This window comes from Trachinotus anak, unplaced genomic scaffold (assembly GCF_046630095.1).
Source record: "Trachinotus anak isolate AG129_WGS33_773 ecotype Australia unplaced genomic scaffold, CSIRO_AGI_Tana_v1 ptg000011l, whole genome shotgun sequence".
Taxonomy (NCBI): domain Eukaryota; kingdom Metazoa; phylum Chordata; class Actinopteri; order Carangiformes; family Carangidae; genus Trachinotus; species Trachinotus anak.
In genome coordinates, this window is record NW_027273862.1 from 5,012,111 (window position 1) to 5,135,065 (window position 122,955).

Here is a 122,955-nt window from a genome sequence, read left to right on the forward strand (position 1 = left end):
ATAAAATGAATGCAAACGCTTCAATCTTGCACTAATTCATAACTTTGTGCAGCTTATGATGTTCAGTGCAATATTATTCCACATTATAGTAATTTGATGGTACAGTGTGTGTATAGAGGTATAAACTATTTTAATCCACTACCACATTAACATTGTAAGACTTAATTCTATATCTCTTCTGTTTCACGGTCTTCTATATACAACACAAGTAATCAATGACCAACACTGCAGTGCAGGTATTCCCTTGTTTACAGGCAGTTTTCCCGTCTTATTGCCTAAAGGACCAACAACATGCACAGGACAGTTTGCCACAGAAATATTTTTATTATGATAGACAACTTGTAGAGTTCTTTCAGAGAGATGTGACAGAAGGCTACATTACTGGCTATTAACCACATACATAGTTAATCACAGCTGTACATCACTTGGCTTTGATGAATCTGAAGGATTTGCATTAAGCTGTGAACCATGAGCCACATACTGTAATCAGTCCCACAAACAGATGAGGGCTGAAAAAACTGTGAGAATAACACTCCAACTACAAGCCTGAGTACCTGTACAGTTCCTGAGACAGTTGGGCTACGAGATGGGACTGTTAGCAGGCAAACAATACTTTCCCTACCCCAGACAAAAGTCGACAATGTTTCTCAGGTAATTTTTTTTTCCAGATACTTGTTCTTTTTTTTTTTTAAAGTTTTGCCATATTTTAAAGGCCCTAAACCCACCCAATTAATTAATACCAACAAAAACATATCAAAAAGAATGCTAAATTAGAAATTTTAAATAGGGAGTTAAAAAAAATATCAATAATAAAGAGGTTTCCAATTCCACCAGCTGCTTTTACTATTTCACTATACAAACTTAGAAGGACCCCAAAAGATGACACATTACATTTGACGAACTTACTTGATAGAAAAGATTTATTATATGTCTTCTCTGCATTGCTGATTTCCATCCTTGTACAAGCCACTTGTGGACGGTGAGTGTTTTTCTGACATTGTCTTTACAGAGTAGGAGATTAAGGGCACTACAGTCATTTTCTCTCATAACGGAGTTCTCTGAGTAAGCATTTTCTTTCACTTCCTCTTCCTTTCAGATGTATTATGACACTCAAATGTAAAAAACAAAACACCAACATTCCCTTTCTAATTCCCTCAGTCCTGTCACCTCCATAACCATATCAACCTAGAGGCCCACATGAGATCAAAAAAAAGAAAGAAAACAAGAGTAGGAAAGCCCTTTTCAGCTACAGTGTTCATCCCCTTTAAAGATCAGAGCTGGTTTTCAGTAGCTGCGTCCAAACAGGGTGTAGTACTTTGCAGGCTCCTTACAGCTGACACACGCCTGACCAGGCTGCAGCGTCTTCAGGGGAGAGAAGGGGATACACAGGCTCTTAGCTCCCATGGATGGAGCTCCAGGCTCCAGGTCCTGGTCCCTGATAAGAAGAAGAGCACAAAAATCTTAAATTGCTGAAATTAATACTCAACAACGACAAAAACATCTTGCAATTCCTCAAAACCTGATGTGAATGGGACAAATTACAATAGCACTTTACCAATAATCCTGACTCAAAATACTGAATTAAACCATTTTAAAGTGCACAGTGTGTTTCTTTCCGCTTCAGCAACTGAATGTGACTCAGTACTTTTTACATACATATATACACTGCATATTTAATAGATACTCTGCATGAAATAGCCTTTTGCTCCCTCAAATTGTAGAGCACAGCACTGGCTCAGACAGTGAGGCGTTAGACGTACTTGGCAGTGGTTTTCTTGATTGAATCCTCGCAATTAATTTCTCCACAGAATGGGATCTGGACGATCTATCAAGCAAGACAAACACGAGTTATTTACTCTGGTGAGGACACACAGTGAAATGTATTGCACACAGTGTGGGTTATGGTTGCTCACCTTGCCCTGGTCCAACTCTTTCTGGAACTGCTCCATTGAGTCTGCAGCCACCATGTGAGTCTTCAGGTCATTGGAAGCCCTGATAAACACACATAAACACACTTACATCAGTCCTCTTGTGTGTTTATGCACACCATCTAAGCATCTATTCATTTTGTCTGTGTTTTCTCATTTGTAGCTAAATCCTTCAGGATGTATACACAATTTTTAACACAATACTCCCCCTAGCTGACCAGCAACAGGATAGTTATTAAAACACAGCTACTCCACCCACAATACTGCAGTAAGTTTAAAACTGCATGTGTCAGGTTTTTTGTGCCTTAATGACAGCTACGCTTCATGTACCAATGATCAGCTGTTCAGCTCTCCTATAATCAATGAAATGGCAGCCAAAGAAGTGCAGGTATTCTATTATATTAAAAACAACTCCAAGTGTGATTTACAGCCGGTGAGATGGGTTACACTACATTTTTCCATACTGAAATCTACATGTAAAATCCTTTCAATAAGTCTTTTCCCAAGAGCAACTCAAGCTTTACTATAGTCATTTGTCCTTGTCTGGGAGATCAATAATCATTTGTAACCAAAGTACTGTGTCAGCCAAAGTATAGATTAAGTCTGACCCTGGTGTGTAGTGCCGGATCTTACTTGTTGAACAGGCTCTTCTGGATGTCCTCCAACATGGCGACCAGCCTCTTCTCTACCTCTGCCTCTGGAATTGTCACCTTTGCGCCCGAGTCTCTCCTCACTGCAACGCACTGACGCTGCTGCATGTCTTTGGGACCTACTTCCAGACGAATAGGAACTCCCTGGATGAGACACGCAGACATACACAACAAGTGAGAGAGAGATTTAATGACAACGCGACTGCCTCAAGTGTTTATTATAAAGCCATTTGTTCCAATGTGATGACTTTTTATCACCTTTTTCATTTACTATTTCTTTTTCTGTAGGTCTTCAGGTCAAACTCTTTGTTTAGATAATATCACACACATCAAGTTAATTATACTACTTTTATTCTCATGTCATTAATGACCTTGAGTTCCCAGTGGTTGAACTTCCATCCTGGGGAGTAGTTATCTCGAAGGTCACTCTTCACCCTGATGCCAGCCTCCTGCAGCCTGCTCAGGTATTTAGAGCACTGGGCCAACAGTGCCTCCTTCTCCTCCTCTGGTAGGGAGGCAGTGATTCCACATGGGATGATGACAATCTGGGAAAGAAAAGACAAGTTTTAACCAGAAAGCATTTGCTATATTTTCTCTTTACGTATTAGTGTTTATTGTTGGTTGGTGGTTTACTTTGGCAGCTGTTGGTTTTTTATCTCTTCTTTTAATCAGTATAAAAATATAATAGGATGAAAAAAACTAAGAAAAAAAAAGTAATCTATCAAACATATTTACTGCATTTCCATGTATGTGTGTGAAAGTGTGTGTTTCTACCTGCAGACAGGCGACCCTGGGTGGCAGTACGAGTCCCATGTTGTCTCCATGGACCATGGTGAGGACACCGATGGTCCTGGTTGTGATTCCCCAGGAGTTCTGGAAAGCCAGCTGCTTCTCGCCCGGCCTCTTTGGGTCCTCAAACACGATCTCAAACATCCTGGAGAAGTTCTGGCCAAGGTGGTGGGATGTAGCGCCCTGAGGAAGTACAAGGACATGTTGAGATTAATTCTGAGTCGCTTTCTGACTGCATGTGAAAAATTGTGATCAAAATTTCATCTAATCCAGTGTTGAGATTTACCAGTTAAACTTCATTGTATTCTTCTGGCCTCAGTGTAACAGGATAAGAGGAATGAGTGAATGAATTCATACACCAGTGTACCTGAATGGCTCGGCCGCTGGCAGAGATGAAAGCCTCCACAGTCGTGGTGTAATCTCCTCCTGCAAACTTCTCCTTCTCCGTTTTCCTCCCCTTCACCACGGGGATCGCCATCAGCTCTTCATACACCTTGGCGTAAAGATCCAGGATCTGAAGCACCTGTACACACACATCAGACAAGCACACAAAGACTTACTGTTTGATCCAGTACATTATAGTTAGCAAACAAAAACACAACTACCTTTACTACTGTAAGAGAACTGCATGTTCTTCACTACAACATTTCTATCATTGCATCTCAGCACTGATTCATCAAGATCAGGGTTCGCAGGTCTGTTACCTCCTCAGCTGCCTCCTCTTTGGTGGCAAATGCTGTATGTCCCTCCTGCCACAGGAACTCTCTTGTCCTCAGGAAGGGCTGGGGGTGTTTGAACTCCCATCTCTAAAGGGAGGAGTGGGGGTGGAAGAGCAGAAAGAAGAGAGGAAAAACTTTAGCGATTGTAAATTGATTATTAAAATACAAAAGATGTATGGATAATGTAAATACAACATGTGAATGTAGATGGTGTAGCTGTGATTATTAAAAGGACACTGACCACAACATTACACCACTGGTTGAGTTTGATTGGCAGGTCTCTGTGGGACTGGACCCATTTAGCGTAGGCCGGGTACATCACTGAGTTAACAAAGACAGACCCAAGGGTTCATACCAAACACGACAGAGCAGCAAACCACACCAGCAGTTTTATTTAATACGACACAAATGTTCAGTTCAATGAGTTCTGTGTGTGCATCAGCAGAGTTAGTGTATATACAGTTTGATCTAAAGGTCAGAGTCACACCTGTCTCACTGGTGGGTCTGACAGCAATGGGCTCTGCCAACTCTGTTTTTCCTGACCGGGTTACCCAGGCAACCTGATAAAGAAGACAACATCACAATTAGTCGATTATTAACGTTGTGCAGTCCTACTTTGTTATTGTGCTGAATTCAATATTTTTTGTTACAGTAAAAAGGTATAATGTTATCATTTTTATTGTTTTTACTTTCCTTAGTGCTGCAATTAATGTTTTCGTGCTTTTTTTTTTTTTTTCCAAAAAGGTCTCGTTTACCTCTGGAGCAAAGTCTTCAATGTGGGACTTTTCCTTCTCGAGGGCGGCCTGAGAGACGAACATGGGGAAGTAGCAGTTCTCCACACCCAGCTTCTTAATTTCCCGGTCAAAGAAGTCTTTAATGGCCTCCCAGATGGAGAAGGCCCAGGGCCGTAGCACATAGCAGCCGCTGACGTCATAATACTCAATCATCTCTGATTTTGTGATGACCTGGAGGAGAAGAGCAATATTACATTATAAGGGTAATTCATATTTATTTGTTTGTTTATGGAAGTTTGAAATGGGACTTGTGTTCATTCAACTCACCTGAGAGTACCAGTCAGCCAGGTTCTCCTCTTTCTTGGCCTCCAAGCCCAACCTGACAGGAGGACAACAAGTATGTTAGTGTAATGCAAACATAAAAGTACAGTCATTTCCAAAACACTATTATACAGTTTACTTCAAGACTAAATGCATGTTAAGTTTCTGGGTATATAATTTTTTAAAAGTCTGTCTGTTTTACAACATCAAAATGTTCTCCGAGGTTGTTTTATCATCTTGTCAATGGAAGACCATCTGAAGTAAGAGCTATTGGTCAAATTAAAAAGGCAGAAGTGATGAAGCACAGATATGATGACAAAGCAACCTGGGAAAGGACAACAGTACAAACACTGATATTTCAAGTCATGATTGGTTAGTTAGTCTACAGGTGTGTGGAGGTGCAGGTTCAATGATCGTTACTCCTGAGTGCATTAAGACAACTGACACACAGCCATTCCCAACCTAAGCAGCCATGCACAGCCAGCAAACCAGTTCTCTGCTACTAACTGACAAAACACTGGGATAGAGCTGAGCTGCATCAGAGCAAAACGATAATCCCAATTATCATCATCGTGAGTTTTGATTTGAGGAACAAAATTTTTGTACTTTTTGCATCTTACATTACAAAAATCTTCACACTGAAAACTCTTTTTCACCTTCAGCAGGTCTTCAAAATAAAAGTTTCAAAGATGCTAAGGTGCCAAACTGCATTTACTAAATGCAGATAAACCGAGAGTGTAGAGCCATGCTAGCGGCTCGGAGAGGAAGTACCTCACACCATGCATTTACAATCTAAGTTTGGCATGTTAGGAGGCTAACATTTGCTAATTAGCGCCTAAACAATGTACAGCTGAGACTGATGAGAATGTCCATGGTCTCCAAAGTTGACCCTCTGGGGGCACTAAAGGAAAAGTCAGCTGATCACCAAAGTCACTGGGATTCATCCTCTGGACACCATGGATTTCATAATAATCTGTCCAATAATAGACAAGACATTTCACTAAAAGACAAAGGGTCAGGGATCACCAATAAGATTCATTCTCTGGGGACCATGGATGTCCGTACAAAATGGCCTCTCAGTTCTTCCAGTAGTTGTTGAGATATTCCAGTGTGGGCCAAAGTGGTGGGCGGACAGAGCAACATCGCCATAGCTAGAGCCTTGCAGCTAGCATGGCTAAAAATCTGAATATACATGATTAGTCATGCAGCACTACCATAAAGCCATTTTATCCTCAAGGCTGACAGAAGACAACAGGCACTGATCAAGCAGAAGAAAAAACCACACCAATCATTTAGACTCACCAAATCTGATTACAAACACGCTCTTCAGTCGTTAAGCTACAGCAGCAGAGAGCTGTGCTAACAGATGATCCATCTTCAATGTCCAAGTAACAGTTTCATCTGTCCCCCACAATGCTCCAGTGGTTATTTAAAGGCTAAAATATTCAACTCACGGCGTCGTAATATTCATTTAAATCTATACATCAACTACCAGCTATTATATGTTAGTGTTTCCCGATAACAATTCAGCACCTATGTCCAAAACAATGCATCTCGCTGAAGAGGCATCATATTCAACTAAATATAACATGCTCATCAGGACAGAAGTCTTACAAGACAGTTCAGTACAAAGACTTTTTATTGGCCCGTCATTCTGACTCAATTTCAGCCAAATAATTTCCTGTAAGATCAGCTGTAACTGTCCGTGCTTTTCATTCAGCCTGCTGGGCCTTGGGACGGGAGAGAAATCTTACCACCAGTCTGCACAGTGTGAACAGGTTTAGAAATCATTATGTGAGAGGTTACATCTGCACTAACAGAGAGACTGAAAATAGAAAAGCTGACTTCAGATGCAAAAAGTGAAATACTTTGTCCTCATTATTTTATTTTATACAGTGATTGTCAAAGCATGTATTGTAATAAGGATTATCATTTCACAGAAAATCTTTAAGTTTGGCACTAAATAAGCCGTCATAATGAAAAAACAGTTAGATGAAAAGCTTATTTAGTTCTACTTCTTCACTTCTTTCCAGACTCTCACCGTGTTTGCTTCTTGGATCCTTGACCCTCTCCTGAGCCTCCTGCTCCTCCTGAGGATTCCTTGCCCTGTCCGGCCTTGTCTCCTTTACCCTTCTTGCCTCCTCCTGCTCCTCCCTGTTTCTCAGACTTGTTCTCCTTCTCCTTGCGGTTTTTGTCCTCTCCCCCAGTACCTCCAGCAGCAGCCACTGGTTTGTAGTCCTGACCAGTAAGCGTCTTGTATTTGTTCTTCAGGTCCAGTAGAGTTTTCACAGCTTGATCTATTTGATCCTGAAATAGAAGCACAGTTTTATATTTTTTTCTCTCCACTACAAACTGTTTTTTATTTCAACCTGTGATTGGTTCCTTACCTTAGGGGCCTTCTCAGACTTTAACTTTCTCACCAGCTCCCCCTGTTGGGCCACCTGTGAGAACAGCTCCTGGCCCTGTGGAGAAGAGCTGGACTGGGTATTTGCAGGGGCAGCAGGGGCAGCAGGGGCAGCTGGAGCAGCTGGGGCTTGCAATCCTGGTTTGTAATCCTGTCCAGTCTTCTGTTTGTACTCTGCCTTCAGAGCCAACAGCTGCTTCACTGCAGCATCAACCTGGTCCTGATGAACAGCCACGAAGGAGACAACTATTCAGTCAAAGCAGCACAAAACAATTGCAGATTTATTCAACACTATCAAAATCTCAAAGTAGGGGAAACACTATATTCCCACCTTGGGGGCTTTTTCAGTTTTCAGTTTCCTGACCACTTCTCCCTGCTCAGCAACCTTCTCATAGAGCCCGGTGGCAGCAGTTGCCGGGCTGGGGCTGCTCTGGACTGGGGCAGGGGCAGGGGTTTTCTGAACTGGGGCAGCTCCAGGCTTGTACTCCTGGCCTGTGACCTGTTTATACTCTGCCTTCAGGGCAAGCAGCTGTTTCACTGCTGCGTCAACCTGGTCCTGGAGAGACAAGAAGGATACTGTCATTCTGTTCGTAGAAGTTTTTAGCTGTATTGGTTAAATACTGCTGTAAAAACACTGGGACTGGGTAGAATCTTCATATTGCGATGAAATGTGATTTTAAAAATCTAGATACTGACAAGAAAACTTGTTAAGCATATAAAGCTTGTACACCTATGTTAATTTTCATCATCATTGGTGTTGAATCTGTCTCTTTTTAAAAGGGGGTTAGACCAATGCCCCACACCAGTTAATGTTTCCAGCCATGAGACTATATGGGGGGCATTTTTTTAATGTTCGTATGTTATGGATGTTAAAGTTTACCTACATCTATTCAAGCATTTCCTGTCATATCGTTAGGATTATGACAAATGAAAAAAATGTGAAAAAAGTGCATCACAGTTTCCCACAGCCCAAGATGATGTCTTCAAAAGTCTTGCTTTATTCGAACAATAGTCCAAAACCGAAAGCTGTTAAATTAACACTCATATTGAAGCAGAGAAAAACAGCAAATCATTCATTCTTCAGAAGCTGGAACAAGATAATATTGTAGTGTAGTGGTCAATCATCAACCTGATCCCTAATGTTATCAGTAGAGTAGTGGACTAATCTGTTATTCAGGTCTCACTCAACCAAGAAAAGTGAAGTCAACTAGTATTTTCTAAATGGTGTTTCTATGGGTAATGAGCTACTAGTCATCAACTGATAGTTATTTTGTGGCATCACATTGATATTCACAAATACACTTTGGGGTTTAATAAGCACTGTTTTCCACTGTCTGCTATGTGGCATATTGATACCTTGGGGGCTTTCTCAGACTTCAGTTTCCTCACGACCTCCCCCTGTTGTGTCACGCGCTCATAAAGACCCGAAGAAGAGGCAGAGTTGGTCACAGGGGACGGAGTAGTGGAGGCGGCAGTGGGCGGCGCCATCCCTGGTTTGTAATCCTGACCAGTCAGCTTTTTAAACTCCGCCTTTAGAGTTAGGAGCTGCTTCACTGCTGCATCAATCTGGTCCTGGTACCATCAACAAACCAGCTTATAGTTGCAGGAAGTTCAGGACAAACTCAACTGACATGCAAATGGCACAGGGACATGAGAATCGACTTGACAAACGCGTGAGGACACAAAGAATGACTCAAATTCACGTACGGACGAATGGGACAGGAGAGATGACTGGACAAATGAACGCAGACACAAACAGTGACTGGACAAATCGTTGTGGACACGAAGATGTGATTGGACAAATGTCCAGGTACCTTAGGTGCCTGCTCTGCCTTCAGTTTCCTGACCAGCTCACCCTGCTGGGCAACGCGGGTGAACGGACAAGAGGTGGGGTCTGCTGAAGATGTGGGTGGGGCTGAAGCAGTGGTGGGAGGGGCCATGCCTGGCTTGTAGTCAATACCTGTCTGTTCCTTAAACTGAGCCTGCAGAGTGAAAGTGAAAGAATGAAATGAATGCAAATGTCTTTACTTACAGTTTAATTTCTTCTAGTTACACCAGAGTAAGATAAAGACAACTTTATTAATCCCTTAAGAAATTCAAAATCGATTAAAAATTGATGCACCTTTAGAGAGAGCAGCTGCTTTACTGCCTTGTCCACTTCATCTTTCGGGGCTTTGGCAGTCTTCAGCTGGCGGACAGCTTCACCCTGAGCTACAATGCTAGAGAACAGGTCACCAGCTGAGGTTGAGGCAGGCGCTGAGGCAGGAGCTGAGGCAGCCTTGGTAGGAGTGGCGGGCTAAGAAAGGAAGAAAAGGCAGGTTTACGCCAGGAGAAGAGGAGCAAGAAATGGACACATACCAGTTCCTTGCAGACATCAGCAAAATAACTGAAGGTTCTTGTTACACTTTTGTTATTGAAGACAGTTTCTACATGAGCTCAAAGTCTAACACTACAGCTTGGATTAGTAATGCCACCCCCATATTAGAGAGTGCTAGGAAACAAAAGATAAGAGTGCACAAGTATCTATATAGTAATTAATAAGGTAATATAAGGTAAAGGTCTTTAATGCTAAGCTGGTAAAAGGTCTGACTTTTAGATAAAATCCAAGAGGCAGACCATTGGTATATAATTTAAAAACATTTTATTTAAAAACACTCACTGTGTTGCTGGTGGTCTGGCTCTTGCTCTTGTCCTTGGATCCTGCAGTCGGCATCTCCTTGGTGTGACCATCAGGAATGTAGAGCAGGACACAGGGGCTCTCCTTACAGCTGTTAGGACTACAGATGTTCACCACAGTTAGACACAATCAAAACAGTTAGACAGAAGAAAACTGTGACTGGACTGAGCAGATTCAGGTGTGTAACTGAGGTCCTTTCCCTCACCTGACTGGTTCATAGGGCTGGTCGCAGATGTAGAAGCCTCGTCTCTGGAGCTGGATGATGTCACCTTTTTTCACATTCTTCAGACACGGGTCTCCAAGCATCTTCTCCTCCAGCTGTAAGAATGAGACAGTCAAAAAATATATAAAAACAAATGTACTGTATGAACAGAGACATGTCAGACAAACACTAAGATAAAGCTGAGAGCAAATATCGCAGAACAGACCTTGCTGTTTTTATTAATGTACTCTTTGAAGTCATCATCTTTGGTGATGACAGCTTTGGAGATCAGAGGCTGGTAGTTGATGCAGACGGTGGGCAGGAGTGGGGCGTTGTTTGTTTCGGCCAGCCATGTGATCTTTGTTGTCTTCTTGTAGTCCTTGTTGTCCAAGTTCAGACGAGCCTCCATGGACACGACCTTACCGTCCGCCCCTCTGAGCGGTGAGAAAGGGTAAAGACACAGACAGGTGGAAAATCATATCATGAACATGACCACATGTGATTGTACTGTCATCTTAGCTGCTGTGCTGAAGTGATTATACGCACTTGTTGATCTTAGTGATGATGAGGTTGCCCCAGTTGATGAAGGTGACCACCTCGCCCTCTGAGAAAGTCTCAGCATCGGCTCCTTCAATCAGAACTCGAGGTCCATACCAAACCTCCTTCATGCCCACCTCTGTGTTCTGGATGGGCACAGAAATTACATCATTATTAGCCTGTGTACAATGAGACAACTGTGGTGCCAGCTGAGTTAGATTATTATAACTTCCAACTACAGCACAGTGTTGTTTGTAACTAAGAGTCAGTGAAATGAATCTCTGTTCAAGTCATGTGCACATACAGTGGGCTCCAAAAGTCGGATGGAAGAGGTCTCAGTCTTTTGGAGTCCACTGTATACGCACAGTATACATGGCTTCTTCCTGGAGGAAAAACTGGGACACACAATATTTCCCTTGTGCCAGGCTCTTAGAAGAGCTTAAAGGACCATAACAGTGGTTTTACAATATTAGCCAAGGTACAAATTAAATTATTGACAACTAAACGTATTTCCCAATTTATAGAAGTGGCTCTCAAATAAATGTTTTTCCTGGGGCTCATTGCTTTAAATTTATTTTAAGAAGCCAAAAGAGACTGAAAAAATGTTCATAGCCCCACTCCCCTGTGTTTTATCAGTCATTAACAATGATGAGAGAAAAAAACGAATAAAAAGGGATTCAAGTTAAATCTTTGTGAAACAAAGATCAGCACAATAGCATCAGCAGACCCTTGTGTGTTTATTTTCACAACATAAATATAATTTATTCATATTAGTTTTTCTCCATATTATACCTCTGATTATCAGTTTTAGTTACATGAAAGCTCCATTCCTGTAGGTCAGATGTGCGCTCTCACTGGATGATCAAGGCTTGTTGGTGAAAAGGTTGGTATCAAAGTTGTGTCTAGTAACTCACAGTAACTCAGGAGGTCTGGAACATCATGAAAGCTCTTGGACTTAAGACTGATTTGAGGTCTGTCCTGTTTCCTCTGGTGGTGAAATGCGCGCATTTGACTTTTCCAAATCCGTATAGGAACAAGTCGTGTAGGCTGTGGCTTTCGCAGAAGGTTTATATTGGGCATGGGGGTAAAAACATAAATCAGTGCCTCTGCACAGAATGAATGTACATCTCTGCCACAGCAATGAGTTTGTTTTGCAAGTGAACATACCATTAGTTATAAAGTTATAAAGCATGTTTCAAGAATTCAGCAAAATATTACAAAAGCTAAACCGTGCTTTGGTAAATGACTGACACTAACACTCAGCACTTAAAAGTAAACAAAAAAAAAAAAAAATCATAAAAAAATTAGATAGAGAAAGAGAGCGATCTCTAACCTTAGGATGTTTGGCCACTTCCTTCATCTCCTCTGCAGCCTCTCGGACAGAAACAGGAACCACATAGGAGGTTGACAGAGCTGTGTATCTGGGAGCGACTGGATCAATAACCTAACACACACAAAGAGACAAAGACATACACACAGACATAGACACAAACAGGTTAGTAAAATAAGACTGGAGCTTTCATGAGACTCTCCACAGACAAAATGCTGAGTAATGAAGGGACAAAGCAGAAAATGATGCAGCTTCAGTCACAACAAAAAAATTACCTGGTGTATTACAAAGGAAGGAAGTCAGACTCACAACAAGAAAAAGACGAGTGGAGAAAGAAAAGCTGATTTCATGAGTGAATCGTGACTGTGTGCAGATCAGGGAAACAAGCTCGTATTCAGCTGCTTATTCAGCCACCAACCCCTTTCACTATTTTACCAGCCAGCTGGAGAGTGTAGGAGCCTGAATTATAACTGAAGGATTTGCAGAACAGACTAAACATCAGATAAACATCATCCCAGCAGGGGCAATGCCGGTTAGATTATACCAGGAGAAAAAGGTCTTATAGCATTAAATTAACAAGAGCCTTTATTAATCATAGTATTGGTCTTCTTGTATGCAAATTTGACCCTGTTCAGACCTGTTATTAACATTTGTCTTCAATGATCCGAGAAACAGTTCACACCTGGCTTTAAAATGCATATCAAATGAGCCCTTGTCATCTGATCTCACCTTCCTGCTCTATATGCAAATAAACAGGTATGTGCTGTTGTTTTTAACCAGTCCGACTATGACAGACAGGTCTGTTGTCAATGTGTGTGTGTGTGTGTGTGTGTGTGTGTGTGTGTGTGTGTGTGCGTGTGCGCACGTGTGCATGTGCGCACGTGTGCATGTGTGTGTTTTACTAACAGAGTGAGGACATTTTGGCTGGTCCTCACTTTTTGAGACACCTTCAAATCACATTTTGAGGGTTAAGAGAGAGAGACAACGGGGTACAGAAGGTTTGAGTCAAAGCGCTGCACACAGCTCTACAGTGAAATAATAGTTTAGCCATTAGAAATAGTAAAATATAGTAAAATATTTTCCGTTCATTGTGAAACTGTGATGGGACTAACTAGACTGTGTCAGAGGACGTCATTAGAGTAGGTGGACCATCAATGTGACCCATGACAAAATTGTGTTCACACTGCTAAAAGAATGTGGTCACATGTGGCTCAGACCACGTCTGAATGTGATCAGATCTGAAATGTGTCCTCAATGCATCTTAGTTGTGTTCACCCCTGAACTCAGAGCTGTTCACTTGTGATTGGATCACCTGAGATGGATGTTAATACCAGATCTGAACAGGGCCTTTATCGCTTGTGATCTTTTTTACATTAGGGTGACAGAAAAAAACATGTTAAAATTGTTAACAATAATCAGGACAATAATCGGGACAGGCTGACAAAATGCTGACTTCTGAGTAAATCTGAGAGCGACTCTTGACCCGCTGATGTTAGTTTAGGAAATAAGCGTGAAGCACAAAGATCTTACATAAATGTTGAACATGTTAAATTAAGTGGATTTAGTCAATAAATGAAGAGGAAACTTCTCAGCTGCTCATTTAAAAAGCTGCAATGGACTCTGCAGATGAAGGGAGGAGATGGAGAGGGAAACATAGAGGGGGTGGATGTTGGACTGGGTATGGACGTCCTGGGACTGTTTGACTACAGCTACATTTTGAAGTTTAGGTAACCAGTTTGTTTAGAGAGTTAAAGCTGCATTCGGAAAACCATCTTAGTCCTTGGTTTTAACTCTGCAGGGCAGAGCATCCTGTCCACTCCACGACAATTCAGTTTCACTATACAACCAAATTATTCTCAAATGTTTTAGTGTTAGGTAGAGGCAAATTACATTTCTTGTATCATCAAGCTACCATAACAACCTGGTGGTAGTTTCCCTTCCTCTACATGCATTAGTCTTGAAGGGTTTCTGCAGCATTAGACATTACTGTCTACGGCAGGCAAGAAAAAAAATGATCAAGACATTTGTATATGAAATGTAAGACTTTTTAACACCTTCTCAGTCCTTTGTGAGTGAACTGAATTTCATACTTTATAAGACTTATGCCTTGTAAGACTTGCAGATACCCTGTTTTGAGGGATTTATCACATTTGTAAACTGAACCCACAAAAAAAAAAAAATGTCTCTTCAAATCTCTACCAGGACCTCTGAAAGTAAATGAGGAGGAAAATACCAAGAAAAAAACCTAGAAATACCGCCTCATGGTTGTAAGTCTCCGCCATCCAGCCGGGAGGTTAGTTACAGAAAATATGGTCACAATCTCCCCTTCCTGAGTTACAGCGTTGAATAACGACCACAGGTGTTTTTGCAGAACATTATGATGTCACAGTGAAGTTGACCTTTGACCATTCGGATATAAAACCTCATAACTTCATTTTATCCTGATAGACATTTCTGTTAAATTATGTCATAATTAGTGTATGAATTTGTGAGTTACAGCCAAAAACCTGTTTTGTTAGGTCACAGTGACCTTTGACGACCAAATTATAACCAGTTAGTGCTTGAATCCAAGTGAATGTTTGTGCCAAATCACGTTCACAAGAAAGGCACTTACATACTTGTACGGACGGATGAATGGGAAGGACAAGCCGAAAAAACAATGCCTTCAGCTCTGGCTGTCGCCGATGCAGAGGCATAAAAACATGGTGTGCAAGAGAGTAATACTGATCCATCATCTTGAGATATTTCCAATTCTAGCACACTGACACCAGGTGATCATTTACACAGGGCCCAATTCAAAGTTGTAGAGAATCTAATCCAAAAATAAATAGTTTACCAAGCAATTTCTGCTGCCTTCAGCGACCTCTTCCTACCTTTGTTCTTTGACAGGTAACTTAACATTATTTTGATAACCTGTACTTTTATATACTCAGTTTGGCTGATAAAATAGTGAAAGCTTTTGAGATAAAACCAGCCAATGAAGAAAGTAGAGAGGGAGTGGGTGAAAATGAGGAAGAAGAGGAGGACGAGGAGGTGGAGGAGTACCTTCAGACAGCTAATTGGCAGCTTGGAAACAGAAGAGTGAGATGCTGTTTAATGTCAGATATAAGGAGGGAGGAAGAGAGAGAGGATAAAAGGTAGAGACACATTTACATAGAATGGACTGTTTACATAGTTTCCCCTCACCGTTACACCTTCCTGTTTTTGTCTCTCATACTCTAACCCTAGTTAAGACACTTTTTCTGCCTTCTACTCTTCTCATTTCAATCTGGGCTGTGAAAATGTACAAGTAAGTGGGTTTAGTAGCATACACACATCTATTTTGTCCAAGTCAATCAATGATTCACAATTAATCTACCCTTATTTAAACAAACTGTTACTTCAGTTTAAATCAGGGGTATTCCAGGCCTGTGTTCATTGAATTCAGAGGTATAGCCTAAATACTAAACCAACCATCCACCATTTTCCCCTTCTACTGCTAAATTAAAACTTTAAAAATACTGTCAAGTTGATGTGAAAGCACTGTGGGGGCATGAAACTGTCTGAAGAGGGCAGTGAGGAACGGGTTAGTTGAACATGCATATGAAGACCTTTGCAAAAACAGAAGCAGCTGTTAGTTCTTAAATCTCAACCTCAAACCAAATGTGATCATTATCATTATTCTGGAGAGTCCTACGGGTCTGTGTTCAGCCCCACCAGTTAAAATTCAAGTACGACTAGTCTGAGATCTGGATCTCACTCATCAACTTCACACCTTCTACCTGACTCAGGGATGAAGCAGCAAGTGCCAGCGAGGAAAAAACACACAGGAAGCGACACAGATGGAGGACAACAAAACATGAATACAAACAACTGTGGCACATGGCATGAAGCAGCTGGTTTGGTTTTTGAGGGTTTCAATGTTACTGGGGATAACATGGAGGGTGACAGTGGGGTAATGAGGATCAGGGAAAGAAAGCAGCAAACGAAAGTGTTAAACAGAATGAGAAGAGCAAAGCAGAAAGAAGCCATGCCAGCAGTGAACCCACGCAATTCTCTGAACCTCTGTCAGTCACAGCCTTTAAGCCTCCAGTATATCCATGCATCATAGTTTATTCTCATCCTTTTAGAGTTTGTGATTTTAACTGACCCAAACAAGTGTGGTGGTAAAAGCAAACCTGATAAATTAGAGGACCTTTACCCATGAACACGCTTCCTCTGACATACAAACTAGGTTTTACCATGAGCTTCTAACCTGCAAAAATAGCTCAGTAGATAAATGCTAACTAACAGTATGGTCTGTTAATCACAAAGGTAGCATTATATTATGTTTTCAATGCAGACAAAGTTCAAAGAGCTTTGCCTACATATCTAACTACACTGTTTGAAGAGTTTAAGCTCCAATACAGGCTGGGTGAAGCCATTCACTGGTTTATGAGTGGGGGGAAAAAGATTTTTTATCATTTCATTCATGTCATTAAGAAATCCGCTGTCACACTCATGTCAAAGAGGTCTACAGTAAGACCAATCTAAATGTTTTTATTTATTTGTTCAGTGGCAGCAGAGCCAAACAGGCTTCAAACTCAAATCCTATGTGAAAATTATTTTTGTAACTGGTTCAGACAATCAGACCAAGGTGCGAGATGACAAAGAGGAAAAATTTACCTTCTTATTGAAGGCCCAGATCTTGTCCCACTCCATGTTCACCACTGACCGTGACCCTCCCTGGGAAGAGGAGAGGGAAAAAAAAGAAAAACATTAAATTTGTTTCCTCTTTGTTTTCCATGTTCAATACATAAAGGATACAACTCTGACTACATTGCAAAGGTGACTTCCTGTCAGCAGCGTCCTGCTGTTTGAAAGATTCTACATCTTAATGTGGTCAGTGCCTCTTAAATAATCCTGTTCATTTTCATTTAGTTTATTTGGTTCTTTGCAGTCTAAGGTCTAATTTGTTAATCCTGGATGAAGTTATCTTGCACTCACACACACAAAACAAGTAGAGAGTTGAAACCATGATCAGAATTTATGACTGACTTAGTGCTGATCACCATTCAAGTCTTTTAGCTCACAGTATCTTTAGGTCTGGATTGGTTCTTCTTCATTGTATGAACCTGCATCTAAAAATCAACAACCTTTCTTTATATTTCTAAAAAAAAACAAAAAAAACAAAACAAAGTGAGCCATTTGTATCTGATAATGACTTAAAATATCTTTGTCATCTTTGCCATAGTCCACCTAAATGTCAATAGGCTGCACTTTCGTAGGTTTGAAGTTTGAATAAAGGGGAGATTTAAGAAGGTTCTCTCTCATATATTATTATCAAGCTGTCAAATTAAGCTCCTTTCTTTGTTTTAAAGAGGTATATCTCCTACCCCTTTCTAACCATGACTGGCTGACATGTGTACCTGGGCAGCTATGAACTGTTTGAGTCCCTCCACAGTCATTCCTCTCCTCAGGACTCCTCTGACGGTGGGGAAGCGAGGGTCATCCCTGGAGGATGAGGAAAGAAAAGGTCAAAAGAGAACATGGGAGTGGAGCAGTAAAAAGTTAAAAGAGGAAGAGAAGGAATACTGGCTGAATTGATCTAAACCTACCATCCATCGACGTATCCCTGGTCGACAAACCAAGTGAGCTTCCTCTTGGACAGCACTGTGTTATTGAGGTTGAGTCGCGCATACTCCCAGATGTAGGGTTTCCTGAGGCGCAGGGCATTGATTACCCAATAGAACTGCTCGTCACGGTCGTGGTACTCGGTGGTCCTAAGAGCATGGGTCACACCCTCCAAGCTGTCAACGATGGGGCAGGCAAAGTCATACGTTGGGTAGACTCTGGAAGAAAAGACGTGGACAGTTTTAACCATTAATATCTGTCGAATATCTGAATATTTCAATAGTGGATACAAATAATCCAGATGTCAAAGCACAAATTGTAGTTTTTAACAAATCATTAAGACTAATAAGTACTTGTAGGTGCCTCCAGTGCGGGGGTGGCTAGCGTTCTTGCAGCGGTATAATGTGGGGTCTCTCATACAGCCATTGTTGGACTTCATGTCAATCTTGGCCCTCATGCAGCAGGTCTGACCGTACTCTGTTCCAGCTTTCATCTCCGACCACATCTTCATGTTCTGCTCCACCGCTGCAGAGAAGACAGAGACGCTGCCCACTATAGCATCAATCAGTTCAGAAATTCATATACTGTACATTTAATATTCACTATTATTGGCAATCATGGCATGTGTCGCTAGGCGTACTGTTATTTCTGCATTTGGACTCAGTGCGCTGGTCCCTCTCCTGCTTCATCTGCTCAGGAGGGGTGTTGTCGATGTAGGCTTTGCCCTCCGTGAGCAGCTGCTCAGCAAATCGCATTATGGTGGGAAAATGGTCGCTGGTGTAGGTGAACTGGTCTGGATGAATCTGGAGCATGGCAACATCCTCCAGGATCACCTGAGGGGAAGCAAAGACGTGTAGAAATGAGAACAAAAACAAATTTTTTACAGGCAGCTGTTTTGGAAATAATACGACTGATTCACAATTCTTGTTTCCCATTTGCTCTAAGACCTTGGATGTCTCACCTTCTCAAAGTCCTCCTTTTCTTTCTCGGGGTTTGTGTCGTCGAAGCGCATGATGAGTTTGCCTTTAAATGTGACCTGGTAGTGCTGGTTGAGCAGAGCAGCCTTGGCATGGCCAATATGCAAGTAACTAGCCACAGAGAGAGAGAAAAATGTCCCTGATAAGGAAAAGACCAAACCTAGGGATTGTTTAACATCTCCAAAAGTTCAGATCGAGCCTTACCCACTGGCCTCAGGAGGGAATCGAACTACCACTTTTCCCATTTCAGCTCCTGGCAGCTCCACAAACTTTCCAACATCCTGCTTCTTCTCATTTGACTGTTGAACAGAGACACAGTCAGTCAGGACTACAGGAAGAGTGCATTTATTTCTTAATCTTATCTTAATTATTTCTATCTTAATCTCAATCTCTTTGGTTTTATCAAGATGTTGATTGTCAGGTTTGTGTAAGTTTTATTAACATAAAACATTGTCACATAAACACTTAGATTTTCTTCTTGTTTATTCAGTATGAAGCTCCAAATCAACCTCAAATGGCTTAACGGTTGATGATCTGCCAGTACTAAACTTTTTCTCCAAATGTTGTAAAAATTATTTTCAAAAAACACTTGGCTGAGATCACACTTACATTGGATTTGTTCATTGGAGCTTTCTTATTGGCATACTTGTTGCCCACCGCAGTGAAGGGAACCTGGGAGCTCAGGAAAGAGAACCAGCGATTGATGTGGGAGAAGGATTTGCCCTGGCTTGGCCACTCCTCATGACCTGCAGAGAAACAATCACAACCTGTAGTCCTGCATTTGACCCATTTAACTGCAGAATTTCTACAGTGACAGGTAAAGATCCAAACTGGTACATCCTGGGTGGTACTGACCTTTGAGGGCGGCCCAGACGGAGAGATCAGCCAGGGTGAGAGCATGTCCAACCAGGAAGGTCCGCAGGGAAAGGGCCAGATCCAGTTCGCCCAGTGCCTCAGTCAAGCCAGGCTGACCACACAGACGCCGAGCACTGAACTCCAACCAGTGGTCGACCTGCAGACATCAGACAGCATCTCAAATGAGAAGTGAGAACCCCAAACAAAATATTTCAAATACACACAAAAATACACACCTCGGTCTGCTCCATCATGTTGGCTCCATAGAGGCCAAGAGCAGGAGCCACTCGAGCTAAGTACCGACAGATAGAGTTGGCATCGTTGAACTGGATTGCACTGAGGAAGGGACCGAGAACACAGGTAAGATACAATGATGAAAAAAACACTTCAAGCGAAAAATTGCACACCATATGCACATTTTCTACGCTACATGTTGGAGACCAGTTAGACAGCTGAAATTTGAAGAAATAATTGTGTCACATACTCTGAGACGTGAAGGCGGGTGTCTTTGCCTTCCTCCACTGATACCTGCACACTCCCCTTCACATGCTCTGCTGCCAGAAGGGCCCCTGCAGGACAGAGGAAGAAATAGTGTTTGTTAGTGTGTGTTGTGATTCTGGGTAAACATGGCTGACTGGTCTAAACCAGCTTCAGTCAACTAAGATCAAAGAATCTAGATATGTTAAGTCAAGGGCAACTGGATGTGCTTAAGATTCCTGAAGATGCTTTGTCTCTTATCCGAGAGGCTTCTTCAGTTCAGAACAACCATAACCTAGATGACTGACAATCTTCACAGACGTTTTGATTTGAGAACCAGTTCAACTGGTCCTGGGATTAAAAAAAAAAAAAAAAAAAAAACATACATACTGCAGTGTGTCTTTTTACTCTGCCCAAACCACAATCTTTGAGCCTGTTTCAACAGCTGTGCACTCAGCAGTTATGTAGTACAGTTTGCCTAATACATGTCAGTACTGAAGTGTTAGGTTGAAAACTCTTGCAGTGAGTTCATATCATTATAGTCAATAGGAATGTGGCTAAACTGTAGCATCAGGGTTCTTTCAGCACAGACACTTCTCTGGGAGTTTAAAATTAAGTTCAGAAAAAGATAAGGAAACTTTAACAATATAGATCTGAAGAGATAACACATAAATTAATGTTGAATACAAATCAGACTCTGACTGACTAATGCTATACTGTAGCTCAGCTTCAATGTCTACGTTTTTAATGCAAAGTAGATCAATGTTTGGCACTTAAGCAAGAGTCCAATTCGTTTAACCACAGAATCATTTTCCTCAGCTTGCAGCATCCCTGCAGTCCCGTTTGTCTCGTACAGTATATGTCTAATGGAGGAGCTGCAGAGATGGTTTCACTTTTGGTGGGTTCTTCTCTGCACAGGAAAACTGGTTTTGTGCCCAACACACCCACTACTGACCAAGCCTAACCACTATTACAAAAAAGAGTGGTGGTGCTGATCAAATACAACAGAAATCAGTGTGCAAAACAAACTGCAGTTCCCATCAAACACGCCACGTTTCAAGACGCTTGCATCAGCCTGCTGAGTTCACTGTAAACGCACAAGGGCGCTGTTCAGTCACCGTCAAAGCTAATCATTGCATCAGTTTATCTTGGTACAAAGCCTTGTCCACACTTTATGGGACACGACACAATGACCTCTCACATATTAAGAAAATATGTCCGGCTATATGTACACTTTAGCAAGACGCAACGCTGTGTATGTCTGAATCTAAACAGAGCGGAGCTAACCAAAGCTAGCTAATGCCAGCGTGTCAATTAGCGTCATGCCCTCTGAAGTCTGTGATTGTCCATCATCATTCCCAAGTTCGTATGGATTTTTTTTTGTTGCATATAATGGCCTGATGCTATATGGTTCTCTGAGGAAAGTTTAAAGTTAACGGGTATTGTCTGAGACAGCTGCTATTATTAAGAGGAGATTTTAGCGAACTGTTCACATGTTTTTATTTTGTAAGTGCCACGACGTCATGCTAGCTAGCGTTAGCATGTTAGCTATCTGCACATTGCTATACACTCTCATGAGCCGCCGGCTAGTAACATTATGTAACCCACCCCTCTGAACTTATATGGACACACCGTCCAACCGGTTTCAATTCATAAATATAGGTCAAGTTATAGGCGTTGCTATTTTGCATAAGAAACAACACAGCTACTTCGGAGTCTCCCACACCCGCTGTTAACTTTCCAGACAACTAAATTATACATGCATATAAACACACATTATACACATCTCAATATAAAATAAAAGTTTTGTTATTCATGACTTCCGTATTAACCAGATGATCCCAATTACTGCTCCTATGTCTTAACTTATTGGGAGACAGTTGTCCAGATTTGAATATACTCAAACAAACATTAAATTGCAATATTTTCCAACGGGGTTCGTCTCATTTGTTAGGGTGACACGTAGCCGCTACTAGCTTAGCTAACTGTCAGTGACTGCTTGCATGCAGTCCACGCCACTCACTGGACAATGTCTTTGGGGGAAGCAGCCTGCGACTCACCTAGTGGCACATTGCTTGTGTTGATGGTGAGATTTAACGCCATGCTGTTCAATCCTTCTTCCACACAGGTGGTGAAGCCTTTTCAGTGTTTACAGACCCGGCTGAAGTCCACAGGCAGGGGAGCCTACTCTCCACACCGGCAGACCGCGGGTCGAAGAGACAGAAAAACGCTTGTTTGGTTTTTATCACAGTTAACCAACAACATGGAGGTGCAATACTGCCACCTATTGTACAGGAGTATTTATGTATTAAAAACAAGGATAGATAGATAGATAGATAGATAGATAGATAGATAGATAGATAGATTTATATTAACAATTGTAGAAAATGTGAAATAGCACATTGCATCAAATTGTAAAACTGAGTAATTTTCTCTCAGAGGAAGAGCCACACAGGTTGGTCAATATTTATGTAAAGGTGCATTGTTCAGACATAACATTTGAGTGTAACAGTATAAAGACTGCACAGGCCTGGACCACAGCGAGGTGCTTCTGTCTTTGTTTGAGTAAGAGCTCTTTCAAGAACTGAAGAAAAGCACCTGCCACAGCGGTTCGGTAAGCTAAGGACAAAAATCTGTTACAGTCAGACAATCACTCTTCATTCAAAATGTTGATCTCAGTCATCTTTCAGCAGTTCACTCTCAGAAGGAGACACAAAACCAGCAGAGCTCTTGGAGTTTGAACAGGACACTGAGCTCCTGGTACCAGAGGTGGTGCACAACTGCAATAGGAAGTAGTGAAAGAGGATTTCCTGTCCTTCTTCGGCTTCATCTGGAAAATTATGGCTTTCTGCTATCATGGTTGTACAGAGTAGTGAATCACAATAAACAACAACCTCTGTATAATAACCAATTAATAGCATGAAATGAAGTAGTAATTTAAAATCTCATTCATTTTATCTGCATTTGTTTACATGTTTTATTACATAGAAGTTGTTTTAAATAGTAGAGATTGAATTGAATTGATTATTCAGCATGTCTTATGAGACCATTTGACACAGTGAGAACAAGTCAAAGGCAGTAAAAATGGACAGCAACAACATTAAAACAGATAATTTACAAGAATAAGAGCAGAAAGGCTCTCCTCCCAAACTGCTCCAGTGGAGTCGGGTTTTACTGGTCACCAGCAGAGAAATGTGGTAAAGCTTCAAATAGTCACAGTTCGTTTTATATTTTTTGTATTAAATGAAATGTGAATAAATGCATGTAAAATCTAAATTTTCATTTTCTTCCTTTTTCTGTTGTAAGCCCTTTTAAACACTAGTTTTCTGAACCTTGTTTGTTGATATGACTGAGTGGACATGCTGCCCAGACTTAATCTCCACACTGTAATGTGCTGTGTGGGGTCCCCCTGACCTCTGACCTCTGACCTGTGTTTCTGTTTCTTCACAACAGTCCTCATCAACATCTCTGGGCCTTTAATTCCCATATTCCTTGTGCTTTACTGTCCCAATCCAGCAATGATTTATGAAATATGATTTCTGGGACAAGATATCAAAATGCGTCACCCAACATACAGTATAAGAAACCTCTATCCCAGTATGTACAAGTTATGTTATGTCACTTTCTTGCTTCACCAAATAAAACAAATAAAATTATTATTATTGTTGTTGTTGTTGTTGTTGTTATTGTTATTATTGTTGTTGTTGTTGTTGTTATTATTATAAGGAGTCCTTGTATCATACACCGTCCGTAGCTTGTGTTTACATTTCGCCGATGTGGCGGAACCTTCGTGCAGTTCCGCCACATCGAGTTTCGACCCGGACACATATTTCTTGTTCCTGCACAGTGTTTGTGCGTGTTTAATGTAGGTGCATTGTATGAAGTTTGCTCAGCGGTGGATTGATAAGAGTCTCTACATTCACAACAGCATTAACCTGCGCTGCGGCTCATTTATCTGACGTGGTAAAGCAAACACACAATCTTATCGTATTTCTGTTTGATAATCAATGCATAACTTGCACGATCTGTGTTTTTCTTGGATTATCTTTAGAGATTTGTTACTCGATATGTTTTAAATGAGCTATCTTGTTTTCACTGCTGTCTGTTTTTGTGTAGCTAATTCATTTTTTTCGTCTTAACATATTTTTCATGTCTATATGCATTTTGTCCACAGTTTATACCACAGTTTGAAAAAGCCTATGCATCTTACTCCCTGGTCAGAGACACCCAAATAAATCATTTCTGCAAAACATACTCTATTATTCAAAATTTAATCTATCTCCATTAGGTTATGAACAGTAATTGTCATAGTCAGGGTACGAAGATAAGGCAAACAGGTGGAGGTGACAATGCAGGTAAAATCAGGGTAAATTTAAGCCATATCAATATGTGATTTGCATTTTGAATGCAGATGTATTCTTTTTGAATTCAGGCCTATTCACTGACTGACCAGTGGTTTGACCATAAGCTCACTCATCCTGAGTGCCTCTGGTCAGGCATGTCTCAGGACAGTCAACACGGGAAGTGGACCATCTCCAGCAGTGATGATGATGATGATGATCTTCCACCCTCCGGGAAAACAACATCTAAGCCCCACCAACCAGCTGTATCTGGTCGCAGCTCATGTCGGTCTGCCTCTCCCCCTGGCCACAAACTGGAACCAGTATCAGCCACTGTGGAGGTGAAAGCTGAACCAACCAAACCTGCTGTGTCCTCACTTGTCATTGGCTCTGAGGCCAGACAGTCAGCTGCAATGAACCAGAAGAATCCGGTAAAGTATGAAACTAGTCCTTCATTGGCTGGAAAGCGGAAGAAAGAGGTGTCAGACGGTTCAGGCTGGGCTCTCTCAGATAGTGATGGAGATGACGGAGATGTGAAAAGTCTCAGTAACTTACCAAAGAAGGAACCTCCAAGCCCCAAAACAAAGAAACCGAAGGTGGTGAATGAGCGTCCTCCCAGTCCCCACGGCCGGTTCTACTACATCGACGAGCCAGAGGACTTCTTTGAGTCCAGTATTCCTTGTCTGAATGACACCTACAGGTTTTACCTCAACAAAGTCACAGGCCTGGACAGGAAATACAACAGTGGAGCACTGCACATTAAAGGTGAGTTTGAGTTTTATTCCTCCCATGATCATGGCACCTGTTTGTGACTGCTGATTTCTGTGGGGATCTTTTGCACATTTGAAACCAGTGGAGCACAGCTACCATCATTTCTCATCATCAGTCTTTTATTAATTAGTCTTATCAAGTAATCTTTACTATTTTCTTTCACCTAGACATTCTCTCCCCGTTATTTGGGACCTTGAAAGAGTCTGTTCAGGTGAGTAACCATGTAACCTGACAAAGCTATTTTATGTCCTCTTTTTTACCCATGATAGCACACGCTACTTTGTTACAGACATTCATAGTCTCCAAAGGATGAAGACTATTGACTTCTCCTCTAGTGCCACCATGAGGTTGACATTTTAGTTTTTTAGTCAAACGTCTCGACAATGACAATTGTATAGTTTTGGTGCCCAGAGGATGAAACCCAGTGACTTTAAGTGACTTATTATCTGGTGCTGTCATGAGGTGAAAATTAAATTAGGTTTAGGTTTTTGGTTTTGCAGTTATTACAAAATATCTACAAAAAACTAATGGCATTCCCATCAACCTCAGAAAGAAAGAAATGAATACGGTAAACATTATAGCTGCTAAACATCAGCATGTTAGCATTGTCATTTTGAGCATGTTAGCATGCAGATATTATTGTTTAGCTCAAGCACCGCCGTGCCTAAGTCCAGCCTCACAGAGCTGCTATCATGGCTGTAGACTCTTTTTTGCCAGGTCTAGAGTGGATTTCAGCCGTTAATATCCTCTTTTTTTCCTAGTTTAACTACTGCTTTGATATTGCCTGGATGGTTAAACAGTACCCATCGGAGTTCAGGTAAGTTCTGCTTCTTTGCTACCATCACATTATCACAAACCTATACTCATTTTTCTTAATCTGTTGTAGACTTTATGATTGCAAATGAAGCTCCCTTATTACAACATACATATTCATTGTGCACTTCTGCTGCTTGCCATGAATGAATTCATACTTTTATTCAACAGTGTCTAAAAAGAAACAGAACAATAAATGTATAAAACTATCTGGGAAGCATTTAGGAGATTGTTTGTTTGGCTTGGTTGAGGGTTTTACAAGCCTCAAATCTGGATGATGAAATTCTTTTATTCTTTTTGTATGCATCAAATCAATAATAATAAATTGTGATTGTGTTTTCAGGGATCGTCCAGTTCTGATTGTCCACGGAGATAAGAGGGAGGCCAAGGCCCGGCTGCTCCAGCAGGCTCAGCCCTTTCCACATATTCGATTCTGCCAGGTATAGTCTTCACCGCCACAGAAAACAGTTAGTGAAGTGCAGTTTTTTTGAAGTACAATTTGGTTGATATTTTATACCCTTTAATCTGCAAAGTGAAACAGTCATAGTGGGATATTCCTGTGAGTGAGACTGTACCTTTTCCCTTTAAATGGGACTAATGCGTGTGCTTTTCTGTGACAGGCCAAGCTGGATATTGCTTTTGGAACTCATCACACGTAAGAATTTCTCTCCTTACCTGGCATTATACCTGCTGATTTTTTGTCGTTGTCAGTTTTGGACATTGCTGTTGGGACGTCTCTAGCTTTCACACTTATAAACGCCCTGTACGCCCACACGTGTTTTCAATTAGGCTGATTCATTAGACCTTCAGTCAGGTGGATGCTTGGAGTGAGGTGATGTCTCCAAACTCTGTGTATTAATATAAATGATAAAGGTGTGAGTGATGCCACCCTGACAGACATCCTGACCCGTTGGAGCAGGACAAGCCCAGGTGTAATCAGTAACATTAATAACAACATTAATTACTTGCACCTGTTAGATACACCTGTGCTTTTTCTGCTATGTCAAGTCAAAATGTCTGCTTTTATTATTATTGCAGTGTTATCATGCTTTATCATCTTTGACTCCCTGTACGCTCTGCATGAAATTATTAACACTGTCTGTGTCGTTGCGCAGCAAGATGATGTTGCTGTGGTATGAGGAAGGCTTCAGAGTCATTATTCTCACCTCCAACCTCATCAGAGCCGACTGGTACCAGAAAACGCAAGGGTGAGTCTGTCTGTTCCAGTAATTATTTCCACCATTATTAAACACATGAAAACGAAAGACAGTCCAACATGCTGCAGGGTGTAAGGTTTGTTTATGGTTCTATTATTTCCAAACCAGGATGTGGATGAGCCCTCTGTTTCCTCGGTTACCTAAGGGCAGCAGTGCGAGTGCAGGTGAGTCACCCACCTTCTTCAAGAGGGACCTGCTGGATTACCTGGCATCGTACCGCGCACCAGAACTCGAGGAGTGGATCCAACGAATCAAAGAGCACGACCTGTCGGAGACCAGGTTAACATGAGGCACCTGCAGATACACATGTGCATACATACAGATGTGATGCAGACTCTATGTTAACATTTCTTTAGATGTAAGGAAATATAACTTTAACTCTCACACCCAATCAGGTAACATTTGTATTAGTGTGTTGCTAAATGTTGATTGTGCAGTTGTGATTTAGTTCAGTGCAGTTGTTTGTGAATGTAACATCTGGATTACGGGCTACACTAATATCGTCCTGTCTTTTCAGGGTGTATTTGGTTGGCTCAACCCCAGGCAGGTATGTTGGCTCAGACATGGAGCGCTGGGGCCACCTGAGGCTGAGGAAGGTAAAAAGAAATTACTTTTTCCTTCTCTAATTCCCTTTCATCCTACCTTTCTCTTGCTAACTTGTCACTAAATTACAGTTGTCCAAGACAAAGAAAAGTCAACAGCTGCCAGGAGTTTAATTATGTTAGGTTTTATATTACTGACAGTCTAATATTTTCACTAAGAGGAGAGATGGGGCTTTTGTGCAGTGTTGTGAGTTTATTTCTTACTTACTGTACTGTGTTACATAAATGACACAGAGAGCAAAAAAAAGTTTAGAGTTAAAAGAGAGTTTTTTCTTGTACTACAAATCATTATTTCTAACCATTTTACAGAAATACTTCATCACACTCTCACATAATTTATTTCAAATTTTTTTGTTTAAGTTGATTGTAGTCCATGCATTGGAAATCAGGTCTTAAAACTCTATTGTGCCGATGTCATTACATTTTTTGTGGAAAGTTTCAACAAGCGAGATGTAACAGTTTGCTACTGAATGGCTTTGCACACACAGATGATTTTGGAAAGTGAAACCTGGCAATCAGTGATGTTTATAAATGAACGAACACGGACAGTGTGGACAGGATGATGCAAATTTATCCATTTCTTGCATTATAAATGTTGCTGTTTAGCAGCTGACTTTTAATTTTAAAATCGCACAAACACAAAACATGTTGCATTACTACCCAATAACAAGACAAGCTTAATACTCACTGTGATGTCTGAGATGAGTTTCAAGCCTCTGTACATTGATTTTCAAATTGTATTGAAATTAATTGAAACTTCTGCTGCCTGGTATTCAGGATATCGATCTAAAAATGTCTGGTGTACCTGAGAAAAGTCCTAATGTTCACATTGGATGCTGACTGGCTTTTAGTCAGAGCTTTAGCAGAACTGTTCATATTGCTTTAAGTCATTTTCCAAAGAAACACCATTAAAATAGTTTAATAATAATATAATAATGTGACTATTTACACGTCTTTCTTCTCTTCTTATTTCTCTAGCTGTTGTATGACCACACAGAACCAATACCCGGCGAGGAACGGTGGCCTTTGATTGGCCAGTTCTCCAGCATCGGCTCCATGGGGCTGGATAAGACCAAATGGTTGGCAGGGGAATTTCTACGCACCTTGACCACACTGGGGAAATCTTCTCTTCGTTCAGACCCCCCCATGCACTTGGTATGTTCCTCCAGCATTAACTTGATGTGGTCTTTTGCTTGAATGTTGCAGCATTCAAATGCTATGAGAGAGAGAGTACAATTTTATTTCTTTGACTGCTTTTGCAATTGCTTTTGGGTACTAGGTTCTTTTAGCATTTGTTGCCACTTGCTCAACAAGCATCACGTGTTTACACTTCCTTACAGTCCCTGCAGGATATTCAATTACCAAAAATCAATTTCAAAAGACTCAATAAAGAGCTGCTTTTCAGTTCTGTGTGATCTCGGACATGCCCTGTCATTTTAGTCACATGCCTGATAGAAATTTCTCTCTCTTAAGTGTCTCGTCAAATGCAGATATTTACAGAAACATAAACCAGTTTCAGAAATTGAGATTAGACTGAATGAGATGCTAATGGGTTGACATTTTGCAGCTGTATCCATCAGTAGAAGATGTGAGGACTAGTTTAGAGGGCTATCCAGGTGAGCACTGTTTTTATATATTCATATATATTAATATGTCTATTGTATATTGGAGAAGAATTTATTAAGTGTGCTTGATTATTCATTTATTTATTTATCTATTATATATTGTACTGTCTTGATTGATCTGTATTATTTGGTGACTGTTTTGTACTTAATTGTGATATACATCTTTTCTATCCTCCAGCGGGAGGCTCTCTCCCCTACAGCATCCAAACAGCTCAGAAACAGCTCTGGCTCCACTCCTACTTTCAGTAAGTTTAATGCTTTGCTACTACTCATCACAATTCAGTCCTACTGTAAGGGTGCACTGGTAGTTACATCATCAGTATTGCAGTCCTTTTTTTCTCATCTTGCCACTCCCAAACTAGCTGTCGCTTTTTTTGTTTATTTTCCACTGCAACGCCAAGGGTCCCGTTGAGACTGTGCTTTCCTAGAGGCTAAATGCATGACAAGTGATTAAGAGATTTAAGAATGATGTCTGAAAATTACTGTAATGTGTGTGTAGGTCCACCAGTAAAGGAACAACCTGGTTCTGAATGCAGATATTTGTATACTTTAGAAGATTTAGATAAATAGATTTTAATGAGCAGTGTGTTTCCCTTGAATAATCAGCTAATTTAGTTGACAAACAAATTTTGTATGGCAGCTAATATTACTGAGATGATGAAGCTGCCATATATGAGAAAGCTGCTCCTAGCCAGTGTCGGACTTCCAACATAATGTAACATCACCTGAAAGTTGTCTGTAGAGCGGGTTAACTAGTCACAACATCTGTGGTTTATTGATAATACACCAAATACTGCACCTGGTTACTGGTTAGTTTATGCAGTTCTGTCCACAAAGCCACATTTTTCAAGTTAATTGAACAGATGAGTGAAATATTGTGTGTGTGTGTGTGTGTGTGTGTGTGTGTGTGTGTGTGTGTGTGTGTGTGTGTGTGTGTGTGTGTGTGTGTGAACATAGCCGCTGGAAGGCAAATACAACAGGAAGAAGTCATGCAATGCCGCACATCAAGACATACATGAGGGCGTCACCAGATTTCACTCAGCTTGCCTGGTTCCTCGTCACAAGGTGAGTGTGAGAGCTTCATTTCATTTGTTCATTTTCATTAAGTGAAGTTATTTATGTTTCTTTATTTGTACATATGAATTGTTTTGTTTTTTATTTTAGAGACAGACAAACCAGCTGCCAAACATTTTGGCAGCATTGTGTTGTAAAAAAAACCCACACTAATGCAGATGATCTAAAATGATCACGTCATGTTATTTATGTGCAGAAATGATCCTTTCCTTATAACACAGATGCACATAAACATAAATTAAACCCTCTTTCTGTGTGTCTTTCAGTGCCAACCTGTCCAAAGCAGCGTGGGGTGCCCTGGAGAAGAACAACAGTCAGGTGATGGTTCGTTCGTACGAGCTGGGAGTCCTCTACGTGCCCTCTGCCTTTGTAAGCGCAGCACACACGAACAAACAGTAGCTCTACACTGATATGTTTCGACTGCTGGAGTGACATGGCTGCAGTGAATGTGACAACATGAATTAATCATGCACACCTCTAAATGTTTTCATCATTAAAACATATGAATGACAGTATTACACATACTGGATGACAAAAGTTGTTCTTCCTGATTTCTGAATTATACAGAAGTGTATTATTATGTTTATTTAGTGTGATGATTGTCTCTTTACAGAACATGAAGACCTTCCCTGTTCACAAAAATCCATTTCCTGTCTCCTCATCCTCCTCTGGTTTCCCTGTGCCCTTTGACCTCCCTCCTACCAGCTACTCTTCTAAAGGTACGGGAATGTGTGTGGTGTTGTGTATGAAATCTACTGTATATATTTATCTACAGGTTAAAATACCACTTGATCTCTTTTTGTACTGATGTGTCTTGGTATGGGTAAAATAGAAATTTCAACTTCAGCGTTGTACTGAACACAATGGTCAGTTAAACCTTTTTTAGTTCAAATTGCAGTCACAATGTCATCTATCATGAAAATCATGGTCGTTTTCTGTCTGCTATGTTCACTGTGAAATGCACTGTGGGTAATATTTGTTTCTGGCTCCAGTATAGAAACAGGGTGGGACTGAGGGTCACTTATTTTAGTAGAATATTAGTAGAATAAAAGTAAAATATTGTTCCTAACTTATGATTAGTTAAATCTAAACCATTTCATATTGTTTAGTTCTGAAGCACAGCCAATGCAATTCAGTTTCATTCAGCAAACCAGCACGTTTGAATGTGCATAATTTAAAATCGATGAACAACGATAATGAATGGGATGTCAGAGGAGCTGCAGAGATATTAATGTTTGTATGAGACTTGCTCTTCCACTTACACAGTGAATGAAAACACTGCACAAATGCAGCCATGTTGTCCAGTGTAATGGCCCTTTAAACATAGTATCCCTCTGATTGTACTGACCTCTTCTCTGCCTGTTTTCAGATCAGCCTTGGATCTGGAACATTCCTTACAACCAGGCTCCCGACACACACGGCAACATCTGGGTTCCCTCCTGAACACGCACGCACATACACACACACATAAACACACACACATAAACACACACACCTCTCTTACTTTGAAACTGCTGTGATTGTAACTGTCCAAATTATGTCTAGATGTTAGTTGTCTTTAACATTTATTTTTATATTTTATACTGTAATGTAGACTCAAATGTTTTGTACCAATGAATAAAATAATGTTTTGCCCACTTATGTTCTGTAAAGTGTGGTCATACGTCTGTTTGTAAATGTTGCAACAAGATTTAAATGTGAAAGGACGGGACCTCATTAGTTTGGGTTATAGATATTATGGATTTAATTATATTATTACTTAATTTAATTATTAGGATCCCACTGAGATTAGTCTTCACTTTTGTCCCATGGGATGTGACCAACACGGCATCACAAAATAACTAAACAACATAGATTATTGAAGGAGAACAAAATGCATCCTGAGGTCAGGTGGGATCATATTGCTGTTTAATGCAGCAGATTCAGCATCTTACTGAGTTTATCTGAGATCCAGCAGCAGTAAACTTAAAGTGACAGCTCAGCATTGACCACCTCTTTCAAATCAAAATTGCCTTACAGAAAGTTATGATGATGACCTCCTGTGCTTATTTGTTGATCTTTGTAGTGGACATACCCGGCCTGGCATCAGTCACAAGCCATTAAAGAAGTTCGTAGTAAGGACATGCAGAGTTATGGGCTGGAATTTGACATTTTCTTACTCTTCCCACCATCAAACTATCAAATTGATAGGGAACAGAGACAAAGGACCAAACAGACCAGCATTTAGCAGGTCACACAGACATATACAACCAGACCACGGGTCAAATGGTCATCTCCAGAGGATTACAAGGCAAAATTGGAGTAAACAACCAAAATCTTCATGTTGGTAACAATAAGACTCTGCTAAGGTGTGAATTCTGAGATCCACAATGTCTATTATTATTATTATTATTATTATTATTCACATTTAATCACAGGCCTGCTGTGCAACACACATTTATTATTAGCCCTAGGAAACATTGATCATGTTGTTTGGTCAGTTAACCACTGATTACTTTAAGGTTTTGAAGGATGTAGGCCTGATATGAACTCCATGTTTATATTGTTCCTTTCTGTGATTATTAGTGCCATTAGGTTTATATGTTGTCTCATTTGATGTTTAATGTTCATAGTGGAAGACGGGTGTGCGAGTTTTTAAACAATTCAAAAGCTCTGTAATTACTCCCTCCTCTAGTTGAAACAAAGGGAGAAGACAGGTAAAGCCCCTAAAGCGTTGCCAGACCCCGGGGGGTGAAACTGTTGTGGTCATGTCACACGCTGCCTTTTTTGCCTATTTTTACGAGCCAAGTCAAAACCGACTGAATTAAGCAGCAGCAGAAGAGCCTCAGACTATTTTTTGTAACTTTTTAATCATCATCAGGATCTCATTTTTTAAAGAGTTTTAAGAGTCACCTGCCCAAAGCCAGTCTCCTCTAAAGTCAGGTCTGTAAAGTTCAGCGCTGTAATTAAAGAGTTATCTCACATCGACCCGCAAGAGACGCCAGCAGACAAACACGATCTGCCCACGACCGCCTGCAGAGAAGCACACCAAGAAGTCACCAGTGCCCCAGGAAGAAAGTCTGCTGGCCGGCTTCCCCTGAAGCTGAAGCCGCGGAGAGACACCCGCAGAGCCGCCAGACCCACCCAGAGTCCGCCGAGCCGCTCACCTGCCTCCAGCCGCAGCGCAGGCTCCTCAGGACTGGGTTGATGTCGAGATGAAGTAATATCCAATCATCAGATTTCGTTCATAGACATAGAAGTGGCTTATTACTGAGTTGACTACACATTCTCTTCCCCCATTGCCCAGTTCACTGCACCGTCCATTGCTTAAACTTGTTCTTCTGCTCCATTGTTCATCCTGCTGATTATGAGACACCGCGTTTACCCTGTACTTAGCAGCATATTTAATACATCTCTTCAACTCAGTCGTTGTCCTGTTGTGTTTATTTGAAGTAGAGACTGGAGATCCATTGAAGCCAGAAGTCACGACTTCTGATGTTAGACTGATTAAGTGGATGTATAGGTTTCTCTCAGCAGTCTGGTGCATGATTTCACATGATTTTAAATAATAATGTTGTGGCCTTGGTATAGGCTACATCATTCTGAAGTTAGTTTTCATCATGAGTAAAAACTTAATAACTGGAGAGCACAGCTTTATGAAAGGTGTACATTAATTGTAAGGAGCAAGTTTTATCATGGACATGTTATATTAATAGTTTTTTAACCACACTTTATCCTGCACACAGCAATGGTTCTCAGAGTAAATCACTGATCAGGCAACAAGAATGCAGACCAGCTGGGCTCTGTGTTATAATAAGAGCACCCATGATCCATAAGGGCCAAATAGTTTTGTTTCTGCTGGTCCTGACACATCAAGTGAAAGATGCTGTCAGCTCCAGAGAGTTACAAGTGGGTTAGCTACCCCTACATTTTTTATTCTGAGTGCTAAAGTCGCTTCTTTGAAACCAGTAGTTTACTGGGATGAAATATGTCTGTGGCTTAATGAGTCATTTTTACCCTCAAATGACCTACTGGTCCGTTCAAATGCTGTGGTTAGCTCAAGCTTAGCTCCAGTTAGCCCCAAGCTGTTGTAATATTAGGTCAGATAGGCCTCTAAACATGACCCCAGCCTGGGTACAGACAGGCTATGCATTAATGATGAGGGTCTAACCTCAGCCCATTAGATTTTGTGCTGATTGTCCTGATGAAATACACTCACACAGGATCATGAGCCTGCATCTCTGTCTGGTCCAGCGTTGACCAGTCTGTGAGGAGAGGACAAGACTCATGGGAGAGATTTTCAGTACAGTTCAGCAGGGTGACCTTTCAATTTTTTTATTTATTTGAATGTTTTTATTAGTGAGGCACTGGGCTATTTTTGAGTGAGAGTCAACTAATTAATTGTGACTAAAATCAAACACATAAAATAAAAAGGGGAATTATTTTTGTGATTATGGAGAAACACAATAGTTTGTTCTGCGGCTGCATATTATAGATATAGACAAACAAAAAAATATAGGGTGAACAAAATATTACTAACAGAGAAGAGTTGAATCAACACGAGTCTGACACCGTCAACAAACGCTGAACACCGTGAACTTTAGGTTCATAGGTCGGTACCCTAATACTGCAGGGATTTTGTATTGAAGTCCCTCGGCCGTTGCCAGATGTTCCAGTAAAGTGGCACCTCTGTCTGCACACTAACTTCTGTAAACTGCGACTCCCGGCGTCCCTTGCGTCATTATGTCAACATGGCGCCTGTCTGCCGGACAAAAGGCGAATCTGTCTGACGGTGGGTTGAAACCCAATTAGAAACAGAGGAGACATTTTGGGAAAACTGTCAGTGTTCGTGTGTCCCAGCGCCCCAAGGCAAAACATATATGGTGGATTAAACGTCTACGGAGGCTCTAGGACTGGAATAATAAGGTAACTGAAGTCCTGCAGCTCCAACTACTGCTGTCTTCCGACGGTTCTGCTAGCCCGACACATTTCCTTTTCTCTGCGCGGTGTGAACTGAAAACTCCTTAAAAATATCGCCAGTGCTGCGGCATTTGACTTGGCGCTTCATGCTCACGCCGCCTGACTGACGTTGACGGGGCTGTCTGGGGAAAAGAAAAGTATGTCTCTAATTCGGCGTGGACATAGTTCACCAGAAATCATTTAATCAAACACAATGTCAACTTTTCCAGTCGGTCCACAATGCACGCTGCCGCGATACAATGTGTATTTCTGTCGTATGTGATAATTACGGTGAATAGACGAACCTGTAATAAAAATTACAATCTTGTTGTGCTTAGAATAGGTTAGTTCATAAGGTATATGCCGGATTAAAGAGTTGTTCTTCACTATCAATAAAACGTTTTAACACACCCTCCATCGGCGAAGCATATTCTCCTGGAAGAATGGCAAAATTAAAATCCATTTTTTCAACGTCATTCGGCTTTAAAGTCGACATTTTCAAGAGGAACATCTGCATCGGGGGCCACCACAGTGTAGTCTCCGGCCACATGAGCCAGATGTTCTGTGCAGTTGATTGTCGGCTCTGGGGCCAGTTAAAAAGTTGCCCACTGTGATTAAATGACTTTTGTCTGTGCTCAGCTGGCACGCCTGCAGCCAGGACACAGTCTATGCCACGTCTGGTTAGGATCTTTGGCAGGTCACTGGGTTCATTAGTAGTAATACTGTTTATCTATGTTACATATTTCTCAAGCTAAACCTTCAAGGGCAGCCAGCGGTGAATTGTTTTGGTCTGCGGAGTAAACTGGCTGGTGTTTCAAAGCCTGTGTGGTTGGAGATTTTCTTGATACATTACAATGTTATCCTCAGGGGGGTTATTTGGGAAGCTCTGTGCTCCACAGGGAGGTCAGAGGTCAAGTTCAGCTTCATAGCAACACAGCTGGGGCTGGTAGGGCTTCAGTGTCTTGCACACAGGCAGTTCAGGATTGTGAGTTGGAAGGGTATGTTACTTTTTGAGTCAAACTGTTGTATGTATTTTCATGTGTGCCCATACTCTCATGCTTTCTCTTTGTGCTGTGGCGGCTTAGGAGAGCTCTCTAAAAAAGTTTGGCAGTGCAAGTCAGCACCTTTTGATTACTACTCCCTCTGTCCGTACTTGCGCACATACTCTGTACCAGCCTCATATAATTACACATACTCCTGGTTTGCTGTCGGTCCACTAAATCCTAAATTCTGACAAAGTGTCCTAAGCTGTCATTTACCAAACCTTTCAAACCTGCTGACATCCATTAAAAATCTAGACTATGTAATATATTTTTAATATAGTTTCAAACCATTTCTGTCAATTTTATTGATGCCAACCCTCCTTTTTATAATGGTAATAACTATAAGAGAAAATTTGGATTACTGTAATAAAGCGTTGAAAGAACCCTGTCCTTGCTGTACCAGTGTTTTTGTGTTACCAAAGTGCAACTGCTAGAAAGTCACTGTTAATGTATTATAGCCACGGTGTGAAACTTAAGTGATCACCCACTTAAGTGGCTGGGTCCTAATTCCATGTAGTTGTGAAAGCTGAGACCGAAACTGATCTGAGCCAGTGAGGAAAACAGAGTATATAAAAGTTGGTTTCCTGCCTTGTTTTGGTGGTTGTTGAGGAGAAATGCGTATTTGATGGGATGCACTCTTGTATACTAGGCTATAATAAATCTCAGGTGTCATTCTGCATCCAAAAGCCACTGTGTCTTCTTACAATCAGTCACACCTTCGAAAGGAAGGTTTGTTTCCTGCCAGTGTGGCTTGTAGAGACTAATCTTTCAGATAAATACATCCAGATATCATCGTTTTTGCCTTGTTGCTGGTTTTACTGAAATTTCCCACCCTGCCCTTGATGCAGTAGGATGTGCTCTGATGCTCCTGCATATGACAGCAAGAAAAAACAGTCAAATCAGTGAGATGTGTTAACCCCACCTGTCTTGTGACTGCGACTAGATTTTTGAAAGTGTCACTCTGAGTCAAACTTTTTTCCTTGCTCAAGTTTTGTCAAGTAGTGTAGGTAGACTGAAGCTTAGGTCAAGATGCTTAAAGATGGATTACAGCTGTTTGTCTCTATCAACAGCAGTCTGCTGTAAAGAGTCAGATTATCTATTGTAATCTTCTATCAACTCTAAAGGCTGAAATTGAAGGTTATTTTTTAAAGTTTTTAAAAAAATTAAAATTAGATAAAATAATATCTCACTTATAAAAGCCTGGGGCCATTAATCATGAGATTCAGAGAAAGTCTAAAGACCTTTGTTAAATCATTTATTAAAAACTAGTTCAAAGGAGATTTTCAGTGATATGTGGATGAGTCACATTTTCTTACTGTTTTGTTAATCATCCACTGCTAGTTTTCATCTTCGTGTAAGCAGGGCAAAAACTAAACTGCACTGAACCTCATCATTACAAAAATGGAAAAGATTTTGAGCTATCGAAACTTTTCTTAAAGCCGTCGTTAGTGCCAAACTCAAACAGGTAATAATGGCCAAGGTACTGTGAGGCAGAGGACGGCAGGCTTAATGAAAAGTTATTTGGTTCATAGATTTATTTGTGGAAAATTGACCCGCACATATTTTCTTTATTTTTATTTATTTATTTTTTTGCTATTTCAAATGGATTCTATCGTGTTTCCTTGTAGAGCTGTGCATGATGACATTTATTTACTCAGCTCCTTCTTGCCCTGCTCTCTCTCTCCTCATCTCTCCCTAAGAGAAAAAAAAGTATTAGGAGAAATCCTGCCGCAAAAAATCCATTACGTTTTTCCCGTCCCTTTCTGTCTCTTTACTGGCCCTCTCTTTCTCAACCCTCGACTATTCGACGCAGTGATGGTTGTTATTTGTTTATTTGACACAACATGAAGCAGTGGAGCTGCATATATATTGTATATTGCATTTGTGCCAAAGTACAGTTAGAATAGTTGCAGTGAAGCACCTTAAATACTATGCTATTATTCAATAATTATATAATTATATGTTTTACTTGTGCCCGTCAGCTACGGCCACAAGTAAAATTTAATTCTGTGGGGAAACACTCTTTTTATACATTTTGTGTTGCAGTTGTGCAGAAAGTAAATCATGTTGTGATAATACTGTAAAGCAGAGGGACTGCAAACAAGACTTCAGACATACCTGGCTAAAACACGTGAAAATGTAATGTATTTAATTGTTAATGTGCAATAAAATAACTAAAGACAAATAATTTTGATTGGGGCCATAATATCATAATTTCGTCGTCCTGTATCGATCCTGTGTATCAGTCTAACCGACCACAGCGTGACTCACCCTCTGCAGCAGTGAGAGAAAGTATGGAGCTTGGCTGCCTGAGATGTAAATTTTTCTTGGCATTTTTCCCAAGGCGCACGCACATATGCACACACACACACGCACACACATACACTGACACACACTCGACCTCACCCTCCCTCTCTCTTCCTCTCTATATAAGTGTTGACATGTCTGCTGACTCTGATTCTCTGCTGAGGCCTGTTTTTCTTCTTGGCGTCAGAGAGAAAAGCATCAAAACAGATGTGCTATCTCATTCGTCTGTTTATCTTCCTCTTTCACTCCCTCCTTTCTGTTCAGTTCGGTTCAATGACCATTAGTATGATGTTTTGTTTTTTTTTTATAAATGACACAAATTATTGCACATTTAAGAATACATGGCAAATCAAAACACAACTATAGATAGGATTTAACACTTAATATAATAAAGCCACATAGAAGTGAGCAGGTATTTGGTCTGAAAACATACAAACAATAAAACAACAAAAACTGGGTTCATAACATTATTTGGGTGACGTGATTGTTGGGGGTTGAAAAATATTCACTGTAATGTATTATAGTAATAAAGTGTGATTTAATCTGGAGGAATGCTCCTCAGATCTGGGCAGCAGCTGCTGAGCTCTAGTGTCTTCTGGTGCCTGTGTGTATTTGTGTTGTAAATCTGCAGGAAGCGAACAGACATGACTGTACTTCTATTTTGCTCCATGACTCTCTCCTTGATGGCAAGGTCACTCATCAAAAATTGCAAATGTAATTAAGTCCTTAAAAGTATAAGCCTTAACATTGTCACGATATAAGACCCCATTTTTGGTACTGTACCTGCGTTTTCTCTGCTATACCCATTCTATGTGTTTGCATTCTTTAATTTCCTCTGCCATGTAATGCAGTTTTCATTGTGGCTGATTCAAATGCGAACACACACACAAGGAATCCACAGAAAACAATGCATGTAGTGGATGTGATGTGGAAGATGAAAGCTGGTGCATTTCTGCATTTCTTACAATGCAGAAGTTGTTTAACTTTTAATCATTAGTTTAATATTACTGTGCTTGACCATCTTCTTTAGTCTCTAATGAAATACACTTGACATTTCCATCATCAACCAAAGGTTTTCTTGTAAAGAAACAAAATAAACACCATATTTATATTCAGTGTTTCTCACCAAAATACATTGTGTGCAACCTTAAGGTCTGAGAAACTGAATACATTTCCCTTTGATTTTAAAAACTGCCAATTTGAAAAACATTTGAAACCGTTTGTTTTCTGTGTAGTGCTCCTTACAGCTGTCAAGGTATCTAAAACATTTCCCTCCAAAATGTGGGGGGTCTAACAGCAAAGTGTTACAAAGTGGGAGTACTTAAGTCCAGTACCACTACTTCAAACCCGAACAATTGTACTAAATTACAGCACTTGTCTAAATTTGTTGAGTCATTTTTGGTAATAGTGTTGTTGTGATGATATCCTCCAGGATGTTCCAGCAGAGTGAGGAGCCTCGTTTCACCATTGAGCAGATTGACCTCCTCCAGAGGCTAAGGAGGACAGGAATCACCCAGGCGGAGGTCCTCCATGCCCTGGACACTCTGGACCACCTGGACCGGCAGCATGGACACAAGTTGGCCCATAAACCTTCCTACATACCTCCCTCATCGTCCTTGTCTTCTTCCAGCACCGTCACCGCCTCTTCCACCATGACTTCCACTGCCACTCAGACAAGTTTCCCGGACAACCAACTCTCACTGTCACCTAATAACAACTTCGACACCACTTCCCTGCCTCTACCGGTTCCAGTCGCCTCACCTGTCGTCATGGCAGCGGTAGCTCAGAATGGTCTAGTTGCTGTCAGCAATGGGAAGCTGTCACCACCCCGCTTTCCTCTTGGCGTTGTTAGCGGCAATGTGACGGCACCAGGCTACGGGTTTGAGGCCAGTGAAGAGGACATAGATGTTGATGAGAAGGTGGAGGACTTAATGAGGTAAGACGAGACCAGACTTGTCTAATCTTAGATGTTGCTAGACTAGGATGGGCTAGATTAGGATGAACCAGGCCATACCAGCTCAGAGCATTTGGGAGTGTGTCATCCACTGCATGAGAGACAGTTTCAGTTTAGGGAAAACCCAACAATCCTGTTTGAAAACACTGGCTGCGATTGAAAAGTCAAAATAATCTCCTTTCCTAACCACTTTTCCTTGACCTTAATGGAAAACACCATGAGGTCAAGGAAAGATTTTTTTTTTAACCAACTTTATTTATAACACATGGATGATAAACACTCCTTTCCTAACCACAAAAACAAAGCAAACAGGATTGAAATGCTCAAATAAGATAACATGGCCTGAATACACAAGTAGAAAAAGTTGAGCCTTTAAAATAATAATTTCATTCAAATAAGGAATAAGAAGGAATAAGAAATCAGAATAAATTCTATTCAGACATCAGTATATAGAGTTTTTTGGCATCGGTGCTTTTTAAATTTTTCTACATTTGTTAAGTAGAGAAAATTGATTTTTATTGCTTTATACAATGGGAGGGGATTTAGGGAAATGACATTTATATATTTAGTATTTTGTTATGATATTAACTAGAAATCTGGACAGATTATTTTGTCATTGGCCACAAGGGTTATCAGTGAGCCCACATCAAATCCAAAGACACTAGGCACCAAAGATGAGATTTATACTTACTGAAAGTTTTTTTTCTTTAGCACAGTGCTTTAGTTTTACAGAAGGGGAGGCTTAACTGTGTGGTTTGTAAAATGTTTGTCTGCTCAACTTTCCCACTTCATATAAAGCAGCCGATATGGCTTCCCTGAGCTTTTTAACCTGGCGTTTTCTCCCACACAGTTGAGCGTCAGCCCTAAATTGGGCTAAACCAAAGACTGACTAGCATTCCTTCAGTCCAATAAAACCAAGAAAAGCTGTGTTTTATGACACAAATCTTTCTTGTCTGCATAACGACGGATATTTACTCTTGTGATTATCATACACAACACGGACACAACAAAACATAAACTTGTTTGCACTGGTTGGCAAACTTGACAACATCCATTTGCAGTGTTTCCTTAGTCTGCCAAGAAACCTTTTTGCTGACAGTAGAAAAGAGACAGACCTCTTGGAACAGGCATTAGTACCCGCCCCAACTGTTTCTGGTTTTCCATAATCATGACAATAATTAGCACTCATAATTATGAATATTCTAATTATGACAAGGATTTGCTGTGAAAATGGTGTCTGTGGTTTGTGAACCCCATGGCAAAATATAGATTTGTACACCAGAGAGCAGGTGTTAATACAAAAGGCCTGATGGTTGACGAGTCTACTTATAGCTCACACTGAAGCTGAATATGATACGAGGATTACTGCCTACACACTCATACGTACTGTACACACACACACACACACACACACACACACACACACACACACACACACACAGACACACACTCTCTCTCTCTCTTTCTCTCTCCAATGCCTCTTATCTGTAGTCTTCAGGCAGGTTGCAGCAATCAGAGGGGTATTGATCTGAGGGTGTGTAAAGATGAAATCAAACCCTAAGAGCAGAGAATATTACAGCAGGATTGAGCCTTTAAGTCTTTCACATATTCAACTGCAACAGCCACTGCCATTCATATAGTGTATATGTGAATTGTGGAGTTGCAGCTGGTTTGAGTAAAGTGACGGTTGTCTTGTGCAGTGCGTGTCAGTAATGTCTGACTGTTAGAGATCTAGACATGTATTATACTTCATGTAAACAGTGTATTCTCTCTTTGTATAGAAGGGACAGTGCTTTGATCAAAGAGGAGATCAAGTCCTTCCTTGCAAACAGGCGGATCTCCCAGGCTGTGGTTGCTCAGGTAACAGGTGAGTATCAGCTTCATCTGTACTTTAACCAGGCTGACTGAGTCAGTACCAGAAATATATGGCATGTCAGCAAGCATCCACCCTACTGAAGAGTCTGCTCTCTCTCCCTTCCTCTCCCTCCCAGGGATCAGTCAGAGTCGGATCTCCCACTGGCTCCTACAACAGGGATCGGACCTCAGCGAGCAGAAGAAACGAGCCTTCTTCCGCTGGTACCAGCTAGAAAAATCCAACCCAGGTAATACCATCGTAGACTATCTCGAACAAAATGGGAAGGGAAAACTATATGAGGAAAAAAAGGTCTTTCAATAACTAGTCTGCTGCTCTGAATATGTGACCGACACTCCTGACTTCAGAAAGACTTCCTTATGCTGACTGAGCAATAATCAGAGCATTTAGACTTCCAGTAAAAGAGGACAATAACATAATGAGACAAAAAGATGTAAAAAGTATGCTTTATAATGGACAATGTATGTCCATCTCATACTTACAGAGTGTCCTGAAGTAGGAAACTGGACACCCTGTTGTGACAGCTCTAATTTATCAGTGCAGAATAGTAATTTTGTACCTCAGCTCATTGATATTCAAAGCTGTGACTGCATTATGAACTGAAAGGAGGTAAGTTTGTATTTTTTAAGTATAATTTAGCAGAAGCGGACACATGTCTGGTCATTGCAGAGTAACAGATGTAACATAAATTGTATTAAAAGTATTTTTAAAGAAAAGAAAGCCGTTTGCATTTTTATGAGCATCTTGAGATGTCTCTCGTTAGAGAATGGCTGTAAACTGTTTCCTGTGATTGAACAATGACTACATTGTGTCAAGCTGAGCCCCACTCAGTGGAACGTACAGTATGAGTAGTCTAGTTCAAGTCACCCTGTGTCTTTGCATGGGAAAGAAAACAAGAGTGGCATGATGCTTTAATAAGAATCCCTTGAATTTAATTTGGCTCAATGGCTTGAAGCTCTAAAATAAAAGGGGACACTCTTATCTTCACTATGTGATGATGAAGTGTACATATATAAAAGATACATGGTAAATGGACGATATACAAGGATTTATTTTCTTTATTATAATTTAGATATATTGTTAGGTGGAGGAACTGATTAGTTAGGTTTATATGAATTAGCTGGGAAACTGTCTATAGCATCATTCTTCACTTAAATGAATATAAACTTTATTATTAATGCAGTGTGGCGTTTGTGACTTCAGGTGCCACTCTTGCCATGCGAGCTGCCCCACTGGCTCTGGAGGACATGATGGACTGGCAGCAAGCCCCGCCCCCCTTTGGTGCCGCCCCTACTGGCTTCCGTCTGCGGCGAGGGAGCAGATTCACCTGGAGGAAGGAGTGTCTGGCTGTTATGGAGAGGTGAGGAAGAGGAGGAGGAATGTGTTCACTGGGGTAGATTCACTGAAATGTAAGAGTATAATGTTTAATTGGCTTTGAAATTATAACCTGGAATATGTGTGTGTCTGTGTTTGTCTGTGGGTGTGCTTTTGTCTGTTTACACAGCTATTTCAGTGATAACCAGTACCCTGATGAAGCAAAGAGAGAGGAGATTGCCACTGCCTGCAATGCTGTCATTCAGAAACCAGGTAGGTTAAAGCCGTGACGGATGTTCACTTCTCAGGACAGAAAATTGTCATCTCCCTGCCCTCAAAACTTCTTTTGATTGACATGTTAACTACTTTTTTTTTTTTTTTTAAACTGTTTTTAAGATGTATTCAATCTTTATTTAACCAGCAAGTCTCTTGCTCTTGGTCAAAATAGAAAAATAAAATAAGATCTCACATCATTCATTTACAACAGTCAGATATAATACAACAACAAAACACCAGAGAGACATAAGAGGGATAAAAGTTGACTATTTAAAACAATTATATTCCTCATAAAGCATATTCTCAATGTGACATTTGAATATTTGATAAGGCGGGAGCGTTTTTATCTTGTAAAATTCAAAAATAACCACAGAGAGAGACTTAAGGAGTAAAAGACATAGAAGCAGCAGCTCTGTAGCTGTGATCTACTGCGGATGTCTGATCTGTGTGTGTGTGTGTGTGTGTGTGTGTGTGTGTGTGTGTGTGTGTGTGTGTGTGTGTGTGTGTGTGTGTGTGTGTTACAGGAAAGAAGCTGTCTGATTTGGAGAGGGTCACATCTCTGAAAGTCTACAACTGGTTTGCCAACCGCCGCAAAGACATCAAGAGGCGCGCCAACATTGGTAATGTCTACCTCTTTCTCTGTGTGTGTGTGTGTGTGTGTGTGTGTGTGTGTGTGTGTGAGACTTAAGAGCTCAACATGAAGCAGATACTAAATATACATTATTCCTTTTGCTGTGCTAGGTTCTCAGTCTCTAAATAAATCAATAAACACACATGAAAGAGCTTTTACTCCTCAGCACATATCCTTGTTGACCAGCTGGGTGTTCCTTTGTTCCTTGCACTCAACACTTAGATGCCATCCTACTCATCACAAACAACACTGTTGAATTTCACACACAGCAGGGCATCAGTCAGGAACACATATTCTCATCCTGACACCCGTAATTTGTTTCTTTTGCAGTTGCATTAGCAGGATGTTGTTCAGCTCTAGAAGAGCAGCAAACAGCAGCTCCCCACTGTTTGCTTGCATCTGAGTGTGAGGTTGATTGAGGTAGATATGCTATGATCAGGTTTGTGTTTTTGAAGAAGCAGCCATCTTGGAGAGTCACGGCATTGAGGTTCAGAGTCCAGGAGGCCAATCCAACAGTGACGAGGTGGACGGCAACGACTTCCCCGACCAGGTAAACTAGATGCACCTTTATCCTCAATGGAGTCAATAAAATAAAAAATTATAACATTTAACCTTTCCACTTTAAAATGTCTTAAAATAACCAGACCTATGTTATATATTTTGTTGAGTTGTGTACTTAAGTTATCACAAATGTTTCCAGCAATTTTCAAACCCAGTGAATCTGTGATGTTTATTGAGGTGCCGTTTGTCAGTGACGTAATTTCCCATTTGTGTATGCGTCAGCATTGTGGTTGTCTGCCAGAAACTCAAAAACTCGTTTTTGACTATATATTCTAACTGGATGAAGGATTTGAGTCATTGGATGTCTGGATCTTAAGTTATCTGAGAAACAGACCAAGCAAATGTTAGCGGCAGCTCAGCTCGCAGCCCCTCTGACACGTCCTATGTCCATCTGATAATTTGTTTTTTTTTTTTTTTGAGAAGAGGAGACCTTTGTGGCTAATTCTGCTCCCCATGAAAACCTCCTCAATGATTGACACTGGAGAAATCCTGGGAGTAGCTGACTGGCTGCAACAACGGCAGTGATAGTGATGATTCCATGATCCCACGCTACTTCACAATGTCACCGAACTCCGTCTTTTGTTATTGTTTTGATTGAGAGACCCCAATAGGGAGAAAATGACATATTGTCTATTTAAATTTGACCCCTGTGTTTAGTCAGACTTTCAGTGTGGTCAACAGTAGAATAAGCATACATTTCCATATCTGTAACATTATAAATAACTGGTTGTAAAGTCAAAGGTCAGATGCCACAGCATTATGATAAAATTCCTCTGCCAGTAGAACAATGTGGTTATTGTATAACCTGCATGCTGCTCTGTTACAGGGTTGTGAGGTGTCTCTATTTGACAAGAGAGCTTCAGCCAGACAGTTTGGTTTCAGTCGAGCTGACCTCTCCTCTCCAACCCAGGTAAAGCCGGACTGCACACACCGCCACACACTGCATTCATCCAGGAGTTTTGGTCTCAGATTAAGAGATGAGGCCAGGTTTACAGGAGGAACCTTGAATTCAAAGAAAGAAAAACCAGAATGAGCCACAAATTTACTAATTTTTCCTCCTTGCTCAGGTCCCCACACTGCTCCCCAGCTGGTTTTCCGCCCTGGGTAGAGGAGGCTTGTCTGGACAGAGGGGCGCCTCTCTGATTGGCCGATCTCTAGCGACAGGGACGGGTCCTCAGGCAGAAGGTTCCAGATTGACAGGTGTGTCCTGGTCTCCGCCCTCCCCTTCCCTCCAGGACGAACCCACCATTCACAGCGTGCTGTCCGAGCCCCAGGACCCAATTGGGTTGGAGAAAGAGGGTGCCAATCACAGCAGCCAAGCCCTAGCCAATCAAGTGGAAGGGGCAGCGTGCGGTATGGGGAATGACATCAAGACGGAAACGCTGGAGGATGACTGAAGAGCGTGGTGGACACCAGAGTTGTCAAGAGTCATGAATAGAACAGGTGTGGTCATATGCAAGCAGATTTTATTGGAATGTAATAAGTGAAAAAGAAAAAAAGACCAAAAGTTGTGTAAATGCCAACCCTGAGATACCTCCCAACCCTACCTCCAACCACCAACCTGCTCTGCTACGCTCTTATAGGCATTACTAGTATATTATAACAATGAAAATAATAATGATACACTTTATTTGTTAAAGTCCTCCCCAGCAGAATGTGGAATTTTTAAAATGCCTAAATAATAACAAACCAAATTAAAAAAGCGAAATAAATTAGGAATTACTCAATTATGACTCAGTAAATCCATACATAAAAGAAAATACATGTAGCAATGTGTATTGTTTTTCACATAATTTCTTTGTTGATTTGTTTTTACGAAGGCATTTTACATCTTCCATAGAGGACTGAGTAATGGGACTTTATGCATTATGCAGATTTCTTTGAAAAACTGCATTTTCACAACAGGACAACACTGCATTTGACACAGGATTCACATAATTTCAGGGTCTTGCACTGTGATCACAACACAACTAGACAGCCTCAAAAACTAAATACATGAATTTGAAAGTTAAGTTAATTTTAACTGATTGTTTTAAATTTATGCAGCGCATTTCATCACAGTAGATTATATTTTAAATGTTTGCTGTTGTATTCTTCCAGTGAGAAGAACAGCAGAATAAGTTCTCTTTAAATAATAAATACATAAAGAAGTCAGGGTCATATCACGTTACTGTGACCCATTCCTCTCTCCCTTTCCCTCATACAATAAGCTCAACATATGGAAGCAAAGTAAGGACATAATAATTTTAATTTTCTGAATACCTAATTGTGAAATTTAAACACCAAAACCTTTCCCAATTTCAAAACATTTTTATTGTTACTTGTTTTTTAAGGGTCACAATTTCAGATACAAAAATGGAGCTTCTCTTAATGGGATCTCGTGACTAACAGAATGTAACTTGATACAACTGAGGTCTGATGGATTACACTAAGGCTTCATTGCTTAGACTTGGAACCCCAAATGTTTGAATTTGAACATAACAATAGCTTGAACATAATGATTTGAACATAACGATAGCTAAGTGGTTAGGCGATACCACATGGGCATTAAATCGCTGCTCATTAAGTCAGACCATATCCTGCATTTCACTCCCCGACTCTCTCTCCCCACATTCCCTGTCTACCTACACTGCCACTGTCAAATAAAGGCATAAAATGCTTCCTACGCCCCCCAAATTAAAAAAAATAAACAGGTGGTTTTCTCTGATGCTAAATTTAAAGTGATATTTAAATTTCAACATTACATATTCAGTAGATATACAATCCCACAGTTAGGTCGTCATTTTCTAATAAGATTAAAATCCTTACGGCCTCTCTTTGCTTCCATATCAATAAGAAGTAATTTTTTAAAAAGTTACTCAACACATAAATGTCGATGGTAGCCAAAATTGTCGACAGATGTGCATAAAACTAGAAATCTGGTTGCCCTGGTAACCGGATGTTCTTGATTCATTTGTGCCCAGAGATCAGTCAGCTGGGAGGGATTCAACAGTGTAATGACACTGTTTAGATACTACAGATTTAAGTGTAAAGTGAATACATACATACATATACTACATGTGTATGTATGCATACATACACACACATACATATATACAGTATATTATATAAACTGTGAGGGTATATGTACATGTACCCTAATCGACTTCTATTTACATTATATAGACATATTAGCTTCAAATGAGAGAAACTATCGTATGAGTCTTTCTTGTTGGTGAAAGGTGAGTGAAACATTAGCCAAAGTATTAAGTTGAAATTTTATGTATTTTTTGAGTGTATGATAGTCATGGATGGAACTATGTATTAGAGATATGCTAATCAAAGACGCATCAGATGTGTCAAATTATTGCAAGCTAAATGCATAATTATCCTTTTTAGGTATATCTGTGTTTATGCTCGATATGCCATGTGTTCTAAACACACACAGTCATGTTTAAATTCAGTTTTCACTTTAAATGACACTTTATTTGATCAATATCATGGTGCTTAGAGCCCCTGCTGTTTTAAACATTTCACTGATCAGTATAAGTGATAAACGACAGAGGAAGTAGGAAAAGAAAAATTTGGGAAACTGATGGTTTCCTCAGAAAGCTAATAGTTAACATTTAATGAGTGGATTCTCTTGAAACAACTACAACAAGAAGTCGTCTTTATCTGAAACACAAATGTTCAAACTAGTCAAATCAAGAAATATTTATCCCAGTACAGCCATTGTAGAAGTCCACCTGTTTTCTGCATTTAGTTAATCTCCACAAGGAATTTTTAACAGTAGGGTTTGCCCCTTTTTAGCCCCTTGGACAGGAGATGTGTTATTGTTATGCCTCCATATATAGTATGCACTGTATTTATCTCTTCCAAAATACTTTTATTTGTGTAAAGTTGCACTTCATATGTACCTTTTTAAAGCAGCATCGTCATTATTATTATTATTTTCTTTTTGACAACTTGGGCGCAGCACAACAAGCTGTAAACACAGCACTGACATGGTGTCACCTTATAAAATTGCGACGTGTTAGCAAACAGTTCCCTAATTATGAATCCAGCAGACACAGATAGAAAATTAGCATTGATTTGGAGTTGTGTCTCTGAAAAGTTGACAACTTTAAGTACAGCACCCACTCTCTTTTTAGCTCTGTTTTTGAGGAAAACATCTGGTTATTCAGCTGCTAAATGTTTCACTCTCCCCTAGCTGTCGCTAACCTTGTCTGCTGTTTGGACAAGTAGCGTACAGTCGGTTTATTGTGGCTTTTTCACTAAGACATCAGCTGGCAACAGCTCAAAGGTTGATGAGAGTGGAGTTTGTGGACCAGAAAACCAAAACTATGAGCTAAATGAGACAAAAAAACTGAGCAAACTTCAGAGTCAGGTGCTTATTCCGTGTGGGTTGGCCACTATGAGTGACCCCTATCACATGATACATACACATTTGTTACTTTTTCAGTATTAAAAAATTGATTAATCCCTGATAAAGTTCTAATTGTGATGCTGAAAATCAGTATTCAAGCCCAGTGGCTGATCCCTGCTAAATTCTATCAGACAATTGAAAGTAATGTCCACCTCTTGTGTTAACATTAGCGTAGTCAGCTGCTTACATTTTTCTGTGTAGTGCAACTTTTTGTGACATTAACAACTGACACTAAAATCCTGTTCACTGGTTTAAAAATAAATCAATTTGGAGTGCAGTATAGAAATTAATAGAAATCCCAAAACCCTATTAACAAAGTAAGTTGAACTCTTTAGCTTTTGTACATGAGCTTTGATCCAACTATACAGAATTATTTCCCTAACATTACATCTTTTGTTCAGCACATGAAATGTACTGTATAATTTTAAGTTGAAGTGCCTTATTTTTTGCGGTGCACTGACACAGGATCAGTGCATGAAGACGGACTTCTACAATGACTGTACACACATCACCAATGCAAGAAAGCTAAACACATGATGTTCTGTAACAGCCAACACTAAAGTGGCTTCAGTCAAACTGGTTCATCAGTGTTCATCAACAGGTGCTTTACAGGCTAAGCTACTAGTTCAGAGTTACAAACTCGACACAAATACCTCACTTTATCCCCCTTAGCTACAGTATAAGCTACACCCCTGCAGGTTCCTCCACAGCTGCTTCAATGTGAATCAAAGTTTAGACTGATGGGAGTAAAAACAACTGTAGATCTGATCTATTCAGAGGAGACTGACAACAAACTGTGATGAGGCTGTAAAGATGGTTCATGCTGGCTGACAGCAGAAATGTCAGTGTCCTTTAAAAGGGAAGTTCCCTCTCAAACTCGAGCCAATAAATATTACGTTGGAAAGTTAAGGGAAATTCCACTCTAAAAAAGGATTTATTAGTTCATCAGCTCCATGGAATAATTGTAAAATAGCTTCTTCCCCTCATCCTGGTGGAGTGCTGACACATCCTCAGTGTTGGTGTCGGACTAAATGTCTGAGAAAATGTTTGTTTTGTGGTGGAATGTCTCTTTAAGTGTACGGCAGCAGAGCTGTCCCAGGTGTCTTTGCTTTAAGCGTTTATAAAACTCTGAGGCATCGTTAGTCAGTTATGTAACCTGTCATTTATTTGAATTATTTACACCAAAATATCAAAATATGCTCTCCCACTAAGGGTGAGAAAATGTTTTTTCTTTTTCTTTTTAATCTGCTAAGCAGGAGCATTTCTGAGGTGAATCTGTGGATTCATTTAAGACAAAGTGCTTTACAGGATTTTAAATCATTTAAGAGGATGCCTTCATAGTCTTCTCATAAAGTTGTACTTTGAAGTTCTGAAGCAACAAATTGAAAGTTGTTTATTTGTGTCATTTTTAGTCATTACAGAGCCAAAAAATCTGAAAGCAAAAAGAAAAGAAATGAATCAAATTAAAAACAGGAAATGTGAGAAAAACACACACATACATAACAAGAGACCAAAAACGATAAACAGAAACAAAACCAGACAGAGGTTGCTGTCTTTAGTGTGACATAGTTGTTGCTCACAGATTTTCTTTCTGCCTTGTGTCTTGCACATCGTCAATATGTGGGTTTCCATCCACATGTTTTTTGTACATTCTCAAGTTGTACATGAAAACACCGAGCTGACAATGCAAATTTTGAAAAATCTCGAAAATCTCAAGTTTTTAACCTGCTTGAGGTGGAAAATGATGGGAAAATATTTCCATCATTTTTCTACATTGTTTTTCACCTTATTGCAACCTCTTCCTCTGCAATGGTTGAATGGCACCCGACTGGAAAATTGGTGCCACCCGCTGTTTATCTGGACAAACCAATTCTCATAACTGTTTTGGATGGAAATGCACATTGATTAATGGGCGGAAACCTGGAGTGACCTACATATCATCACTGCAGCTGTCTAATGTTCCTTTTCACCTCCAACAAGCTTGTTATGATGAATTGTTCAGGTCAAGCAGATAAACTGCTGGGTGGATGTGTCAGTCATTTGTTAAGGGCCACAAAGACACAACCGTTTTAAAACGGGGCCAAAAACTGATTGACAACACAAGAAATGAATCAAAATAACAATTTCACATAATAAAAACAAATAGGACGATTTCACGACAGCAGTCTCGTGTTATAGGTTACCTTCCTGTTGATTGGTCTGGTGTGTTGACTACGTTTCATTTTGCTTTGTTTTTCAACCTAAACTGGCTCCATAATGTTTGTGCCACAAAGTGTGTATTCACATTAACATCATCCTAAAAATCACTCAGTCATCTTGAGATGGAGACAAGAATACCATGACACAGAAAGCCTTTGCTCTCCCAGCTGTGTTCACCACTGTGTCAGGCTGCTCACGTGCACTCTGTTTCTGACAGCGGTGACGGCAGCATGTTGTGTCTTTTCATTGGTTAAAATGCAGTTTTACCATCTGCCTTCAGTCCTCTGTTGCCTTGTTGTGCTGCTTTGTTTGAAATGCTGAGCTTCCTCCGCTGGTTCTTCACAGGGACAAAGCAGATGATGATTCAGATCAGATCTTGTTTTAACCCTGCACATGCACCAGGGCACTGACTGTTTCCTGTCTCGTCCCTCAACGTACACAGTAGAGTAAATATTTGTCTTAATACTGGACCTGAGATGCTTCCGCTGGCACAGAGTTAGGGTGCATGTTGGGCTGCAGAGGTTTGATCTGATCTGAGATCTGCTGCCAGAACAAAGAGTGAGCGCAGGGGATGTAGTGTCATTATGGTTTCAGTCAGTTCATGCCTCAGGACCAAATGTTGCTGTTGTCCTTCTCCAACATTAGTTGATATTGTCAACATGAGATGCAGTATGACGTTTGAAGAGTTATATTCCAAAATGCTGTATTTATTTAGGTGAAAAAGAAAGACATTTATCATCCATGCATTCAGTATAAAATGTAGATGTTCGAGTCTTAATGTTCTCATTTAATAAGCCAATGACTTGAAATACTACTTAAAAACATATGGTTCAAACATTTTATCAATCATGTATAAAGAGGTCTTCTTTTTTCCTTTAACCCTGACATGGTTTCCATTTCATTCTGGCAATAAACTCTTCAATAATTCTCTGTAAGATGAAAAATATCAAACCTCGGCAGGATGTTTGTTGTAGCAGTTTGAATTAATATTTTTTTTAATCCCTTCTTATTCTCTATTTCAAGATTTAGTGCCTTTTTTGGACAGTAGACTGTTCTGTAATCGCTATGTAGGAAATCTACATATGCCTTTTGTTACTTTTTCATCTGTTGGATAAACCTTATTTGTTATTTTTATGGTGTGTTTTTATTGATATTCTATTTACAAGGGAATAAAAACTGAGTCCACGCAGTGTGTTTTGGTTTGTGTTCTTTGTATGTCGGTGTGTACAGTTAGGTACTAACACTGCCAGGTAGGGCTGAACAATTAATCAAGATATTATTGAAACTGCAATATGTTCAAGTGCAATATCTAAACCACAGGAGCTGCAATTTTGTTCAACCCTGGTGCTTTTAAAGTCCCTGAATAAATTCAGATCACACATTTTTTTTTCCCTTGAACATTAAATATTCACAATTAAATCAGCAACAATCTCAATTGAATTTCTGAAAGTAAATAAAAAATCCTTTAAAGCATTAAACTAAGGTAATCTAATCTGCATCATAACGACCATATGGTTGTGGTTTGATCAGATTTGGTCCACAGTAACAGTAATCAAATGACACACACACTGATCAGATTTTGATGTGGCTGTGGCACCTCTTGTTTACTCAGCCCCGCCCACTTCAGGCCAGTGAGAAAAGCAGAGACAAAAACACAGATACAGAAATCTCACTTGTAAAAAAAAAATGAGAAAACACAAAATGATTTTCAGATTTTCAGCAAAGTAGAAAGCTGATTCAGAAAATAAGTTGTGGGCCTTAAAGAATGTCTCAGAATGTAAAACTACTCCTCCTCCATATTGCTCATACAGCCTTACATGAGTAGTATGCAACAGCAGTATTTTCTGTTAAAAGAAAACACTCATCGAGGGAGACTGGACAAATCAATCCATACTTAAGGTGTACTGAGCTTACATGCTGACAAATCCATCTCCATGACAACCCAGCACACTTCATCTGCTGATGATCCCATGAGACATGGTTGAAAACTCTGGGCAAAGCTAGTAAGTGGACTCTTGAGTTGAAAAAAAATTAGATAATTTTAAGTCAGAAAAAATTTGTTTTGAGAAACCTTTCAGACAAGCGACGATGCATTCGTCTTATTTCTTCAAAAAAATATTGTTAGTGTATTTTACAGATCTCCAACAACAGACATCACCAAATAACAAGTAGTTTTAGTTACCACTCACCTTCAGAGCTGTGGCAACAGCTTAATTTGTCAGTTCTTGGATACGTCTAAAGGGTGCGTTGTGCACTGCAGTCTCCCTCAACTCGCCACATTACTTAAGAGATTAATAAACACAAATAAAAAAAACAAATACTCTTGTTAATCTTCCTTTCTTTATTTTTTTCTTGCCAGATTACTGTTCAGATGATAAAAAATGAAAATTGTAAATGTATTATAATACATGTTTATTCTTTGGATTGCAGCAATTACATAAAACAATTAAATTAATCAAAACCCAAACTTGTGCTCAGATTTTCCTCTTTATAAGTCTTAATATGCGCATATATACACATACATACATACATACATACATACATAGAACAACCACTCTGATGGTGCACTCACACATACAAATGACACATCAAGACAAACCCGGTCCACAGAATCAACAGTAGCAATGATTGATAATGATTAGTTAGTATGATCGAGATCTAGTAATACTGTTGACCAGGCTGAGGCCACATTAAACCGTGTTTGATGATTCTAATTTTTCTTCAGGTAAACGTGAGAAAGGTTAGAGAGACTGGAGGGGCTTTTTTTTCTTTTTTTTTTTGCAGGAATTACTTCCTGACTTAGCAAAGCACCAAACCCCCTCCCTCAGCTTCTATTAGCTTTCCATCATAACTCAGCTCAGTTTATTATGGCTGCAGGTACCTTGGAGGAACATTGATACAAACTGCCTTTAAAATGCACCAAAAGGAGCAGATGTATCTGAATTTTCCTGGAAAGGAGACCCAGCTGTCATTGCAAGAAAAAAAAAGAAAAAAAAAAAAAATTGCATTAACCTAACAGCCACGTATTGCTCGTTTGTGTGGTTCACTCTCTGTGTGTGAGAACACACAGAACATGAACTGGATGCAGCCACTTCAGCAGTGAAGCAGGTTCAAATCTTTGTCAGCTAAAAGGCCTCAGGGAAGAAGTTGATAGAACACTCTGGACGACCAAGACCAGCGACAGAGGTAGCAACAAGGTGAAAACTCGCTACCAAGGCAGGAACACAAGTTTTTGTCCAACACAAATCCAAAAAGTGCTATTTTGAAAATTTTCAAGATTTAATCTGATCCCAGGTAGGTGGCAGAAGCTGTCAGGCACGCTGCTGTGGGCCAGTGATGGGTTGCAACTCCACTGACTTTGTTGACTTTCTGGTTGTATATAAAATTCCCTGTGTGGAAAGCTTGAGGTTTGACAGCAGCCACCAGGGGGCGACACAACGACCTTCCTTCTAGTTGAAAAGGGTAAGAAAACCTGACAACTGTGACCAAATGACTTAGAACTAGCTGATAAGCCATTTTAAAAATGTTAGTATTTTTTTTGTAGTAAAGCAGAATGGGTTTCTGTGGTTCTGGAATGGCCCTCTTAAACAGCACAGCAGAGGGTTTGGAGTACAGCATGTTTTAGTTAGAGAACTGGGATAATTCCTGCTAAAACCAGTCTGGCTCCAGGTTGAAGGCCACGTTAAGGCAGGCGACAAGCCATGCTGGTCCAGACCAGTGGTCCCGTAGTCAGCACACAGCTGCAGGAAGTGCAACAGGAGGCAAATGCAACAAAGATATGGGACCAATTCTGAGCAAACAGAAGCACTGAAGTCAAGAAACCAACAAGAATCAAATGGTAAAATAAACATTCGGCGGGGCTGAAGACTCATACAGATCAATATACGGTGTGAATATGCTTGGACACACATCACATCAATACAAATTAGAGCTAAATGTGGTTCAGGCGGTTGATACAGTCACATAAATAATACTGCTGATGGCTTTGCTCTAATCTCTACAGTGGCAGAGATAGACACCACTGAAGTCACAACACAAATCCATTCAGAACAGTTATTACTGATGCTAGTTTTTTCTTTTTACAGTTCCTTATTGTAGTGGCTGTTGTTGCTCTGCAGATCATGTGCATCACTCAGCTCACAAGCTGCACTTTTTCTATCTAATGTCAGCATCACACTTAACTTGAAAAACAAATGCATATATACGATGCTTCAAACTGTGTGGCTGGAGGAAAAGACAAATGTTTTTGTTGTCATATCTTACCACTTCATCTGAGCTTACCTCTGCTGTCATGTAAAATATGATGTCACAATATAGCAATTTCCTTTCTTTTTACTTGAAAGGCAGTTGAGCAGTGAGTGAAGGATCGCTGCAAAAACCCAAACTTAGAAAATGAAAACAATGTTTAGTACAGTTGAAAGAACAGGTAACTTGAGAACACTGCATCATAGAAAAATCTTGTTGTATTTTCTTCTTACATATACAAGTGTTCCAGAAATGAACTCTTTGATTCCCTCTGGAGACTTTTGTGCAAATGAATTGAAGCGTCGATATGGAAACAGTGTGTGGAAGATAAATGGTCACGTGGTTTCTGAGGCACAATAACATAAAGGAAACATCCAGAAGCCTGAAGTGATCTCAAATCCATAAAACAGTGTCTGAGTACAGACCAGGACAGGAACAACCACCAGCCACAGAGACGGGAGGTTTAGATTTATCGAGGGTGGAGGTCAGTCACTCCCAGCTACAAGTCCCAAGTATCATAAGTGGCTGCTGGTGGTCATTTACCATCCTGGTGAGGACTCACCGACACAACTGAATCAAAGCAAGGTCCACCCCACATTCTCACTCACACACACACACACACACATTATACACACAATACATGAGAAACTCCCTTCCTTTGTTACCACATAACTATTATGAACCACAATTTTATAAAAATAACCGAACCAACAAGAGTCCAACCTACGTACCACTTCACAACCTGCTGACCAATAACATACCAGACAGCCACCTGTAGTAACCAACCAACCAGTCAGAGAACTCAAGGGTCTGGGGCTTTGAGGCCCGTAATAAATAACTAGACTATGGTGATGTACAGTCTCCTCAGCTTTAATGCACCTCCAACATTGGAGTTTGCTCATTCCTCAATGCAGAGGTGCTTCTTCACCCAGAAAATGTTCTAACCGTCTCTTTTTCAAGGCTCGCATAACAAAGTGCCTCATTTTCAAAATCTTACTGCTTCATTAAAAATATATTGGCCACTGAACTGAAGCGTTGACATTAGTTTCTCCATCTGGGATAAAAAAAAATAATAAAAAGAATTACTGAACTCCAATCTAGTATACAGTAAGAGATAGAGAGTGTTAGATAAATCAGCTGATCCATTTACAGTTAGATTTACAATGCTAATAGCAGCAATTTTCATGGAATCATTTGTGCAAGATTTATTAAAATAAAAGGCTTTATCAATTTTCATGCGATAAAGGCATGTGTACAAGCATTTAAATATAAATAGTAAAATCACGCTTCTTGAATTAAGAAACGCATGATATATATACGAATGGAAAAAAAAATGTATCCATAAAGATGATAGTGTTTGGATATACTGAGTGCCTTAACATGCACATACAGTATTCCATATAATGTATTTATATGAATTGTTCCATCATCAGAAATTGTTACAGATTCTTCTTTTGCATACAATAATTCACTGTTACCATAGAAACAGCCTACGATGACACAACCTGATTCAGTGGATATCAATAACATGTCAACAAACAGGTTTGTCATCTTTAGGATATGAACCTCTCCTGGCTGCTTATCCCAAATAGTGTTGAAATATCAATTTGTCACCATCAAATCAGAACATGTCTAACACTCTCACTTGGTGAGACTCAGGACAACTCAAACAAAACACTTTACACTGACCAGAGTCACTAGCGATTTAGTGATTCAATGTTAGAAAAGCTGCCAGAGACAGATTAATAAAAGTCAACATCGCAGCAGCAGAGGCCGAGATATCCTGACTTTTATTTCCTTTTGTGAGTCCAGCTTCATCAATACTGGATCCCACATCTACCAAAAGGCAACTGTTTCATTAAATCGTCCCCATCTGATGAACACAGATGTCTATCACATTTGGAAAAGTATCAGAGGGACATGTGTATTCTGTCTAAAGTCATTATATGTTAAGTCTGAAACAGTGCTGTGGTGTACTGTCATTGCTTTTCCATAAATGAATATACAGGAATAAGGTCAGTATAAAATGTGAAAGTCCCTCTGGAATGTTCAATAAAAAAAAAAACAAATTTAAAAAAATAAAAGTCTGCCCTATCATCTTCAACAGACGCGTCAGGAACGTTCAATCAGTCCAAACTGCTTCTGTGTTTCACACTTTCCCAAAATGTACTTGCAGCTCATTCTCCCAGTTGTGTCGCTCATTTAGAAATAAAAGACAAAACCTTAAATTCTTTTAAAACAGATCAAATGCATAGACGCAAACTGATTCTTCTCCCAAGTGTGAGAGTCCCAGCAGGATTTCTGCGTGTCCATCTCATTTTCTTTTCTTCAACACATGCACATGCCTATCTCCACCAACACAAAGCCAACCTACTACTCTATAGACAGCACCCCCTGGTGTCAGAGTGTCATCAGTCACTCATAGAGGACGACCAGGACACTTTCTGTCAAACAGACGTCCAGAGAGCCCGGGCAGAGTGTAATGCCATCACAGACATCGCCACATCACAACAGCCTAACAGAGTCCGTTACCGTTGTCTGACCACAGACACATTCTGCCCACATACAGAAGCTCCAACATCTCCAGTGCAAAATCGACTTTTAAAGCCTCCCAGTACAAACAACTTGCTCCCATAGTGGCTTTGTCCAACAAGGACACACTTTTCCTGCTCTACACATCTAATCTTTAACAACACGACTACAACAATATGAACTTGTGCACACAGGTCAACACTGTACAACATTTACAAAGACAGACACACACACACACACACACACACACACACACACACACACAAACAAACACACCCCTTCTTAGCCTTTCTCCTCTACAGTCCCTGAGATCACCTCACACTTAGCACAAGTTAGCACAAGGCATTCTCATCAACACAAACACAGCTAATAGAAACTAAATAGACAGAAAAAGAAATGCAAACCAAAGCCATGGTGAAGGCACATTCTGGGAGAATCTATTTTCAAGAGAAAAGAAAAGGAGTCCAGGAGGGAGAGACGAGTCTCAAACAATGCGTCAAAGTGTCAGTCTGCAGACTGGGCCAAGAGGGGAGCGGCAGCCGGAGCACCAGGGAGAGACATCATATCCAGGGATGCAAACACATCATGGGTGGAAATGCCGCAAAACCCTGCTGTCACAATCAGACTGTCATGGTTTAACCCCCCCCCCCCAAAATGATAATTTCATCACATTTTAAATTCTCACAGATGTGAATGGGGACTCGTGCCTAATACGTGACTGGTTTGCATCCCTGTATATCATCAAGTCATTCTGTCTGCAGAGCCCGATTCACCCCTCCGTAGAGCTCCGACGCTCCAATATGATAAGGTCTGCTTCCATTCACTCTTAGCAGTCTTCCCATTGACCACCATTAATTTAGCATTATCTTCCCACATGATAAATAGTCCTTCCATGGACTTCTATATTCTCTGCATAGTCTTTCATCAACTTACTTGCATTTATTCTGAATAGTCTCTTCACTGTCTTCCTTCTGTTTACATCCATTGACTAGGAACAGATGTTGTGAGTATAGTTTCCTACTATGAGGGGTGGGGGGGTGGGTGGCAGTAAGTCAGTTCTGATGTGTGAGCCTGTTGCATAGCTGGGAGGAGGAGGGGGGAGGAGGAGGAGGAGGAGGAGGAGGGGGGCTGTGTGGAGTTCATCTCTCCTGTCCAGCTCCTACTTTCCCTGTCTCAACTGCTCCAGGATTTGCGGCTCTCTCTACTCCGGCCAACAATGGCTTCTCCTCGCAGGACGGGGACGTGGGCGGGAGGAACAAACTCTCCTGTCCGCCGACTGGTCCGATCACGGCAGGACAGCCGGTCTGGGCGAACCAGCACCCCGTAACCTGGTTTACAGTGGAAATACCGATGACCTCCGACTGAACCGTCATTCTTACCTGTAGGAAGAAAAAAGTGAAGATCGTCACTATATATATATATATATATATATATATATATTTTAAATGATCAACTCATTCATTCAGATTCCAAAATCTGATGCTTGAGGAAGCAGGGTCTCATTTCTGTGTAAGATGTGGTTGAACCGACCCTTTTAATTGTGCACCTACCTACAGGTGTGTCCAGCTCCACCCCCACCCACACCCCCTCAGCAAACTGCGTCACTCCCACGTAGCGCACTGTCCCGGCCTTATTGCCTCCAACTGTTACATATGCTCCTTCTGTCAGCCAATCAGGCACACTGTCATCATGGCTACGCTCTTCATCGTCCATAAAGATCTCCAGCCGCTCAAACCCTTCACCTCCTCCTCCTCCTCCTGAGTTTACCAGCCTCTGTTTGGAAAAGGAGTTTTCCGCTGTGACGTTGTTGTGATTGGCTGAGCTGTTTGAAGAGGGTGGAGTGACGACAGCCATCTTGGCATCGCACTGAGAAGGAGAGGTCATAACATCGTTCCTGTCACCACCCTGCTGCTGGGGGTTTGTGGGTAACGTAGTCTCAGCAGCCAGGAGGGAGGAAGACGAGGAGGAGGGTTGGAGAACGTCAGACAGGGTAACTGTAGAAACACTAGTGGAGAAGTAGCCGCTTGACGACTGGCTGAGGGGGCTGAGGGGGCTGGTGTCATGCGGGTCATGCACAGGAAGAGGAGGGACTTCTGGGAACTCTGCCCGCCTGTCTTTGGTTGGGGGCTGCAGAATAGCAGTCTACAGGGAACCCACAGTTGCCGCAGGAACAGAGGGACAGACGAGAGCATGCAGACAAGGCAAAATAAAACAACAATCAGCACAAATAATCAACTTCCTCAAAGTTGGAAGGAATGCAACAAAGTCTATGGTCTGTTATGTGTATGTATTATTTGAAGGACCATTTCTATCATCTGCTCATCTTTTCCTCATTTAACCTGTGAACTTTGGACCAGATGCAGATCAGGAAACAATGTGGAACCAGAACTACAAATGAACGTAGATGGTTTTATGACTCCAGAATGAAACTGGAGTTAGAAGATAGATTCACATTTTGCAAGTGCGTCTTAAAATAATATTCACATGTCCATATCCACACTGAAAGGGTTAATGGTTGTTTTTATTGCCCTCCTCTCTATCCTGACCACAAAGAAATCTCCTCCTGAGGTGATTTCAATTTAATCGATTATGATGATGAGACTTTTGGGGTTTAAGTTAATCAAATCAACCTCCAGAGGTTCTGTGTATATATCGTGATACAAATTTGACAATCACTCTGTCTTACTCTGACTGTTGGAGCCTCATTTTAGATTTAAACTTTGGAGAGCAAGGACTGCAAATCATTTACACTAAAGTTCATTAAAGGGGCACTCCACCAATTTACTTGTGAAGTTCAATTTACTCATCAGGAGTCGTCAGCCTGCGAACATAGTCATAGGTTGTCTTCAGTGGCTCCTCAGGAGCTTTTATAAAGTTTGAAAAAAATTAGCATCTCAGATTTGAGATGTTTCTTTTTTTCTTGTTTTTTTTTTTTTTCTTAAAGAAAGCCTGCAATACAAACTGCAGGGTGAAAGAAGCAAGCATTTATGAAGCAAGGGGGTTTAGTGAAAAAGAGTTGAGTTGAATGTAGGAAAGATATTTCATTAATGGGGACTGACAGCATATCTGTCTCCGCTGCTTCAATTTTCACCACTCTCCCCAACTTTATGGAAGTTTTGTGGTAATTAGCTCTGTGGTCAGTGTAGACAGACAGAGCTTATGCGATCGATAATGCTTTCAATGTGAATATGTGCATGTAAGCGTTGAGATGGATTTGAAAACAAACGTGAACCTCTCCTTTAATGTTGTGCGCCTGAATCAGCAGTGGTTGCACAGAAATATTATTTGATCAATTGACAAATACACATCAAAGATTTTGTGCTGCTTTGGCATGAAACTAAACCCTATATTGGTAACATACAAGTGCTGAATCAAATCTCAACTAAAAGCTACTGATCAATTAACAGAAGCAATAAAGCTGAGGTCAACACGTGAGGAGAAGGAAGATGGGACACAGTCTCACCGTCTCAGTCTTGACCCGGCTGTCGTCCCCCCCTGGTGATGTCATGATGCGAGGTACATGCTGCTAACAACAAACAAGGTCAAAACAAGGAAGTAAGGAAACCACATATGCATGTACTGGTTCCACCAGTCTAGTAGTATGATTTAATCATAATTATATATTGAACTTTTTGGCATTTATTCCTCCATCAAAGTTAACTGGATCCTACCAAGCACATTTAAACACAATTAAATGAAGCTCCCACTGAAGAAAATGATATTAAAGTGCCTTGCTCAGGGGCATCTTGACTGTAACTGTTTAGGGAAGAGAGAAGGTTCATGCTTCGTCACTGAGCTCTAGTAGCCCATCTCTGCTGACCTGCTGGTTGTGCGGCGATGGTCTCAGCTCCTTCTTGTCATCTCGCACTGGAAACAGGGACTTGAGCAGTTTGGGCATCTGAGGAACCAGCGCCTTAACTGAAAGATAAGAGGCAGCAAGTCCTGAACGACCTGGGGGGGGGGGGGGGGGGGGGGAGAAGAGGAAGAGGAGGTAGAAGAGAGGAAGGAAGCAAGACAACAAGAAGAGGTGCGGGAGGTAGAGGAGATGTGAAAGATTAAGACAGGAAGTTGAAGTTGAAAGCGAGTCCAGGAAATGGCCAAAAACCCAAACACAGTGATAGACTGACAGGAGAAAACATCAGCTGGCACAGATGGTTGATTTAGCCATTACAGTGAGGATAACCCTCTAATAACTGGAGCGTGAAATTAATCAAAATCAATTAATTCTGTTCATTTATAAAACAGAATTAATCTAAAAGCATGTCACAGTAACATGAATTCTGACTGACGTGTAAAAGAAATCACTAATAATCAGCTAGCTTGCAGAAACAATCAGACTGTGATGAATATGAGGGGGGAGGAGAAAGAAGTTCACACTGTGTTAGAAAAAGCAGAGATGGAAAGAAATTATGCCGAGGTGGGGAGACATTGCACATGATATTTGCTGGGAATGATGGAAACAGAGAGGAAACCAAGCATTCAGTAAATAAACAATAAAACATGGGATGGTGTTGTAAAATAAGGTGTTAATGCAACATCAGACAAGAGGAATGGAGGAGAGGAAAGGGTCTCAGAATGAAAACCAAGAGAGGAGAATCAAAGAAGGATGGATAAGCGAGTAAAATGGAGGGGGAGTATAGGGGGAGTCGAAAGGCATGGGGGGGGGGGGGGGTTAAGAAGGAGGAGGTTTACCTTGCTCTGGTTCCTGGTTCTGTGGGGGGGTCATAGCAAAGGGAGTAGGGGATGAGGAAGGGGAGGTGGAGTAGGTGGAAGGGGAGGAGGCTGGTCGGGGGAGGGTGCGGTGAAACTGAGAAGGCATGAAGATATCCTGCTGACTCTCCCATCGACCCTGAGAAGTAGACAGGCAGAAATACGCCATCAGATGTGCAGAAGACTAAACCATATGTAGTAGTTTAGTATCTCAATACTGAAACGTGTGTGTTACCTTATCATCCAGCAGGGAGGTTGTGGACAAGTCCTGTCTACTTCCTGACAGCTGAGGGTGAACAGGCAGTGTTGAGAAAAATTTAATTGTATTGCAAGATATTGTCATCATGTCATAGTGTACGATACTGGTATCATCACTAGTATTTATCAGTGTTTTTAAATTGTGTTTTACCCTGTGGACAGAAGGAGAACTTAGACTCCGTCTGTTGCTCCTTCCTCGGCTAGCCAGTTGCTCCTTCACTGCCACCTCCTACAACACACACACACAGGATTTCAATATATGAGAATATACAAAATTCAGAAAATACTTAGTTGCATATTTTGTCATGTGTGCTAAAAATTAATATCCTGTGACACTGTATGCTTGACTATTGTTCTATTTAGCTCCTTTTACACTTGATGCTAACACCTGCCAACATCTAGTTTTTATCATCACTGTGAAAGAGTAGAATTGGCCTTCACTCCTGAGTCAAATTACTCTGCAGTGGTCACAGGTATTTATCAGCTCCAGCTCCTATCAGCTGTGATGTAAACATGACACTTGGGTGAACACGCTTATGTTCTCCTTTCTGTGTGTGTGTGTGTGCTCTAACTGCATATGATGAGGTTGCTCCCTGCAGTTATGTGCGCGTCCTCAGTTTGAAGGTTTACCTGGGTTAAAAAAAAACTTAACCCTTTTAAAAAGCTTTACTTGCTAATGTTGCTGTAAAAATAATATATCTATGTCTCTCTGCCTGAGACTGTCTATACCTATCTCTACAGGTTTCTCCATCTACCTGTCTGAGTCTATCCAGAGTCAGGATGTTCTCCAGGCTCAGGACACTTCGGAGGTATTTCTCAATAGCAGCCTCGTCATCAGCTGACTGGCTGTTGTGTGCACTGGCAGCAAGCCGGGCCAGCATCTCCCTGTCTTCTGATCCAGGGGCATCCTGATGGGACAAAACAACATAAAGATTTGTGGTCAGTTATCTACCCCACTGAGCACAGAATTTCTGACATCTTTTCATTTCCTTACCCCGGGGATGTTGGAGACCACCTCAAATGTGACCCCACAGCCTGGTATTGTGCTGCGAGTGGACATCCTTCTCAGAAAGTTGTGGGCGAACCCCTGACGTCCAGGGTTAACGTTGACGCAGATTCTCTTCCTCAGGACCAGCTGCATGTCGGCAGGGTGGCTGAGCTGAACCACCACTCTAACTGTCAGGTACACCCGCTGCTCGGGCCACGCTCCCCCACGACTGAGCTGGGGACATTCATGGACAGTGGAGTCCCATGAGGCCTCTGCTTTCACCTGTGGGGTCGACAGACACAGTTGGTTAATGAAACTGTTCTCCAAATGGATTCCAGGAAGTCCTCAGAAATGTACTTGATGCAGTTCCATCCTCACCTCTCCGTCATGGTGTTTGACAATCTGCAGATCAAAGAAGTCATCCTCATCTTCTCCACTAAGGGTGGCATCCCAACCTCCAGCCTCCGGGACCTCAAACTGGTCTTGAGAGCTGAGGTCATCGGCTGGAGAAACAACAGCAACAAAATAACATTGTAAAGCAGCTTGATAGAAGGAAAACACTTGATCAAGTACAATTTACAAGGAACCAAGGAAAATGACTGAGTTTATCCTTGCAAAATTCAGTTGTGTTTTATAATACAAATCCCAATACAACAGCAGGTTCACATCACTGTGCTTAGAACCAGAGTATGGATCTGGATGAATCTGATTTTGCACACAGAGAATTGACGTACGTTTGAGGTTCAGGAAGAGGACAGGAATATGGGTCTCCATGCCTGGCAGAGGAACCCTGTGAACAGATGTGTGTAAACACATTGTGATCAACGTGTATTTGTATGTACGTTTGTGGCTCCAAGTCATAAAGTTCAACCAATCATGAAGAAACATTAGATAAATCAAATCAGAGACAATGTGTTGTACCATTCAGCAGGCGCTCCAGGGATGCCGCTGCCAGCAGAGGGCACCATGACAGCATTTCTCTCCTCCGTCAGAGTCAAGCGCCACTCCAACAGCTGAGCCTCCCTCTCCATGTCATCCTCTGTCTTTTCTGTGCACACAACAATGCACAAACATTTAACACCCTCTACAATGAAAACCACCAAAAGTTAACTGGCCAAACTGTGAAGACGCCTGCAGGATAGAGACCAACACAACTCTGAGACTTACAGGAATAGAGGGTGGTGTTAGATGTTTTTGAATGTGTAAGCGCATTTTAATGTACGTTTGGGTGTGGTGAGAGTTTTTGAATGTTCAGTCTGTGTGTATTGATGTGTGTTGGTGTGTTACCTGTTTTGCTGACCAGGCTCTGGAGGTGTTGGTCGAGGTATTCCTGTCTCTTGGTGAGGGCGGCTAGCCACTGTCGCCGCAAACGTTCCAGATCTCTCTCCTGTCCAAGAAACCAGTCAGTTAATCATCTTTGGCTTAAATTCTGCTGCAGGTTGATTTAAGACTTAAGAGTGTTAGTATTTAGTAAGTAATTAGTATTAAACTGGTCTACCTGATAACTGTCCATCTCATCTATTTCCTGGTTTGCTGCGGTGTTTCTGATCTCCACACAGCCCACCGACACTGCAAGCACTATCTCTGATATAAGAGGCATGGTGCCCGAGTCCTGAACTGAGCGCACGTCCACCTGGATTCGTCTGGACTGACCCTAGAGATGGGGAGGGAGGAAAGGAACAGGACACAGAAGTGAAGAAGACAGGATATTAGTTTGATAATATTTAAAATATTTTGAAGTTGTTTTTTCAGCTCATGTTTGCTGCTTCCACTTGCTTCAACCTTGTTTACTGTGGCTGTGTTGGGGCTTATCCCTACCTGTCTGAGCTGGAAGATTCCTCCGGTCCGTACATCTCTAGCAGGGACCACTTCCACTGGGACAAAGTCTCCGTTCTCATTTATCTCCAGGATTTGAATCCACAGCTCCAGACGACGCATTACCTCACTCCATCTACAAAAACGACCATTATCAACACATCTGGGTAACCACAGAGAACTGGTTGTTCATCATTCACTGGAGAGCTAGACTTGCAAGCCAAAGTAGGAGCCAAAGGTGAGTGTGAGTGTGTGTGTGTGTGTGTGTTTGTGGGTCTACCTGTCTCGTAGTGTGCGTGTCTTGGCCTGGATGATGCTGAGGTCCCACAGGGCGGGGTTCCTGCCTGCATCTGCCTGCCTGTGTCCATAAACCTCGATGGCGACTGCCCCCTCTGTGAGGTACTCGATGAAATCCTCGGTCACTGACACCGCCAGCTCCTACAATACCCGTAGAGACCAGAGTCATACCGACAACATTCATGAGCACTCCCCCACCACTGTTATAAAAATATTTGCCACACAACAATGGTTAACACAACAACCCATAAATAATTCATGAAAGCTTTTAGATCTGTTGTTATAAGCCTTATTAAATTCTTATCCTTCCCTCCCCGTGTTCACCTTGCAGCTGTCAAACACCACCATGCAGTGTGGGTCCTTGGTGCTGGGCGATGAAGATGATGGGTCGACCTCAGGAGCCACGATGATGGGCTCCGGCTGGTCCCAGAATGAGTACTGACAAAAGACAAAGTTGGACAGGTACTGGGGAAGACCAGTGGCCTGCAGGATCTTAATCTGTGGAGGATACGCAAGTCAAAGTTCATTTAAACATACAATTTGCATTGAAAATTAAAATGCAAAATCTTATTAATTTCTGATAAAGTAGACTGAACACACTCAGTCCTCCAGCTCTAAGAAATTTAAACGACTGGCTGATCCTGGTCTGAAAGTAACACACTCCTCTGATGATCTATCCGTCTTACCATGCATACAAGTTTGCGATCCTGGACTTCAGTGTCTTGGTTATTATCTGGTTCATCTCCTCCAGCCATGTTGTCCTCTAAGCCCCCTCCAACCCTCACCACCTCCACATGGAGACGCCCTGCAACCTGGCCACAGGGAGAAGTGTGGAAGATGTCAGCCGGTGAATGTCAGATTTAACAGTTACTCATCCTATTGTCTTTTGAACTCTTTTACCTTCCCTAGAGGTTTTGGTATTTTATGTTAAAGGAATTAGCTGGTGGGTTTTAGAAACCACAACAAAAAGCACTAGTCAAATTCACAATAAATCAAGTCTAGTTAATTGTTAATCCATTGAAAAGTATGAATTCCTTATTGATTTTACTGTTAAGTTATGACAGGAAGATGGGAATGAAGGAGGAGCAATGGACTAAAAAGACAGAATAAAGTTCTACCTGACTGAGATATTTAGAGTATAATGGGATACAAGAATTACATTTTTAATGTTTTTGATTATAACAGTATGCAACTCCCTACCTCTCCTTTCTGGTTGATGATGGGAACAGCATACTGCAGCTTGACGTCGTAGAAGAGACAGGAGAGGAAGACGTTGGCAACGCCGATCAGACTGTGGTTTTCCTGCTCATCAAAGAATGGGTCAGCTCGACGGAAATATGAGCGCATTACCTAGACAAGGAAAAAGAAGAACATCTTTACCAAAATTAAATTTGAGCATGTTTTAATCACATCAGCATCAAAAGTGTTACTATCGTTATTTATGATTCCAAAAGTTGCCCAAAGGGTATGTCCTCAGTCATATACTGTATTTGTGCACTCATGCTTACTGATGGTGTTGTCATAGTGACCAGACAGGGTCACTGACATGGCAATGTTGTCAAGCCAACTCACTGGGTTGTCATGGTGATGGAGGTGGTAGTCCTGCCACTCCTGGTACAGCTCTCTCATGTCCACCAGGCGGTTCTCCATCTTCTCCAGGCTCCAGATCTGTTTCCCTCGACAACGACGCCGAACCTGAATGGCTGGTTCACTGAGCACAGCATCCCTCTACATACACACACACACACACACACAGATACACACAGACACACAGATATAATTACTTTATGGACTATGATTAAAACAGAAAACAGGAGATCTGTATATGAGAGTGTTCATGTTTGTGTGTGAGACCTTGCGGTTTGCGTTGAGGTTGTCTGATGGGATCTGCAGAGTGACTCTGTACTCAGTGTGTCGCTCCAGCTCCTCAGCGATGAAACAGGCTTCTTGCACCAGGAGGTTTGCCCTCACTATCTGCTCCCTCAACCTTCTCAGACTCCTCACCAACACCACCTCCCTGCAGGAGGTATCAGGGGAGAGATGGGAAGATGAAATGTTAAATTTGCATTGGTATCAACACAGCAAGCATACACATACTTAGAGACTCACAGACAATCTCACCTGTCCTCATTCCACTGCCTCAGTCTGCTCTGAGCGCTGGTTGAATGGCTCATCCCTCCCATACTGAGTCTCTCCAGGCTGCGGTAGTGAGACTGCTGGCCTGGACCTTGCTGGCCAGGTGCTGGTGCTCCAGAGGGGCCTGTGGACAGGCGGTCTGGGTTTAGCTTTTTGCGAAGCTGCTGGAGTTCCTGCTCATACATCTGCCTCTGACGCTCCAGAGCAGAGCGCTTCTCCTCCTCATGCTGCCTCTCTAGAGACTGGAGGACTGCCTGCATGGGATCTGACAGGACATAAAGAGATGAGTCAGAAAAGAGACGCAGCCATATAAACAAACTGATGCTCTGTCAGTACATAGAGATTTAATTTACCTAATGCCTCCTTACCATTATTGCCCAGGGCTTTCATCATGACCTCTGTCTGGGCAAACTCGTATGAGAAACTGACTTCACTGGACACTTCGCTGGCTGTGTCACCATCTGCATCCAGCTGCTCGCTGCTGCTACTGTTCTTCATTACACCACCCTCACCCTCCTCATCCTCTGTGCCCCGAGAGCGCCGCTTAGGAAGGTTGATCCTGCAGGTAAGATGTCCGATTTGTTAACTCATCTTTGGTATCATTAGGTTATTTTGCTATAGTCTAATTTTCAGCAATTAGGTAATATTTGCTACATCTTTAATAATTCCTGTGTGGTACAGAACACACTGAAAATTTGAGAAACATAAGAAGAACTGGTTGTGTTTAATAAAAACTAAAATAAATGTATATAAAAGAAAGCATGTGCAACTGGAATAGTTCCTAATATTCTATATGAAAAACTATGAAAAGCATTAGAATATTGAAAATTACAAACAACATATAAACATTCAGGGTTTGTATAAAATTACCTAAAGAAGTGGTTGTTTCCCCAGAAGATTCGGTCGCCATGGTGAAGCTGCAGAGCGCTGGTTACTGGAGAACCATTAACACATGTTCTATAACACAATGAAAACAGCACTGACATTAGGATTGTATCAATGTCTCCGTAGGTAAAAGAATTCTTCATCCTGGCAGTGTTGATGCGTTGCTCTTCTGACACAGCTACACTCAGTTAGCTGCTCCACACTCAGCCTGGCTCTCTTATGGTAGAGTAACTTACCGAGCGTTGCGACAGGGGGTGAGAATAACGGCAGCATCTGCTGTAATGTCGATGACACAGTGCTCTGCCTGGATACCCATCCCACACAACTGGATGTCCTGAGAGTCTGCTGAGCCCACCTTTGTGTGTTCCTGAGACACAACATTTAAAATATTACAAGATGTTATCAACTAAGAATTATACAAACAAAAAAATTTGACCAAGTCATGCTTTCTGCAGTAAAACCTACACACAAGGCTGATCTACTCCATCAAACACTAACTTATTTCTTCTTTAAAGTAGTTTTATGTTTTCAGATTTGGTATAACTGTTTTGATTCCTCTCTTGAGGTTTCCCAACACACAAACACTGTTTTCCACAGCTTTACACTGTCAATCAGATGACAATTGATGCCCACTCAGCCAATTAGATATTAAAATGAAACTTCAGTCTGTATTATCCAGACAGTGTGAATCTGTAAAGATTTTTTGCGGCAGCTGAGTTGAGATGTTATGTTTAGAGGGCAGAGGCACTGTAAGCTGTGTCAAACATAGATGGTAAATCAAATCATAGCGATATTATTGCTTGGTATTCTGTGTAAATAAGAGAATTAATAACAAAGAATTAAGCATGAACAACAAGGTGTGTATGTACCTTCAGGTAGTACACCAGCAGTTCATTGAGTGCAGGATCTGCGTTAAGGTTGACAAGAAAGCTCTTGTCATCTCCAACTTTAATCCCTGAGGACTGGAGAGAAATACCCAAACTCTCTAACTGCTTCTGACGCTCCTACAAACACACAAAGACAAACATCACTCTTACACAGTGTGTTGATCCAATGTAGATATTGTATGATCCAATATCTAAGTGATGGGGAAAATGCAGATAATCTATTTAATCATTCAATTTTCACAGCCTTTGTGTGTCCTACCTGTGCAACCTCCTCAGTTTTGCGGAGCTTCTCCTCCCAGGTGATGGTCATCTCTTGAATCAACTTCTCAGACTCTTCCAGACGCTCCTTCAGCTCTGGAGCCTTCAAAGACTGGAGAAAAAACAGCAGATGAGAGGAAGGGAAAGGAGAGATTTTTACATTCACACATTTCTAAAATTTCTAACATGTCCCACCTCTGCCTGTGTCAGCTGTACTCGCAGTTTCTCTACTTCCTCTCGGAGCTCCCTGATGATGCGAGCGTTGGGGTCTTCATTAACCACAGCATGGTTGACAATGTTCTTTGCTCGGTCGGCATAACGCAGCGTTGACAGCGTCTCCTCATAGTTGTCTGCAGCTGGACTGACAGTTGCAACCATTGCTGTGCGACTGTTGCCTCCCAGACAGTCCTGGAAACGAAGTGATGAGAGAAGCAGGGAGGGAGAAATGATGAAAACAGTGGTATTCTTTTATCAGAAAATAGAGATGATGCATGAGAGAATGATTTTACTCTGTCTCTGGCAGACATGCATGTTTACCGTGTACGTACCTTCAGCAGCCATGTCAGAACAGAGTCTCTGTAAGGGACAAACTTGGTCTTGTTCTTGGCAGTTCCCTGTTCAGCCAGAGCTGAGATCACCAGACCCAGCGTAGTCAGAGACCTAAACACACACATACACACAAAAACACGACAGATGACGAGTGCTTTCCATTTTATTTCATGTACCTGTTCATGGGTTGGTGTCAGCTGGTCCCTGCTTTATTACGTGTGCATCTCTGTCTGTTTCTGTGCCTGACTGCTTTTTCAAGGGGTTTCAAGGGATCAGAGTGAAAATTAAGTTGCTACAGTCTGACTAAATGCAAGTAAATAGCACCAAATTCACAAAAACAACAGAGCTGTGCTGTAGTGTTTATGCTTTCTAACACATTTACAGCTTAAAGTGCAAATTACAAAAAACGTTAACCTCAAATTCTTATGAAACAAATGAAATACTGCCAGGGTAAAACATTTGTAACAATCTGGGTTCAGATTCAAGTTAGCAACCTGGTTTGTGTATTTCCATCTGACTGCTTTTGCATACTTGTTAATGTTGCTTCCCTCCTTCAGCCGTTCCCCTGCTGCTCCAGTCTTTGCTGCTCGCTCACTTCCAGCCAAGTCTACCAGACTCAACCGACTCACCTTTTCTCCACTCGTCTAGAGACACAGAGAGAAACAGAAAGAAAGTCAGATTATTATCTCACTTGTTACAGAGAATGGTTAAACTGACAGTTTTGCTGTGTTTTCTGTAACTGCAAACTGCAAACTTTTTCTGTCCACATGTTAAACTAGGCAGCTTTCTATTCACCTTGGTGGAAAATCTTACACACATGGTAAAGTTTGCTCAGACTTTGTCCCTTTTCATACTTTCTGGTTACAACAGGCAATATTAAACAATAAATAACACCGTCCATAAAGAATTATACCAACAAACTTGAAACTGACATATGGCAAGCATGTTACTCAAAGCAATAAAGGCAGCCATAAATGTTACTGTCATCGGATGATGTCCTGTTTGTTCTGTAGCTAACAGCATCATGTAGTTTCAATGGTGGATGGAAATGTTGCAGTAGCAGTAGCCTTGCAGCCTTCACACTGATAAATGCAACCATCTTTTCTTCTCCATCTGGCAAAGAGCACTGCAATGTCCAGCCTGGTCTAAGGACATACAAATATCCTAGAGCCACACTTTCTGTCGATCTAGATCTGCTGACATTCTTGAAAGCTGGACTGTAAATGCACATGAGGTCTGACAAATCTGTGATGGCGCATTAATCACCAAAGAGGCTCCACATCAAGGCAATCACATGCTGGGTTTTCAACAGCTTTCAAGTGAGTATTGTCCTGATTTAGAGGCCTCAGAGCAACAGACAACACGGTGACGAACAACAAGGTGTTTGGCTTTATCAGAGACCTCAGCTCATCAGTTTGCTGTTGAGTGAATATGGGCTGGATGCTTTAGTCCATTCTTGCTCAGTAGACCTTCTCAATGTCTTTCACATGGGAGCAAACACAGGAGTCCAAAAAGCCCTGTAAGACTTTGGTTTCCCGTCTTTCAGTCTCTCGTTGACAGGTTCTCTCTGTGCCTTTCCAACAGCTGTTGAGGATATGGATATCACATTCCCATCTGTACTAGGACAGAGCCACTCCAGGCCAAGCGCGACAAGCCAGTAGCTGACAAAGCTGAATGTAACACCTGATGTACACCTGCAACCAAAGCAGAATGCCAGCAGATCCAGTCCTCTGTGTCCACAGTGGACTTGTTCAGACACAGTACTTCTCCAACTACTTGTCTGTCTCCAGTTTCTGCTCTTTCCAGGTCCAAGGTCACCAGAACGACAATAACAAAGCTGAAAAATTAGCAATATCATGGTGTGAGTCCTTATGAAACAGAAAGTATCCACAAGAATAACAACCCTGTGACTTCTGACATTTAACCTCCTTACATTCATTTACTTGTGGAATTATAGAAGTTAAAGTAACACAGTCACAGCTCTGACTAAAATTAGAAATTTAAGTCAAGTCTCATGAGTACTAAGGCCCCAGAACGTTCCAGTAACTATTGAACCAAAGGAACTAAACTAGGAACTAAAAGTGCCTTTTGTTCATTTGCACTGCTTCTGAAGAAATGATGGATTAAAAAACAAAACCACAGCAGCATTAGAAACGTAGCTTTCACGCACGAGAAAACAACAACTAGGGGTCGTCCTGTTGTTTGACTTTACTGCTGCATGACACTGTGTGAGTTATATACAATCAATGAGTGAAAAGGAGACATGCAGAGGTGGAAAATGAGACTCCAGATTGTTATTCATTTCTGTTTAATGAAACAAATCAGCAAATCACTCTCTAGCTCTCTTAACCACCCCCACTCCCTCGGTCTCATTTGTTCCCTTGTGTTATCAGCTCATTTGCACTGTTTCTCTTTCTCTTCTATTAAAATGAGTCAGGAAGGCAACAGCTAAGCCTAACTTTGTTTTTGAAATTAATAAACTACAAGAAAAAGAAATGTTTGATCCTCATTCTAATATCAATAGTAGAGTATAGTAGAGTAAAAGCAGCAGGATCTGTGTTTAAACAACCAGCAATGGACAGTGGACAGAAATCCTGCCCCCGAAATTCCTAAAAAGTACGACTCTGGGTGAGGGAACCTTTTTAGCACTTGAAACTATTGTACAGGAACTAAATGTAGTCCCTGGTTCCTCCGCTCAGAACATGGGTTAAGTTCCCAAGTTCCTCAAAAGTTTCTTGATCCCCTTCAAAAGTTCCTGCAGTGGAACATCGCAACCAAAGTCACCCACATCTCATTCTGTTGCGTACTGAAACCTATTGTTTTGTTTTTAAATATCAAATTTTGCAAGAGTGCTGTGTTAGGAAAGGAGAATAGTGTAAAACGAGTATTATGGGTGCAAGGGGGTTTCCATTGTGCTGAGAAAACAAAGGCAACCTTGTCATTGGCAATTAATAGTTTTAATTTTAAACATTTGAATGTACTTCTCAAAAGTTTCATCTCACAACATTAGAATCGCAGATAAAGCAAAGGCAAGACATGAATCCTGAAAAGACCCAGTCATGAGACTCACAGAGATAAACCTGAGGGAGCACTGATAGGTATCAGTGTCTGGCCAGTACAGCTTCTAATCTCCTAGAGTAAAGCAAATTCTTAAACAAATAAGAGATGTGTATCTGTAAAACTGAGCAAACACTGAGATCCATAAATAGATCAAAGTGTTTTTTTTAATTTTTAATTTTAGGCATTAAACTGTGAATACATTATCAAGAGTCAAAGAGAGAGAGGGGAGGCAAAGCTGGTGAGTGTGAACATCAGCTCATATAGTAGGAAGTCAGTGTAATTCAATAATTACAGCTCCTTGTTGCAATAATCAGTGACCAGATTGTAATGTACAGTGCAAGGTCCTTTTACCTGGCAGGGTAAGAAAGAAACACCAGTAAACCAACTCTACTTTCTTTTTTAATGCCCATGTGTATGTCTCTGTGTTTTTATTAACAGTGTTGAGCATTACAACACTCTTATTATATCCTATTCTTATTTACCTGTTAATATATCTGTGCTAGAGAAATAGTGAAAAGGCATCCTGTGGCATCTTCTTGCTTAATAAGGGATTCTGTGACCAGGAGAGTTGATACCTGAGTCAATAACCAGATCAGCAGGAAGCACATACAGCTTGTCAGCCTTGGCAGCTTTGAGGTACCAGCATAGAACAAGTGTCAGGGCATCAACACTTTACCACACATGGTAAACAGTCTAGTAGATTTCATTGTGAAAAAGTACCTAGAATACTTTTTTAACTGTGCCCTACACTAGACATTGTTACCAAGGCTTGTCTGGAGTTAGCGAGGCAGGGATCAAAATAGCAAACAACTGAGGGTTAATGCAGTTAATCAGGCCAAAGTGCAAACTGGCTGAACTTACAGTGTAGTGTCAGAGCAGGGCACGCTACTGAAAGGAAATCCTGTGATGAGCCGTTGAGTTTCACAATGACTCTACCAACACTGAGTGATTTTGCCACCAGTAATAGGTGTCCCTTCATCATCCCTTCATCAGCCTCCACCACCAACACTGGCTGAGTCATTAGAGGGTGCAGACGAACTCTAATGCTCTGATCTAAAGTCAGTATCCCTATAAAGCTGCAGATGATGAGAAGCTACTTAATAAATGTATTAAAGAGCCATGGTGAAGTAAATGTTTGCATGCATCAGACTTCCTTTACTGAGGGGAAACTATATATATATATATACACTATATATATATATATACACTATATATATATATATATATATATATATATATATATATATATATACTATATATACACTATATATATATATATACTATATATACTCTATACTATATATACTATATATACTCTATACTATATATACTATATATATATATATATATATATACACTATATATATATATATATATATATATACTATATATATATATATATATATATATACTATATATATATATATATATATATATATATATATATATATATATATATACTATATATATATATATATATATATATATATATATATATATATATATATATATATATATATATATATATATATATATATATATATATATATATATATATATATACATATATATATATATATTTTTTTTTTTTTTTTTTATATGATCATTTTATATCCTCAGGTTACATTTTTTACATTGAAAGCATTGAATTAAAATAGATATTTGGTTGTTTATATACATACTAGTATTTAGCCAACACTCTGGGCCTTACGTACGCTTGGTTGATACTGTAACTACTGTTTCTCACTGCCCTGAGGACATCGTTTCATTGTTCAGCAGTCTACTTATCGACTATTGTGTAAAAGGTTTTTTGCATACTGTGTGCAGCACTTCCTCTGCACTTTACAAACCGATCCAACAGCCCTCATCACAACCATACCACCAAGCGACAAGTGGAATATAAAAACAGCCAATCATAATAAAAACTAAACAACCAGCACAGCACATAGAATGGCTATACAGGCTGCGAACATCGGAAATGAGCTGGTATCTGGTCTGGGGGGGGGGGGGGGGGGTTTGAACTGATCAAAAATGAGTTCCATGTAATTTGAAATATAACTGGTCTATTTAATTTTTTAATTTAGAAAGAGGAGACAATAAAATAAAAAAAGCAACAAAGAAAAATAAAGAACTGACTCATGCAGTTACAGGACACGTCAGCTTAGTGATTCACTCAGTGACTGCACAGTCTATGTGTTGGCTGTTTGCTCGATGAACATACTGACTGACTGACCAACTTAGTGACTGACCCTGGGTGTGTCTTGAAAACAGAGCTGCCTGTATCAGCTGACGAACTCACAGTCATGCCTGTGAATTATTAACTGGATTCACTAGCAGCAAGTCTGTCTTGCTATAAGAGCAAGGAACAGTAGAGGATAAGTGGGTCAGTGAGGTTGGACAATTAGTCATTTAGGTATTTTCTGAGAGCCTGGTCAGACAGCTGAGCTGACATCACCCACTGGCAGCAGCAGCTGATCAAAAACTTGCCAGTCACTGTTTGCCCAGTCAAAGTGCACAAAATTACACACACAGATGGCTTCTGGGACAACAGAACCACAACAATCCTCGAAGCACCAACTGCGGCAGTAGCAAGCCACACCCCCAGTGACTATACCAGCCCCCCCCCCCCCCCCCCCGTGGTGGCCATGAAGCAAGCACACTAATGATCAAGTGGACCTTTACATTTACAGATAATTGGTGGTTAAATGAAATCCACCACACATCCTGAGCTACCCTATCTCAAACAGCATCTCTGCTCTTGCTGCTTTCAACAGCAATCACATCTACAGTCATCAGTTCTGATTTAGTGTTTCTGCACTTAGCCCGCAACATCTTCAGTTTGAATTTCTGATTATATTCTCAGAGTAATCCTAAACAAATCCCATGGGTTAAGTCAAGTGCCTTACCCCAGCTCGTGTTTATGTGTAGTTGTGTAGTTGTGTAGTTGTATCTTACCCCAGACTGCAAGTCCTTGAGAGTGTGTGTGAGGATGATGTTGAAGACAGCATGCGATCGACTGCTCTCTTCATTCATGTTGGTGGCAGCCACGGTCCGAGACTTATTCCCCTCTGACATTAGAGACTCAATGTCCTGTCAGAACAGCAGAAATCACATAATTGATATACGAGTAATACTCATCTCCTCCCATTTTGCTGCTATGTGCAGAATTGCTTTTTCATACTGCAGATTCATTATACAGATGACTTGGTTTGATGTACGATGTATGTGTACATATTTGGTGACCATTTTAATTTACAAACAGTGTCTTTGTATCTCTTGCAAAAGCCTGACCTAAACTACAAAATGTTACTAATTCTAATACGTTTAGAACTAACTTCTCCCCAGTGTGATTGGTGGGACTACTAAACTGACTGCTGCCATCATGTGAGTAACACTGCTACAATTACCCAAAGTTTAAAGATCAAAGTTAGAGGGAATGAAAGTCAAACCCATGTGTGATCAGCCAAAATGTGATACAGCAGTGTCCAGTGGATGTTAGGGGTATGAGTGGATGTATCAGTGAAACTGGCATAAAAGAATGGCAAAAACTTAAAATCACCATTTAAGATAAATATGTTTACCTTGTAGCTGGCCACAGCTAGTCGAGACAGACCATCCACGTAGGGGCCCAAAACTTTATGCTCCCTCACTCTCAGAGTTTGTCTGCCCCTAAACAGAGAATAAAAAACAGACAAACAGTAATGTCCCTCTTGCTAAAACACAATTTACACAATGCATTACCATGGATGGAAATATAGACTCAGCTAGTTCTGGGGACCACTACAACTTTCCCCAGGTCATGCAGACTTTGTTAGCACTTGCACCTCTGACTCTGATTTAAACTTGCTCCAGGCCTGAGAGCTTCATCATTCTCTGCTCCACAGCAAAGCCCATATGGCTGTCAGATGGTCCTCTCCTCTTTGGCCCATTTTACTGAGGTTAAAGGTCAGGTAGTGAGTGAAGGTCAAAGGTTATGTTGTCTGGGGCAGCAGACACAAGCCTGTGCCCCTGATTTACTGCTGACCTGCTGGACATGAACTGGCCTCCACCAGTGACTGCAGGGCAGAGTGATAATCCTTTTATCCACTGGCCACAGCTGCTGGTGATACCAGAATCAACCTCTGACTTGCTCTTTTCCACCAACAAGTTTAGAACTGAAAATACTGAAGATACTGGCTGTTTAGCCAAGAGGTTGGATTATAAAGACAGAACACATATAGACAACATAAATTTAAGGTTAATGTCCGTTCCTGCCTAACTCTGGGTGATGAAACCCATGTCCAAATGGTGTGCATTTGCAAATGAATTTAACCTGATTGTAAGTCAACACTTCAACGTTGTCTCTTTGGGGACTTTGGCTCGTGCAAGGGAAAGTAAATACGAACGCATATGTGAAAGTAGTGGAAGATTAGGTTAAGGTCATACCCTTTGGGATCGAGCAGATCCCGGACCTTCTCGTTATAGATCTCCATGTAGGAAACCTCAACAGTGAAGCTCTCCTCCTCCCGCTGTTCCTTCTGAGTTCGTTCAAACAAAGCACTGCACAGGCGGGGAATCAGACCTGGCTGGTCCCCCGAACCCATCATTGTGTACGACTTTCCTGAACCTGTATACAACACAAACACACACATGCACACTCGGAAGTGAGGTAATGGTGGTACTTGAGGTTTCTTGTAAATTTAGTAGTTAACAGGTGTGAAAGTATTACATTATGACAGAATTTGAGTTAGTATGCCGCTCCCTCTGAGTCAGCCTCATATTTTGTACAACTCATCTTGACTCTTGTGTAGACGATGGGCCTCATTTATCAGCTCTAACTTGTTTATTGAAATGTTACATCATTATCATCAGTCTTATGCTTTTCTGGCAGAACAGACACTTATTTTAACCATTGCAGGTACCTACATCGTTTGTGCAACGTTGTTAAGGTGTGTTTGTATTTCGGTTTCTGCTTTCTGTTATAAACTGCATCTGAGGTTTGGTATTTTGTTCAAGCTGGAGGGAGGAGGCTTTCCAAGCTTCTTGCCACAACACATCCACACTGACACTCCTCTTTACCATTACACAAAACGCTCAAGGGCACTTTGCTATTAAAAGTACAAAGAAATTGTTCATTTATTGTGTCCAGCTCCTTTAGTCATGTAACTGGCTTGATTATAAAATACAAAGCTGCCGGTTTCCTCATGAAGATTATAATGTTATGTTAAGTAGGGTAACCTCATTGATATAAATGGAGTGGAAAAAACAGAAATAGCTGAATCAGCAGTGAACAGCTTTAGACTGCATATGTTTTAGCTATGTGTACTGTACCTACTAAAATGGCAACTTAGTGCATATTGACATCACACCATCACATCATTTACCAGTTTGTCCGTAGGCAAAAATACAGGCATTGTAGCCCTGGAAGGCGTTGCAGAGAAGACTTTCCCCAAGGCACTGGAACACCACTTCCTGCCCTGGGGACAAACACACACACACACAAACACACAGAGCGTATCATTCTGTGCAACTGTGTACATTCTCAATTTAACATCTGGAATGACTGAAATACCAAAGTAGTTTGGTGATAAAATGTGAAAAATGTTAACTGGATCTTGGTTAATAAGCTAACCTGCAAATCTTTCCTTATCCGTCTCGTCCATGGACCAGAAACAGTAATCATAGGCAAAGACCTGGAAATGCCAAAATAACAGCATGAGAGACACACAGAGAAAACATCTATGGCTTGTTGTAACACAGCGATGCTAATGTAAAGATTTTCACTTTGAACAGTGGTGAGTGAAATGTTATGTTCAACACTCTATGTTCAAAAATCTAGAATTAGCATTTACCAGTTACTAATGTTGGATTCAATTACATTTCAATGTTAACTTAGTAACTAGTATGTTTACGGCTAACATCAGTCAACATACTATACTGTAAGCATAGTGTACTTTAAGTGTCATGTGTTTTGTGTGTGATAGTCTGGGAATTTTCTTAGGTGACATAAAAAGATTTTATTGGCAAATATCAACATAAAGCAAGTTAGCAAAAAACAGAAAATAAACACACAGCCGCCCAGCAACCAAGATTCCTTGAGGATTTAAAATCAATAAATTAAACAAGATTCTGCTGGCAAAAATTGTTTTTACAAATCATTACTTTGTTTCACTGCCTGTACGGCTGCACACAGTTCACTGACTGAGTCAAGGAAATACAGCGGCTTCTTTGTTTAACACAGAGATGATTCACAAGCATGGAATTAGCTCAAAAGTCTGTGTATGTTTGTGTGTGTGTGCCGTTACCTTGGACTGACTCCTGATGATATTGGGAGGGTCAAAGTCGACATGAACATGTGGAAAGAGAGATAAATGACATTTAGTGTACATGTTAGAGAGGATGAAGTGTGTTAGCCATGTAGAGTCCACATACTCCGAATGCTGGCTCATGCTGTTCCAAACTGAGAGTGGAAATCATTTATATAGCTGTCTGTCTAACAGTATTTTTTACAAACATCATGTGTCCTAAGTTGAAACTAACCGACTGGAGACAGACATGGAGACAAAGACAAAGCCAGAGCTGATGGCCACATGTTTTTCTTGTTTTCACTCGTAGTGATTTGATCAACCTTGTGCGTGTATGCAGCTTGTTTACATCTTGTTTGTCGCACATCAAAACCAACTTCTCAAGGGATTTGGTAAGGGTGAATGCCTGTGGATGTCAGGGTAGGCATTCATATTTGACAGCTTGGGGAGACAAAAAAAAAATCTCTGGGACTTGGTGAATTGTTGTGGGAATGTCTGTGTGTGGGGGTGACTGTGTGGTGGAGGGGGTTGGTAGTAAAGTTGGCACAGGGCTGAGATGGTGTGTGGTGGAATCAAATGGTGCTGTAGAGGGGTTACTGTGTCGAGGTCACACACAAAAATTAACAGACATGTGAAAAAAATGCCTCTGAATGTTTGACATTTGAAAAAAGGGGGGAACTGCCCTCAATATCTACATGATCTTCTAGAGGAAAAGTAGGGAAACACATGTGCATGCAATCTCACTCACTACACACATGAACCCACAGGCAAACACGTCCATATTATGTGCATTTAGCCAACAGCCATGTCCTTTAAAACTGATCTCCTCACCACACAGACAGTCACTCCATCTGGCTATCTCTGCATACAAGCAAATGTCAGAGCTGACCAGAACAGGCCAATCAAATTCTAACAATCATGTTATAAAATTAAAAAGCTATTTAAACAATAAAACAATAACATAAATCGCTGCTATACATGCTTATGGCTGTGCATAAATCTAAGGTGTACAGTATTTTTTCTTTGTGTAAAAGAATATGTCACCAAGCTGTATCTAGTGGTTTCATTAATACTGCAGCTGCCTGGGGATTTCAACCTTTTGACATCTTAAGATTATTTGCTTCTTATCTGTATTCAAAAGATGGAACAGCACAGAGCCTGGTATTAGATATCACACTGATCACATCTAAAACATCACATTTATAAAGGGCACAGGTTGGGCCCCTGCATAAACATTAATTACCATTAATTCATTCAACATCCTGACTACCTGGCACCCACTCATTCAGTAGTGATCAGCTTGTTCTGCTGCCAAGCGCAGCATCAGTCTACCTGTAAACACAGCATTTGTTTTAACCCACTGGACATAAAAGATACAAGGAAGATAAATAAAAAGTCAAATCAGCACAACACCAACACCGATACATTTTAACTGAGTCTGGGAAATCTGTCAGGGAAACTGACACCATGCTCCTGAGTGGAAAATCCACACCATCCACATAACAACTATTGACATGTCAGCATTTAAATGAACACCATCATGATTTTTATGAGAAGTGCCACAACATGGCTGATGAACTATATCTTACCTGTCCATTATTTTTAAACCGAGCCTTAAGAAAAGTAGTCTGCTTCTCTGTAAAATCATTAAGATGTGCTTTAAGCATATAGTTGGTAGCATAAAAACAGTGACACTGACTGGAGGGGCAGTTATTTCCAAGTCACTGTGTTCTGTATGATCACAATTTACTTCTGCTAATGCCATGTAATTTGTGTATAGAATAAAAGAGAATAACAAAACAAATTTGTTTTCTCATGAATGTGAAATGCCAGCTGTTATTACAGTATTAACATTTGGTATGCGCTTTAATCAAATAAGCTTACTGCAATATGACACTGTTGGGACTGGCGGTCCCTGAGGGAACAGAATACATAACCATGGTATTGTTTAGCCTCTTTCAAACAGAGATCCTGATATATTGCCTTGAAGGAGACCCCTCACTATGGTGAGGCAGAATATAGGCACTACATTCCTGCTTGAACAGGCCATGTAAAAGGAGACTTTCACGTTTTGTTCCTCCTGTAGGGCTCTAATGAATTTTATTATATATCATGAAATATAAATCATCTCCTGTCAGTTTTTCTATAAAAACATTTTCTCCAAAGACTAAAAAGTTATGTCCTTTTCTGCTCGTCTCTTCTTATTTTTCACTACCAGAAACCTCTTGTCATCCTCCTCCGCCATCTATGGATTGCGCGCTCTGCCCACGGAGTGGGGGCAGCTGTCAGTGTGAGAGCTGCGTAAAGTCAGATGATGAAGCCCCAGCGATGAGACAGACACACACACACACACACACACACACACAGACACACACAGAGACAGACAGACAGACAGACAGACAGACACTGACTTCTATACTCATGAGGACCCTCGAGTACATTCATTCCATTTCTTAGTAATGCTGACTATCAGTGCCAAATACCTGATCTGACACCATATCCAACCCTGACCTTGAGCACTAAGCTACATCAAAAAAATGCCCTCAATAGGTACAAGTATAGGAACACACACAGAGATAGAAACACACACACACACAGACACTCACACACCTGTTTCCTTTTACCCATGCACATTCTTTATAAACCGCCAAAGCTGCAGCTCTTGTGCAAACCAGCTAGTATCCAGTCAAATATGTTACACTTCATATTTCACTGATGTTCCACTGCTGCGCACAACAGAGCAAATACATGCAGAGTAATCCTCATCTGCTGCCTAACTGAATTGAACTGAAGTAGCTCTTCAATCCAGGACAAAATTGGAAACACCTCTAAACAGCACAGACATTTCTCCATGGTACTGCTCTGGAGTCCACAAGATGTCCAGCAGTCAGTGAGGATGTTCTAAATGTATGTGAGAGGGTTTTCACGGTCTAAACGGTAGGAAAAACTGAGTTAAAAGCAAGTTATTCTTGTAATATACGAAGAAAAGATCATCACCTTGTCTGGCACAAAATCTTGTCCAACTGGAAACACTAATGCAACATGTATTCATTTAATTGTTTGTGAATCCCTGATTTCTAGATATCCTCTCAGGGTCTTTTGAGCAACCTCCATGCCTGCCATCTCCCTACGGTCATATCATCAAACACTTTAGGGGTGAAATCAGCATGACAGGTTTTGACGTACGTAGTGATGACAGCTGTCATGGTTGCTTCAAAGGCTGCAGGCGAGAAGGGTCACCCATGTCTTCTAGTAAAACGCCTATTAATGAAGCTAGGGGCCCCCCTGACCAATGAGAAGGGAGCATGAGGCGGTCAGGAGAGCTGTGAACCCGCCTCCCTCGGTCCTCACACACTTCTATTCGTCCCTCCTCCCTTCGGCCTGCTCCTCTGCTCTGATCACCGTCATTTAAAAAATAACTTAATGCATGGCTGCTTTTCCCCTCCTCTGTCTTTCTCTACTGTTCTTGCATTCTTTTTTTTCCTCTCTGGGACTGTACCATTCACGGCTGTGTAGAGAGGAATGAGGAATGGAGGATAGAAAGGAGGCTGAAGGTAGCCAGGGGGGGTTAGGGAGGAAAGAGGATGGGCCTGAGACTGGAATGTTAAGCTGAAACATACTGATGGCACAGGACAACAGGAGATGTAACAGGCTTGAATTCAGCACATACTGACTAACATGGAATATGACAATAGGTCTTCACATACAGTGAAAATGACAGATGTAGAATAGACGGCCTATGCATATCCTCCTACAGACACAAACTGTAGGTTCCAGTCTTAAAGCGAACGATACATATAACTCTGCAAGAGCTAAAGTAAAGTAAAAGTAAAGAGTAAAGTGCTAAAATTAAAAGCTATTTTGTTTGAACATCAGAATCATATGTGCCCATGCTTAATTCCTTTCATCTATGCAAGCATGTTTTTTTTCCTGCAAAACAGTAACATCAAGCTCATGCGTCTCAGCTGCTGGAAAATTGCAACAAGGAGTCATGGTTGAGACAAAGGAACAATCCAAAGCATGGCTTCATTTCACAAAGATGATGACAGTGCTAGGTGTAATGCAGTGTATACCAATACACAGGCTCTACTCACACAACCCACCCAGGTTGATTAAGACTGTTCGAGGTAGATAAAATCACTCTTTTCAAACCAATTCATTTTTGGGAATGTTTAGGGGACATCCATAAATTGTAGCTACAGAAAATAATCTGGGTTACACTCTCCCCCTCTAAACTGCATCCACACACTGTCACACACTGCTTCACCCACCAGGCCAAGTAAATTCTCAACCTGTATAATGTCTGTAAAATGGTAAGTGGTGGAAACGCCAGCAAATTACTGACACATCTATCTATGCAAGATGGGCTTAAATTCCAGGAATGCCATGCATTTGACACTCTAAGCACGAGTTTAACTGCTTCCCAACTGAGCAGCACGTCTGTAACCGAGGGCAAATATTCTGTGTTATAATAACATTAGACAGGATTAGCTGATTTTTTCTTACTAATAAAACCGAAATGAAAACAAATGCTGTACAAATATTCTCTCATTTCATCCATTTTAGATGATGACGGAGAGACTGTTGCTACACCTAGCTCTCAGGGCTCCAGCCTGTGTTCAGATTCAGAGATAATAAAACAGTTGCATTGATGCTGAAAACATGTGGTAGGCCTACTTTTTGTCCACACAGAAAACTGATCAGGAGATGTTAAAGAAACTAACAAAGCATCAGATTGACAAGTAGAATGGATAATGGCATTGGTATCAATAAAATATTATTATTTCCCATCCCTAGCTATGAGCAGTTTGCTCAAGAAGAGTGATCCAAGCCACCAGCTGAGACTTGCAGACGTCTAATTAGAAGGCACAAAATGTGTTTGATTAGAGTGGCTTCAGGTTAAGTGTCCAAATGTTCATTTGTTGTATCATTTAAAATAATATATTACATCAAAAACCAAAAGCAATGAATCTGTTCTATTAAATATATAGAATAGAGAATATTGGATACCAATTACCTCTGTCAGTTTCAACTTATTTCAGAGAAAGTTTTGTTGTTCTTTTTCAAGCGGAAGGATACCAATTATTTTTGCCACATCTGAAAAATGTCATTTATTGTGAACACTACACAGGCTGTCACCTTAAAACAGATTTGTTTAAAACTGGATCATTTTTTGATATCAAATCAGTGTTTTGGTGTTCCTAAAATTCATGCCAAGACTGCAAGACTATCAAATTAAGCCTAGTCTTTACACATGAAGACAAGGCAACGTGCAAACTCCTGATACAATCAGACACGATGCAATTGAGATAAACAGTGTGCTATTTCACTTCTATTTCTACTCATTACCCTCTGCTGTCAATGAGAAATCAATTGTGTATAAATGAATCCAGCCGCCTGTATATGATAAATATATAAATAACTCAACTTCAAAACTGAAAGGTAAGCATATTTATTTGAAATCTTGCTTGATAATAAAATCTGAATATTACCAAACTAAAAATAATCATTCTGACAAGTACTAAAACATACATACAGTATATCCATGAGTCATTTCTCCACTAATAGATTTTGATCATGTTAAGCTAATGGCAAATGGAGCATGCAAGAAGTATTTGCATGTCTCTTCAACATTAAGCCCCTTGAACAAACTAAAACCCAAATACACACAGTTCAGTTTTTCAATCCATGTGATGCACATTAACCTTATCCCTGGATAGTCATGCTGTCTCATGCTCACTTACAAGCTCTTCACAGAAATTTCACAGAAAACCTGACCTAGAAAATATAATATAAAAAGTTTGTATGTTTAATGTTTACCCTCTACATATGAACTGGTTCACCCACAGCAAACCAGTTCACATGTAAGTAAGACATTTTCTCACTAAGGGTGGGGCATTTCTGACTGTGGCTGGGAAGAGTACACTGAATGAGCATTCTTTAACCTGAGGATGGTGTGTGAACTCATTTCACTCATTGTTTTTAAGATGAACACTAAATTAGTCTACAAAGAGCTAAAAGTTATACTGTAACTAGGTCCTGATATGCATATATGCGTGGGCATTGGTGACTATGGTAAGCTATTCACATATTTGTGAGTTGTTTCCTCTTCACTCTTTTCAGTATTTGACTGTTAAGGCTTAATGCTTACTCCAATGCTTTTCCCATTTACACTAGTTTATGGTCATGGACCATACTGACTTGTTTATATTTCAGCTCTGTTATTGTCTTACTGCAGCCAGGACAAACTCTGTTAAAGAAAAAAAAAATTAAATCAGTGTCCTCATTGGGACAGCCATTTCTTTTTATTCTCTCCTCTGTATCTGATCTGAAAAATAGTTTGTGAAATCAATGATGTTCAGCTGGTATGACAATACTCAGATGCCTCAGCTCATGAAGTTCGTGATTTTATATATTTATTTCTCCTAAATTGCATTTGTTAACCCAGCAGCATTAACTATCAACAGCTCTACCTGAGCCTGACCAAGTCTAACCATCTCAACTCAAAGGAGGAAAACTTTGGAGAAAATGAGTCATGGATGGCTTGTGGATCAATGACACTAACCTTCCTTAATTTTTAACCCTGTCATTATGTTAGTGGACAGTTAAAAACTCCCACCACCACATAGTTGGTTCTGACTGGACTGTTCAAGCTCATAATAAAAAATGAAAAAAAAAAAAAAAAAAAAAAAATCACGATATCTCCTATCAAATGCAAAATTTTTCATAATATATATATATTTTTTTGCAGATTTGCACAGTCCCTCTGTCCAACCCTTATTTCACTGCTTTGCTTAATGTACACTGTACCTTGGCACGTGACAAATAAAACTTTGAACTGCTGCTAAGTGGCAGCATCACTTACACCTAAAAACCTGTGATAATTTTGGATATACCCTGGGCCTAGTTAAAGCACTTGACTTCACTCTGCATTCAAATATCACCTTTCTACATTAACAAATATACTGGGGCTCCTTCGCTTCTAAAAACAGATATTAGTGAGCACAATTACACCACGCACACACCCTCACGCATGCTGATACACACAGAAAAAAATGTCCAACATCAATCCCGCACAGTCTCTTTTGTGTATCGTCTTGGAAATCAAGCTGCTTGTGTTTGCCTCACTGACATCTGACAAGAGACAGATCGTTGTCAGAGTGTGTCAACATCCAGCTTCGCCTGGCTAATGCAAACAGCCTCAGGTCATCATGCAAACTGTAGTGTCTGACCACACGGCTACAGGGAGGTTAGCTATCTGCTTATCAGACAGAGCAGCACACAGTGCCCTAGTCCTGCAACTCAAACTCCAGAGGTCAGGGCATCGCTGGAGGTTGCAAAGTGATTCAGACAGGGCAGGTGTAAAAGCAAAAAGGAGACCAAATAAAATGTATGCAAGATGTAAGATTTACAGTACCAGACAGCATAAAGGAAACTATGTAAACCGTGGCTGTCAGAGAGCATAGAGAGCTAATACATCATAGTATTAATGTTTACTTGATTGTCCTCTATAAGGACTGCTTAAAGAAATCAAAATAGTCAGACTTTATAAAACAAGATTAATGTCACCACTGCAGTGAGTCACTGAGGGTGGCAGAGTGAGGAACTTAAATCTGGTCTGCCCAGTGTGTGCTGCCGGTGGAAAAACTGAATCAGACCCACAAGCAGAACACACAACTGACAGAAGAAAAAAAAAATAAAAAAGGAAATGACCTTGATGTGAGGTCCTTTCAAATTATTCATGCCGAGAATCCAACTACAAAAATAGTTGGTGGATATTTTGATCTGTTAAAACAAAGAATTTCACTTCAGGCCTAAGTTAGAAAAGTCAAGATACTTTTTTAATTAGTTTGTAGTAAAGTAAGAATTGTTGCACCAACCCCTTCGTTAGAAACACTTTGTTAGTGCTTTCTTGTCTTGTGGGTGGAACTTTATCTTTAAATAAATCCTATATAAAAAATAGAATATATATTTCTAACTAACAAATTAAAATTCACTGATTAATTCTTGTCTTGCAGCTCAGGCCTGTACTTGAGCGGCAATGACTAGATCAACACACTCGGTGGACAAGCGCTATTGTGTGTGAGGCTCCATGTTTGACCAATCCTATACATGGCCTTGTATAGCTTTAGTGGTAGGTGATCTTTTCTCTCCCATGCCTGAGTGGACAAGACAGTTATTTCTATGTGTACCAAGAGAAAGTGAAGGTAAAAAGACGTATGTCATATGTACATTCAATATACAGAGCATTCGGATATTGAGTTAAACCCTGAAAACATGACTGCAATCCACAAAGAAAACGCCAGTATATATTAAACTATGTTTATAAAATTAGTCTTCCAGAGGTAATTAACCATCATTTGCCCTGGATAATTCCTCGTGGATAATTTCTCTGCCTTGCTTTCCTTGTAGGAATGCAAAAAGGAGGAGGGGGAAAAGTGGCCACAGCTTCCATTTGAAATAAATAGGGACTGTATGTCAAAACTGAAAAAAACAGATTGGTGCTTATGTACTAGCTGTAGGGCATTCAGCCAGAGTCATGATCTAGCAATAACTCAGTTTTTCTGAGAGCACTTACTAACCAGGAGTAAGCTCTACAGCAGAGACAATCAACGCTTACAAATGGAAGTTCTACTTCCTAGCTGCTGTGAAGCATTTAGTGAGCAGATATCAGATCAACAGCAGTGGCTTTTATCATTTACTTAGGTGGAAAGCTGTTTTTGACAGCCTAAGAGAAGGTGAAAATCCTACGTTTACATTTAAACAGAACTAATCTTTAGTTTCAGGAACAACCCCCACAAAAAGGGCAGTGAAGACATTTTGAAAGCCTTCCATTTGACTGCAGAGATTAGGAGTCTAGAGGGTGAATATACACATATCAGGTAAAGCTTCAAAAGTAGACGATGAATAGAAATGTTTCAATGTTTAACAGCAGTCTGAAGTTGAGACAACAGGGCTGATCATTTTATTCTGTCCTCAACTGAGAATACACAATTGTCTTTCACCTGTGCTATTTTTCTTCTCTCGCCTCTCTATACATGTTCAGGATTATTTGCTCCATCTATTTGGTAGGGACACATTTGACACACTTCTGACCCCAGACATCCTTCCTAGAGCTCATCTGTATAGACAGGAAGACGATAAGACACGATACTGTAATATTATGGACTGAGTACCCGTCTGGGACTTAAATGTAAATCTAACAACAGTCTTCCTTCCATCCTTGTTCTGCGTAAATGTTGTATATTGCATATACTTTATATACTTTTCTCAGCAGTCTATTCCTCAGTACAGACTGCTCTGCTGAGGAATAGACTGCTGTTTCGGTGCTTACATAAGAGTACATCTCTCAACGTCTCTCTAGTTAGTTTTTGCAGATTTCGTCAGGAAGCTGCATTCTCCTTTTTATGTGTTGTTTTCTGGAGATATGTCTTCCTAGTTTTAAACAAAGGGCATCCTGGTAACTCAGTTAGCTTAAGCAAACAACTTGCACCTGCAACATCCTAGCTTTACTGCATACTTCCTCTAGACACCCACTCCAATCTCTCTCAGCTAGTAACAGCCAAATGAAATGCTCAGTAAATGATAATCCTCCAATGTACACTATATAAATGTAAACAAAGTGAAAACAGCATCTGCACGCTGAGGGCAACAGTCAGTCAGCCCGTCCTCCTGCTGCTTCCTCGCTCCTTTGTCACTCAAAGACAGAGAGTGACACTACAGCTTCGCTCTTGTTCACCCCGCCATAAAAGTCACCAAGAGAAGTTTATGGTCGACAGATGCTCGAGTAAATGAGGGTTTTTCACCCTCATCTATCGTCTACTCGCTCAAGGAAGGGGCTTCACGGTCACCGACAGCGACCCAAAGTTAACCTCCCCCTGTGTTGCCACGGAAACGGAAGAGCTGAGAAAAAAGGGAGGAAGCCAGGCAGTGGGGAGTTACGACCCGACTGAGTGAGGGAGGAGAGGAGCGGAGTGGAGTCTGTCTTTTCATGTATAATTGTCTCTGTCTGCATGAGTCTCTGCTGCTGCTTCTTCCAGACACACACACCTCTGACAAACACACACACAGAAACACATGCTGCTGTTGCTGTCGTCTGCTCCTGAACCTCAGCCTGAGGCCAACGTTATTCACCATTTTTGATCTGGCAGTCTGCAGTCAGCCCAACCAGTCACAAGGAGATCTTTATTCTGACACAGCTGGCTTCCTCCAAGATGGTGGGTCAGCAGTCAAGCATGGCCTGCTGGCTGCTTTTAACTAAAACAAAAAACTTCAACTACATGAGCTTTTTCATTAAAGGGACTTCAGTTTGTTGTCCTGGTGTTATGGTTGCAGCAGTTTGCTAGGTGTGATCACTACTGACATGTTCCCTCATTCAGACACACACTGAGTGCATGCTCACACACATTCCTGTTGTGCCCAGTGCAACCACAGTTAACACGTTCTAATGCCTCCTGCACTGCAGGGACTGAGAGACTCAAGACTTCAACTACAATCCGCCGATACTCACAAACAGCAGCTGATTAACAGGATGGAAACAGGGTAAAATGCCAAGAGAGGGAAACAAGTGACAAGTGATTTGAATTGAAATACACCTGTTTCTAGGAGGCCCAACAGCTGGTTAGTCAGCTTCCTGCCAAAAGATACATCATTCCACACAATTCAGAGACAAGCTTTCTGAGAATCACTAAAGGAAAGGACACAAGAAAATCTCTGGGGCATTTATCACTCATAATACGGATGAAAAAAAAGCAACAACAAAAAAATAGCCACAGCTGTAAATCCCAAAACTAACTAACACCCCCCAGCACGCCCTGTCATCATAATCCATTCACATTTTGGCAAACTGGCACCTGTAAATGTATGCCAAATTAGCCAGTAGTGGTTATTATTTACAGTGCATCCATGGATGTACAGCAACTGACTGGATAACTGATACTGAAGAAAACTTAAAAACAAGATTTTCAGGCAGTTTGGGTTGGGTTTGGTGCGTCATTTTTCTGCATGATTTTGAAAGAGATCTATGGATGTCTATTTGCGACAGACAGTGGAAATAATTATATTCTCTGAAAGTTCCAACCATACTTAATCTAAAAATATCTCTGTCTGTAGGTTCAGATATGGCTGATTTATGATCCAAGACAAAGTATGATTGTTGAAGAGAATAAATCTCTGCTGTGGACACTCAATGGAGTCAAGCTACAAACATACCTCGAGTCTGCTTTGCCAAGGTTTGTTCCTGAAGGATGGAGGATCGTCTGGTTCTTCACCATCTCCACAACACATTTAGTGTTCAGTTCCTTTTCTGTGAATCAGACAACAAACTGTTAAATTCATAGCACTACACCTCACAACCCCAGCACACACAAGTTAGTATCCTTGATTCTTTCTAGATTATTACACAATAAGATGTTGTATGGCTCTATGTCATCTTCAGCTCTAGTTCATGGAATAGGGCAGATTGTGTCACTGCTACACAAATCTCTCCCCTATATCCTTCCCATGGTTGGAATAAAGCTACCAAAGACTACACACCATTTCGGCCCTTTTTTTTTTTTTTTGTTTTTTTAGATATAAAATGACTCAATATCTAATGTCCTGTAGAACAGGTTAATTTACTGACACAGAAACTTTTACAATCATTGGTCTGATGCTTATTTAGCCTGGTCTGCATTAGGTTTAGAGCAGAAATTAAATAACACAATAGCACAATTATTTCCTGGGGAACATCAAGTTCAAACTATTGTGTGAGCAGACTAGGAAACACAGACTCTAAAAATGACCCTTTACCTTGGGAGCGAGCAATCAGTCTCTATCACACACAAACACACAGGCACACAAACACACACACAACTAAGGATCTCCTATACTGACCCTGACCTGATTATGTCATGATGCAACATTTGGCCTTCAGAACACCAAATGGCCATTTCCAACTCAGCACTAACAGTGGTACTAATGCTTTGACCACTCAGGTATTTATGTCAATAGGCTGCACAAGTCAGCATATCATGTTGCTCACTGAGGCTACTTGCTCTAGGTTATGGTTTAGCCTACTACAATTCCACTGTCCCATCAGAATCCTATAAATGCAAGGAATGCATTAGTTCAAAAATACAAAAAAAGACAGAGTCACTATCTGACTACTTTTTAAAACAGATATCTGACAGTGTGTATAAAGTGTTGTATACTGTGTTAGTTTTCATAGCAGAATCCTTCTTATAACCCTCTAATAGAAGCCTTGCTGTAAAAGCAACCAGCAGAAGCACTGGAAAATATCAACATGGACCGCACTGGAAATTCATGAGGCTGGTAAGTCTCTCCATTCATCTGTCTTGCCAGTGAGACCTAATGATGGTTGTCGACACACAGGCTAGTTGCTGCCAGCATATCCTGGGCATCCAGTATCTCACAGAGCTAGTCATGAATAAAACAAAACAAGTATTTAACAACTGGTTACTTGCAGAGCAGACTAATTCACCAGCTACAGAATTTTACTGGTGGCTGCTGGTGAATGTTTGGGCCACAGCCACTGAGATACTTCATGTTTTTTCAATGGCCAGTTGCTGCAATTTATTGGATTGCACCATTATACTACATTACTGTATTTAAAATAAAGCTGTCTTGTTAAGAAGCACAAAATACTGAGTTAACGTAATTAGGATCATACTGTTTTAATGAAATTGTCTCTATGTGGGTGTGAACATTAGGCTTATCAATAACACAGGAAAAGGTCACGTCACCCACATGATTTTCTGTATAATTAGGACGCTTGTTTGTAAAAGCAGGCAACAAAACTCAGTGACAAATTCTTGCCATTTAACCTAGTTGATAAGATAAGAATGAAACTCAAGAATCTTTGCCCCCTGTGTTGCCCCTAGTGGGGATATTCTCTTCTGTTACAACCCCCTGTACAGGGAGGTCAGAGGTCAGTGCTAGACCAGCACTCCTTTAGCTGCAAATCAGTGTTTGCTCAAGGACGCTACAGCAGTGAGGAAACCTACTGACAATAAATACTGTCCTTCAGATGTGGTTCAGGTCTCCCATGTAAACAAGCATTCATCCTGCTCAATTACCCCTCAGAAGGAACCACTACTTTTTTTTTTAAAGTTCTTCACAGCTGAACCTCTACTGCAAAGGTTTCCCACCACAGTTAGCCCAGTATTAACATGTAGACTGCTACATTTTTAACAAAAAATCATGTCCTAGATGGCTGTCAATAATCTTTCATTCATTTTCTCCATTATGCAGCAGGCATGCAACAGCATGTGTCAAGACAGGAAAAACATTCTGTGGTTTCAATTCCTTTCTTCTGCAAGAACTGCCCAAAGCAGTATTACTCTGCGTATAATCGACACTGTCACTGTATTATATTTATGCTTTCAGCTGCTTTTTCTGACCAAGGCACAACTACTCTGAAGCAGGGACGTTAATATACAGCATTATCATCTAGTCACAGTGCAGCAATCAGTGCACCACACAGCAATTATTACAGTGTATAGAAAACAGAGTAATTTAAAATAAATTTTTCTTGCTTTCACCAGACAACAACATATTGATATGGTGATTAAGCCTGCATGCTGTTGCAAGAAGCTTAGCAGCCTAGCCAAACAGTACCTGGCGTACCTGCCCAATGTGTTTCTGCCAAGAGTGTTTCCAACTGCTGTGTAGGTGGTCAGTAGGGTGTGTGTTTTTACATACCTAATTATTAGCGTTTTCCTAACAACCACAATTTCATATGACCATTTTGTCTGTACATAATGGCTTCAGTAGTTTGTTACCTTTTCTGAATGGCTATTTTAGACTTTTGTAACTTACCAGCCACAATCAAAATCTTCTACCATTTGCCTGATTGTGGCTGATCAATCCCAGGATTACAAAGGCAAATTGTAACCTGAGCAGTTCTACATATGATGAGAGGCTAACTGTGCCTGTTCGAAGCAGAGACATTGGTGATTTGAGGCTAGTGTCTGTTTAGAGAGCCTCAACACTGCTGTTCCTGGCAGGAACACAGTGGTAGAGCCATGGAAACTTGGTGTCAAAGGTCACAGGACCTGAATCACCCTCCAATTCTTTAGCTGTCAAGGAGACAACAAAGCAAAAAAGCTGGGTGAACCAGAGGAGACTGAGTGACAAAAAGATAGTGAGGGAGAAAGAAGAAGATAAAATTAAACAGGGGGGACTAACACAGACATGGAGGGGTTGAGTAAGAAAGCTTTCTGCTATGCCCTCTCTTCTGCTGCTGCCTACATTACCCACATGCCCACAGTGTTGCAGCTGTCCTCCCTCCTCTAGAAAGGGGAAAGTGTGATGCGGTGTGTCTGAGAGGATAAATGTAACCATTGTTATCTGCCTCTCCTTGCTCCATAAGCAGCTCAACTTTCCACTGGACTTCTCTCCGGTCCTTGCCTGAGCTACCGGTGCTGAGGTTTTGGCACAACAGCCCTGACATCAGCCAGGAAGCCTGATTGGCTGTGGTGCTGCCGTTGCTACGCCCGGGGTTGCTCTGTTCTTCGAAGGCCACAGCCATGGGAACATGAAGCATTACGCAACGTTAGCAAATATTCATTCAGACTCACTCCCTTCCTGCCTTTGTCCAGCTAGGCAGCGACACCACCTCTCCTCCTAAACCTGGGATACACAGGGACAGTGGCCCCGAGGTTAAAGAAGCCCACTTATTATTTCAGTGTCACAGGTCTGAATCGCTGCACTGGCTGGGGAAATGTGAGCGAGGAAAGTGAATGACTACTCCCCAGCCCTCCCTCATACCGGTGAGTGGACTGAGCAGCTCAAAGGTTTGAATGTGTAGAAGCCTGAATACCAAATTATGTAGAGCTGGAACAGAGCATGGAGAGCAATTTTTCTACTGGCTGATAAGATTTGATTTTATCAGATTTGATCAGTTATCTGAAATCATAACAGCCCTAAATTAAAGGGGAAAGAAGCCCTGTTCAGTCAGGGAAGCCAGGGAGAAAGAAATCAGAAAGGCACTGCTGGAAACGTGGCACTGCTGGTTCCAAACCCATTCCCACTGCCTTCAGCAAGCTATCAATTTGCCTGCTTGTTCCCTTTTACCAAAATCATAATTGTGTTTTCTTGCTGAGCAATGGAAGACACATGCAAGCATTTGTTTACAATGTTGACAGGAGAGGTCTTGCATGTTTGAAACCTGCAACAGTTAAACTAGACATACAGTTCAGTACAGGCTACATTTCTTAAAAAATAAAAATAAATAACAAAATTACTCTTGGTGGATGAATTACCTACAGGTACAGGCTATTGACCAACCACACAACAGAAACAGTATGGCTTCAAACGAGCTTCACATCTACCACTGAAAGTTGCTTTTTAGTGGTTTGAAAACTAATCCGTTTACACACAAGATTCAAGGCTGCCATTAGGGTCAATTCTCAAGTGTGGAAAGGCTTTTAATAACACTATAATTCCACTTCTTGTGATTTTCTTTTGACAATTTTTTTGTTCTACACTGTTTAACAATGGAGAAGATGGTTTCAGTCAAATTAATGCTGGGTGACAGTTTGCCATCATATGTACTAGGTGTATCAGGTCAGAGAGCTCACTGACAGTAAAGAAGTGGACAAGGCCATCCTGGGATATGGGCAGGTGCACAGAAACTGTAAGAAATGAAAGTGATGTGGCCAGAGAAAGATCTTAACAGTAAATCCCTACTTCTATCAACCCAAATGTACCTGATCTGAAACAGAACTAATCTGTAGTCTCCATTTCTCTGTGTCAATTTATCATTATTGTTAACAGATACACTTGGGATTTTTGTGTCCGAAACAAATGTCAAACCACGCAAAGACCCATCACTGAAAAATGTCATCCGCACTGCAGAGTTTCTTTATTTTAGAGTTCATGGTAAATCCATCCCTATGGGAACAGTGTGGCGATATACTGCCTTGGTCTTATGACCGGCTTCTTCAACTCAGAGAGAGGAGAGAGAGAGAGAGGGACATGCGTGATTTATTCTGCCAGTTGTCGGTCAACCACTCTGCCTCAGCAGCTCTCCTCCTCCTCCTTTCATGGAACACATGGTCTCCCACGGCAAAAACACAACTTGGCAATCAACCAGGAAATGTCATCCATGCCTTTCTGTGTGCTGGGCTGAGAATTTGCTATATAATTGACTGGAGCATTTGAGCGTGCATGCAGATTTGTCTAACACTGTGCCTTTGTTATGTTGGCTTTTCTACAAATAGAGATGCGGATGTAAGTGGACATACAGCTCCCCTGGGAGGATACTGAAGATGCAGATGATACATGCATGTTGGCCTACTGTTAGTGAGGCAGGGATGACAGTGGTAAGAAGAGACCAAATCGCTGTGCAACTCCATTTCCAGCAAATGAGCTGCCCCACTGTTGCAGCAAGTAACAGATGAAGTCAAGAAGCTATTGGCATCTGTATCAGTGAGTGAAAGAGACGAAGAAGCTGGACTACTTTCTAGACAGCAGATCTCACAGAGCAAGTCGACTTTAAATCTTGCTGGATGGCAGGCAGCCGTGAGGGAAGCCCTATAGCAGCTCTGTGCAACCATGTGCCAGCCAGACTACAGCTTTTTTTAATCTGCAGCAGCTCATTTCACTAATGCGTGGTGATTTCTGACTGGCATCCCATTCCCAGGAAATTAAACGGGGAGTAGTTAAGTCAAGCTAGTCTCCTGTGGATGATGTTACTGCCAGATGCAGCTTGTTTATAGTTAACCTAAGGTTGACATTTAAGTCTGAGATAATATAGCTTCAATAATGTTGAACCGTTGTTCTAGTCATAACGATAGTCTGCTATCCTGTCTATATGTGTGTATGTGAGTATGTCTGTGTGTGTGTTTGTGTAATAACCTCAGTGTATCTATCGTGTTAACCTGAAATTTAAATAATGGAGACAGATGCGGTCTCCGTGTACAGGATTAACATTTTTAATTTTGCCTCAGTGCATCAATAACAATCGAAATCTAAACAGTTAGGAGCCCTCTCACCTCTCCTGTTCATGGGCCGTACACGAACAGCCACCTTGACATTGGAGTCGTCCAGGCTGGGCTCCCCCATGCTGACTCCTTACCAGGGAGGGGAGGTAGCGCTGATCCAAAATAAATCAGCTCTTGAGCTAAACAGTCATCCAAAACCCTGGAAATATTGCGCTAGCTGGACAGTCGGCCAGCTAGCTTCGCTCAGCTTTCCTCCATAGACAAGGCATGTCCACGGAAAAACAAAAAGCCTGTGCAAAATCCCGCAGGAAGCCAGCGACCGTCACTTATCTTCTTCTTCTGCTGCTCATTTTCCTGGCCTATTCAGATCTGTGGAAACTGAAAGGGATGGGAGGGAAAAGAAAAATGTAAATTATCTGAGATGTTACAGCAGCTGGTGGATGTGACTGAGCAAACATATGCTATTTGCAAGGCAAAAAACGGGCTAGCCTGCTAATTTGCCAGGCAAACTGAAGGGGAGCAGCGGCTGGAGAGCCGCAAGTTTTTGGCCATTTCCTACGATTTAACTGCATAACATCCCCGGACACCACCCACCCTTCGAGCTACATACCTCGGTGGATTCATCCCAGAGGTGACACCGTTAACCTACACGCACAACAGAGAGAGATCTCCAGAGATGATGTTCAGCTTCCCGACGGAGTCCACTATGTCCTCTGTTCTGCGTCGAGGTGCAAGCAACTAGCAGCATCCGCCCTTCCAGTATTTCCCCTTCAAATTAAAAGCGCCGCGGTTAAACTCTCACCCGTCTAAACTAAAAGATACAAGAGACAGCTATTGACGATAAACGACGACTGAGCTGGGTAACATGTAAGAAACGACAACACTTCTTATCGTGGTGTGTAACTTAACTTTCTTAAAACCGGGCTATATTTAGTCGCTTTCATTGTTCCACGCCGCTCAATTACGGCCAAAGAAGCCGGGCACCGCTGTCAAACACTGACTTCAGGTTTCACACTGCACACAGTTTCGCTTTTCTTTTCTTTTTTTTTTAACCTAATGTAAACTGAGATTTTAGTTCAGAAACGCTCAAATCGAAATTACCCAGAAATTCAGTTGCGTCACGGAACTTCTGCTACCACCGCAAAAAAATAAAATAAAATAAAAAACAGACCCAATACAAACTACAGCAACAGTGTCTGTTTACATTACGTTGAATCGTGTGTAAATTACTTGTTGAACACGTTTAATTCACTTAATTCTTACTCCTGTGGTGTAAAGTATCGCCTCGACTCTGCGGTTAAGCGGCTAACTGACTGTAACCAGTTTCCACTCATTCCACCAGCCCAGCCGGGAGCCGTTACCGTGAAGTTAGCGGGTTAAAGTCCCGGGTCAGGCTCGGGTGCTGAGAAGTCCATTTCTAATTTCACACGCTGCTCGGGGACAGTGGGTAGAAAACAGCTCACACTGGCTCAGTCTCCCAGATAAAACAGAGGAAAACAGTGCTTGTTACCAGATGTGCTCAGGACCCCAGTCACGCGACACTTCCGGTGTCCACTGTCAAACCAAACACAATAAACGTTTCACTTCCGCCCATAGCTTTCAAAATAAACCTTCATTATTCAATCAAATTCCGTTACATGACAGCACACTTCAGTTCAGTTCATCATTCAGTCGGGTCATTCCATCCAACAAAGCACAGGTAAAACTCTCTGTAACACACTACTTTTAACACTGCACTGCATTGAAATAAAAAGTGTTCCCTCCACAAAAAACACATTTCATACATATTTGATGTATGAATCATGCCATACAGTATACTGCATGTTTACTTTTCAAACAGCAATAATACCACCTCATAGGTATCTATCTATATTTATCAGCTGTCAAGTCAGGCTTTTTAGCACAATTTTGGAGAAATGTTTACAGGGCCTTGCACAACACATACTGCCATCCATCCATCCATCCATTATCTATTCCGCTTATTCGAACAGGGGGTAGTATCTTGGGTTTGAATATTCATTAAATGTTTAGTATCAGTGAACGATGACTTGCTCTCTAGTGGAATCAATGAACACTTCATTATCATCCTTGACTGTATCCAGTACCATGGTCATGGTATGAGTGATTGCATGATTGCACGAGTTTTGAGATTAGTAAAATATATGATAAGTAAAATATATGATAAGTTTCAAAACATAATACGTGCAAAACTCACTAGAATTCATGAAGATTGGAAATATTTAATAAAATAATAATTTGTTACCAAGACTGTAATGAAAGGGACAAAAAAACATCCATTTTTCAAACATCACCTATTATTCTGAAAAACTTATACCGGAAGTAGGGACACATTATTCCACGAAACAAAGGATTGTGGTCAATTTATATTTTGCCTGGGCTGTGGGCCTGAACGAGTGGAAGCAAGACTGTATGCAAAGTAGTAAATTCAGTAAAGATTTATAAAATATAAATGAATTTGTGTGGACTTACTATGAAGTTAACAGTATATTATACATACCATAACTTGTGTTGAATTTCTAGTGAAATATTGTCATATTATTATAAAGTGCTACAGCATTAGACACTCTCTCGCCTAATAATTGATATTATCTTGGGAGAAGTCATTCCATTTTTGTGCTATGTCTGAAAAAATGAAAGAATGAATGCCCTAATGTTAAAATGCCCCCATAACTCCCACATAAACCCCACATAATGCCCATGTGATCCGGTTGAGTTGAGTGCCTGCATATGAAGCCTGATGGAGCTGGTTGTATTAAGTGTAGAAAAGGAGAAAAGGGATGATGATGGAATCCATGAGCTGTAGTGAGGACCTAAACTGTCAAATACACATGTGGATTTAAGCCTCCTGAGGAGCACTGGACCATAGCAAAAAAAGTAATTTACAAGATTGTGGACCACTTTATTAGTATGATTACAAACACACACACACACACACAGACACACACACTCATAGGGTGTATTAAAATTATCTCAGTATTAAAATTTTGTTCTTTTTCTCAACCCGCTTATTCCCATTTGATGCTGAGACTCTTATCCCTGCATGCACAGAATGAAAGCTGCACACCATGTAACAGCTGAGAAAAATCTCTGTCAGCTTCTACAGACACCAAAGAGGAACTGGTCCTCTCAGTCATCCCATTTAGAATAACAGAACCTCACAATGTTCTTGTATCTTTCAAAATGTGTGATAATTCATCTGGATGATCATAAAAAACAGTAGTTCAACAATGAATTGTGTTTGATGAGGAGTTCTGGGGCATTATTTTCTAATTTTCCTTTCCTTTCGTTTATCTAAATGGAGGCCAAGTCTGACCAAAACAGACACCATATTACTATTAGCTGCAGTTAAAGGGTGTTCTATTAGCAGAAAACAGAAATTATTTGATGCTTGGAAACAGAATATAAGTCAGGTAAAAAATAGTTTAAACCAATCTGCTCCTTTAAAAAACACAGTGATAATCTGCATCTTTTTCTGTCCAAGAAAGCCCTTCACAATTGTATCTGAGGGCTCTGAGGTCAGAAGAGTGGTGATGTAACCTGTCTGTGGGCTGCTGAGCAAGAGGCACTGGAATATATTTAGTGAAGCAGTTGAGACCACTAGAGGACACTCTGCTGCAACATGTGGCAACACTGAAGTGTAATGTGGATCCACCAAGGAGAGCAACCGCCTGTAGACATCACTTATTGCACTGTAGGTTTTGTCACTTGTTTAACCTTCACATACTGGAATTCCTTGTGGCAAAGGGTTAAAGTATATTTATTGGAAATGATATCAAACTAAGAATACAAATGAATGGTTTTCTCAAAATATGATTATCTTTGTTAATAAATGTGGTGGTTTGTCTCATAATAAGTGAGTGGATTTCATAACTTACACTCATATTCTATTTACTCTGACATCACTTGAGCTCCATTACCTCGCTCATCTGATCTGCAACTATTGGAGATGACGACTGGAGGGACAAAAAGTATCAAACTCTTGTCGTCGCAGTGTTGAGAGCGTAGGCAGAGTTGAGAAAAATGCAGAGGTGGTACCCCGCCTTTATTTTACAGGAACCACGCACAGGCCAGCTACTTACGTCATGCTTACGTCTGAAGGATTCTGTGCTGTACGTTTTTTTTTTTTGATGATTCCCAGTGTGAACGTCTGTGGTACTTAGCTATACTACTCCTTTGAACACTGGGATTTAGAAATGTGTTTTATAGAAAAATATATTTTAAATTGAAAATGATGCTATGTTAATATTTCTCTTGATACACTGTATAAAGGTTTGGATAGGCCAGTGTAAACAGATGAATCACTGATGTAAATGTACTGTCACTAAAATGATACTATTAGTAAAAATAGTAGTTATTAAATTTGTGCCAGTGAGATTATAGTATTTGTCAAGAATACTTATTTGATAGATAAATACTGGAATCCAACATTAAAGTTATTATTGAAACAACAGTCTATCACATTTTGAAATGAATGATTAAAGTGTAAATATATCTTATTTCCTTATTTCAAGAATGTGTAGTAAGCTAATGTGCAGTTGTACTCATTGTACTTGTGAACAGAAAAGCAGTCAGTGGCTCATAATATAGTAAACCTACAGTCCGTAGCATGCAGGCAGTAAAGAACGCTAGAGAGCTGTGGTAAATAAAGCAACATAGACAGTCAACATGGTGCAACTGGTGATTTGAAGTCTTTATATGTTGAATCTGCTTTTTCCCCAATTCTCTGCCCGGGTCCTTTGAAGAAAAAGATGGGTCCCCAAATGAGACATCTAGCCTCACTGAGTACAAAGGTGTACTCATTTGATCCCATTTGATTTGAGTTATATACCAGTGACAAACTTAGACAAATTTCAAAAACATATACAGACTGTATTCTCAAAATCTGGCAAAATCAGGTGGAATCTATGAGCACATTTGAAGGAGCCTTAGAAATTGAACAGGTGTGTCTGCCCAGTATGACGTCTTCCAGCACCAGAAGTGAGGTTCTTGAGTTATCATGGTCACAAAAAAAATCTGTTTCCTCTTAATGAAGCCATTTAGATCATTAACATTGATCCTATTAACACCTGTGCTGCTATGAAAAGCAGATAAGTGGCAAAAATATACATGTAACTTCCATTTATCTGAACTGGTGATTAACAACAAGTTCAGGCTGCTAACAAGAACAATAAGGAGAGTTTATGTTTAGGTTGAATTATTTACACCCTGCAATTATTTTGTCCAAATTATGTGACCTATTTACTTGCAACTGATAACCACCAAAATGCAAAAATACTTGTAATGCAACATGGTCATGTGACAAGGGTTGCATGAATATTCGTACAGTGGAGTCGGGGATACTGTGATGCTCGCTAAGGGTACATTGGTTGTGTCCTCCAAGGTCTGGCAAACCAAGGCTGTATTTGCAACCACATTTAGAGGTGCCTTTGTGAGGGGTCTTGTCTCTTCATTATAATGTATCTGCTTTTGGCATAAAAATCAGCCGCCGTCCAGCCCCTGAAATGGGGTGCATAATGGCTGGTGGGGAGTGGGTGAACTGGCAGGAGGTGGGGTCGGGTGACTGGCAGAGTGGGAAACTTGCTGAAGGCGTTTCATGATGGCAATACCCATCACACTCTGATGTTTCATTATCTGAAAAGTCAAATGGACTTCAGTGAGACTGCCTTATTGATTCTAAGGGAGTGAGTGAAGAATAAAGTGCAGCTAAGGGGACACATGTTACACAGAATGCATTGTGATTGTTCATATTTTTTTGTGCACGATGGAAAACTGAGTGATAAATAAGTAAAACATTTTATTTGTAAGGGCAAATTTAATAGGTCTGCTTAAGGTCAAGTGCATTTCATTTTTAGTCCTCTGCACCCCATAACCTCTGGCCACTAGCATGATGCGGTGCTACGTAAGTGCAGGTCTGTTTACTTTCCTTCAGGTTGGTTAATTTAAAGCAAATGTTTGCACCCCACAACTGAAGGACACCTGGAGGGCTGAGAGTGATTAAGATACCCATGAGGTTTTCCTATGCAAAGGGCAGGAGCTTTGAAGAATATGAAGAGCACTCCTACTGTTTATATTATTCAATTTCTGTCAACGTCTTCCACTGTAGGTAATGAGGAATTAGCCTCTTGTTATCTCCCCCACACAGATACAGAGAGTAAATACATGTTAAATGAGAGGTCAGTGGTCAACAGAGCGGAGCACCCAGGAAGAGAAGACACTGAACCGTTAAGGGATAATTCTGGTTTATTATAACTTGCAGGATTATTTTCTATTGAAACATTTTACTCAGTAGTAATTGCTGAGATCTGGAAACTCAGTCTGGAAACAGAGTCTGATAGTACAAAAAAAGAGCAGTTTAGCCAGATTATCTAAACCACTTGTGATGTAAAACCAGAAAGTAAGCACACTAACCTATGTTTTTTTTAATGAACCTGGTTTGTGCAATTTTATCATTAGTGGTAGAAATGGTGACCAAACTATGAAAATTAGAAAGCCATTCAGTCGAGTTTATACTTACACAAAGGCAAAATACTAACAAAAAAGCCAAAAAAAAAAAAAAAAAGCCCCTTAATGTTGAGGAAAATGATTAAAAACATTCCTGGATCCACTCGTTTGACTGGATCCAAACCAAAATTTGATGGCTTCTTCCCTGGCACATGCCTCATCCCTCCACCAAGTTTGGTGCAAATCAGTTCAGTACTTTTTACTTTTTGTGTAATTGTGCTGACAAACCTGCTAAGACGGATGGGAAGGACATTAGTATGTGTTTGATCATAAACCAAATTGAAATTCTGACCTGATGCTGACGCTACTTGGAAAAAGAGGTAAGCAACAAAGTTATTACACTTCATGCTGAGAAGAACATGAATATCTGAATTGCAATCTGTCCAATAGTTGTCGAGATATTTCACTAAAAAACAAAAAGGTCAACCTCACGATGGTTCTGGAAAAAAAAAAAAGTCAGGGGATCACCAACATCTGTGGGATTCATCTGACCCTCTGACAGACTGACACTGACATGGTGCTAGTGTGGCTAACAAAACTGAACTATTCTTTTAGGGTTTAAGTCTACTGTACAGGAACTGTGCAAGTGCCCACCTGTCCACCCATGCATTTGACAACAAAAGTGGGACCACTGATTCTACTTTTCTCGCCACATGAACACAGGCAAGTTTAAAATGGTTTTTAAAATGAGGACTAATTTTTTTTTTCTTTTCCAGAGATAATCAACACATTTCAACCTTGTTCTCACCACACAGGGATGTAACGGATACAATGCTTTTTTCACCTGTGTCCTATTAACATAAGACAGGCAACCTGAGATTTGTTGATCTTTATTACTATTTCTATTTCATGAAATTGCTTGATATGTTTAAATTTAGCGTGAAAGCAGTGGTGGAGATCTGTAGGAAATGGAGCTTTCTTCCGCTTTGTATTTATTTGTTTCTCTCTCTCTCTCTCTCTCTCTCTCTCTCTGTCTCCCTCTCTCTCTCTCTGTGCATGTGTGTGGGTGTGTGTGGGTGTGGCGATGTGAGTGATAATGTTGAAGGGGTGGAGGGGAAGGTCTGACTCCTTATCTGCTGCTTCGTTAAGATGACACGATTACAGTAATTGTTCCGGCCACTAATCAGACCAAAGCAGGAGATGGTGCGTGTGTGTGCGTGCGTATGTGTGTGTGTGTGTGTGTGCTTTGTGGGTGGTGATTAGCTGAAAGATTCTCAACATTACCGAGGCTGGTCTACAGGCCAGCAGGCACAACAGGTAGTTTCATTTGAGCAACCTGATTGGTTATAACTGTGTGTGCACACTTTTTGAGTGTGTGTAATGTCACACTTGTGTAGTTTTACTTGTTCTGTTTTTTTTTTAGGCTTAGGTGCCTTGCTCAAGGGCATGCTGAGAGTTATTTACTGAGGATCGGGAGGGCACTGCACATTCTTTCTCCCTGGGCAGGTAGTGGTAATGTGATATATTAAATGTTCCACATGCTGTGGACAGTAACCAGCTTTTCTTATTTCCTGGTGTGTCTGCAGCAGACAGTCAGCAGTCGCAACAGGTTAGAGGAGCCTGCTGGCGATTGGAACGCTGCTCCGCTGAATCCCAAGAGGCCGGGGGAAGTCCAGGTGGGATGGAGGCATAATTGAGTGATGCTACCCTCCAGCAGGGAACAGTAAACACACAGACACACTGTTTCAGTCATTTTCCGATAATGATGTCTACTACTGAAAGCTGTAGTTGTATCTTCTCCCTGAGTCAAGGTTAAAAACAAGACTGTGTGAGACTTACAGTACTTATGGGAAACTAATGCTGTCAGTCAGACAAACTTGTCCATCTCTAAACTTAAAAAAAATCCTTTAGTATTTTACCAGCCTGTGTTGTGTCAACAGTAAAACACAACACAACACTTGTTAGATGCAGATCAGTTTTGGATGTCATAACCAAACTGGAGAATAACATAATTCAGAGATGTTTAACATGTGAACATGATGTCCACCTGAGGACATAGTCACGACCTGGGCGATGTGATGTCATCCTGTCCTCCTGTCCATTACAAGAGGCAGAGCAATGCATCAAACCTCCCTCATCTCCCAAACCTGGACCAAAAAGCTCCAGCCAACCAAACCCTAATGGGATCTCAAATGGTTGCTTAATATAATTGTCTTTATTGCCTATTGCCTCTGTGGAGGGCATTGCGGGGGTTAGGGCTGCAGTAAGTGTTGGGTGTGTGTGGGGAGGTGGGGGGTTGGAGGTATGAGGCTAAAAGCAGAGCCTTGGTCAGGAGACAGTGCAGATTGCTCTTTATGGCCTCAATGGCGGACGTCCATGCCAAAATATGGCCGTCCATTACAGTGGGCTCTATTAGGTTAATGACTTTAGCAGCTTTATGGCCATGAGCTCATTACTTAGACAGGGCAATCTAATCAGCAGCCGCACTGGAGACCACCAACAGAGCAAACTGGTTTGTGGGTAAAAATGGACCCATGGGTTTTCCCTGCACAGCCTAGGAAATACTCATGGTACTCATGTTTTATACTCATCATTTGTGTGTAGACAGAAACGGCTTACTGAGAGCAGCAGACATTTACACTTACACACAGTATACATTCACCCTTATCTACACTGTGTCCATGAATTTTGGTAATTGCAATTATAGACTTTATTTCCAAATGACGTCACATGTTCATAAGACTCAGGCTATGACGTACGTACACTGACTAAATGCCTGTAAGTGTGTGTATGTGTGTGTGTAGCTGTAAGTGTGTGTGTGTTTTTGGCCTCAGACAGACAGGCGGTGATGAAAAACAGCAGCAGCATCATCGACTGTTCCTGCATCGACTCATCGGCCTGGCGCTCCCTGCGTCTGCAGTGTTCAATAGGGAGAAGTTTGTTTGCTTGATCTCACACATCAGCCACTGACAGGGTTATTTTAAATCCAGGGTTTGATGCTACACAGTTGTCCAGACTTTAGGGAAGTGTTTTGTGATGTCCAGGGTAAAATGTAATTTTAGGTTGGATTTACGACATGCTGAGACCACTTGATATTTTGTTTCTCTTGTGCCACTTTCCAACTTGCATGATAATGGACAATGGATAATGTGTTTTATTGTTTTGTGATCCTGTGTGTACTTGTGATGGTCACTGTAATGTGCACAAGACAGTTTTTCCAATTGCAAAAAACAAAAACAAAATCCTGCCTCAGAGAGAAACAAAACTGGTTGCAAGTCAACCTGATTTCCAGAAAGAATATCAATACTGACCATTTCTTCTTCTGTAATTACTATTAAAAGAATTATTCTACCTTTGCTGCAATGATGTACAGGTGTACTCTAGGGTGTACTCAGTAAATTACAGCATCACTGTTGGGCTTGAAAAACAGCTTTTCTGCCTGGTATTAAGTTTCTTTTTAACTACAATTAATTTCTGCAATATGTGTGCATGAATTCATGCAATATCTTTATGAAGTGAATTATGAGTTGAACTTTACTTTTCCAATACCAGTGTATCCAGACCTTTACTCATGTCACTGGCAGGCAGTCGTCAAATTTTATTGGAGCTAAGCTAACGGGCCGGTTTATTACAAAATGGCTCATGTACAGCCACTTTCAAAGAAAATCCTCCCACAACTTTCATTGTTTCTTATTTTCACACTCTCTTACGGTGGCCCTGAAAGTTCAACGCACTGCATCTTAAAAAAACACATGCAAATGGACAAAACACAAACAAATCAATTTAATTTGGTTTGACACATTCACTACAAATATTCACAACACAATGTTTTTGTGTGTTTGTGTATTTGGTTGTGTTGTGAGTATTTGCAGAACGTGTCAAACCAAATTAAATTGATTAATTTCTAAATTTGCTTGTGTTTTTTCGATTTGCATGTAGTTTCTTAAGCTGCAGTGTGTTCAGCTCTCAGAGGCACCGTACTCTCCTCTTTCTCTGTCCTCTGTTGTTGCCTGTTGCAGCAGCACCAGTCAATACACAGCATCAGCTCTCAGTGCAACACTGATTTTTTTTGCCCTGTTTTTTTCCACTAAATTTAGGCTGCTGCTAGGCGTGTGTGCTTCCATCTGTGTGCATGTACGAGTTGTGCATGACTGTAACTCAGTGAGAGTTTTGTGTGTGTGTGTGTGAGACAGAGACATGGTGAAGCGTCCAGGGAACACTGGTAGATAACGGAGTGTTTCTGTTCTCCGCTCTGCTGAACACCAATCACTTCCACTTTCAGATAAAACCCAAAGCAATGAAAATAGACTCGTGAGTGAGTGTGCGTGCATGCGTGCGTGTGAGCATTTTTTTTTTTCATCTGTGCAGGGGTGTGTGACAATGAACCATTTACTGTTTTAAAAGTCTAGTATTAAATATTTTAGCAGTTTTGCTGATCCAGCTGTCCTTGAGTCACTTTTCTCATCTGACCCTCTGGTGAAAAAAACTACAAACCATTGGGCTGGGCATTTCTCAGTCCCTGATGCGTTGGCCTGTTGTCCACATCCAGATTTCTTAGCTAATGGTTCTGACCTCTATTAGTGCCCCTTTCCGTCACAGACTCACCTCCTCCCTCCTCCTCTATATATTGGTCTCCTCCTGTACTGCTCCTGACTCCTCGCGCGCTGTTTCCTTTCAACTATCCTCCCCTCCTCCTGGCAACATTGGATACACCAGGACTGGATCAAGAGATTATGACACTCCAGTGGAGTTAAAACCATTACTGTGACATGAGAACATGAGGTCTGGTAAACAGAACCTGAAAAATTAATCCAGCACAATGCCTTCAAGTGTTGACTCATGTCTTTATGGTGAGGATGTGACCTGAGAGGAGGCTTCAGGCTCCACTTCTAGATTTGTACAGTGCGCCGACAATGTAACCTGAGAAATGACAATGAAAAGATGAAAAATTAAAAAAAAAAAAAAAATCTGTTTCTCTTCCTCTGAACACATACCTGCAGTGCTGACGCTTTGTCATACAGGAAAGTTTAAATGGACATATCAACAGTAATGTTGAGTCTTATCACTGCCTTTTTTAATGTGGCTTCCTCATGTTTACACAATATGTCATTTTTTATAATGGTCCCTCGATATCAGTGGTTCCCAACCAGGGGCCTTGCTGCGTCATGAGGTGATTCATGAGATAGAAAAGCAGAAAAAAAATTTCTTCTACAAAACATTACATTTATTGAAATTTCACTGAAATCTTTTTTCTTTTTCTTGTGGTTTCTGGATCATTTTAACTTTTTGGGTGTTTTTTGTTTACAAATAAAACATCAAAACAGACAAATAAAGGAAACTGCAGTAAACATACAAATGGTGATAAAGGTTTGCAACTGGAACATTGGTATGTTTTAAGGGCGGCGCAAGTGTGCTTGTGTGTGTGGGGATGTGTGTGTGTGTGTGTGTGTGTGTGTGTGTGTGTGTGTGTGTGTGTGTGTGTGTCTGTATGTGTGTGTGTGTGTTTGTGTGTTTGTGTGTGTGTGTGTGTGTGTGTGTGTGTGTCTGTATGTGTGTGTGTGTGTTTGTGTGTTTGTGTGTGTGTGTGTGTGTGTGTGTGTTTGTATGTGTGTACTTGTACTTGCTACATAGTAAGGACCAAAAAAAGTATTTTACTAACAGAGTGAGGACATTTTGGCCGGTCCTCACTTTTTGAGACACCTTCAAATCACATTTTGAGGGTTAAGACTTGGTTTTAGAGTTATGGTTAGAATTAGGTTAAGGTTAGGGTTTGGCTCAGGGTTAGACACTCAGTTGTGATGGTTAAGGTTAGGGTAAGGGGCTAGGGAAATCATTTGAGCACCTTGTCCTGTCCCACCTCAAATCCATCACTGATCCACTCCTGGACCCCCTGCAGTTCGCCTACAGAGCCAACAGGTCTGTAGATGACGCCGTCAACATGGCTCTCCACTTCATCCTCCAGCACCTGGACTCCTCAGGGACCTATGCCAGGATCCTGTTTGTGGACTTCAGCTCTGCCTTCAACACCATCATCCCGGCTCTGCTGCAGGACAAGCTCTCCCAGCTGAGCGTGCCTGACTCCACCTGCAGGTGGATCACCGACTTCCTGTCTGACAGGAGGCAGCACGTGAAGCTAGGAAAGCACGTGTCTGACTCCCAGACCATCAGCACTGGATCCCCGCAAGGCTGCGTTCTTTCTCCTCTGCTCTTCTCCCTGTACACCAACACCTGCACCTCCAGCCATCAGTCTGTCAAGCTCCTGAAGTTTGCAGACGACACCACTCTCATTGGACTCATCTCTGATGGCGATGAGTCTGCCTACAGGTGGGAGACTGAGCGTCTGGTGACCTGGTGCAGGCAGAACAACCTAGAGCTAAACGCTCTGAAGACAGTGGAAATGATAGTGGACTTCAGGAAGAGCCCAGCCCCACCCACCCCCATCTCCCTGTGTGACTCCCCCGTGGCTACCGTGGAGCATTTTCGCTTCTTGGGAACCACCATCACACAGGATCTCAAATGGGAGCTAAACATCAGCTCCCTCATCAAAAAAGCTCAGCAGAGGATGTATTTCCTGAGGCAGTTGAAGAAGTTCAACCTGCCAAGGACTATGATGGTGAACTTCTACACCTCCATCATTGAGTCCATCTTCACCTCCTCCATCACCATCTGGTACGCTGCTGCCACGGAGAGGGACAATAACAGACTGCAGCGTATCATCCACTCTGCTGAGAAGGTGATTGGCTGCAATCTTCCATCCCTCCAGGACCTGTACGCCTCAAGGACTCTGAGGCGTGCACGGAAGATTGTAGCTGACTCCTCCCACCCTGGACACAAACTCTTTGAGTCACTCCCCTCTGGCAGGAGGCTGCGGTCCTTCAGGACCAAAACCTCTCGCCACAAAAACAGCTTCTTCCCATCTGCTATTAGCCTCATGTATGTGAAAACATACTTGGCAATAAAACTGATTCTGATTCTGATTCTGATTCTGATAGGGAATGCATTATGTCAATGAGTGTCCTCACAAAGATAGAAGTACAAGTATGTGTGTGTGTGTGTGTGTGTGTCTGTGTGTGTGTGTGTGTGTGTGTGTGTGTGTGTGTGGGTGGGTGTTTTGACATAAAAATAAAAGTAAGTAACATATAGATAGAGATGCAGGAGCCAGATTACATGCAGACATTTGCATATTAATGAGAAAAAACTTGTCACTGGGAACATGTAAGAACGTTTTGGAGGCATTTGGTGATCATTTTCTTTCATCATCTCTCCAAGTTATCTTTCATAGCTTTGTGTCATCCTTCACTCTCCCTCTGCCGCCTACAAGTAGCCTAGCTCCTAACTTGTGAGCAAACAAGTTTGAACACTTTTCTATACAGCACACACTCTAACATTTTCATTAGTGAAGTTTACACCAGTTTATTCTATACTTGACTAAGATGGTGCTATCCATGAGACTGGTTTGCAAAGAGTAATATTCACTAATGTTAGCATCATAAATTAAATCATCATTAAAATCATGTCTGTTTATACTCACAATGTTTTGTTTCTACCTTTTGCACATTTTATCATGACTTCATACATTTAAATGAACTATTTTCTGTTTTAGTTTTTTTTTTCAGATGATAACTTATCTTGCTGTTCCCTAGTTGCCTCCATATTCATCTGGTGACTCCAGCTGGAGTTGCCTCCCCCATATTGAGAATTGCTGCTACTGGTCAAACTGCCTCCCTGAACTACCACCTCAGCCTATTAATAGAGGACCTTCAGCTCTATCACTGATCTGTCTCCATCCAGATAAGGATCACTGTGTGCTGGGGCGGGAACACGTCAGTCCATTCGATGTAGAAATCCCAGATGTGTCTCTGTGGCCCATTAATCTCAGAGTTGAGGCGTGTATTAAATTCCTTTCCGTTCTCTGTCTGAGTCTCCTCCTTCTTTTACTCATCTTGTTTTCTCCATCACCATTCTATTGAACAGCTAATGGCCAGATTATTGACACTCCCGCCAATGACCAGCTGATGACTCCCTGCTATGACTTACGCGTATTGCATTGAATTTACAGTGACATCCGGGCTCTCTGTCATCATTAAACTCAACGGATGCAATGGGCCATCACAAGACAGTGATGGAGAAATATGTATTCAATCATTTGCTCATGAGTTCTGCCCGATGTGGCCATCATGCTGTGGCTTTTAGTAGCTGATAAATCAGCCATTGTGGTGGAGGGGTGGATTAAAGCTTAATTGGCTCTAGCCTTGACATCTTCTGCTAAAGGAAGCCAGACGCAGAGCGGACAAAAGTCAGAGCGTGACAAAAACCAGCTGTGATTTCCACTGTCGTCATAATAAGAGTCAGTCAAGGCCACGATGATGAGACTCAATGCATCCTTTCCTGTGATGCCTGCTCTGACATCACTGACTGATAAGATGACTTGATCAAGATCACAGCAATGCTTGGTGATAACAGAGTATATTTCAATGTCAAGTATATCGAAACAGGAGGAGGAGAAAATCTGAAATAAAATGCCTGACACTAAATGAACTCCTCCTTTTGAATCATTCAATGTTAGACATTCACATCAGCCTTAGTGCTCATACAGTATATTTCATTCAACTTCATGACAAAGTAAAGAAATTCAATTGACCACAACAATGGGACCATTACATTCAAGACACTGCCAAGTGAGTTCACACAGTGCTGATTAAGCCAGTGTCAGGTAAACCTCTCTGTTTCAAATCTTGTGTCTGTGGTGACTTTCCTCCACTGCACACCTGTAGCGATGTGTTTCACATTAAGAGCTTGTCAGAGCTGAAGAAGGTGTCCTTTTGTCTATATGTACATTGTAAACATACCTTGAGGCTCAACTAAGCACCAGACAGACAGCTGCATTATTTCTCAGACTTTTATTATGTGTCCTCCTTGCTACATGTTCCCAGATGAAATAATTGGGTAGGAACCTCCAGCATTTGTGACTGTGTTGCTCAGGGGACACATTAAAAGTCAAGGAAACAACATGAAGCTGTCTGTAGGGTTCTTGTGTGTTGAGCCTCCAGATGTGTTTAAAATGAGCGTACATATAGACAACACAAAATGCTGTCCGGAGGAGCAACCGTCGCGATGGAGACAGGGAAGGCTACAGCAGCTGGGAGTATGGTGGAGCCTATGACAGGAAAACCTAGGAAGCATCCGAAGAAAGCATCCTGATGCTTCAGATAAAAAAGAAATTAGCAGCCTAGCTAAATATGAGCGACTTCATTGAAAAGTTGACAAAACACAGTTGGGAATGATTTGTGTTTCCACTGAGTGGTGTTCTGTGAATTAAGCAGTGTTTTCTCCTCTCACAATATCATTTCAAATAAACATGACAATGAATTTCCAGCAGTCTGCCTGTCAGTTGGAACTGGCTCCCTGGGGCATGATACAGCAGGCGCAGCGACTCGAATGTGAAATAAGTGCTTCTATTTAAATTTTGTGAAATATTGCTTTGTTGAATAGTCTGATAAACCACCTCATAAGTATATACATTTTGGGAGGCATTTTTGCATTTATACTGAAAGTCACAGTGAGAGAAAGAGAGGAAAGTCAGGTAGAGAGAGAAGGGATTACATACAGTGAAGGGCCATGGGTTGGATTCAAACCTGGGCTGCTGCTGTTAGGACTAAGCCTTTATGGCCCAGTGTATACATTTTTTGTGATATTTAAGAGTTTTTTGAAATTCATGTTTCAATTACTGATTTTTAAGTTTCCCAATTTCAAATTGCACATTAATCAGGTGAATTGAAACGTACAGTGTTCTCTGTGTCCAATAGTGTAACTCACTGCCAAAGGGGTCAAAGTCAACCTCAGACAGCATAGGCCTATCCAACCAACTCAGGGAGCTAAAGTTAGGTAAATACCTGATAAAATCTGCCAGCCATAGTCTTTTGTTTGAACCGACAAAATTAACAGTTGCCAGCTAGAAACAAAAAGCTGCTTTTGTTTGTCTCTTTTGTTTGTCTCTATCTGAAATCATGGACTCTTAAAAAATTACTATAATTTTCAAGTGGGCTCTCTTGCATGTTGTTTTATGAAGATTATATATTTTGAGAATCTAAAATGCAGCAGTAAATTCTGATAAATTCCCTCAATATCACAAAAGATTAAAAAGTAGATTTACATTAGCTGGGAATGCTGTAGTGTGCTATAAATAATGTACAAAAAAGATGTAGTGTCTTAGCAGTGCACAAACACATCATCATCAGATGTGACGATGGTTGTGGCGAGAGAATGGCCATTAACCTTAATAGACAGTTCCTCAATTAGACAGGAAAGCATGGCAGCAGTCTGCAGGGGAGAGGAAGGGGCAGTCACAGTAACCTTTTTGGCATCTTGGTGGGTGGGAAAATGACAAGGTCTGATGCCTTGTGAATGAATCACATCTGTGACATTTGGTCCATAGAGAGGTTTTCACACATGGTCTGGTGGCAGCAACACCCCCACACCAGCAACTAAACAGCAACCACGAGGTGCCATGAAGAAGAAAAGTTCAAGATTGTTAAGTCTGAAGGAGTCATACGCTTTCTGGAGCATTTGGTTTAGGAAGTTGTGTCACATCATGTCTGGATGAGGATTGCATCCATGTGGGCTCAGTTATTTGAGGGAACAACTTCAATTACTGTAACAAAAAAAAAAAAATCACAAAAAAAAAAAAAACACGCCTTAAAGATGACATGAAATTTAACAAAAGAACCCCCCATCTCTCCATCAACATCTTTGTTTTCCCCCAAACCTACTTCTCATTGAGGCGGGTTTAAAAGTCAATGAATTCTTTTAACCGGGTCTCGATTGGATCAGGCCTCTCAGCGTCTGGCAGGGAGAAGATAAGGCCTGTTATCTCTTTCTAACAAATCTGCAACCTCCCTCTGTCCTCCCCATGACTGGAGCAGAGAAAGAGGAAAAGAGACGGAAAGAGAAAAAAGACCAAAAAAATAAAGTGAAAATGGTGGTAATGATTTTTCTAAGTGTACAAAAAGCCAAAATATGTATCAGAATCTGTAAAATGCAAAATAGAATAGAATAAAATAAAATAAACAAATGAATAAAAAAAAAAAACATATTTATATTTTTTTCTCCACTACTTTTTCAGCATGTGTTTTATGCTACTAGTATGCAGTGAATAAAATGTGACGAAACTTTTAAAAATGGGTTCGGTGCTGCAGCAAACAGAACAGAGCACAGGGAGCGGCATACTGAACTAACAATTTCTTACTTTAAAGCCTTTATTTCAATACAAATATAAAAATATAAATACACCCTCTGAGCAGTGCTACAGTGAGTCGCTATCGAAAAAGTGGCGAGACGGGCTAATTTATTAGCATGCTAACTTTAGTGGAAAAAAAGACATGATAGAGACAAGAATACCATTAACATAGGTTTCCACTGATGGAGAGAGCTCTTGGTGAGTGAAGGTGCGAAGTTTGATGCTGAAGCTTCACTGTTATTTTCTAGACTGGCAAGAAAACAGCTGCTAATGCTAATGCTGGCTACATAGCAATAGCATAACTTACAAATAGCTCCTTTAAGCTTCTGGCACAGAAACCAGTGATCATCTCTAGCTGTGTCTGTTTGAATTAGTTGATTTAATTTAATTAGTTATTTATATATACAGTGAAAAATTATAGACAAAAAAAAAATCCCTGTGGTACCGTCCTCTGGTTTCAGGTCAGCCCTGCCAGGAGAGAGTAGGTACTGTAGCATATCACAGGCGGTCTCTTCCTGTTGCTGTCTCTGGTTTCTAGTTTCTGCTTCTTGTTTTTATCACACTAATCATGCTAGTGTGCAAAGCAAGCAGTTTGCTTAAATCTTAAGTGGTGTGGCATCTCGCAGACCAGCTGTGTCCCCTAACTAGAAACCGTCTTGTGAGGGGATCACACCAGCGGCGATGCCCATGAACTGAAGTGTTCACATTGACATTTTGATAGATTTTGTTAAGTAACTATGACAAAATAAGAAATGCTCATAGGTGGGAGTAGGTGGACAAGAAGTAGCCTGTAGTTTTGTGAGTGATTTAAGTCATTGCTAGCAAGACACAGTGTGTGTAAACTTTGTTCAAATGTAAGTCACAGTTTTGCTTTAAATGATATTGTTTTGTTGTCTGGTTGTTTTGAAGCAGACTAAAAATAGCATCTGTTGTAGTTCTGTGTAATTTACTGTTTAGCTATCAGCCATTTCCCACAGGAAAAGTCTTAACGAGTATCTAATTAATGACATTGATTCATTTGGTGGAGGAGAATCTGCTTCATGGATCAGACACTGAGCTCAGACACAGTGATGTTGCTCGTTGTCTTTCAGTCCTTGTTTCAGTCTCTCACTCTGTGTTTTACACACACACTCCATTTCTGTACATCTCTATATTAGTGTCAGACTGCCTTCACATGGACCTGTGCGGTACCTCTGTAGAGAGCACATTTCTTTGTGGTGCTGTTTGGCCTAATTAGCGGTCAACTAGATGCAGCCAGCTCCACAATACAACCTAATTGCTCATTTAGCATTTTGTGTCTCTTTTCGGATTGCCAAAACACAAGAATGTTTAATCAGGGGTGGGCACCCGATGAGGCGAGGCAAATAAATCAGCATTGAAAACCATCATTACTGTGTTGGTGATTGTGTGATGCTGCTGAGGTTTATTTCTTCTTCTTCTTCTTCTAGTTTGGTCTCTGAAGATGGAGGAGAGTGTAACTTTGAACTGAAGGAGATACTCATCTGATGACTCCGTCTCTGCTCCCATTATTACGTACTATCTGCTCTCTGTTAATTTGATTTGTGTGTGAGCTGATTCTATATTATTTGATCTGAGGTCATTTGGGCTGAGTTGAGTCAAGTTGAATTATTTAATTCTTCCTAGCCCATTTCTGGCAAGCAACTTACCACCACTGTCCATTAGTATTAATGACAACATAGTTCATCATCTTTTTAAGACCAGCCAGGGAAATTTTATCATTCACTTCACTGTGATAATTTAAAAAGTAATTGCAGGTACTGACAAGGTCTTCAGAAGCATTGTCTTCACAGTGATGCCATGTCCTTAAACCACAGAGAACTTTAGGAAATCATAATTCACGTTGTTACTCTGCATTTCATTTTCTTTCAGTGGTGAATGTTTACAAAGTTTCAGGTTTCAGTTCCTCTGACATTTCACTAATGTTTGCTAAAGGTGTATCAGGCTATGACATGATGCGTGGATACTGGGCTGGACAGAAATGTTAGGCAGTGAACCCGAGACGTTGTGACTGTAGGACAGTATTTTGGATTAACTGACCAAGGCGCTGTCTGTTCTCTGATGGCTATCTACTAATGAACCACTGACTAGAAGAGACAAACACAATAATAGTCTATTGACCTCTTTAGGGCCGTCTTTGCTGCTACAACAACTGCTCTGTCTCAACAATAGCCCCTGGGTTTGATGGTAGTAAGTTCATTTTTTGGACCACACTTCACAGAGACCTCCTCCTGAATAAGACATTTTTGGAAAGACATTTATTTGCATTCTTGTGTTAGATGAAAAATATCATTAAGCTGGAGCCAAAGAGACAGTAACCTTAGCACAAAGACTGGTGAAACAATCTGGCTGTTCAAAGGTAACAATACAGCACATGTCCCAATTCAGGGGCAACAGCCTTTGGAGTCTGCATTTGAAGACTGATTGCATCACAGCAGTGCAAGGCTGTCCCGTTTCAAAGGCTCCTTCAAATGCTGTCTTCCTGGGCAACAAAGGCTCCAACAGGTGGCCCGACCTATCCCACCTAACCTATCAACGCCGACAGAGAGCCCAGGGATTACATTTTTCAAGACTAGGGTTTCAGCGCAGTTGAACAAGTAATGATAAAACTGTTGAAATGCCAAGGACCTTAAAAGCTCAAGTTTAGGGGCACCCTGTTGGCACGTACCATAAAGGATTAGACCAGCACTGGCTGTGTGGCATGTGTGGCGGCTGCAGGAAATCTTGGTTTTCATTTCAGTGCCCATGTTAACAGGTTAGAACAGACACGCTGCCTGCGTGATGCACATGAGATGCCATCTAGAGATTTGGTGCCTATTTTTTATGCGTGATGCACACGTCTTGCATGCAAAAATAGACGAAAGAAAAGAGCTGTTGACAGTCATTTTGACATCATACCAGCAATATTACACAAAACTGACACCTTCCACTGTAGTCTCTATAATATATAACATATATTTCTAACCATTTTAGCAGCTGCTTGTGGAGACAGTGGCATTTTAGAGGCGTTTTCTATCAAAAATAAATCAGAAGTTAATCAAAAAATAATGAGAAATCCAACATTCAAGTATCCTGCAAATTCTATGGAAACAGACAGAGCTGCAGTAACAACGACACAGTTGACATGCAGCCGGTGTGAACACACACGTTTTTCCACTGCAGATCAGCAACGGCAGCTGCGACACACACACCATGCATCCAGTGTGTCCCTGGTGTTACTCTCTGTGAATTCTCAGCGAATAAGCAATACCATAAAATGCCAAACTAGTCCTTTACAGACAACCAGAAATGTCTGTTGGCCTGTCCATCACAACAGCAGGGCTTGTTTGTGTGCGTGTGTGTGTGTGTGCAGGTGGACTGAGGAGGCAGACCCACTTCAGTTTTTAGATTCCATCTCTCAGAGCCTCTGTTGACTTAAGAAAACAAACATGATGCACACAACCTGAGGCAGGAAATACTCCAGAAATAGTAAACTAAGCCATCGGGTTGACATGAATCCTCATGAGGATTGACCACTTGAAAAACCTATTTTTGTTTGCGCCAGCTCCTCTAACCTGAGCTGTGGGTGAAATGCATTTAGACAGCCCAAAATTCTGAAAAGGTCTGATTGTTTAGGATCAGGACAAGAGCATCATTGACAAAGCTCATTCCTTTTGAAGATATGTTATTGCAGTCAATGTCAATTCAGTCACATTAAGGACCTGTCCAAGAGTTGATCCCATAGATACCCCATCTGTTTCAATTTTATTGCAGGAGAATATTGTTTTAGCGCATGTATCCTAAATGAGTTTTTCCAATGTTTTTCTGTGGGCTCTGTCTGTGGGCTGTCTAAATACCCACCAACAGGTGATTAATTAGCTGATGCTGACATTATGAATTTCCTAGAGCTCACTTTCAATAAAAACACTGAGATCTGCATATTTCAAAATAGGATAGAATTTGAAAAATTAAGATACACAATAGTTATTTCACCAGCTTCATATGATGGAAATACAAAATCTTTTGGATATATCAGGAACTGTTCAAAACCTTAGAGTGGTGTCAGGAGGGACTGTTGTCCTGAAATATGGATGCATCTGCTGTTCACTGGAAAAATTGAAGACCCTAAAAACATCTCTTTTAAAAGGTGAGAAAATCTACCAAGGGAGATTTACTTCCTAACAATATGGGACTCCAAGAAGATGTCTTACTTTATATCCACCAAGGAACTGAAACAGTTTAATTATTCTGCTGTGTATCAATTCAAGTGTCCTGGTTGTACTGTTGTGTGTAATCTGTCATCATCAGCCTAATTGATGAACCTGAGCAATCAGCTGGCACATCTGGTGTTCACCTGCTGTTGTTTCCTTGTTACCTCTGTCTGCACCTGAAGCTTGAAAAAACTGCCCACAGGCCTCTGTCCTTCTCTGGGGGAAATGCAGATTGATGACAAATCAAAGAAATCACCTGAATAAATTAGTGGACAGACATAGCAGATTCTTCTACTTTGTGTATGAGGGGTCACTGAATGGTTTGATGTTCTTCACCACCATCACCCGAACACTGCAGAATCCCTCCAGTAGAGATGCTTAGACTTGGAGAAGTTGTCCTGGTTGGCTCAACACCTACAAAGTCACTTTTATGTTATTGATTTTTCTGATTTTGTAACCTGACTTTACGTTTGCAGAGAACAGAAACACACACCTCAAGCTGAACATACTGATGTGTATGATGTTTGTACTGTGAAATTGTGGTAGATGGCAGTCAGGCTTTCCTGTGATTAACTCATATCTCCCTCAATGTTTTTCATGTAACGATTGTCCTGGTATTAATATTTGTCACTCTGTTGATGGATTTTTTAAAATCACAGAATAAATTCAAGTGTAAAGTGTAAAGTGTTTGGTCTCATTGCAAACCTGCAAATTGCAAAAGAGTTACAATAAAAGTGCTTTACATAATGAGAATCAAATGGCACATAGCCTGGTACAGTTAAGCTCACTGCATACATGTGAGTGCTCATGCACATTCATCAGGTAGTAGTATTTTAAATACTGTAGACATCATGAACGAGGTGACACTGTACACTTGGATGATAAGTTGCCATTGAAAGAGCAAATAGACAACCAATGTTTCTCAGTGTCTTGTCGGACTTAAAAGAAGCTTTATGAAGTGATTTCTTAGCTTTATTGACTACTTCAGTGGAAAACCAAAGAACTAAATTATGAAAAAACCCTAATATATGAAACCTGGAGTTTAGCTGCTGAGTGAGGTTCATTCATTGTGGTAAATTAATTTACTCGTAGCGCTGAATCATGGTTGTCTAGATGCTGATTAGTGAGTGTGTTTGGAGTGCTCTTTTCAAAATGTCTGGTTTGATGGTAAAACAGTGAAATGACATCTCTTTCAACTCTGTCAAAACGTTTTTAGAATAACAGATCCACAAAATGTTTGAGGACACTTTTCTTTTGGAAAAAATAAAAATACTTATAGCTTAATCTTAAAACCTCAATCAAGCAGTTTAAGTTGCTTATAATTTATTAAATGCTTGAGTCTTTTCTGAAAAATGTATGAATCCTTTTTGAAGACAATGACAAAGGCTCTGTTTTATCATTTAAGTATCAGAAATTATTGCAAATCCTCGTCCTGTCCTCAACCTTCTCAGCCAAAGAGAAAAATCTATTCTATTTTCTTTTCATTTCTTTTTGGTGCTCCCAGTGTGTCTAGTTATTTTAAATATTTGGTAAATTATTCCTCAGATGCTATATCTTCTTGTAGCATAATGAGTGTGTTAATTGATAAATTATATTACAGCCACACATGTATGAAAAAGCTTGTATGAAAAAGCCTGCTTTCAGCCATCTTTCCTGAAAGGTTTGTTTTAGGTGGTAGGTGGCAGTAAAATGTATTTCATTTTGTTTCATCCTGCAGCAACAGACAAACATGCCTGAAGTAAAGTAACCCTAATCAGAGAGAAACAGGACGCATCCCCCTGATAATGAATGCTGGACAGACTCACAATGAGAAACTGTGGAACACACGCTAGTCGTGATTCTTTTGTTTCCAGCACTGATTTTTATTTGTGAGCAGAGTGACAGTAATACAGTCCTGCCACTGCCTGAAGACAGGTTGGAGAACATCTGACTGTTACTCCCACAGCATGGTGGAGGCGTGACAGCCAGATGTTCTGCAACCTCTCCTCAAGCAATATACACATTAAATATGACATTTTCTTTGTTGTTATGAGCAGGGAAAAGCGCAACATATACTGTAAGAGTTTATCAACATGCAGAGGAATAACTGGGTGTATATAGTTTCTAATAATAATCAGCTTAAAGGCGCAGTTAAACAAAAAAGGACTTAATGGCCTTGTTTGCCAATTTTGATTTATCAAGTTTGTAAAACAGTCATTAAAAGCTTGAGGGTGGCAAATAAATATGGAGGTTTATTGTCTCCCCTCATATTAGTAGTGTGAGGAAGATACATTATAATGCTACAGTCACAGTAGACTGTGTACATACTGTGAATATGTTTGGGAACGGTCAGTACAATGAAGGAATTAAAAAAAAAAGTTTTTAGTGAGTTAGACAATAGGGTCAGATCATATAGATAAAATATACTGTATTGATTTCTGTGCAAAATCTGACAAAAGAAGTAAAAGACAAAAGAATTAAATGCATAAACTGTGCAAAACATTAAAGTCTCTCTTCACTCAAAATTGTGTTGTTTCACTTCCCTCCCCGTGCAGAGTTTGACAGTAGAAGACAGTTTTCACATTAACTTGCAGGTTTCTCCATGCGCTCACCTTATATCTCAGTTTAAAGTTCCTCTCCAGGCGTATTTTAAACTCTATAAAAATACTCTGCTATGGTTAATATTTTGTTTAAGATGGTTTTCCCATGTAAAAAGTGACAAAAAATAAATACATTTAAAAACATGTGCTGTAATCATATCCACGGTTATTTCCTTCTTGAGAAATCTGGATCAGTCCTTGTGTCCTGCCCACCACTGCTGCTTTTGCTAGGTTGTCAGGTAAAAGAGCAGAGAGCATCAAGATGGTTAGAGGAGGAAACACCAGAGAAACTCAGCCACATGTTTGAGCCTCAGTCAGAGTCTGTTGTGACCAAAATTGGCAACAAGCAAACATATCAGAATGGTTAGCAAAGTTATTTGTTATTTGTGTATGCTATTTGTTAGCTTGCAACTGGCAGTGGCTGACACAGTGTTAGTGGTTGTGCTGGTTCTCTGTTCTGACAAGATTTCAGGGTTATTTTGCCT

The 122,955-nt window shown here is 40.8% G+C and overlaps 4 protein-coding genes across 14 annotated transcripts; 2 read left to right on the top strand and 2 right to left on the bottom strand.

Annotated features, from left to right (window-relative positions):
• Positions 1-672: 672 nt before the first annotated feature.
• eprs1 (glutamyl-prolyl-tRNA synthetase 1) lies at positions 673-22,416 on the bottom strand. 2 transcript variants are annotated; one of them, XM_071488165.1, is made up of 35 exons: positions 22,253-22,416; positions 20,200-20,284; positions 19,952-20,051; positions 19,716-19,872; positions 19,470-19,606; positions 19,065-19,159; positions 18,845-18,971; positions 18,524-18,716; positions 18,237-18,408; positions 17,868-18,101; positions 17,679-17,763; positions 16,936-16,995; positions 12,295-12,405; positions 10,971-11,107; positions 10,651-10,858; positions 10,428-10,540; positions 10,205-10,322; positions 9,668-9,841; positions 9,360-9,527; positions 8,902-9,117; positions 7,877-8,101; positions 7,529-7,765; positions 7,183-7,448; positions 5,148-5,199; positions 4,842-5,051; positions 4,574-4,646; positions 4,328-4,407; positions 4,072-4,173; positions 3,735-3,890; positions 3,353-3,550; positions 2,950-3,123; positions 2,562-2,722; positions 1,914-1,992; positions 1,761-1,825; positions 673-1,435 (listed from the first exon to the last, which is right to left on the bottom strand). In XM_071488165.1, exons 1-35 carry the CDS (start codon positions 22,293-22,295, stop codon positions 1,285-1,287), a joined length of 4,962 nt encoding a protein of 1,653 aa, XP_071344266.1. In that variant the 5' UTR covers positions 22,296-22,416; the 3' UTR covers positions 673-1,284. The 2 variants fall into 2 exon arrangements, with proteins under 2 accessions (XP_071344266.1, XP_071344267.1); XM_071488166.1 differs by lacking the exon at positions 8,902-9,117.
• A 1,599-nt stretch (positions 22,417-24,015) lies between these two features.
• tdp1 (tyrosyl-DNA phosphodiesterase 1) lies at positions 24,016-32,271 on the top strand. 2 transcript variants are annotated; one of them, XM_071488168.1, is made up of 16 exons: positions 24,016-24,155; positions 24,625-25,297; positions 25,471-25,514; positions 26,065-26,120; positions 26,460-26,556; positions 26,737-26,771; positions 27,232-27,324; positions 27,442-27,612; positions 27,851-27,929; positions 28,914-29,090; positions 29,503-29,551; positions 29,739-29,805; positions 30,518-30,625; positions 30,901-31,003; positions 31,248-31,353; positions 32,004-32,271. In XM_071488168.1, exons 2-16 carry the CDS (start codon positions 24,691-24,693, stop codon positions 32,075-32,077), a joined length of 1,866 nt encoding a protein of 621 aa, XP_071344269.1. In that variant the 5' UTR covers positions 24,016-24,155; positions 24,625-24,690; the 3' UTR covers positions 32,078-32,271. The 2 variants fall into 2 exon arrangements, with proteins under 2 accessions (XP_071344269.1, XP_071344268.1); XM_071488167.1 differs by lacking the exon at positions 24,016-24,155 and adding an exon at positions 24,406-24,547.
• A 3,071-nt stretch (positions 32,272-35,342) lies between these two features.
• LOC139628168 (homeobox-containing protein 1-like) lies at positions 35,343-53,324 on the top strand. 3 transcript variants are annotated; one of them, XM_071489570.1, is made up of 10 exons: positions 35,343-35,539; positions 40,355-40,858; positions 42,658-42,743; positions 42,868-42,978; positions 43,953-44,109; positions 44,254-44,336; positions 44,864-44,959; positions 45,426-45,520; positions 46,358-46,441; positions 46,599-53,324. In XM_071489570.1, the coding sequence occupies exons 2-10, from the start codon at positions 40,356-40,358 to the stop codon at positions 46,926-46,928; spliced, it is 1,545 nt and encodes a 514-aa protein (XP_071345671.1). In that variant the 5' UTR covers positions 35,343-35,539; position 40,355; the 3' UTR covers positions 46,929-53,324. The 3 variants fall into 3 exon arrangements, with proteins under 3 accessions (XP_071345671.1, XP_071345672.1, XP_071345673.1); XM_071489571.1 differs by having other exon boundaries at positions 45,429-45,520; XM_071489572.1 differs by having other exon boundaries at positions 45,432-45,520.
• A 1,132-nt stretch (positions 53,325-54,456) lies between these two features.
• Positions 54,457-99,547, bottom strand: LOC139628167 (kinesin-like protein KIF13B). 7 transcript variants are annotated; one of them, XM_071489562.1, is made up of 40 exons: positions 99,347-99,536; positions 98,596-98,753; positions 98,037-98,363; positions 92,251-92,344; positions 81,040-81,052; positions 80,367-80,427; positions 80,119-80,211; positions 79,181-79,361; positions 78,337-78,424; positions 77,711-77,845; positions 72,227-72,339; positions 71,695-71,806; positions 71,342-71,554; positions 71,148-71,258; positions 70,871-71,005; positions 70,238-70,368; positions 69,987-70,073; positions 69,485-69,675; positions 69,102-69,381; positions 68,835-68,997; positions 68,553-68,708; positions 68,181-68,330; positions 67,667-67,792; positions 67,305-67,478; positions 66,964-67,121; positions 66,687-66,819; positions 66,367-66,522; positions 66,156-66,255; positions 65,790-65,916; positions 65,603-65,658; positions 65,247-65,371; positions 64,875-65,150; positions 64,636-64,788; positions 64,032-64,109; positions 63,858-63,908; positions 63,605-63,761; positions 62,733-62,863; positions 62,376-62,438; positions 60,463-61,054; positions 54,457-60,291 (listed from the first exon to the last, which is right to left on the bottom strand). In XM_071489562.1, exons 3-40 carry the CDS (start codon positions 98,104-98,106, stop codon positions 60,086-60,088), a joined length of 5,439 nt encoding a protein of 1,812 aa, XP_071345663.1. In that variant the 5' UTR covers positions 98,107-98,363; positions 98,596-98,753; positions 99,347-99,536; the 3' UTR covers positions 54,457-60,085. The 7 variants fall into 7 exon arrangements, with proteins under 7 accessions (XP_071345663.1, XP_071345664.1, XP_071345667.1 ...); XM_071489563.1 differs by having other exon boundaries at positions 98,596-98,796; XM_071489566.1 differs by lacking the exon at positions 98,596-98,753 and having other exon boundaries at positions 99,496-99,547.
• Positions 99,548-122,955: the final 23,408 nt, after the last annotated feature.

Coding starts and splice junctions, on each gene's coding strand:
- eprs1 (XM_071488165.1), bottom strand. CDS start 22,295: ATGGCGTTAAATCTCACCATCAACACAAGCAATGTGCCACTAG. Junction 10,541..10,650: donor ACATTAATAAAAACAGCAAG/GTCTGTTCTGCG, acceptor TCATTCTTACAG/CTGGAGGAGAAGATGCTTGG. Junction 9,528..9,667: donor AGCAGCTGCTCTCTCTAAAG/GTGCATCAATTT, acceptor TTCACTCTGCAG/GCTCAGTTTAAGGAACAGAC.
- tdp1 (XM_071488167.1), top strand. Junction 25,298..25,470: donor TGGAGCACTGCACATTAAAG/GTGAGTTTGAGT, acceptor TCTTTCACCTAG/ACATTCTCTCCCCGTTATTT. Junction 31,004..31,247: donor TCTACGTGCCCTCTGCCTTT/GTAAGCGCAGCA, acceptor GTCTCTTTACAG/AACATGAAGACCTTCCCTGT.
- LOC139628168 (XM_071489570.1), top strand. CDS start 40,356: ATGTTCCAGCAGAGTGAGGAGCCTCGTTTCACCATTGAGCAGATTGAC. Junction 42,744..42,867: donor TGTGGTTGCTCAGGTAACAG/GTGAGTATCAGC, acceptor TCTCCCTCCCAG/GGATCAGTCAGAGTCGGATC. Junction 42,979..43,952: donor GCTAGAAAAATCCAACCCAG/GTAATACCATCG, acceptor TTGTGACTTCAG/GTGCCACTCTTGCCATGCGA.
- LOC139628167 (XM_071489566.1), bottom strand. CDS start 98,106: ATGGGGGAGCCCAGCCTGGACGACTCCAATGTCAAGGTGGCTGTTCGT. Junction 71,006..71,147: donor AAACTGAGGAGGTTGCACAG/GTAGGACACACA, acceptor GTGTGTTTGTAG/GAGCGTCAGAAGCAGTTAGA. Junction 67,122..67,304: donor TGGTGTTTGACAGCTGCAAG/GTGAACACGGGG, acceptor CGGGTATTGTAG/GAGCTGGCGGTGTCAGTGAC.